Below are 144,179 nucleotides of genomic sequence, written 5' to 3'. Positions count from 1 at the left end.
AGCAATTCAAAAGTGACAAAGCAGTAATTTACTTTGAAAAGCAATTGGATGGAAGATTAAAAACGTATGAAGAATGAAGAAACAGCGCAAATTTCTACGTGACAAGAAGGATTATGCGGTGGGCCAAATCCTCACAGATGCTAAGCGATTCGAATGGGCACAATGGAATGTCCATGTAATCCAGAAACAAAGACAACAAGATGCAGTATTGACAGGGTCTAGCTCGGATATGAGATCTGACACAGAAGCCCCTACTGTCCCTTTAGGTGTACACCCCTCACCTTTCTACACAAGTTCCAAATATTGAAACAGAAGAAAGAACTGGAAGAGAAACCTCAAGTGAAAGACAGAGGAAGAGGCAAAGGTTCCAAAAGAGGAAGAGACGGACGAACAAAAAAAGATACCGAGTAAGGAATAGAAGAAGAGGAAGAACAGTACCCGTACATGGTCCCTCATTCCAATCATATAATTTATCCTCTAGTATATTAACCACAGAAGAGAAGTCACTTTTACAATTGGGATTATCATTCTGTCCCACCCATGATATGGATTATGTCACCACACGCATTGATCTTTTTCATTCGGAAACTTAAGATGATGAAAATATTTAAGATGGTAGTAGGACAGAGGAAACCCAAAATTGTCATCTACCAGAAGATGCCCCTAACTTTTGCTTGGAAGACGTGAATTTTATCCTAAATGTGCACCAAATGGAAGAAGACATTACTGAACTATCTAATAAAGACAAAGACAAAATGCTCACAGAAATGGGGTACAGATTTGATGCTACATGCCACAGTGGGTTTAAACCCAAATTGGTGTTCAATCCTAATGTTCACCACGATAATATAGAAGCATTTAATTCCATCATAACACAAGAGATTAACAAATTGAGGGGACAATATCCACCATCACAACGAGATAATTTAACTAAATCATAGAGAACTGCCTTGAAGGCTTTAATGAATGATCAAAGTATAATTGTGAAACCCTCTGATAAGGGTGGGAACGTGATTGTTATGGATGTAGAACAATACAACCAGGAAGCCCTTAGACAGTTACAAGACACAAACTCTTATGAGGAAATCAGTTGGGAATTGTATAGGTCTTCTATTACTAGGTATCATGATTTATTGAAGGGATGGTGGGATGGCGGTTTGCTGGACAAAGAAGAATACTTATTCCTAAAAACAGAGAATCCAAGGATTCCTTGTTTTTATTTATTACCTAAGATCCACAAACACCCCACTAGACCACCAGGAAGACCTATTGTTTCTTCAAATGGGGGGTTCTTGGAGAACACCTCTATTTTACTTGAATTATTTTTGTCTCCTTTTGACACAAGATTAATATCATATTACAAAGACAGTACTGATCTTTTACGGCTTATTCATGACATCTGATGGGAGGATAGCTATCACATGATTGCTTTGGATGTATGCTCTTTATACACATGTTTAAATAAAAAAAAGGTGTAGAGAATGCATGTACTTTTTCAAAAAAAGACATATCTCCCTTTGGGAGCGCACAGTGATGTTAGAGAGTATGATGCTCTATTGTCTTGAGGAAAACATTTTCATTTTTGATAAGACGCTTTACCGACAGAAGTCAGGCACAACAATGGGCATATGTTTTGCCCCCAGCCTGGCAAATCTTTTTCTGGGATGGTGGGAGGAACAAATTGTGTGGGTGGAGACAAATGAGAAGTACACTGAGCACATCCCTATCTGGATCATCAGGTGCATTGATGACCTGTTCCTGATATGGGATGGGCTAGTGGACTTGGCACTAAAATGTATTGCCGAATTGGGCAAAAACCAACTGAATTTGACTTTCACCCACAATATTAGCTCGTCATAATGTGAATTTCTAGACATAGCAATTAATGTTGAAAACAACCAGATGGTAACCAACCTATTTAGTAAAGACACAGTGGGAAATTCCTTGCTTCATGATAATAGTAATCATCCGGTACCCCTACACAACAGTATTCCTTAAGGCGAGTTTCTGCGGGCACGCAGAAACTGCTGTACGGAAGTTTGTTTTTCTAAAGAACAACAAATCATGGAGAGTAGATTCAGACAATGAGGTTATAAGGACAAAGATATTTCTACGGCCAGCAGGAAGGCCAAAGACGTCACACATAATGAGGCACTCTTTTCTACCAATGTAAATAAAAGAAGTGAGGTGAACATTCCAAGGATGATTACCACGTATAACTCAAGGTCAACTATCATAAGACGAACCATGAAACGCCATTGGTGACTGTTGGAAACCGATCCCTTTTTATGCCCTTTCATTGGTAAAACACCATTGATAACGTACAGAAAATCTAATTCATTTAGGGATCATCTGGTTCACAGTTACCACAACAGACCCATCAAGAACACATGGTTAGGAATGGCCAAGGATTTTAAGAAGTGTAATTCATGCAAGGCATGTAAACACAGTACCAGCAGATAAAATTACAGCATAGGAAGGGGCAAAACTAAAGAGATCACAAAGTTTATGACATGCACCAGTGACTATGTCATCTATGTCCTGGAGTGCCCCTGTGGCTTAAAATACATGGGCAGCACAAAGTTACAACTAAAGTCCCGCATTTTATAACATATGAGGGTGGTTACCAACTTAGATTTTAACTACCCTATTGCCAGACAGTATCAAGAAAAACACCAAAGTAATTAAAATTTGATTAAATTCTTTGGTATCGATAGAATTCTATCACATCCTAGGGGTGCTGACAGAAATAAACTTCTACGTGTTACTGAATCCAGGTACATAATCGAGCTCAATACAAAAATCCCCAATGGGCTCAATAGTGAAGAAGAGCTAGCAGCCCATATTGGATATACATGATATTAGAGTTACATTATTTTCCTTCCTTCTGTCTCAGTAAATGTGACATAGCTAATATAGCTGTTTTAATCACTTTCACTTTTTACATTTTGGTAAGGGAGTGGTAGTTAAGCTGAGTTCTGATGGTTCTACCCAGTAGACCAATGGGCTATGGTACAATGGATTTGCCTTTCCCCCTTTATCTCATTGTCTCGTTAGGCTTAGCGAGCATTCAAGAGTTACAGATTGAGATTGTACTCCCCTGCGTATTCATTAGTTTTTTGTTTTGTTATATTTAATTGGTCACTGTCCTCTATGCACCCCAATTAGTTGTGTGCCTGACTTTCCACCCCTTATTGATGAAGCAGCATCATGAGTTAGTATGGTTATGTTAATTTATGCAATCTTGAACGGTTCCGGGAAAGGTATAATGAATTAGCATATGCATCAGGAGTTGAGTATTATATGGATTTCCACATTAATTGTTGTTTAATAGTGACTCATTCTACAATGCATTATTCCGAGGCACAGTAAATAAAAAAAAATGTAGGTACATTACCAGTTAATAGGTCTATATGTAATTATGACCCTTATGAATTAATTTGATCTCGTGCTGGAAATCATGATTTGAATTTGACTCTGGGTACATTACACATGATGATGTACTATTATCTATGCACGTGATTTGTGTATGATTATCCCTGATGGCTACATCGAATGATTTAATGGCCATATGTGTATTGCATATTGCGTGCTACTGTGGATTAATGTGTATATACCAAATGTTTTATGTACATAAATTCTTACCATATTTTCTGTGAAGATTCACAATTTACAATGCATAATTTATTTTGTAATTAGAAATTGATCATTTCAAAGTTAACTCTTTTCTTCTAGAGTCTTACCAATGATTGCAATATGTCTTCACTGTTTACTAACGATGACCTCTATTTCTAAGGGTGGTTGGGCACAGGTCACTCTCTTGAGAAAGGCTTCGCCGAAACGTGTCGTTTGTGGGCACAATAAATCCTTGTGCTGTCAAAAAGGAGAAAGGCTTTGCCGAAACACGTCATTTGTGGCACAATAAATCCTTGTGCTGTCCTTTGCTGTGCCGCTGTCTTCTTTTGGGAGTTCCTGAAAAGACATTTGCATATAATACGTTAGCGGCTGCTGCTGCAGACACCCGCGTCGACAGGAAGTGGAATTGGCCAAGTACGGCAAATTGAAAAAAAGGAAAATATGTATATATATATATAAATATACACACATATATACACACACACATATATACACATTCACACACATATATACATACGCACATAACACACACACACATATATATGTTCACTGAAAAAAACACAGCCTTCAGGGACGTTATAGTTAGTTGGACATTTCACTCGTACAAAAACAGAGAAATTCATCTGTTATAGTTAGTTCAGCTAACTATAACTCGCGCCCCCGCAATACACTGCTGATGACGTCACATATTACATCATTCATGACATGGTCAGTGACATCACTGATGACATCTCAAATGACATCACTGATGACATCATCCAGTGACTGTGTGTTTCTTTAAGGTTTAAATATGTATTATATATATGCCAAGGTGTATTGAAGAATGAGTGGGTGTATAAGTGTCTGGATGGGGGATTTAGTAGGTGCGTGACTGACTGTTTAAGTGAGTGATTACATGTGTCTTACTGAATGCATGGGTTAGTGACTAAACTGTGTGAATGTCTGTATCAGTCTGTCTGTTGTTGTATAAGCTGCTGCATGAATTGGTCAGTAGCTACATGAGTGTCTACATGGGTTATCGATTGGTTGCCTGAGTATTTGTATGGGTGCCTGAGTGTGTGTGTGTGTGGGTGGGTGGGAGGTGTGTGACTCTGTACATAGATGTTTGAGTGGTTGAAACATAAGCACAGGTGCACAACTCGCCAATTTCAAGAACGGAAAAACAGTTGTGTAATCTGTATACAACACAAATATTCTTCAAAGTTTTCCGTTTATTTCAAATTCTATTTTTTAAAAGTGGTCATAAACATCACTTTTCACAACGATACAGCCGACGCGTTTCGTCCTTATAAAGGACTTCTTCAGGGCTGTTATTTAAACAACCAAAAAATACACATCAACTGTCAGGAAACAAAAACAAATATGACACATCACACACTGTACAAACATTTAAGATACTGTATTCTTTAAAAAAATATACTACATTGAGGATGCAATACAATAAACGAAAGAAAAGACAGACCAACATTCTTTTACTTATTTAAATTGTTATTCACCATCCATATAAACAATATTTTTACAAAGTTTTTTTGTGTATAGAACATATCGAAAAACATTACTCTTTTAGTAGGCTTATGTAAACTGCCAAGAAAAGCTTGCTGCGTGAGAAAACTAGGAGGTAGAAGAAGCAGAAAGAGAGAGAAAGGTAAAGAAGTATTGTGAGTGGGCAAAGCAAAGACCATCGACTTGTTGATCGTTCTATGTAATTTCAAGATCATCAAAGAAGCAACATTGAATATTCAGAAGAAGTCTCAGGTTACTGATTGGGAAATGCAAGAGGAAAATATATAACCAAAACATTATACCAACAGCATCATCCTAGCTACCATAGTGCAAAGAGAAGCGGTAATATACCCACCACTTATAGTTAGAATATGGCAGTCTCAGCAAAAGGCCTGAAAATAACCGGTTCAGCAGCATATATAACGTGCCACATTTATATCACGGTTATCTGAAGTGTCCAAAAAAAAATATATCTAGGTTACACACCAGACTAAGGTGATAAGCCAATACGTACAACAAAAATGAACTTACCCAACTTGGACAATCATACTTATTTGGTATCAAGAGTTCAGAAAAGTTCCTCAAAGTCATATAGAAACAAATAGATAAATGATACAGTGATGCAGGATAAGTCCAATGATGAGACACAGATGGCTACGTGGGATATCAAGTAAAGGGGATCACACCTGAGTCAGTCAATACAGCGTTCTAGGAGATGAAAATGAGAAATCAAGGATTAAACTCCATCAAATGATGGAGACCAAATGGAGAAAAAGGTTCAAATGTCATGACTGAATCAATCATACTTACTAAATATTGACCAGTTTGCAGATTCTGTATAATACAGGAAATGTGCCAAGGATACAGAGAGGACCCCAGAAAAAGGTGCGCATATAAGCGTTAGTTTTGCAATCTGAATTGTTATCACACTGGTGAGTCACCTAAAGGGACAGAGGCAACAATAATACATTTCCTTAAGACCTTATTTCAAATTCGTAAGGCCTATGCTAGTACGCCAGACTAAGTCTAAAGGGGTTTGAAAATCAGAATAATAAATCCCCACTTACGTTATGAGCGGATGGATGAAGGACTAAAAGGTATAAACTCCCCAATTTGCTTAGCAACTGGTCGGTCCAATACTCAATCCGAGGTTACTCTCGATTCCAATTCATCATAATATGCAGCATTGTTAAACCTGTATTCAATTAAAAGGACGAAATATAGCTGTGCATAAATCTACAGTTTACCATCTTTTCATAACTGTAATAAGTAACTACCATCATAACACAGCATCAAGCTACAATACTTACATGAATCACTATATCATTAGCCTCATCAAAGATAAAGGCAGACCCAATCTATATCAATTCAAATCCATCCTGTATGCTCTCCCCAACAGAAGCGGCCAGAGCCCTTGACGTAGCAGGTAGGTGGCCCGCGCTGGATGCTAGTCATGGGCCAAAGGATCAATTTATACACTGCTGCATTGTCTTGAGATGACTAACCATGCTCCCGGGGCTTGGCAGGATTGTTTCCACAGCCCGCACCCGATCCTGTCATTCCCCTGACTCTTGGGGCCACATCAAGACTGTAGTGCATCTGTGGGGTCTGGGGTGGCAGTTGCTCTCACCTCTTTCAGCGTTGCTGGTCTCTGGAGGGGCCTCAACGGCCAATTGCGTCTTTGCTGTCTGGGGCCGAGTTGCTCCCCCTCTCCCGGCAGTCGTCTGGCTACAGCCCAGGCCCAAGCGCCTTGTAGCGTAGCCTTTATTGTTGTCACGACAAGTGAGTTAGATGTGGGGCACTCCCCAACCAATGTGGCATGTGTCCTCGATGCAGCAGGTAGGCCGTCCGAGCTGCCTGCTAGTTGAGGGCCAAAGGATCAGAATATAGACTGCCGCATAGCCTCCAGGCGGCTCTCTGTGCTTCCAGGGCTGTGCAGGATTGCTTCCCCAGCCCGCACCCTATCCTGTCTTCTCCCCACCTCCTGGGGCCGCAGCGAGGTTGTAGTGCACCTGTGGGGTCTTGGGTTGCGGCGGCTCTCACCTCATTCAGGGTTGCAGCATTCCAGGGAGCCCCGTGGATATGGTGTCCTCACTGTCTAGGCCCGAACCGCACCCTCTCTCCCGACTTCCGCTCAGTCCCAGCCTGGGCCGCGACTCTCTCCAGCACCGACCAGAGTCCGCAAACCTCGAAACTCCTATCTCGGACCCCTACTTCTCAACCAATAAAGGATACATAACTAATGACCTCATCTTTTACACGAAGAGAAGAACCCATTGGAGAAAAGCCTTTCTCGCTCTGTTTTCACCCTCCTCCGCTAAGAAAACAGCTCACGGTCTCAAGTTCTCGATCATTCCATCACCCTTTTTACAGAGCTGCAGCCACAATTACCATTCACCATAATGGAATCATCCTCATAAAATCATCAGACCACAACTTAGTCCTCTTTGACAATATATTTCCGCTCATCAAGGAAAAGGTCATGAGATCCAATCCCCCCTCCCCAAACTCTCCCAAACCCAGATCGCCACCGAATTTCCCCTCTGAATCCCCCACAAGGCTGGCAGCCCTTACGACTCAACGGATATACCCACCCAGCCAACTCCAGCTGATACCCTAAGATACAATAACCACACCCCTACTCCCAATAGCACCCAGCCTTCACCTAATGTCTGAACAAGTAGCATCCCCCTAATATGTCACCTATTACCCTAAACACTACTACAGCCCTATTCCCTCCTCACATCTACTCGAAGCAGGCCTCTCCACCTCCCCCCACTCCCCCCTCCCATCTCCCTTCACTCATTCACGCGGACTTCAATAACATAATTCCAGGCTACTCTAACCCCACAAGCCCTCCAACCCCTCCCCTCCCTTCATCCCAAGCACTATTCACACAATCCACATTGGATCCCAGACTGGATGAAATTCTATTGTCACTGTGACAAGTCAAAAATGACCTTCAATTCCTACATGACTTGATTCTACACCCGCCCAAGATTATAAGGCATAATCATGACTCTTACATGAATGACCACAGTAACCGCCATACACACCCTCACCAAACGCGCCTTCTACTCACGAGGCACATGCCACCAAGATGGAGAACAGTACCTTACCCCAATTCCACAACCCGCCCTGGCCGAATGAAGGACCCTCTATCATCCAATGATATACACTCCCTACTCCGCGCATATGATCTCCCCATCCTACCCAAAAGACAGATTGCTCGAATAACATTAATATACATTCCCAAATCCAAACCATCCCCGCTAATCCACACAGAGCTCCAAAACACAACCCTAGAGGAATATCCAAAAACAATCTAATGCAAGTCCCCCTCACACAAGAACCTATAGCGCTCATCAAGCCTCATCTCAAATGTATTCTATTGAATTGTAGATCAGTCTCAAGACATGCAGCTGAGATTGCGGACTTCATACTCGCTCGTGAACCTAACCTCCTAATTCTGACCGAAACCTGGCTAAATGAATCGTCTATACCTATCTTAGATATTTTGATCCCTCCACATCATGACATCACCAGATTAGATAGAACTGATAGACCAGGGGGTGGGATTGCCTGCGTTCATCGAAACAGTCTCACAGTGACCCGACCACTCTCACCGGTTTTATTCTCATGCAAATACCTATGTATTGTTGTTACAAGCAACAACAAGCCAATCAGTTCATTACATACATTCTACCACCCTCCAGGTGACAACATCACCTTTGTCAAACAATTCATGGACATCGTGACTACAAACACTGGACAAGGCACCCAAATTTTCCTTGGAGATTTCACCCTTCATTGGAATAATCTTAACGACTCTGCAGTTGACAGCCCCAAAACATTCCTCACAGACCTTGACCTCACCCAATTCTGTGACAGCCCCACACATGACAAGGGCTCCAACCTAGACTTGATCATTTCCAAAGCTGATTCCATTCAACTGAAGTCAATCCTCCCATGGGTAAACAGCCATTAGTACGCGGATGTTAGTCCGTGTACCATTACTTCGCAAGCGTTACAACGCATGTGATGTTACAATGCGTAGCCAAGTTGTAACATCGCATGCATTGTAATGCTTGCGAAGCAAAGGCTATCGACATCGTTGTGTGGAAACGGATGCGCTTCCGTTTCCACACAACAATGTGCACAACTGACGCTGGAAGCCTGGAGAATAGGAACCATGGCTGAAGGAGAAGAGAGGAACCGAGGAGGCAGAGGTAAGAGGGGCTGCGTAGTATTTAAGGTTTAAGGGTAGGGGGAAGGTCGTGCAGGGAGGAGTCTTTTTTGGTTTTAGGGATGTGTAGTTGTAGTTTATTCCGGTTTAGGGTAGTGTCGGGTGGTTGTGCAGGGTAGTGTTTGGGAATAGGGACTGGACTGGGGGTAGGGGCAGGGCCGTGCTGTGGGTAGTGTGTTAGGCTTTATTGTAGTGTTGTGGTGGTTGTGTAGTGTAGGGTACTGTTTTGGGGATTTAGGGTAGTGTTGGGGGGGTTGTGAAGTGTAGTGTTAGAGTGTAGGGTCCAGACAGGGAAAAGGGGGAAGGTCGTGTAGGGGGTAGTGTATTAGGTTTTAGGGTAGTGATGTGGTGTTAGTGTAGGGTATGGTAGTGTTTTAGGGTTTAGGGTAGTGTTGTGGTGTTTGTGTAGTGTAGGGTAGTGTTTTAGTGTAGGGACCGGCATGGGGGTAGGGGCAGGGTTGTGCCGGGGGTAGTGTTTTAGGGTTTAGGGTAGTGATGTGGTGGTCATGTAGTGTAGGGTAGTGTTCTAGGGTTTAGTGTAGTGTCGGGGGGTGGTGAAGTGTAGTGTTAGAGTGTAGGGTCCAGGCAGGGGAAAGGTCATGTAGGGGGTAGTGTATTAGGTTTTAGGATAGTGATGTGGTGTTAGTGTAGTGCAGGGTAGTGTTTTAGGGTTTAGGGTAGTGTTGTGGTGTTTGTGTAGTGTAGGGTTGTGTTTTAGTGTAGGGACCGGCTTGGGGGTAGAGGAAGGGTCGTGCTGGGGGGAGTGTTTTAGGGTTTTGGGTAGTGGTGTGGTTTTGTGTAGTGTAGAGTAGTGTTTTAGGGTTTAGGGTAGTGTCGGGGGGATGTGAAGTGTAGTGTTAAAGTGAAGGGTCCCGGCAGTGGGGAGGGGGGCGGTCGGGTAGGGGGTAATGTATTAGGGTTTAGGGTAGTGTAGTGGTGTTTAAGTAGTGTAATGTACTGTAGTGTAAGCATGATTTTAGTGCGATGTTTTTAATTAGCCAAACCATAGTACATTTACTACCATTTGCATTATAAATGAATGCGCAGTTAAAACTTGCGAAGTAATGGTTTATGCTAAGCAAAAACATCGCACTAAAAGCATGCAAAGTAATGGTATGCGAAGTATCTACATACATTCCTCCCATGTGACTGGTCGGACCACCATACCATCACATTCCTCATTAATGAACCAGTAAAACTATATTCAGCCCAACCTATGAAATCAAAATATGGAAAAGAAACTATGCCGGCATGGATTTACTTACTTCCTCTAGCGCTAACCTCTTGCTTCCCCCCGAAGCCCTAGCTGATGTTCAAGCTCTAATAAACCACTACTTTAACTCTATAACCACGGTCATACACACAATTGCTCCCCTGCAACTGAAGAGGGTCTCCATAAAAGACTCCAAACCATGGTATGACGGCAGCCTCAATGATGACAGACGCTCCCCAAGATTAATTGAACACCAATGGAGATCATCATCAACCCTTGACCACCTTAAACGATTAAGAGCTACCAAAAACTCCTAGTATAGAAAGATCAGCAGATCTAAAGCAATCTTTTTAAGTAACCAATTAGACCAAGCCAAAAACTGACACAAAAAATTGTTTGAGCTAGTCAAAGCACAATCTAAGGGCTTACCCTACCCACCCCACGTTGGTCCAAATACATTACCCAACTGCGAACATTTGCATCCTTCACTGAGAAGACAGAAAACATAAAGACGGACCTACTTAAAGCTTTAGTAACTCACTCTGACACCCACAAGAGCACCTCACCTTCCTCCCTAGAATCCCCTAGCTTGTGCACACCAAAGCTCGTTCTAAAAAATAATGTTGAATGGTCCTCCTTCAATACTTACACAGAAGATGCAATTCTAAAACTTCTCAGATCATTGAACCCTTCAAACCACTTCACTGATCCACTTCCTGCAAATTATCTAAAAGAGTTCACACCACTGCTTCTACCACTGTGGATCAAGATTATCAATACCTCTCTGCTTCAAGGATTCATCCCAGAAAGCAGGTGTCCCCATCCTAAAGAAGCCAACAGCAGACCACATCGACTTAAACAACTACCGACCAATCTCTAACATCTCAACTCTGGCTAAACTGCTACAAAAATGCGTACAGACACAGCTAGGAAACCACATTGACCATTTCAACCTGCTCAACCAATACCAATCCGGCTTTCGCGCAGGACACAGTACTGAGTCGGCCATGACCCACACAGTAGATGATGCACTAAAAATCCTAGATCAAAACAAAGCCTGTCTGCTAATCCTGCTTGATCTATCTTCAGCACTCGACACCGTCAAATATGACAATCTTCTGGACCTTTTGAAACATAGACTGGGCCTATCAGGATCAGTTCTAAATTGGTTTACCTCTTTCCTCCAAAATAGATCCCAAAGATTCAAGGTCAATCAATTGTTATCTATGGACGTCCCAGTCACATTAGGCGTACCTCAGGGTTCATCCCTCTCACCCACACTCTTCAACCATTTCATGGAACCACTCACCAAAATTCTCAGTTCCTCAAACATCCAATATCACATGTAGGCAGATGATACACAACTTTACTTAAAAATCACTTCTCTGGAAGACATAAAATCTCTCAACTCAACTCTACAAAAAAAACAGATCTGGCTGGTGGAAAACCACCTGAAACGAAATACCCTCAAGACTGAATTCCTCTTAATTGCTCCACCCCCCAAACTTCCATCATTGAAGAATGGCTTCAACAACTAACAGCGCTCAACTGCAAACCCCATATCATTGACTCAGAGAAATCGCTGGGATTAACACTTGACCGAAATCTAAACATGCAGAATCATATTAGTCCCATAACAAAAGGAACAAACATTCAAATTAACACCTTGAGAAGATTAAAACCATTCCTTTCTGCAATGACTTCAAACTGTCAGTTCAAGTACTAGTAATCCCAAGACTTGACTATGGGAGTGCTACGCTTTGTGGTCTTGCCAGATCGACAACAGCCCCTCTAAGAGCCTCACTCAACTCAGCGGCCAGACTCATCACGGGCTCAAAAAGAATCTGTCACCAAAAACCCCCGACCTCAGAGCTCTTAATTGGCTTCCATTCGAAGCTAAAATTCAACAAAAAATTGCATGTGTGACTCACAATGCCCTACATCACAATTAGGCCTGGGCGGTAAATTTCGTTCCGCTCGGGGAATTTGCGATATTTCGACATTTTCGCGTTCTGCGGAGAGCGCGAAAATGTCAAAACAGAAGTATTTTCTTGTTCGCGCTCTAAAAATGGATTCTCATGCGCGCGGTCGTGACTTACCGAGTCACTGCATTCGCCGACGAGTTTTCCTATCCGTTCGCGCGCGCCACAAGATGTTGGATGGTTGGTAGCCGGTCACGCTATCCCGCGAGAGTTTGCGATCGCGAACACATCATTGCGATCGTGAACAGGAATTAAGCATCGCGAGCAAGATGGTCGCGCCCATTAGCGACCGCATGGGCAAGTTGGAGATATATTTCCCCGCGAGCATGCAAAAACACATCGCGAACGGGCGGGAAAAGCAAATTCGCAATAATTTGCGAAAGTCAATTTCGCAAATTCCGCCCACCCTTAATCACAATACCCCGGCCCAGAAACTTGTGCTCTCATGTGGCAACAGATCCTTGAGGAGTTCCAACAATCTTCTTCTGAAACCACAATGCTTTGCCAAAAAGAAGACAAACAACCGGGCCTTCTCTGGAATCGCTCTGAGGATTTGGAATGCACTGCCCCCTGAAATCAGATGGAGTCCCTCTGCTACCTCCTTTAAGAAAGAAGTAAAGTCTCTACACCTAAGAAAATCCACATGAACTATTTCATCTAATTACCACTACGACTACTTGTATATGAAGACTCAATGTATGTTTTCCCAGTACTCGATTTTTGTTTCTTATTTCTACCCCTGTAAAGCGCTCTGCTACCTGCAAGTGTCTTGTTCGCGCTATATAAAACCTTCAAAATAAATAAATAAATATGTGGTGGAATATGGTCCATGTGTATTGGGGTGGAGAGACCAGAGTAGTTTGGGCATAATTCTGGACCCCAACAGCATAGAGCAGGTTTTGCTGTTGGGAGACAGTGACAGTGTTGGTAAAAAGGTGTGCAAAGACTTTCAGGAGGTTTTATCTGGGAAAGTTGGTATGTTATAAGTGTCGAAGCATCAGATCATTCTTAAAGAAAATGCTGTACCTGTGAATTATAAGGTGAGATCAGTGCCTTTAGTGGTCAGAGATGAAATGGAAAGGGAGCTTTTTAGATTGGAGGAAGCAGGCATCATTGAATGCATAGAGTCCTCGGAGTGGATGTCTCTGGTATTGGTTGCCCGAAAATCCAATGGCAAGATTCGTCTTTGCACTGACCTTGAGGGGTTAGCAAGCCAATTCAAATTGACAAATACCCTTTGCTTAAAATTAATGAATTGTTGTTGAAAGCGAAAAATATGAAGTGGTTTTCGACATTGGATCTCACATCTGAATACCACCAGGTGCCATTACATGAGAAAATCAGGAAGATCACTGCGTTTGTTACTCCTTATGGAAGTTTCCAATTTATCAGAATGCCTTTTAGACTGGCGTCTGCTGCGTCAGTTTTTCAGAAACTTATGGGTGAAATTTGGAAATGAACCGAGGGGGTATTGTAGTTTCAAGATTATGTTTTAAAAATTTGGAAAATCGACAGGAGCACACTGAACGGTTAAAGCGTTTGATGGAAAAATTGAAAAACAAAGGTTTAACAGCAGAATATGCAAAATGTAAAAATATCATCAGTGGGAAAGGTATTTCGCCCCAAAATGAGTTGATGTTAGCGATAAAAGAAGCACCCACACCAACGAATAAAGAGGAATTCCGCTCATTTTTTGGGTCTTGCGGAGTACTACTACAAGTCTGTAAGGCATTTTGCAGAAAAAACGCATAACTTGAGGCAATTTTTGAAATTCAGGAATACATCTGTATGGGATGAGGAATGCGTGAAGCAATCTGAGAGTGTCAAAAAGGAATTGTTGACTGCTGCACCAGTTAATGATTTTGTCCTGGCGTTGCTTAGCATGTTTTTTTTTTTAAAGTATTTTATTTATGAATTTTCAAACAAAAAACCACAAGACAGCTGTTCAGTATGAATACAATCCGTGCCACACAAATGACAATGATTAGAACTGACAGGGTATATACGGGTTACGATACAAGAGCAGAGAGTCAGCACAATCCATCAATATCAGCATTGTGTACATAGTGAAAATCATCAGGCAGTAGTATGAGTTAACATGTACGCCGTGAATGGACCCCACACATCACGTGGTCTAGAGGCACTTGGGAGCTCCTCTGCATAACAGGTAAGTTGGTCACGACAATAGGCGAGATCATGCAACCACTGCGCCAGCTTAGGGGCCGGCCGTCCATCCCAATTTAACGCAACTCTACGTTTAGCCAACTGCATAGACATTGCCACCAATTTCCGAGTACTAGGCGGTAGCTTTATAACGTATCCCAACAGGCACAACTTCATGTCACATACGATCTCTACACCCACCATTGCAGTCAAGGCCGTTACAACATCTCCCCAAAAAGCAGCCACCCTAGGACATTCCCATGCTAAGTGCAAAAAATCAGCATTATCAACACCACACCGTCTACAGCAATGCGAGTCCCTCAAACCATATTTATATAACCACGCTGGTGTATAATACATCTGATGGACGTATTTATAATGTATACGTTTGAAATTACCATTAATCGCGAAACGACCAGTCAGTCCACAACACGCTTCCCACTCATCATCCGTAAGTGATTGTGGCAGAATGGCATTCCATTGATCCCTAGAGCGCGTCACAGCAGCGCCTTCATCTAGTTGCGAAGCTAAGTACAAACGCGAGATTAATTTATGTTTAGACTGCGCAGTGTAAATGAGTTGCAAAGCACCCAATGTGACAGGTGCCTCAGGAAAGCTTGGGTATAAGGCACGCATGGCAGATCGAAGCCTTGTGTAAACAAACGTCAACATCGTAACGTTCACCGCCTCCTTTAAGAAGTCCTGCAAGGTGATAAATGTCCCAGCCGGAAATACCTCCCCCATATTTCGCAAACCGGCATCATGCAATGCCCTGAGGGGGCCAGTTTCACCCGTCACAGAAAGTGCTGAATGATGCAGTAGCGGCATAGCTGGTGCATAGAGCAGAAGACGCTGAGCGCGCTTCCCCAAAGAATGTCATGCGCGGGCTGTACATTGTACTGTGTCTATCTCATCCCGTTCAAACACCGTATGCGTATTCACAATCATTGCTCTTAAAGGTATCGGGTACACAGCCCCAGCCTCGACCGCAACATGCGGCATAAATGGCAGTGCATTTTGCCAATAATAGGCGTATTGCGCCTGTGCACATAGATAATAGAGGTGCATATCAGGCACTGCAAAACCACCCATCCCATAAGGTTTCGTTAAGGTCTCCCAGCTAACCCGTGGTTTCTTACCCCCCATGCGAGCGTGATCAGCAATGACCGTAACTGAGCAAAGAAGTGCTGTGTCAGAATAATAGGTATATTTACAAACAGATACAAAAATTTCGGCAGCACCACCATTTTTATCAATGCGACCTGGTCAGCGAATGTCAAGGGTAACCTTATCCATCGAGCCACCTGATCTTCAAGTTTAGATATCACTGTACCATAATTGGACCTAATAACTTCTTGCTGGTCCCTGTGAACCCAAACCCCCAGGTACTTAACAGGGTCAGTAGTCCACTCCAGGGGATAATTAAGGTCAAATCGCTCAGTGCATTCTGTAAGCGAAAATATTATGGACTTGTTCCAATTTATTGCTAGGCCAGAATACCACTCAAATCTGTTATATTCGCGAATCACTTGTTCGAAATGCTGTGTAGGCTCCCTCACATATAAGACCATATCATCGGCGTACATGGATATTGCTAATGGACGTTGCAAGAAACGCAGTGCCATTCCCGCATGCCTCTGTCGCAACACACAGGCCAGAGGTTCCAGAACCACCGCAAATAACATGGGTGACAACGGGCAGCCCTCCCGAGTGCCCCTTTTGATTGGAAAAGCATCAGAGGTATGGCCGTTCACGCGGACACGGGCGAACGGGTCCGTGTAAAGCAATCGAATCCAATTGGTGAAGAAATATGGCACACCCATTCGATTCAACACCGCAAACATATAAGTCCATGCAATGGAATCGAACGCCTTTGCGGCATCCAGTAGGACCGCAGCAGCTGGTAGTTTAGGATTTAAAAGATGCATTACAGCAAACAGTGTACGTAGATTGTGCGCCGTAGAACGGGTGGGGATAAACCCTGACTGATCTGGCAGCACCATCACTGGTAGCAACAAACTCAACCGAGTCACCCAAACTTTCGCTAGAATCTTTACATCAGTATTCATAAGCAACAACGGCCTATATGAATCACACCGATCAGGCGGCTTACCTGGTTTTAATAAGGTGACAATTAAGGCCTCCCTAAGTGTGGCAGGAAGCCGCTGTTGCTCAAAGGCCTCATTGTACATACCCGCTAAATGAGGAAGCAAAACATCCATGTATTCTTTATAAAACTCCGCTGGGAGACCGTCAGTGCCCGTTGCCTTACCACAGGGAAGGCTTTTAATGGCGTCCCTAAGTTCCTCGACCGTTAGCGGATGCATAAGGAAATCCTGTTGCCCCTTCGACAGCCAGACCAAAGCAACGTCTTCTAAATATTGTGCTATTTCATCTTCTCCAGCGGTGGACTTACTCCCATATATGTCTCTGTAATGCTTGACAAACTGACCAAGAATACCAGCAGTGTCAGAATACGATGTGTCTCCCTCCAAAATCACCTGCACTGTATTATGCCTTGCCCAAGGCTCAGCAAGTTTAGCAGCCAGCGCACGCCCAGGCCTGCCACCCTCACCATAGTACCTAGCTGTGGAGCGCCGTGACAGAAACCACACTTCCTGCTCCGCCAGATCATTATATTCAGTAACCCGCGATCGTATAGCCGCCAATGTAACATTATCTGGTGCGTCTTCATAGCGCTGTTCTAAGCTCACCAGGTTTCGCTCAATCTTTCCCATTGAATCACGCAGAGATTTGAGCACTCCGGCCCGCAAGTCTATACACGCCCCACGAATAGTCACCTTGAATGCTTCCCATATAGTACATTGACTCTGCACCGAGCCCACATTGGCAGTAAAATAGTGCTCTATTGCATCGCGTACCCCTTCTCTAAAGACTGGATCTAGTAGTGCCGAGGGTTGTAGTTTCCATTGAAATGGGGCAGATGTGTATGTAGGGATCTGCATAGTGAGCAGGACTGGTGCGTGATCAGATAATGTTCGTAGCAAATGCACCACCCGAGAGGTCCATGCATTGACGTCATTTGTGGTGAGCCAATAATCCAATCGCGACCAAGTATTATGAGTATAAGAGTAGCACGTTCCCTCCCGCACCCCAGGATAGCTTAACCTCCAAACATCCGTGAGAAAGAGATCATGTATACCATCATGAACCGCCTGCGCAGCTTTTTTAGTAACAGGTGTCACAGAAGAGTGTCTACCCATCGCCTGATGCAACACAACATTAAAATCCCCCCCACATATAATGGCGGAAGGCGGTAGCCTAAGTAGTTTGTTCCATAGCAACTTAAAAAGCTCCGGATCGTCTACATTTGGCCCATAAACATTCACGATCGTGATCAAGACACCACACAACTTACCCTGCACTATGACATATCGGCCATTACTATCTATATCTTCATGACTACTAACAAAGGAGAGATGTTTTTTAACTAGCACCTTCACCCCCCTTGCATAGGTGGAATATGTAGAGGCAAAACGTGCACCAGCCAATCTTCTGGCCACAGTGGACGCGGCATGCCCACTGAGATGAGTCTCCTGCAACAACGCAACATGTACGCTATGGCGATCCAGATACGCCAAGACCTGCCTAGTTTTTTTTGATTGTTTAGACCCCTGACTTTCCAAGTAAGCCAATTAAGCTTCCCGATCCCCGCCATCACTTACGTCTGCCGAGACACTACATGGAACAGTGGTATCACACCATGTGGCACAAATGAATACAAAGCAACAGTGGTGTATCCTGAATTTCACAGCTGCACACACAAACACCCCTGCAAGAAAACCTCCCACCCACCCCAGCACCCCAAGCGTGCGGTAGCAACCCTCAACTAAGCCCACCACCCACTTAAGCATCCCAATCATGACAAAGTACCCCAAAACAAACAAAATCCCCAACAAAATCGTCCACCCGCCCCGCCGTGAGCAGGAAGCCCACTCACCACCTACCATCCCCGTTAGAAACAGTGTGGGTTATACCCTCAGGGGGGACACCAGCTACCCATCGACCCCCATGTTGGTACCTGGGGGGGGTCGGGGCAAGTCTATTGCACCCCCAGCATATCCACTTGTCGAACGTCCCAATATGAAATACCCAGCAAAAGATCCGGGATGACAAAATAGAAATTTGGCGCCCAATTACAGATCCACAGCTATCAACCGAGACAGCGCAGCAGAACACACAACAATAATCCAGTAAGATATCATGGTCTCACCTATGAGCGCCGAAATCAGGAAGACGAACAAGCATGGCAACACCGGCAAACCAACCAGACTCCTGCGTATGGCCCCATGCCACCCATCATACATCACATGTCGAGCCTTTCACGTCATGCGCATGCACAGTTACATGTCAGGCAGTACCCCCAGTGGAACAACACAGGCATGGTTATAAACAGTTCAAGTCGTTTCAACAAACTCAGCATGCCCCACCCAACCCCACTCACAAAGGAATATGACACAGTACAGTTCTACATTCGGTGCACCAGGCAGTTGCCAGTCTGTCCATGTACCGATGCAAAAGAAGCACCAAGCATCGAAAGTATGGTCTTACACTTCCACATTAAACAAAATCAGCGTACGACCAGCAATGGTGCCCTAGTCATCAGTATCTGCATCATCACCAGCCAGGCCAGCTTTATTGCGCCGCTCCAGTTGTTTAACAAACTGCATAGCGTCCTTTGGAGTCGTGCAGATATGTGGTTTACTCCCACACATCACCTTGAGACGCGCAGGATAAAGCATGGCATATGGAATTTTCATGTCCTGCAGTTTTTTCTTCACTGGTTGAAGCTCACGACGGGCCTGCTGCACCGCCACCGTGAAGTCCGGGAATAACGCCACCTCTAGCCCCTGCTACGTTGTAGTGCCCATCTCTCTCGCGAGGCGGAGGGCTACATCCCTGTCGCGGTAATTAAGAAGTCACGCAATAATCGGGCGTGGAGGCGCCCCCGAGACAGGACGTGGAGCAAGGGAACGGTGCGCTCTCTCCACCACCAACACGTTGGAAAAATGTTCCGCACCCAACATAGTCTTGAGCATATCTTCCACATAAAGTTCCAATTTACCCGTGTTGGTCGATTCGAGCACACCCGTAATGCGCAGATTATTACGTCACGATCTCGCCTCCAAATCCTAATTTTTAGCCTTTATAACCTCCAAGATTTTCCCCACCTCCATGCAGGACTTCGTGATGTGTTCCACCTTATCCTCGGCATTCGAAATGCAATGCTCAGCCTCTGTTAGGCAGGCTCCGTGCCTATCCAGTTTCGCAGACATGTTGTCCATACGCAGATTTAGATTATCTATTTTACCATCAATTGTTTGGAGACTCTGCTGCATTGCCAGCATCAATTTTTCCAACTTGGTATTACTGCCAGAGTCCATATCCAATTCAGTCTCAGATGTTGCTCGTGATTGCGTTTTCTTTGAACGTTTAGATTCAAAGGAGAGCGTGGACTGTAAATGCTTGTCAGGCTTACCCATCATGCCACTGCCAGGTACAGGCCCAAAACCACAGCCAGGACCCCTACACCCCAGTCACCAGGGATCCAGCAATTGTAGTACGGCTGTGTCTAAATCCGGCTCCCCACAGCGGAACGGTCGCGGCCCCACCAAGACACACCACAGAGCAGACGGCCAGCAACCGCAGCGTGGGCAACTCAATGCCGCAACCCAGCACCTCAGCGCCGACAGCCCATCCGCAGTACCAGTGCAGCTGCCCACCCCAGACTCCTCCTGCACAGGATCGGCCACGTGTAGTCGCACACGCAGGGGCTAGACAATCAGCTTTCCACAAGATGAGACGACTCCATCACCACCAGGCAGCCATTGCACTCTGCAAGGGCCCAATGAGGTGCATTCCACACGAAGCAAGGAGGTGCAATTTATACTGCTGAATACGATGAGGAAGGCAACTCACGGGGAGATCCTCACCCCTGCCAATATGAAAGGCGGGGAAGCGGGTTAGAGGCCGCAGCTGCACACGAGATACAAGCGCCACCACTGAGCGTCAGGCCGCCAGAGTGTCTCCCCTCCAAACCTCGCGCTCCAGGCAGGTGGACAGCGGGCGGACCGAAGAGGCCCAGGCGACGAACACACACCACAGAACCACAGGAGGGAGAGCGCGCCTCCGCCAGCGCCAGCAAAGAATTCCTCTCGTCTCTTGGCACAGCTGAGCAGGCGCGCACCGCCGGGCCGAGATTGCCTGCACCACTCCTCATACGATCCCAGCCGGGCAGCACCCACCTCCACAAAGCGGGGTAGCTCCTCCAGAAGCGGCACGATGGCGCGATCAGAGCCGACGGGACACCCGGTCACTTCAGCACCGCACGCCGCACGTACCGCAGACGAGGCTCGAAACAGCAACTGTCAGCGCCAGTCCTCCACAGCAACCCGGTCCAGGGAACAGCCGGAAGTCAATCGGTGCTCACAGTACCGGCCCGATCCACACAGAAGCCAGCCTGCACACCCCACATGCAGCCGCCACCACCGTTCCGCTCACAGATCTGCAGCTCAGGAATCTCAGCAATGGGTCTAGGTCCTGACTGCCACCATCTTGTCCCTCGAGCCGCGACGGCCATTCATAGCCGTCCTCCTTCACAGCAGCCCAAGAAAAGACCTCAAACAACTCTGTAGGTAAGGCGGTGTTCAGTGCGCTGTCCCTCCAACATGGATTGCCAGGAGAAGTGTAGGATAATTAGCGGATAAATGCCCCGACCAGCAGAGCAGCACTAACGTGCGGCCATCTTGCTGCGGGCTCACTAGCGCCCCCCGTTGCTTAGCATGTTAACAGTGGGTGTAAGCAAGAAAGGGTTGGGTGAGGTGCTTACCCAAAAGGAGGAACATGGCCAGGAATGTGTGATTGGCTTTGCTTTGCAAAGTTTGACACCTGTGGTGGAAGAATATTTGGTGATTGAGATAAAACCCTAGCTTGTGTATAGAGTATGGAGCACTTTAGGTTGTTTCTCTGGGGCACAATTTTTGATGTAAGGACGTACCATAAGCCATTAGTAAAGTTGTTTACCATGGACGGGTTCCTTAAGGCAACTTCTAGAATTGCTTTTCCATGAGATTGCAATATATTAACTATATTAACTACCAAGTTAAGTACGAAATGGAAGTGCAGAATAAGGTGGCAGAAGGGTTACGTTGTGTACCATTACCCATAACAGAACTACCATTGAATGAATAGGATGACTTCCAAGTTGCATATGCAAATGCTAAGGTTATGAATTCAATTGGGAAGGAGGACTGGAGGAACGCATATAGTGTTGACAATATATTGAACAAAGTGAAGCAGTACATTTAGGATGGATGGGGGGGGCAAGAAGAGGTGTCCTGAGGTAAGGTGCAGTAAAATGGTTCCCCCAGGTAGTTTAACAAAAATAATTTGGAAGTTACATCATGAAGTACATTTGGTAGAAGTTAGACCTAAGAGAAGGGTACAATCGGTGTACTGGTGGCGTGGAATAGATATAGAGATAGAAAGAATGGTGAGGAAATGTTTACAGTGTGCAAATTTGGATATGAATTTGAAGAGGTTGAGATCAGTGCTCTGTACAATGCAGTGCCCCAAAATGGTTTGAGAGATGTTGGCTATAGACTTTGTTGGTCCTGTGCGCAATGAGTTGGGGGACAGTAAGTACATCATTGTTGTAAATGATTATTTCAGTAAGTGGGTGGAATTAGAGGTGGTAGAAAAGGCGGATGTGGAAGTGGTTGTGAAATATATAGATGTGGTGTTCATGTGAGAGGGTTCACCGAAGAAATTGTTGAGCAATAATGGTCCACAGTTTAAGTCTACACTTGTTGAAGAGGTCTTACAGAGGAATGGGGTGAAACATCTAGTGGCGTCCGTTTACCACTCAGCAGGAAATGGCGTAGTTCAGTGCTTTAACTGTGTATTCAAATGTACAATTCAGACAGCTACCTATAATGGTAAGAAATGGGAGGTGGAAGTCAAGAAGATGTTGTGGGCCTATATATTAACGCCTTTGCTCACAGGTGTTATTCCTTTTGTGTGGATGCGAGGAGGAGAGCTGTATACCAAACATAATCTTGGATGGATGGATGGGGCACTGAAGGTGGAGTGTTCGCTTGAGACTGTAAAGGACAACATCTTGAAGGTCCCAAATTTGTTCGAGAAGTATTTTGATGCTAATGAAGGTGCAAAGGAAGAGAAACTGGAGGTAGGCGAGTGGGTGAAAGTCATGGGAGTGAAGAAGGTGCCTAAAGGAGAGATTGTTTATTCAGAACCACTGAAAGACATTGAATGACTGAGAAATGCAGCGAGACTCAGTGACAATCGGGTAGGACACATCAGTCATATAGCAAGATGCAACATAATGGGTACACAAGAAAGAAGTAAAAATGAAGATGAGTTATTAGATGATGCCTGGATTTTGGAAAATGAGATTGTAGGGGAGCAAGAGGAGGGTGATGGTGCATATGGAAATCAGGGGAACATCAGCAAATTAATGAGGTTGAGTGTGTGGATCGAACTGGAAGATTGGATAGAGTCTTGCACACCCACCAAATTTAGAGGTTTTATTTTAGAATTACTATTACTACATTCACAGTAATAACCATTCTAAAATAAAATCTCTGAATTTGGCTGGCGTACGAATGACTCCACCACATCTTCCAGTTGTATATAGTTCTTTGTACAAAGTTCAATATACATAGCAAATAAAAACCTACTACATTTATAGTTGGTGTATAAAAAAAAAATCAGCTCTTTTATGATTTGTTATGCTCATAAGAAGTAATGCTAGGTTTGTGCTTGATGTTTAGGTCAAATATTTTAGGTAGATCTTTCTATGATTAGATGAACACGTTTTTGTAAATATTGAATAAAGGTGCACAATATGTAGTGTTACCTCTGGCAGGCAGTTGAATGTGCAGGAGAGTGTGATGTTGGAATGTGGGGACATTAAGGTTCTGGGAGTTAATGGTTGGGGAACCTTTGCTGAAGGGGATTTGGAGGAGAATGTTGTATTCCCTAGCTGTAACGGAGTTGAGAATAAAGAGGCTTTTATACCAATATTCGGAGTCCAGCATCATTACACCCTCCCCCGCCGAACCTTCAATAAAGCAGGCCATTTCATCTGGTTGCTGCACACAAGTTTTATTATGTCTGGTACTTCGCTTCTCTTGAGTGCGGAGTAGAAAAGTCAATGGTAAGTGCAGGGTTGAGCAGTGTGATGGCTCTCCATCCTTGCAGATGAGGACTGTTCGACCTTAAGTGGCTGCTCATCTGTCATTGGATAGATCAACATTACAAACACAACTAGTGAAATTCAACTAGAATTCTGTTACCATGACAACAACAGAGAGCCTTCACTCCTGCGTGCAGAGTAATATCACCTAATACATTACATGCACAATCGCATTTCTGAGCGCATCATGTTATTTGTTCCAATGCCTCTGATAGCAGCTCTACTAATCCTGGGCTATATTCAGATTAATATTAAACAAATATGTCTAATAGGACACACAGCCCTGTGATCATGTGCAGCATAACCTACTTTGTGTAGCTCAGACATGAGAACCCGGCGCCACCAAACCGGCGGATATTAGTCTCGGAGACGTACATTTCATGTCATTCATGATGTATTTTGCTGCTGACCTACCTTTTGTAGTGATTAATATGCATTCTAATATTTTAAATATGATTTCTGATATTAAAAAATGTGGCCCTTTATGTTTGCCAGGCACAGGGCACAGTGTTCGCTGACACTGTACTACAAATACAATATTCGTTATTGTTGGACCCCCTTGCATTATCTTAACAATGTTGGCAATAAGTTCTCAGCCACCGATACTCTGCACTGGTGGCACATTTTCCACACGATCACACCTGATATACGTAGCAGTCTGGTCGTGACAGACCTGTGTATGGAGATACTCTGTCAGACAAACGGGATTCATCATGCAACTACTAGGCTTGGACCCTGGTAGTATCAAAAACATATTTTGGAAGTGACAGAACTTTACTGCAGATATTAGGGTAACATTCCCATTTACACGTAGAAACTGCAAAGTTTATCCATCACATCTCACATCATACGCATGGACCTGGCAAAGCCACACAGTGTTGTCTTAAGTATTATTGGGGCTCTGACCATGACAGATTTTGGGGGTCCCTGCTGGGAAAAACTTTGAATTGTATTATCCATTTCCACTAATTCAAGCCCGCACGATGCCCAAAAATCTTTCAGAAATGGGGATAGAGCAAAAACTGTTGAACTAAGCCTTGCACGGGGCCCCAAAATCCGTTAGATTCCATTGAGCATAGAGACAGAGGTAGAGATAGCAGAGAGGAGAGAAGGTGACATACAGAAACAGAGTGGGGTGAAAGAAAGAGAGAAAGTTCATTTTGCCAAGGGCCCTCTTGGAAGGAGGGAGTCCTGAGCAATTGCCCCCTTTGCCCATGCCTTAAAATGTCTCTGAAGCCATAGAAAGCTTTTCTAGACTCACTGAGTGCTGTGTGAGGGAGAGCTGAGTAAACTGTATCAGTATATTTGGATTGATTGCATTGTTATAGAGTGCTATTGTAGGAGAGTAGGATCTGCTTCACATGGGTACCCCCACTTTTTGGTGGTGTTTCACTGTTTTTCGACCTTAGTCTGGCTGTGGCCTTGCTAATCAGGACCCCAGCCTAGCTGCTTTCTCTCTAAAATGTTTTCCATGTACATTAGGTACATTTCTAATTGGATTCTGGAGTGCCTTATAAGCCCCTAGTATATGGTATACTATGTACCTAGGGCATAGGTACCTCAGAGGCCTACCAGGGGCTGAAGCATGTATTATGCCACTCCTGGGAAGCACTCCAAAATGACACCACAGGTCTGCTACTGCAGCCTGGGTAAAGTGGTGCTTGCACCCCTTACAATGGTATAGACTACTTATATCACTACCAATGCACACACATATAAAACCTATAAGTCTCTCCTATGGCAGGCCTAACAATCCTGAAGGCAGAGTGCTTGGTTTTTATGTGAGAGGGTGCCCCTGCATGAGCAGAGCCCCTCTGCAGTGTTCGGAGTACCTCCTCTGATGCTGTTTGTGTTGCAGCCTGACCATATACTCTTAAGCGCATTATAACCTTGCGGTAAATGCTAACTTTGGACTGGCTGCACAGAAACATGTCGTGTTTGGTGTCAAACACTTTGGAATAGTACCCCCCCCCCACCAGTTCTGGCAGTGGGGGTAGCATTCCACCCTTCTAGAGTGAGAGACATGTTCACACTGGTCTACCCGGTACAGACTTTCTAAAGCCCTGGCATCACAAAATGGATGCCACTGCCACAGACACGGGTCTGGCCTCCTGCTGCTGACCAAAACTCCGGCAGGGGAGGCCTGGACAATAGGTTTCCTGTCACAGGGAGGTGTAACCACCTCCCAGACAGACTTATGTGTATTGGGGCCGGGTGGGAGCACTCTCTGAGTGCTTTGAAGTCCTGCACTGGGGGGACATTTGGTGTCCCTGTGCATAGTTCAGCTCAAACCGGTTCAGGGGCTTCCAGCCCCTGCTCTGGCACGAAACTGGACAAAGGAAATGGGTGTAGCCACCCCTCTTTCCAAACCCTCCCATAGGTGGGTCCCCAGAGTATGTCCAACCCCCTGCCTTAGTATAAGTATGGGACCCCAGTCCTTATGACTTTAGATTACCCTGGACGAAACTCTGAAGCTGAATCCTGGACCTTTGACGCTCTGCTCAAGACCAGAGGACTGAAGAAATCTCCCTTGGGGTCAAGGAGTGACTCCCCTGCTTGGCAGGCACCAACAAAGCAATTTGCCAGTGTGCATTATCAAAGCTCCCGCCGGACACCAAAGTATTTGCAGCCCAGGAAGAGGATTTCCAGACATCTTAGAGGCTGACCCGAGTCCCCAGTAAAGCTAATAACCGCAGCCCTTGTGAGTAGCGTGGAACCAGAACTCCTGGTCACCGTGCATTTCTGCAAGTGCATTGACTTCTCAACGTTTCTTGAAGTCGTGCTTGGGCTGACTTCTAGCCCCCTCCTCAAGCACTGAATCCTCTGAAGATTGTTAGCCTGGTCATTCCGAGTGACCCGTCGACCACCATTTTGTGTTTTGTCTTGAGGTCCCTTCGCGATCCATGGTCTGTTGACTGGTGGGACCCTGCGGGGGTAACTTTGTATTTCCTTGGGCTTTGCTGGTTGCTCCAGATGTGCCCTGACTCCCAACCAAGTTGTGAGTCCCACAGACCTTGCTGGTCTGCACCGAAGCATCTTTCTAATTTCTGCATGGGTTGCTGTTGCCAAGGCTTGTTGTGTCCAATCCAGGCACCGATGCTGCAGCACTCGACATCCTTCATGGGACAGCTCAAATCCAGCTCCTGTTTGTCCTTGACGCTTCCTGGTCCTCATGGCAGAAGAGTCAAGCTTCACCTCCTTCACCTGAAATCACCGGACATCAGTGGGCATCTGCTCATCGTCTTCCTGGTCACTGGCTAGTGACCCAGACTCTGTCCCCTCTGCTTTCAGGTTCTTCTCATCTTCGATCTAGGCTTGGATCTCTTCGGACACTTCTCATCTTCACGGCAGCAGCACTTCTTCGCCAGCTCCCTTTGAAATCGACGACGCGACCCGACACCAAAAGACACCTATGCACCCGGCTTCCCTGGGTGAGGTAACACGAGTACTCCTGTGCTCCCGTAGGTGCTAGCCCTAGAACTTCCTAAATCCAAAAGGGTTTGGTCCTGACTCATTTCTAAGTGTCCCTAATCTTTAAAAATCTAACCACGACTTTCCCCATAGCAACTAACGGGAGCTCGCGGCTGTGTTCACACACTGCACACGGCCCCCGTGGGTCCCCTGTGTCACTACGTTGGGTGGTTCCTTGGGGTCCCAGCGATTCTACAGGCTCTAGGCCTTGTGTCTAGTTAAGTCATGGTTCTAAAACCACTATTTTAGTATATGGTTTGGCTAGCCCCTAGGGCCTGACGTGTATTTGTGCCATTTTACTGTGATTATTGAAGTGTAACTTATGTGTTTTGACCTCTAGTCTCATAAAGAGACTAGGAGGGTGTGTTTAGTAATAAATACATATATTTTATATATATTTACCTGGTGTGGATATCATTCATTTAGTGACTCATTAGATAATAGACTGGCAAAACAAGCTGCTTTACATTCCTTCAAGACTTAGCCTGAAGGCTGCTCTCCATAGCTACCATTAGGATAGCTTTCAATAAAGGTTGCCTTTAACCTATAACCAATCTGGGGTTGTTTGGACTGATACAAGTTGCCCACTATAACTAGTGGACAGCATATATCAGGCCAACTTCTCGCACCGATTCTCAGAATCGGCCCGTTTGCGAACGGGAAAAGGCCTTTTGGGATGTATCATCTCAAAAGGGCATTGCAAATTAGAGAATCGCAAAATTTGCGATTCTCTATTTTGCAATTGCATTTAAGGAATCGCAAAATGCGATTCCTTAAATGCGATGTAGAAAGCACCTAAGTTGTATGAATTTGGCATAAGGAATCGCAAATTACCACCAACTAACAGTTGGTGGTAATTTGCGAATTCTTTGAAAAAATGCACTTTTTTGCTTTTTTCAAAGTGCCATGTGACACACATACATGCCCTTAGGGCATGTTTGTGCGCCACGTGTGCACACATGCTCTTTTCCAGGGTGCATCAGGGTGTCCTTATGACACTCTTGCAACCTTGAAATTGCATTCTAAATTTGCGATTCTCTAATTGGTAAATGTAAATTGAGAATGTCTTCCCATTCATTCCTATGGGCCTCGTAGCCTATAGGATTGAATGGGAAGGTATTCCTTATTTGCGAATCTCAATTTGTGATTCGCAAAGAAGGAATATGTAGGATTCGCAAAATTATTTGCAAATCCTACATACATTGCATTTTGCAATTCTCAAATAGCGATTCTCTAAACATCGCTATTTGAGAATCGCAAATTTATCCTTTGATACATATGCCCCTAACAGATGTGCCAAAAGAGGCAAGAGAGGTGCAGAAAGAAGCAAGTGAAGTGCAGAAAGATGCAACAGAGTTGCAGAAAGACGGAAGAGAGGTGCCAAAGCAAGCCAGAGAAGTGCAAAAGAAGGCAAGAGAATTGCTGAAAGAAGCAACAGAGGTGCTGAAAGAGGCACGAGTGGTGCAGAAAGAGGCAAGTGAGGTGCAGAAAGAAGCAAGAGCAGTGCAGAAAGAACCAACAGAAGTGCTGAAAGAGACAACAGAGGTACAGAAGGAGGCACGAGGGGTGCAGAAAGAAGGAAGAGGAGTGCAGAAAGAAGCAACAGAGGTGCTGAAAGAGGCACACGTGGTGTAGAAAGAAGGAAGAGAAGTGTAGAAAGAAGCATTAGAGGTGCTGAAAGAGGCGCAAAGGGTTCAGAAAGAGACAAGTGAAGTGCAGAAAGAAGCAACAGAGGTACAGAAAGAGGCAAGAGTGGTGCAGAAAGAGGGAAGAGAGGTTTAGAAAGACACCAGAGAGTTGCACAAATAAGGAAGAGGGGTGCAGAAAGAGGCAGGAGGGGTGCAGAAAGAATTAACAGAGGTGCCAAAAGAGGCAAGAGAGGTGCAGAAATAACCAAGTGAAGTGTAGAAAGAGGCAACAGAGGTGCAGATAGACGCACGAGAGGTGCAGGAACATGCAAGAGAAGTGCAGAAAGAGCTAAGAGAATTGCTGAAAGAAGCAACAGAGGTTTAGAAAGAAGCAAGAGAAGTGCATAAAGAGGCAAATGAGGTTCAAAAAGGAGCAAGAGCAGTGCAGTACAAACCAACAGAGGTGCAAAAATAGGCAAGAGGGGTGCAAAAAGAAGCAAGAGAAGTGCAGAGAGAGGCAAGAGATTTGCTGAAAGAAGCAAAAGAGGTGTAGAAAGAAGCAAAATAAGTGCAGAAAGAGACAAGTGGGTTTCACAAAGAAGCAACAGAGGTGTCAAAAGAGGCAACAGAGGTGCAGAAAGATGCAAGAGAGGTGTATAAACATGCAAAAGAGGTGCAGAAAGAGGCAAGAGAATTGCTGAAAGTACCAACACAGGTTTAGAAAGAAACAAGAGAAGTGCAAAAAGAGTCAAGTGCGGGGCAGAAAGAAGCAAGAGCAGTGCAAAGATAACCAACAGAGGTGCCGAAAGAGGCAAGAGAGGTACAGAAAGAAGTAAGTGAAGTGCATAAAGAGGCAACAGAGGTGCAGAAAGATGCAAGAGAGGTGCAGAAACAAGCAACTGAAGTGCAGAAAGAGCTTAGAGAATTGCTGAAAGAAGCAACAGAGGTTTAGAAAAAAACAAGCAAAGTGCAGAAAGAGGCAAGTGAGGTGCAGAAAGAAGCAAGAGAAGTGCAGAAGAAGGCAAGAGAATTGCTGAAAGAAGCAACAGAGGTGCAGAAAGAAGCAAGAGCAGTGCAGAAAGAACCAACAGATGTGCATAAAGAGGCAAGAGGGGTGCAGAAAGAGGTAGGAGAGGTGCACAAAGAGGCAAGAGGAGAGGTACAGAAAGAGGCAGAAGGGGTGCAGAAAGAAGGAAGAAAAGTACAGAAAGAGGCAAGAGAATTGCTGAAAGAATGAACAGAGGTGTTGAAAGAAGCAAGAGAAGTGCAGAAAGAGGCAAGTGAGGTACAGAAGGAAGCAAGAGCAATGCAGAAAGAACCAACAGAGGTGCTGAAAGAGGCAAGTGAGGTGCAGAAAGAGGTAAGAGATCTGCAGAAAAAAGCAACAAAGGTGCTGAAAGAGGCAAGTTAGTGCAGAAAGAAGCAAGAGATGTGCAGAAACAAGGAAGAGAAGTACAGAAAGAAGTAACAGAGGTGCAGAAAGAGGCAAAAAGGGTGCAGAAAGACGTAAGAGGGTTCAGAAAAAGGCAAGAGAGGTGCAGGAAGATGGAAGAAGGGTGCAGAAAGAGGCAAGAGGGGTACAGAAAGAAGCAAATGAGGTGCAGAAAGAAGCAACAGACATGCGGAAAGAGGGAAGAGAGGTGCAGCAAGTAGAAGAGATTTACAGAAAGAGGCAAGAGAAGTGCAAAAAAAGAAAGAAATGTGCAGAAAGAAGCAACAGAAAAGCAGAAAGAGGCAAGAGAGGTGGAGAAGGAAGCAAGAGTGGCTTGCACACCATTAGTACCAAGTTAAGGCCCATATTTAGCAAAAGTAACAGGTGACCATTCTAGGTTTGCAAAGGGCCTACCACCACGCTGTAACACTTGTCACTGCATTTTTGGTAACGTGTGAGCTGTTTGAGCAAGAAACAAGGCTTTTTTTGTTCAAATCTGCAGATTAGGGAGCAGATGATGAATTATATAGCTAATGCAGAAAATGTATAATTGTGCAAAAGTCAGTGCAGTCAAACAATCGCATAATTCCAGTGGCCCTGCTCATACCTCTGACTAGGTCCACAAGTGCTCCTCAGTGATTCCTTCTTTTTTGTCTCACTGAGTTCATATTTGAGCTTCTATGGAAACGAGGAAGACTAAACCTGAGGTTATCACTCCACAACACAGACTACCATACCACATAATTACTCTCCATAAAACATAATCCCACTCTACCTAATTCCTATACACTAAATACCAGATACTTTCTATTCACATAATTTCACTGCTCAACATACCACCTAATTCCACTACACACAACGTACATCCACTCCACTCCAAAAAACATTAATAAAAAACTTTTACATTTGCAACGCCAATAGCTCTAACTCTCACAACTGCGAAACCTATTACATTGCAAACACTTCTTTAACTAGTAGTCACGTTTGCAGAGTGGTGGAGAAAGGGTGCTGGGCCTCCGACCAGTGCTCAGGAATTCTGCTGTGTAGTATTTATAGGAGGACCCAGGAGGGCTTCTTGGCCCCCAAAGTCCCTCAGGAGTAAATTGGATATCATCCCCCATCCCATAGTCTGCCAGAAGGCACGTTTGCAGAGTGGTGGAAAAAGGGGGGCATGGCCTCCAAAGATGTTTTAGCAATAAGTGGGACTTACTGGAGGTAACAAGAGAGGTAGTTGGCCTGCAAGGACATCCTTGGGGGCCAACTCCCCATTGTATAACCTCCAGTAAGTCCCACACAGCAGGATTGCTAAATTCTCATAGCAGGCTATGCTTCCTTTGCCCACCACTCTGCGAACGCACTACCTGGCACGCTCTTGGATTGGGGTCCTTTAGGGGCCAACTAGCCTACCTCTTACCTCCAGTAAGCCCCACACAGTGGGATTGCAGAGAGGTGGACACAGGCCACGCCCCCTTTCTCCACCACTCTGCAAACATGCACCCTGGTGCATTCTAAGTTGGGGGATTAAGTCCCCTTGATTATTGAGGATCCCTGGGGGACAACTAGCCCACCAGGTACCTCCAGTAAGCACCACACTGCTGGATTGCAGAGAGGTGCTCCAAGGCCGCTCCCCCTTTTTACACCACGCTGCAAATGCACCTCTTGTCGCACTGCTGTTCGGGGGCAGAGGTCCACTTGTGTCCTGAGGTCCTCAAAACTTTAAAGACCGAAGCTGACCCGCCAGTAGGTTATATATATATATATATATTCACTGAGAAAACCAAAGGTTTCAGGGGCGTTATAGTTAGCTGGACATTTCCCTCGTACAAAACCCTAGAAATTCCCCTGTTATAGTTAGTTCAGCTAACTATAACTCGCGCCCCCGCAATGCACTGCTGATGACGTCACATATTACATCACTCATGACATAGTCAGTGACATCACTGATGACATCACTGATGACATTTCAAATGACATCACTCATGACATCACTGCTGACATCATCCATGTGATAAATTAGTGCATCTTCTCACACCCTAATATAACCTTTGATACACCGACTCAAAATCACTGATGACATCATCCAGTAGGTATGTGTTTCTGTACAGTTTTAATATGTGTAATATATATAGGGAAAGGTCTGTTGAAGAATGAGTGGGTGTACAAGTGTGTGAATGGATGATTTTGTAGGTGCGTAACTGACTCTTTAAGTGAGTCATTAAATGTATCTTACTGCAGACTAGTGACTAAACTGTGTGAATGTCTGTATGTGCCTGTGTGTAGGTGTATAAGTGGCTGCATGGTTTTGTAAATAGCTATATGAGTGTCTATATGGGTTATTGATTGGTTGTCTGAGTATCTGTATGGGTGCCTGAGTGTTTGTGTGGGTAGGGTGTGTGTGACTCTATGCATAGATGTGTGAGTGGGTGATTCTATGGGTGCATGGTTTTAAGAGTGCATCTGTGATGGACTGTATGGTTGGGTGAGTGTATGTATGGGTGTGTTAGGGATTGAATGTATATCTCAGTGATACATGTTGTGGTACTGAAAATCCTGGACCCGTATTATAAACATCGTCGTATCATTACGATTTTGGTATCAGCGAACCGCAAATAATGAGTGCGGTATGCATGAGCGTTTTCGTCATGTTACACCGATGAATTCACTGTGTATTTGGAGATTTCGTTCTGAACAATGGGTTCCATTTTGTGCATAGCAGCCATTTTGTGGTTGCCCTCACATAGGCTGATGACTTTAGCTGACTTTTGAATGACCTGAGTGAACTGAACCTGTTGCCTGAAGCTGACCTCGTTGAGCCAGTTCCTTGTTAGGCAGCTGGTCAGATAGAGATCAAAGAACAGGAGATTGTAAAGTTTGGTATGCACATACACACCCTTTATCCTGCCTCTCATCTGTTTCTGTTCCTGCTTTTATGGTCTATTTACGATGGGGAGGTGACCATTTTTATTATGGATTTATCCAGCTTATTTAAAGAAGAATGTTGGTTTTGTCCGGCTTTTTACCTTTGTCAACTGTAACCCTGTAATTATAATGTTGCCTCTCTAGCTTTTTCATTTGTTTAGGAATGTGACTGGTACAACTCCCTTGTATGCCTAGGGCATAATAAATGGTATAAAAGATCTGAGCTAAGACCATTCTGGAGGCTGCCTCATTCAGTTGCTTTAGGTGCTCCTGGGCGACGTAGCCTCACTCATTTGAGTTTAATAAAGATGTCTTTTCATATTTCAGCTTCTTTGCCAAGTTCTTTGTTATATTACCCTGAGAATGACATTTTTAAATACCACAGTTGGCCCCCAACAGTGGGCCTCATCAGAAGTGGCTATCTGGAGGAGTGATCTTGTCAGAGGACAGAAAACTACTGGGGAGAACAGGACAGAAATCCACTAAGCAGGTACTGTGTGCACAGAGGTTCTGGGGGATTCTTCGTCTCTGCAGCCCAGTATATCTCTGATCTTTCTGACTTTGACTCTCCAAAAGATGTCACTCCTGACTAAGAACCTTTTTGGCGTAAGTAAAAAAAAAAAGACTGTTAGGTCATTTAGAACTTGGCAGTTAGAATTTGGACAACTATTTGTTTGGTATAGCTTTGATAGGTTTGTATAGGTTTGTATACGCGAATTGCAATTTGTGTAGGCAGGTAATGAAGAGACTTTTTCTCCATCTGTTTTAGTTAAAGTATAAGTGGGTCGCTCCCAGTCCTTAGTTCTTTGGTCCTTTGGTTCTTAGTTTTTGGTTCTTGGTTCTGCATTGGTTCTTAGTTTGGTTCTTTGGTCCTTAGTATTGGTTCTTAGTATTGGTCCTTAGTTTTATTTGAAGATTGCAATTTTCAAAAACCGAGGGTCTCGTACATTTGCGAGTGTATCGATAGAGATAGCCCCTTGAAGTTTGAAGCTCGGTTAGTGAGCGAAGATGCCTAATCGTAGCAAATTTGGTACTTGGTTTTGTTTTGGTTGCAACAGGGATTCCCGATTGGAGGATTCATGTCTGATACCTCCGATTGGAACTCCAACTTATGAGCTCTATTTTAAACTCGGCGTGGGCCCCATCACGTTTAATAAAGTATGGGTCCGCTATTCTTGGAAATAAAGGTCTGTGAGGCTGTTTTTGCAGTTTTTTGGAACACTATTGAGAAAAGTTTTCTTTTCTCTTGTAAATATGACTTACAACTAGTATCTGCAAACGGTTCTGTGAGTATATTGCGATGGCGCTATTTATGAAAAATGACTAAAAGCACGCTGTATTATGTGTCCTGAGTGTTTGACCCCTTTCTGTTTATGTCTGAAATGAGCTCAATGTGTGTTTGTGGGTCTTCTTGATGTTTTCAGTCTGTTAAGTAAAATGTTGGTTAATTAATATTAAGTAGAAACTTAGAAAAAATCCAGAAATTAACCATGTGATGTGCTAAAATAGCTATATGTTGCTCTTTAATTGATAGAATGAGCAATTGTGCACATATACAAAACTGCCGTTAAATGCTTAAAGGATAAAATTAGAAAACACATTCAATAGATATAAATAAGGCCCCAAAAACGAAATTATCTATTTTTGCAAAAATAAATAAATTTACAGCATTTTCCTTAGATGCATTGTATTAGATGTTCACAGGCAAACTTTTCAGCTGCAGTATATTTGATAGGAATGTTCATTCAGCCAGCACTTTCCCAGTTAAACACGGGTGGAATTTTGCATAACCGTGCTTTTAAATGAAAGTGGCGCAAAAATGTGACGCGTTTCAAGATAGGCTTATGCGCTTAGGCTTGTGAGTTAATGTGTCCAAAATGATAGGCAAGGAATGCAGCTTGCTTTTATATGTGGAATTATCACAAAAATTAATAATTGGTTTGTTTAGAAGAAAATTATTTTTTTTAAAGAAAAATATTAATCATGGAAAAATTATTTTAAAAAAAAATAAGTGCTTTTCAAAATCGTTTTTTAATATTTATAAAGCTTAATACTCATACTATGACCTCCTAGCATTAAAATTTGATTTAAGTTGTGTTGCATCACTAAAATGACAAGCATTCGTGTGTACAATTTTCCCTTGGCGCAGGCGCAAACAAGCTCATTTTTATAAAGTATAAGTTATCATTTCCAATGCCTGACTCATGGGTTGTGTAATAGACATTCTGGTAATGCATATTATGCAAGAAAATTGTAGGATATTCATTTTTTAATGCCTAAAATATCAAAGTCGAATTTGGGTAAAAGCACTGTTTAAACTGCATTTTCTTTCATTCAGAGTACTTTTTAAAGTGTCTCAGGCTTCAGTAAATGCATACATTTAGGTTTGATATATATTTACAGGTTGTGCCTTCTTATGATTCAATGAGTCAATGTGCCAGTACAAAGGCTTGTTTTAATATCAGGGTTGAAGGTTCTAACTTCAGCTGGGCCTACTGAGACGTTCATTCATTTAAGGTTGATGAAATGTGTACCATTGCATAGGATTGTAACAAGCATTTATTCTAAAAACTGGTATGTGTGTTATTAAGTTTTGTGAATTATTCACAGTAAATGTAGTTTAATAATCTGGGAATAGAGATAATTTTTTTAGCGCCTAAAAAGGAGAAATTATTTTTCAAAATAGAGTAAATTATTGCGAGTTAGGAGGAATTAGGAAGGCCTTCTGGCTTTGACAAATTCAGAGTGGCAGAAGCTGGGGGCTAGGAGAGCTGCAGAGGCTGGCTCAAGTTGCGCTGCTGAGATGCTATCTTTAGTTTTCCCATAAACAATGGAGTAGGCTGTCACGTTGACATTTATGACCTTTTAAATTAGGGCCTTGTCTCTGTGGAATGCAGAATGACCTTGCTAAACGAGCCTCTAAAGGTGGGGTTTCTGGTTTCTCCATAAGAACATCAATACAATTAAAGAACTTAATTCCAAAGGGAAAATATAAAAAAAAAGGGTTTCTTCGAAAGTCCCAACATCATGTTAAATGCTCTGCAGAACTGATACATTTGTGTCTCCGCTCTAAAAAAATAAAATGATGCTTGCTAGTTGCTTTTATTTGACAGAAAACGAAGTGTTGCATTAAGTCTTAGACAGAAAATAAGATGCAGCCCTTTTCTAAAATTTTGAAGGCTACATGCCTAAGTGAGAACGATTTGCCAATTAAGAATTATTTTTCACAGTGGAAATTGTAGGTGCCAAATTAATATGGAGTGTCAGTGTAACAATTTTTACTTTTAGAAAGGTAAAACTACGGTGGCTTGATGTTGCGAGGTGACTGACAAGAGGGTAACAGTTAAGTAATGGAAATTTATTTTTGTGTATTTGGTCCTATCATGAATTGTTCTTGCTGGTCCTGTTTGTTAGAAGAGAAACAGTAAAGTTATATTTGACAGCAGATTTCCATTGCCTGGTGATCTACTGTCAAAAGGAGGGTAAGGATTTTAAACATGACAAATTAAACAGGCCCAAATATTGGGTTTTGGGCTGCAGGTTTACAGTGCATAAAAGTACATGACATGGTGTTGTGTGTCACCGCTTATTCACATATGCTATTGTTTTGTCTTGCTTTTTGTGCTTGATATACAGCAAGTATATCTGATGGCTTGACGTTTTGTGCGTTTTTATTATTTTTTATTTTTATGCATGTTTTTGTTTTTTTTTGCTGCTTTTGATACTATTACAAGTTTACCTGTGTTGTAAGGGGATGGTCATGATGATGCCCATCGCTACGCAACAGTTGGTTGAACTTGTTCTGGTTACTAAATTCCACAGATAATGATATTTCATGCTGTGAACATGAGAGACAACACTTCACCAGTGCATGTCTATTTGGCTATAATGGTATTGAAGGAAAATAAAAAGAGATATACAGGATCAAAGTGTGTCACCTGCAGTTAGTCACGTTACTGCCCCTTCCCTTAAAGGAACAGGCAGCCTTACATTTATGTATCCTTGATTGGACCTAAGGATGAAATTATAGATCTGTGACTCAAGGTGGCCTAATTTCTATCTTACATTAGTTAATGATGTTCTGTTTCCTAAGTAGCATATGGCTTTTGTTCCTTAAAAGAAAAAACAGGTTTTCATTTTTCCCTGAAGAAGGAACTGGAACATTACCTAGGATTACCGTATATGGTGTAGTCGTCAGCGGTAGAGTTCAAATTTGTGTAACTTTGGCCTTTTGTGTATCACCCGTACTCTTGGTGTTGTGTCACATGCCTGACTATCACCCAAGTAAATTCTTGTTCTTCCTATAGATTTTTTTTTTTCCTTTTGTTGCTTCTTCCCTGACCGATGTCGCATCATGCTTAGTTATTGGGGATTTTTGTTGTATCCTACTTCCAGACTGCAGTGAAGTACCAGGGACCCCCATTTTATGTATAATTCCCTTTTGTATGACCAGACTGGTTTTCAAGAATTTGCCTTAGGCCTGCTTCAATGTTTTCCAGCCTGACTGTCAGGGTAGCGATAGACTGGTTAACTGACTCCATATTATAGTAAGACAAGTTTTCCATCTCAATAGGAGATATCTTACGTTTACCTTTTTGAACATGACGAATTATCAATGTCTATTTTAATTTGGTTTTCAGTTCCCTTCTGTTCCTGCTGCTCTAATTTTTGGTGGGATCAGATGTGTTCTAATCATGCAAATATCAGGACCCTCTAGTTCTTGTCTTTTGTTTGCATATTTGACTATTAGCCTGTGCATTGCATAGTGCACCTGATGTGAAAGTTTTGTACATGCCCATGATAATCTGTACCATGTGATTTCTCTATTGAGATGTTCTAGATAAGGAATTTAGGAACACCTAGATGTAATCATTGAGAAAAAATGTGTTTGCCCCATTAGACAATGCCACCATATGTGAAGACATCCATTTAGATAGAATTCTCGTGTAGTTATCTACCCTTAGATGATGGAGGCTCTCACACGGAAACCCAATTGAAAAGCCTAGAGGCACTGTTTTGCCTACTGCCTTTATATTTGTATTGCTTTTTGAGAATGACAGTGTATTCTAGACTAAAATTGTCCCATGGCGTGTGGCCACTCCTTTGAAGATCGCAGGCCACCTGTTTGCAGTCCCCTTGTTATACAATGAACTGTTTAAAGCATCGCACTTGCTTCATCAGAAGGCGTTCAACATCAGAAAAGAAGGAGGAGCTGGTTTTGCCACAGCACCAGAATTTCAGTGCAAAAGAGCGCCTGTCATGTGCTGGTAACCTCTGACAGTGTGCAGTCCCTTGAGCCCCTTGGCCTGAGTTTTTGGCCACACACCCCCCTCTTTTTCCTTTGCTCCAATGGAAGTGCAGTGCACCGGCGGATCCAAGATTGACAAAAGGCACTACATTCTGGTGCCCATGAAAGAGCAGCCTGAGTGTCCTCTGACACTGAATGATGAGTGTTGGAGCCTGAGAATGGTCCCGGGTCTTCACAAGATGATCTGTGCCCATGACCAATGAAGAGCATATTATTTGTAGTGTCTGCCGCAGAGGAGAGACACTGGTGCACTGCCTTGAGACATTGAGACTTTCGAGTGAGCTGTGGGTGTTTGCCAGGAGGGCACTCCAACTAAGCAGTACTTTTCTCATGAAAGGCTTGAATGAAGAGGCCCATGCGAAAGAAAACAACAAAAGAAGATTTGATGGACAATAGAAGCCTGCCAGAGAGGCTTTTTGAATGGACTCTGGGCATAGTTGGTTTCACAAGAGGTTTCCGTGTGATTGTATAGACTAGGTGTTAGGAGACTGATTGTTTTGCTGGCACTGTTTTAAAGTACTATTCTGTTTAGTAAAAGCAGAATAAAGTCCATTTTCTGTGGAAAGAGTACCCCCTTTTCACCTCAGAGCATTGATGAGGGTCACCACTGTTTCACCTGAACATACAAAAATTACTGAAATGCATAGGAGCCCTAAAAATGTTACTAGATAATTTTAGGATTTGCTTTTTGCTTAGGGTTGTGAAACATTATTATTTCATTGGTAATAGTGGTCACTACTTTCTCCCGTTGTCTATATGTTCTTAATAACGTGTTTTCTAGTGTCTTTTTAAACATGACGTTGTCATTTATGGGTGGGATTGTTTTTCTCTACTCAATTGACTTCTGCACCCACTTCCCAACCTATGTCTTTTCCTACTACTGCTTCTTTGCACTCTTTTCACCCTTTTCCTGAACATGAGCAGGTTAGAAGATCAGAATTTGTAAGCAATTCTTTTGTACAGCTTCTGCATCAACACTAGTTAGTAGTGAACATCACTAATTGTTGGGTGTGTGATCTTATGCCACCTACTACAGATAGAGGTATTCCTTATTTTGTCCTGCCATATGTGGCCTTTGTAAGGAGACGTGTCCCGAGAGAGTTGCTAAGTAATAGGATTATGCTCCAGCAACATCTTGATGATCTGATGAATATAGACCTGGATTCAGATTGACATGAGTTTAGGTTATTGCCTATGTAAGGGCAAAAGGAGGGTCTGTGGTACTGAAAATCCTGGACCCGTATTATAAACATCGTCGTATCATGACGATTTTGGTATCAGCGAACCGCAAATGATGAGTGCGGTATGCATGAGCGTTTTCGTCATGTTACACCGATGGATTCACTGTGCATTTGGAGATTTCGTTCTGAACCATGGGTTCCATTTTGTGCATAGCAGCCATTTTGTGGTTGCCCTCACATAGGCTGATGACTTTAGCTGACTTTTGAATGACCTGAGTGAACTGACCCTGTTGCCTGAAGCTGACCTCGTTGAGCCAGTTCCTTGTTAGGCAGCTGGTCAGATAGAGATCTAAGAACAGGAGATTGTAAAGTTTGGTATGCACAGACACACCCCTTATCCTGCCTCTCATCTGTTTCTGTTCCTGCTTTTATGGTCTATTTACGATGGGGAGGTGACCATTTTTATTATGGGTTTATCCAGCTTGTCTAAAGAAGAATGTTGGTTTTGTCCGGCTTTTTACCTTTGTCAACTGTAACCCTATAATTATAATGTTGCCTCTCTAGCTTTTTCATTTGTTTAGGAATGTGACTGGTACAACTCCCTTGTATGCCTAGGGCATAATAAATGGTATAAAAGGTCTGAGCTAAGACCATTCTGGAGGCTGCCTCATTCAGTTGCTTTAGGTGCTCCTGGGCGACGTAGCCTCACTCATTTGAGTTTAATAAAGATGTCTTTTCATATTTCATCTTCTTTGTCAAGTTCTTTGTTATATTACCCTGAGAATGAAATTTTTAAATACCACAATGTTTGACTAACTACATATGTGAAAGGCAGTATATATGTGTGTAAGAGTATATAAGTGGGTATATTTGAGAGTGTGTGATTGTGAGAGTGGCTGTATGGATGAGTGTGTGCTTGTATCAATGATTCTATTAGCGCGTAAGAATGTGGTACTATTTTTATGAGTAAGAGAATTTGAGTGTGTTTAACTGTATAGGTGTGTAAATTGGACTGTGTTTAATTACTTGCACGACTGACTAGGTGTGTCAGTACCTCAATGGATGATTGGCGGTGTGTGAGTGTCTATATAGGTGTATAAATGCATATGATAGTCTTGTACGGAGTGACTTTAAGTATGAGTGCCTGTACAGGTGAGTGAGTGGAGGTGTATGTAGACCTAAGAGTTAATGGGTGGGTATGTAGGTATTGGTATTGGAGTATCTATGATTTTCAAAATGGCCGTCTGAAATTTTGAGTCGGTGTATCAAAGGTTATATTAGGGTGTGAGAAGATGCACTAATTTATCACATGGATGATGTCATCAGTGATGTCATGAGTGATGTCATTTGAGATGTCATCAGTGATGTCATCAGTGATGTCACTGACCATGTCATGAGTGATGTAATATGTGACGTCATCAGCAGTGCATTGCGGGGGCGCGAGTTATAGTTAGCTGAACTAACTATAACAGGGGAATTTCTAAGGTTTTGTATGAGGGAAATGTCCAGCTAACTATAATGCCCCTGAAACCTTTGGTATTTTCAGTGAATTTCTAAGGTTTTTTAAATGCCAATTCCTAACTATAACGCCCCTGAAACCTATGGTTTTTTCAGTGAATTACAAAGGTTTTTTAAATGCTAATTCCTATCTATAACTCATCTCTGAAGATATCATTAAAAACATTCTTTTTTAAAAGTAGGGTGCACATTAGTTTTGTGGAAAAGCATCTTTGTGATTGGTTAAGAAAAAGCAGTTTCAAAGTGGAGTACATATCAAAGGATAAAATTTGCTCAGATCAACCACACCTGCTACTTGCATTTGAAAGGCACTGTTCGAACTTAAAACAATCGTCAACTTTTAACCTGCACGTGTCGTTACATATTCAAGAAAATGTTTTTAAAAAAAATTGTTACGTTTTAAAAAATTGATGACCTTTTAACCTGCATGTGTTGTAGAATGTTCTAGAAAGTGTGTTGATAGAATACATTACACTTCTGACTTCTATGTGTTGTTGAATATTAAAAAAACGGTTCATATGGAAAATTAAAAAGAAACCAATAGAGAAGTTTTGAAACCTAAAATAATCAAGGAACTATTCTAATTTATTCTTTACATGTATTTATGTGTGCAGCAACAAAATTATAGACACAACAGCACTAGGAAGAGGAAGAAACAGGGAGTGGGGGGAGGGGGGGAGATGGGCAGAATGGCACACATGCACAATTAAGTACAACACACATATAGACTAACAATGGCCAAAATGAAACACACCAACAAGCAGCACAAGTCACACAACCCGCCAACATCACACCACTGAACGAGCATAGAAGTGAAAACCACGCTGCATTCATACAGGATGTGTACAAAGGCCAGTCGTTGGTGTTGTGGGATGTCTGCGACCGTGGTCATCATGGATGAGATGCCCAGCATGTGGCACATGGTCGAGTTCACTGTGTGTTATGTTGCCAAACGGCTGCACCTCCCTCCCACGAGCCCCCACACTTTTGTACGGTGCGCTGTTGTATCTCGTGCACTCGAACGGCACACCATTGTAATGCCTATTTGCGCGTGTCCTGCTACATTCCAACTACAACATCACAGTGCCGTTTGGAGGTGGTGCATGCCAGTTTACAACATCAACTGCTGCGGCTCTTGTAGCAGGCCACACCAGAACACAGAGACACACTTACCACACTTCCTGTACACGGACATGTCTGAGACACCCCGTTCCCCTTGCCGGATAGGCACAACCCTGCACTGACCTGTGAACCCCAGACCAGCAATAAGCCAGTTGTGCATGCAGGAGGATGCGTGCGTAGCTACACATCCAGGCTCACTGCCAACGCTGAGGTGACAGCACACTGTGATGTTGCAGGGCTCGTGCCTATCATGCTAAGACAATGACCACAGGGACACACTTACTAAGATGTGGGTTTGGGGGGCATTGGCGGTCCTGGAGTTGTTGAGATGAGTCTTCTGGCCCTCATGGGTATCCCTGTATCATGCTCATTGACTCTATGGTACCTGTGGGTGTTCTGGTGTGGCTCTTGGCTGTGTTCCCTTTCATGGTGCAGGTAGTTGTGCTGCTTAACACCAGCAGAAAGCAGGTGTAAAATCCCTGGTGCTAACGTGTCTTATCGCCGTAATTTGTTTCGCATTGCAATTGGTGTGAAAGTTGTGATGTGATTTTTTTCGTGTGCAGAACAATATACGAACTGAGCAGTGTATCTCATCAAGATCCAGCACCTGACGCACAATTCCCAATCAATATAAATTCAATGAGATTTCTTAATAGATTTTGTGTGTACACTGTAAGTGCAGCCAATACCTCAGTGCAATTCAATACAGAATTTTAGTATTTAGAATAAATCGGAAAGGTGCACCTCGTGTCTTTTTGCAAGGGAACGGCTACTCTCCATTTCATTATCAGCACTTTAACGGAAGTAAAGTTGAGATAAATCTAACCGACTATTCAGAAGTTGGTGCAAACTTCAGATATCACCAGTATTCCAGCGATAAGTGCCCCAAAATGTAACACCACTTTATTTTTTATAATAATAAATATATAAACGAAAAACTATTTTCAAACTTTATTTTTTTATTAACATATATATGAACAATAAATTAATAAACAAAATGTAACAACAATAATAAAAAACAAGGCGGAACACTACTGTGGGGACAATGGATGTCGACGACAGACCTGGAAAATAAGAAAGATTGTTAAAAAAAAAACAACATGGTATTCTCAACAAAATACCACAAGAAACAAATCACAGATATATAAAAAGCATACAGCTAACAAAATTTTATAGGTTTAACTTACAAAAACTGTAAATGTTGCCGCTTTAAAATATTTACAGAATCTGAAGAAAATGTTTTGCAGAAGGCACCACACAAACAACGTTTTTCTCCAGTAGTGAGGACATTTTTTACTTTTTTAAAGGAGCAAACAAAGACCAATGCCACCTTCGTCACTCGCAAGATTTGCCAAAGAGTTCTGTTACGAGGAGATCCTAACAAAAAATACTTGTGCGGCACAGCAAGTATGATGAAACACCTAAGGACCCTTCATCCAAACAATCTTGCACGAGAAGAGTGCAAACAGATGAGAAACACTGCTGTTCTGTATCTGTAAAAAAGAATCACAAATAAATTACTGTACAAACACATTTTATATAAAAACTGACTATGAAACTATAGCCCTGAACCACAAGTGTGACGATCATTAAAACACTACATGCATAGTGCATACTACTTTGAAGCAGTTCATGCCCTAAAGCCTACCTCACTAAAAGACTACATGCTAACTGACTAAATGATTACAGTACTATAAGGAGACACACTGGGTGACTCACAGGGTGTTTGCTAGAAGAGTATGAATACTAACTAGGGAATAGAAGGTGTGAAACACAACTGTGTAGGTGATTAGAGGACTGCATCCATACTGCATAGGCATTTAAAGCAGTCCATGTGCTAAGGCCTGGCTCACTGCATGACTACTTGGGTACTGACTGAATGATTATCGTACAGCAAGGAGAGTGCCTAGGTGAATTTATAAGTGCTAGGCTTTTCGCACAGGGAATAGATTAGTACTTGGTACTGAATGGGTCACTAGAGGAGTGCAAAGGCAGTGACAAGTGCTGGACTGTATGGATACTGACTAGGAAATTGAAAGTGTGAAAGACAAGTGTCTAGGTGGTTAGAAGACTGCATGCATAGTGCATAGGGGTTTGAAGCAGTCCATGTGCTAAGGCCTGGCTCAGTGTATGAATACTTAGGCACTGACTGAATGATTAGAGTACTGCAAAGATAGTATCTTGGTGAATGTATAAGTGTTTGGGTTTTAGCACAGTGAATGGATTAGTACATGGTGCTGAATGGGTCACTAGAGGACTGCAAAGAGAGTGACAGGGTATTTCCTGGAAGTGTATGGATACTGACTAGGGAATTGAAGGTGTGAAAGACAATTGTTTAGGTGGTTAGAGGACTGCATAGATAGAGGATAAGGGTTTGAAGCAGTCCATATACTAAGGCCTGGGTCACTGGATGAGTACTTGGGTACTGACTGAATGATTAGAGTACTGCAAGGAGAGTGGCTGGGTGAATTTATTAGGGTTTGGCGCTGTGAAAGGATTAGTACATGAGGCTGAATGGGTCACTAGAGGAGTGCAATGGCAGTGACAGGGTGTTTGCTGGAAGTGAACGGATACTGACTGGGGAATTGAAGGTGTGAAAGACAAGTGTGTAGGTGGTTAGAGGACTTCATGCATAGTGGATATGGGTTTGACATAGTCCATGTGCTAAGACCTGGCTCAGTGCATGAATACTTAGGCAGTGACTGAATCATTAGAGCACTGGAAAGAGAGTGTCTAGGTGAAATTATAAGTGTTTGAGTTTTGGCACAGTCAATGGATTAGTACATGCTGTTGAATGGGTTTCTAGAGGACTGCAAAGGAAGTGACAGGATGTTTCCTGGAAGTGTATGGAGACTGACTAGGGAATTGAAGGTGTAAAAGACAAGTGTATAGTATGTCAGAACACTTTTATTTGAAGCAATCTATTTGGTACTTAGAAACTGACTAAATAATCAGACTACTTCTAGGACAGTGCTTAGGTAAATCTTTTAAATTTTCAGTTCTGCCACAGTGAACAGAATAGTACATGGTACTGCTCCTTAGTGTCAAACCCTGACTCATTTTATCACTGCATAAGCAAAGACTAGCTTCTAATGCTACTAAAACTTGACAACATGAGAGGCTTTAAATTAGTTATCTGTCAGCAAATAAACGATGTTACCAAATGCTTCTCTCACAGTGGTTCTCAAATGCACACAGACTCACAGTGTAATTCTAGACAACAACCACTATACCTAGGAGTTTACCAAAAATCATTCACTACTGTGGAAGTGGTAAGCGAACTGCACACAATCTTCATATTTCAGGACTGCACTTTTGTGTCAAAGCCTGACTCATTTAATCAAAGCATAAGCAAAGACTGGCTTCTAATGCTACTAAAACTTCACAACATGACCGGTTTTAAAAAAGGTATATGTCAGCAAATACACGATGTTACCAAATGCTTCTCTCACAATCCTTACCCAAATGCACACAGACTCACAGTGTGATTTTAGACAAGCAACACTATCCTAGGAGTTTACCAAAACTCATTCACTACTCTGGAAGAGTTAATGGTACTGCACACAATCTACATATTTAAGTACACCACATCAGTGTCAAAGCATGACTCATTTAATCAACGCATAAGCAAAGACTGGATTCTAATCCTACTAAAACTTCACAACATGACAGGTTTTAAAACAGTTATCTGTCAGCAAATACATGATGTTACCAAATGCTTCTCTCACAGTGGTCCCAAATACACACTAACTCACAGTGTGATTCTAGACAAGCACCACTATCCCTATGAGTTTAACAAAATTCATTCACTACAGTGCAAGTGGTAAGGGAACTGCACACAATCTACATATTTCACAACTGCAAATTACTGTCAATGCCTGACTCATATAATGAAAGCATAGGCCATAACTGTCTTCTAATGCTACTAAAACTTGACAACATGACATGTTTTACAACACTTATCTGTCAGCAAATACACGATGTTACCAAACACTTCTCTCACAATGGTTCCCAAATAAACACAGACTCACAGTGTGATTCTAGACAAACAACACTATCCCTAGCAGCTTACCAAAACTCATTCACTACAGTGGAAGTGGTAAGGGAACTGAACACAATCTACATATTTCACGACTGCACTTTAGTGTCAATGCCTGACTCATTTAATCAACGCATAAGCAATGACTGGCTTCTAATGCTCCTAAAACTTGACAACATGACAAGTTTTAAAACAGTTTTCTGTCAGTATATACACAATGTTACCAAACGCTTCTTTCACAGTGGTTCGCAAATGCACAAAGACTCACAGTGTGATTCTAGACAACCACCTGTATCCCTAGGAGTTTACCAAAACTCATTCACTACACTGGAAGTGATAAGGGAACTGCACACAATCTACATATTTCACGACTGCTCTTTAGTGTCAATGCCTGACTCATTTAATCAACACATAAGCAAAGAATGGCTTCTAATGCTACTAAAACTTGACAACATGACAGGTTTTAAAACATTTTTTTCTCAGCAAATACACAATGTTACCAAACGCTTCTCTCACAGTGGTTCCCAAATGCACACAGACTCACAGTGTGATTCTAGACAAGCACCAGTATTCCTAGGAGATTACCAAAACTCATTCACTACACTGGAAGTGATAAGGGAACTGCACACAATCTACATATTTCACGACTGCACTTTAGTGTCAATGCCTGACTAATTTAATCAACACATAAGCAAAGACTGGCTTCTAATGCTACTAAAACTTGACAACATGACAAGTTTTAAAACAGTTTTCTGTCAGCAAATACACAATGTTACCAAACGCTTCTTTCACAGTGATTCCCAAATGCACAAAGACTCACAATGTGATTCTAGACAAGCACCAGTATCCCTAGGAGTTTACCAAAACTCATTCACTACACTGGAAGTGATAAGGGAACTGCACACAATCTACATATTTCACGACTGCAATTTACTGTCAATGCCTGACTCATATAATGAAAGCATAAGCCATAACTGTCTTCTAATGCTACTAAAACTTGACAACATGACAGGTTTTAAAACAGTTATCTGTCAGCAAATACACGATGTTACCAAATGCTTCTCTCACAGTCCTTACCCAAATGCACACAGACTCACAGTGTGATTTTAGACAAGCAACACTATCCTAGGAGTTTACCAAAACTCATTCACTAGTCTGGAAGAGTTAATGGTACTGCACACAATTTACATATTTAAGTACAGCACATCAGTGTCAAAGCATGACTCATTTAATCAACATATAAGCAAAGACTGAATTCTAATGCTACTAAAACTTCACAACATGACCGATTTTAAAACAGTTATCTGTCAGCAAATACATGACTTTACCAAATGATTTTCTCACACTGATCCCAAATACACACTAACTCACAGTGTGATTCTAGACAAGCACCACTATCCCTATGAGCTTACCAAAACTCATTCACTACAGTGCAAGTGGTAAGGGAACTGCACACAATCTACATATTTCACAACTGCAATTTACTGTCAATGCCTGTCTCATATAATGAAAGCATAAGCCATAACTGTCTTCTAATGCTACTAAAACTTGACAACATGACATGTTTTACAACACTTATCTGTCAGCAAATATACGATGTTACCAAACACTTCTCTCACAGTGGTTCCCAAATACACACAGACTAACAGTGTGATTCTAGACAAACAACACTATCCCTAGCAGCTTACCAAAACTCATTCACTACAGTGGAGGTGGTAAGGGAACTGCACACAATCTACATATTTCACGACTGCTCTTTAGTGTCAATGCCTGACTCATTTAATCAACACATAAGCAAAGACTGGCTTCTAATGCTACTAAAACTTGACAACATGACAGGTTTTAAAACAGTTTTCTCTCAGCAAATACACAATGTTACCAAACGCTTCTCTCACAGTGGTTCCCAAATGCACACACACTCACAGTGTGATTCTAGACAAGCACCAGTATTCCTAGGAGTTTACCAAAACTCATTCACTACACTGGAAGTGATAAGGGAACTGCACACAATCTACATATTTCACGACTGCACTTTAGTGTCAATGTCTGACTCATTTAACCAACACATAAGCAAAGACTGGCTTCTAATGCTACTAAAACTTGACAACATGACAAGTTTTAAAACAGTTTTCTGTCAGCAAATACACAATGTTACCAAACGCTTCTTTCACAGTGGTTCCCAAATGCACAAAGAATCACAGTGTGATTCTAGACAAGCACCAGTATCCCTAGGAGTTTACCAAAACTCATTCACTACACTGGAAGTGATAAGGGAACGGCACACAATCTACATATTTAACGACTGCAATTTCCTGTCAATGCCTGACTCATATAATGAAAGCATAAGCCATAACTGTCTTCTAATGCTACTAAAACTTGACAACATGACAGGTTTTAAAACAGTTATCTGTCAGCAAATACACGATGTTACCAAATGCTTCTCTCACAATCCTTACCCAAATGCACACAGACTCACAGTGTGATTTTAGACAAGCAACTCTATCCTAGGAGTTTACCAAAACTCATTCACTAGTCTGGAAGAGTTAATGGTACTGCACACAATCTACATATTTAAGTACAGCACATCAGTGTCAAAGCATGACTCATTTATTCAACATATAAGCAAAGACTGGATTCTAATGCTACTAAAACTTCACAACATGACAGATTTTAAAACAGTTATCTGTCAGCAAATACATGATGTTACCAAATGATTCTCTCACACTGATCCCAAATACACACTAACTCACAGTGTGATTCTAGACAAGCACCACTATCCCTATGAGCTTACCAAAACTCATTCACTACAGTGCAAGTGGTAAGGGAACTTCAATCTACATATTTCACCACTGCAATTTACTGTCAATGCCTCACTCATTTAATGAAAGCATAAGCCATAACTGTCTTCTAATGCTACTAAAACTTGACAACTTGACTGGTTTTAAAACATATTTTCTTTTACAGAATCTCTGCACTGTGCACCTCTCAGCAAAAGCAAAAGCAAAGAATGGAAAAGTTTCCCTTTCATTTTCTACACATATACATGTAAACATCAAATCACAATCCCTCGCACATAAACTCAAAAGCAAACACACATTTCTATTGGTTAAACATTTCAACCCTTTCCAACTGAAATACATTTCAACCCTTCCCTCAATCTGCCTTCTGCCTGTTACCATAGAAACAGGTCATGGAACACTGCACTGAGCTCACAGGTCACAAGTTCAGCAAACAATGTTCCTACACAAGACAGGAAGCGTGCTTGACTTTTCAACATATCAGCTTATCATATATAATGTTCCTTACAATCTGTTTTTGTTAACCAATAACAATCATACCTTTAAAAAACAAAAATATACACCCTACCTTTCAGTGTAGAAAGTTGTTATACAACCAATGATTTCTTGTCGTTTTTCAAAAAACTTTGCCGTGGATCCGCGCACCCACCGCGAGAGAATCCGTGCATCCAACGCGATAGGATGCGCGCACCGTGCGTGCATTTCGCCGCTTTTTGTTTTTTTAAAAAGGGGGGCCACAGGGGGTCCTTCTGGGACCCCTAAGCAGATCTAGAGGGTCAGAGTATTTCCACTCTGCCCCCTTTATATCTTTTACACACTTATTCCCCTTCCATCTTCAGCCTCGCTTCTACCGAGGCAGAGAAAATGGCCGCCAACAGTTCCAGGTTTCGAATGTAGATAGATGCTCGACAGCCAATTAGCATTCAGCGCGTGATCGGGAGGGTGCACGCTCCGTTCGGGGAGGGTTCGCTTACGGTGCGGGTACGGTCCGCAGATCCTCCGCGGCCATAGATATCACTAACTTTTTTACCCTAATTTTCTCAGGAACTACTGAACAGATTCACACCAAATATGCAAAAGGCACGAGTCCGAACTGAGGACTACCTCTTTGCCAAATTTGGTGTCATTCCGTTCAGCGGTTCGGGCTGTAGCTGCGACAACAGATCCTATGGGAAATTGCATGGGGAAAACGCGTTTTGGGACCCCCATTTTTTCTCGGCCCCCGTTTCACGGATCACCGTAAAACTTTCAGGGTAGGAGCGGAGCGGAGCTGGCCAAACGTTCAGAGAATTTCGCGAAGATTCGTCAATCGGCACCAAAGATATTCCCAATAGAATGTTGCGGAATTCCTATGTATATATATTATCTACTGTGCACGCACGGTGAAAAACCATTAAAAAAAAACAATAATAATTTTTAATACGTAGTTTATTGTAAAATAAATATATAAAAAAAACTAATAATACATTAACTTAGCATTTAAAAAACCGTACAAATTCACTGAAAAAACCATAGGTTTCACACACGTTATAGTTAGGAATTAGCATTTAAAAAACCTTGCAAATTCACTTAAAAAACCATAGGTTTCACACATGTTATAGTTAGGTGGATATTTCACTCGTAAAAAACCAATGAAATTCCCCCGTTATAGTTCAGATAACTATAACTCGCGCGACCGCCACTCTATCACAAGGATGATGTCATCAGTGATGTCAAGAGTGATGCCACTGACCATGTCATGAGTGATGTAATATGTGACATCATGAGCAGAGGATTGCGGGCGCGTGAGTTATAGTTATCTGAACTAACTATAACGGGGGAATTTCATTGTTTTTTTACGAGTGGAATATCCACCTAACTATAACATGTGTGAAACCGATGGTTTTTTAAGTGAGTATATATATATATATATATATATATAGATAAACAAAGTGCCTTAAGCTTTGAGAAAGCACTCGCCAGTACTGTGCCCTCCGGCTCTGTGTTGCAGCCTGCCTTTGTCGCTCCACCTTTTCTTTGATGTGCCAACGCGTTTCAAGGTCAGATGACCTCTTCTTCTGGGCTGCACGTCACTGATGAATACTGGGACTTGAAGTCCGTAATGCGCCTGAAAATGTTCACTTTAAGTAAGTTCAAGTGTGCATTCGTTAATTATGCTTATTTAAATACCTATAGTAGGCAGTGTTACTTAAAAGCAGGCTTGTTTTGCTTCAGCACTGATGCCCAGGGAGTCACGAATTGTCTTCAGACTCCAGCCTCGCCCAGCTGGTTTCAGCATTTAACTTCCAGCAGGCGATGGTGCTTCCCCCACGGCCAGGCCGCCGCGTGAAAATGTAGATAAACAAAGTGCCTTAAGCTTTGAGAAAGCACTCGCCAGTACTGTGCCCTCCGGCTCTGTGTTGCAGCCTGCCTTTGTCGCTCCACCTTTTCTTTGATGTGCCAACGCGTTTCAAGGTCAGATGACCTCTTCTTCTGGGCTGCACGAAAGACCTTTGAAAATCGCATTACTGGTTTCCGGCTCTTTTTATTTCATTACAAGCCCAATTCGTGACTCCCTGGGCATCAGTGCTGAAGCAAAACAAGCCTGCTTTTAAGTAACACTGCCTACTATAGGTATTTAAATAAGCATAATTAACGAATGCACACTTGAACTTACTTAAAGTGAACATTTTCAGGCGCATTACGGACTTCAAGTCCCAGTATTCATCAGTGACGTCGCACTCAGCAATGACGCTCACCGAGGGGCTTGTAATGAAATAAAAAGAGCCGGAAACCAGTAATGCGATTTTCAAAGGTCTTTCGTGCAGCCCAGAAGAAGAGGTCATCTGACCTTGAAACGCGTTGGCACATCAAAGAAAAGGTGGAGCGACAAAGGCAGGCTGCAACACAGAGCCGGAGGGCACAGTACTGGCGAGTGCTTTCTCAAAGCTTAAGGCACTTTGTTTATCTATATATATATATATATATATATATATTCCAACCAAACCCGACTTCTTTTGAAAAAATCGGACACCGACACTTGGAAATGCTTTCAGCCATCCGGCTTTAGGTATTTATTTTCTTTCGTAACGCGTTTCGGCACAACTGCCTTGCTCACACATTTAAACGCAAACTAATATATATATATTTTCACTGAAAAAACCATAGGTTTCAGGCACGTTATAGTTAGGAATTAGCATTTAAAAAAACTTACAAATTCACTGAAGAAACCATAGGTTTCAGGGGCGTTATAGTTAGCTGGACTTTTCACTCGTACAAAACCATTGAAATTCCCCCGTTATAGTTAGTTCAGCTAACTATAACTCGCGCGCCCACAATGCACTGCTGATGACGTCACATATTACTTCACTCATGACATGGTCAGTGACATCACTGATGACATCACTGATGACATCTCAAATGACATCACTGATGACATCACTGATGACATCATCCAGTAAATGTGTGTTTTTCTGAAAATTACATATGTTTTATATATGTATATCTCAAGGTCGATGGAAGAATAAATGGGTATATAAGTGTCTAAATGGATGATTTGTTTTTGAAAAATTGATTGTATAACTGACTGATTAAGTGCATCTTAGTGAATACATGGCTTAGTGAGTAATGTTTAAATATGTAAATATCTGTATCAGTCTCTCACTTTGTGTATAAGTGGCTGCATGGGTTGGTGAGTAGCTACATGAGTGTCTATATAGATTATTAGTTGGTTTTGTGAGTATCAGTATGAGTGTCTGAGTGTCTGTATGGTTCGGTGGGGGGTATTACGTAGTGCATAGGTGCATGAATGAGTGACTCACTGTTTGTATGTGTTGTAGACAGCATGTGTGCAGGACTGTATAGGTGGATGAGTATGTGCATGGGTGTGTTAGTGAGTGAATGACTGTCTCAATAGTGTCTTTATGAGTAACTACATATGTTTTAAACTAGTATATGTGACTATTGGTGTATAGAAGTGAGTAGATGTGAGAGTGAGAGATTGGAAGAGTTCCTGTATGAATAAGTATGTGTTTCTATAAGTGATTGTTTAAAAGACTAAGTATGTGTAAGTTTCTGTAGAAGTAAGTGTGGTGGTGTGTGTATAACTGTATATGCAAGTAAATGGATGTTTGATTCTTTATTAGCATGAGTGACTATGTGTGTGATTAACTCTATGAATGAGTGGCATTGTGTAACAGGATGTGTAGGTGTATGAGTACATATGATGAGTGAGTACATGTATGAGTGACTGTATAGGACTGTTGGTGAATGAGTGGATGTGTATGTGGATCTTAGAATTATTGAATAGGTTGTTGTAACTGGTATTGGTATGTCCATTGTTTTGAAAATTTTAGGTTCTATTTTTGAATGTGTGTATCAAAGGTTATATTAGGGGGAGAGGAGGTCTGCCACTCTATCACAAGGATGATGTCATCAGTGAAGTAATCAGTGATGTCATTTGAGATGTCATCTGTGACGTCATGAGTGATGTCACTGACCATGTCATGAGTGATGTAATATGTGACGTCATCAGCAGTGCATTGCGGGTGCGCGAGTTATAGTTAGCTGAACTAACTATAACGGGAGAATTTCAATGGTTTTGTATGAGTGAAAAGTCCAGCTAACTATAACGCCCCTGAAACCTATGGTTTCTTCAGTGAATTTCTAAGGTTTTTTAAATGCTAATTCCTAACTATAACGTGCCTGAAACCTATGGTTATTTCAGTGAATTTCAAAGGTTTTTTAAATGCTAATTTCTAACTATGCCTACAGAGATAGGACATGTGAAGAAAGAAGAGAAAACGCACATAAAGAAAAAAAAGAAATGCATAAAGAAGCAACAGAAGTCCTCAAAGAGGAAGAAAAGTGCAGGAAGAAGGATAACGTGCAGAAAGAACAAACAGAAGAGCAGAAAGAAGCCTTGTTGCAAAATCATTCTGTACCCTCAACTTTTTCAGACGGATACTGGTGGTAACTGAGTCTGACTAACCAGTCCTAGAGCCAGTGCTATGTTAAAAGACACTCAGAATACAGTGAAAACACCTACATACACTAGGGAACACTATGCATTGGGGTCCCCCTGTGATTAGCATGACCTCCTCTGTAAGCCCCTAGTATAAGTATATAATTGGGCAGGGGATTAAAACTACCTCTTAAAACTCGCCACAGGGCGTGTTTGCATGCCTCACCTCAGGCCCCGTCCCCTCCCTTCCCCACTGGGTGAACACGCCCTGTGGCTGTTTTAAGTTGGGAGATTAAGTCCCTAGGGTCCAAATAGACAACTAGGTACCTCCAGTAAGCGCCACAGAGCTGCGTTTCAGAGAGATGTAAAAAGGGGCACGGCCTAGACCACCTCTCTGCAACGCAGCGCAGTGGCGCTTACTGGAAGCATCTGGTGGACTAGTTAGACCCCAGGGTCCCTCAGGATTGAAGGGGAATTATTTCCCCAACATAAAACGCGCCACAGGGCGTGTTTGCACATGTTAACTCAGGCCCCGTCCCCTCCCTTCACCACTGTGTAAACACGCCCTGTGGCCATTTTTAGTTGGGAGATTAAGTTCATTTGAATCCTCAGGGTCCCTAGGGTCCAACTAGCCCACTAGGTACCTCTAGTAAGCGCCACAGAGCTGCGTTGCAGAGAGGTGTAAAAAGTGTCACGGCCTGGACCACCTCTCTGCAATGCAGCTCAGTGGCGCTTACTGGAAGCACCTGGTGGGCTAGTTAGCCCCCAGGGTCCCTCAGGATTGAAGGGGAATTATTTCCCCAACTTAAAACGCGCCATAGGGCGTGTTTGCAAATGTCACCTCAGGCCTCATCCCCTCCCTTCCCCACTGTGTAAACACGCCCTGTGGCTGTTTTAAGTTGGGAGATTAAGTCCCCTTGAATCCTAAGGGTCCCTAGGGTCAAACTAGCCCACTAGGTACCTCCAGTAAGCGCCACAGAGCTGCGTTGCATAGAGGTGTAAAAAGGGGCGTGGCCTCAGAACACCTATCTGCAACGCAGCTCCCTGGCGCATACTGGAGATACCTGTTGGGCTAGTTGGCCCTCAGGGACCCTCAGTATTGAAGGGGAATTAATTCCCCAACTTACAGCTGGCCAGGGGGTGCGTTTGCAGAGTGCTGCAAGGAGGGGCGTGGCCTCCGGCGCGATGCCGGTCTTTTATTTATTTTATTTTTTAAGAAGGAGGGCTGTGTGGCCCCCCTTCTTTTTCTAATATATTGGCCCTGGGGACCCAATCCCTCAGGGCCTGCACCCTAATTTTTTTTGTTGAAAAAAATTAATTTGGAAGTGGGACGTGTGACCCCCCTCCCAAGGCCCCGGGGACCCCAACCCCCGGGTCATGGGCTTTTTTTTAAAAATTCTTTAGGAGGGGGACTGCGTTGCCCCCCTTCTCAGGCCACCTATGGCCCCGGGGACCCCATCCCCCGGGTCCGGCCTTTGTTTTTTCTTATCTTTTTTTAAAATATATTTATCGAAACACCTAGGACATGCTGGACAAACCGTATGTACCTACCACCATGACGATTTGCGTGATATTCATTAAAAGGCGACTATGCATACAATGAATCCACGTGGAATGTATTTACACCGCTAGTGAAGCTCTGACATGTCGGACGCCCTACAGTGCCTAATCCCGGCGCCCCCGCCGGTGGGTGCTCTCCAAGTAGACACCCTTGTCATTTATTTATACAAACATGGGTAGCTATTGACGGGCACATTTAATACACACGCACACCAAGCCATTCAAAGGGGATTCAACAAAAATTCGACCAAACTATGCAAGAAACCCCCCTCACGGTTAATAAAACACACATCCACCGCCTGATGTGTAATACTTTTTATTTTACTCTCTGGAAAGGAGACGAACCTCACTTGAGAGTCACAGCGTGCTCCTGGCTGAGCCCAATGCTGTGTTACACCCACCCAGTGCCCGTCGAGTGCCACACACCCCTGTGTTGTATTCCACCAGTTAGTGCGTATGCTATGACACTCTCTAGCCCATGTGCACTGTAACACCACCCCGTGAATATGTCATGCCACACTTGCCTTCGCACGGGTTATATTGAACCATCTAACGTGCCTTCCTCGATGCCTATGTTATAACTCACAGCGCTATGCCATACATATTACAATCTGCTATCCATATCTTTGTCACAGTGCATATGCAACGTTACACTCCCCAGCACATATTTTATATTACAACTTTAGAGACTAGTTAGGTTACACAACACTGCCCTGTGCATATTACACTCCAAGGTGCATATCGCATAGCACGCGCTAGTGCCTGTGCTATCTCGCGCTCTCCAATGAATCTGTCATTGGGCACAATGTATTGCATATTATATTTCACGCCCCGGTTCATCTTTATATCACACTTTTTGGTGCATAGTTTATACCATATACTATATCTAGTTTTCATTTTCAATCGTGCTCTCAGGACTATGTTCTATATAACACTGCGTCCACCTACCCTTTTCACGGGCATTACATTTTGCGATGGGGGGTGGAGGGTCAGGGGGTGTTTCTGCCAAGTTAGCCCGGAGACACAGTCACAAACGTCCTCTTCTTCCTGAATTAAAGTGAGATTATGCTGCATACTTGTTCATATTTTAAGTAGTTCGCACAGACACACATTTAAAAAAAAAATAAAGTTCCTAATACCCACCTTCTCTGAACAGTTAGCTTGCTGTCCCATCCACCTCCATTCATCCTCTGTTGTCTGAATCCATGGACTAGCCTCCTCCCTCCTGCCATGCATGGTCTGATGTGCTGCCACTGCCCTCCATTTTGCATGATGTACCAGTCCACTCCTCCTGCCCTCTATTGCCCAATTCTATGACCCATCATTGACCTCCTGCTTAGCCTCTGTGCTTAGCTTGCTGCCCCTGTTCTCCTTCCCCCTGCCCTCCGGTGTCTTTGTGCATGCCCCTGCTCCATCCTTTTTGCCCACCATGTTCCATGGACCTGCCACTCCTATCTACTCTGAGTGTTCTGTTGAGCTGCCACTCCCCTCCCACCTGCCTAGCATTGTCAGATGACTGTAACCTGTCCCTGCCACCTCCACCCTGCCTGTCCACATGCCATGCCCCTATCCCCTTCCTCCTGTCCTCCATGGTCCATTTTACTGCCACACCCTTCTGCCCTCCATGGTCTGTTGTGCTGCAACTGCTCCTCCTGCCTGCCCCGCGTGGTCTGTTGAGAGGCCCCTTCCCCTGAACTCTCTTGTCTGTGCCCAGGTCCTGACCCTCCCTTCTATCCTCCATGGTCCTTTGTGCATGCCCCTGCACCCTCCTTCTTGCCCATCATAGCCATTGTGCTGCCACTAACCCTCCCGCTTGCCATGCATGGTCTTCTGTGCTGCCATGGCCCCTCCCACCTTCCCTGTGTGGTCAGCTAGCTGACCCTGACCCCCTCCCACCTTCCCTCCATGGTCTGTGTGTATGCTATCATAGTCTCACTGTTGCTCTCTATGGTGTGTCTTGTTTCTAGTGCCCATCCTGCCTGACCTCCATGGTCATCATGCTGCTCCTGCCGTGCCCCCTTGGCCCCTGCCCTCTGTTTCCATGTGCAGACCCCTATTCCCTCCCTCCTGGCTTGTCTGTTCCATTGTAATGCCCCTGAACAGTCCCTCCTGCCCTTTATGGTCTGTTATGCTGCAGCTTTCTCTCCTGTCTGCCCATTATGGTCAGCTAGCTTCCATTGCCTCTTTCCCCTCTGTTCTCTGTTGTCCATGTGCATGGTCCTGTCCCCTCCCTATTGCTTTCAATGGATTGTTGTGCTGCACTCCCGTCCCACATGCCCTGTGTGGTGTATTGTGCTGCTGCAAACCCTGATGCCTGCCCTGTAGGGTCAGTTTGGTGCACCTCTCCATGTCCCTCCTGTCCTCTGTTATCCGAGTCCATGTCCCTACCCCAATTCCTCCTGCCTACCATGATCCAATGTACCATACTTGCGAACATTTTGAACTTGATAAGAGGGAGATTTTGAAAACTGGGGTATTGATTTTCCCCTTTGAGTTACATTGAAAAAGAGGAGATTGTAGACAGGAGACAGATCAAATAAAGCCCATTTGAGCTTAAAAACATTGGACGTTTCCTGGCTGAAACGGGTCTGTTGGCATGTATGGTTTTACTACCACTGCCTCTTCCTTCTGCCCAAAATGGTCTATTATATTGCCACAGCCTCTCTTGCCAGTCCTGTATTGTTGGTTTGTTGCCCCTGCCCCCCTTTCCACTGCCCTCCATAGTCTGTTGTGCTACCACTGCCCTTCCTGCCTGCCCAGTGTGGTCAAATTGTTGCCTCTGCACTCTCCTACCTGCCTTCAATTTTCAGAGTCTGTGCCCCTGGCCTCTTCCTCTCAACAGTATCCCAATGGACAACTAGATTGCTAACATTCTATATTTATTACAAAAGTGTGGAACGCCTGACGTCATCTTGATGCAATCAAAACTGTAATGCCTAGAGCATTTCCTTTAGAAATTACATATATGAGAGGGTCTTATTTGCATCAAAATTATGGTTAGAGCTCTAAAAAACTAAAATGAGGACATATTTTCCGAGTTTTCAAATAGCGACAAAGAACTTTTAAATTATTTGTAATCTTTATGTTTTTTTATCCAGTTGACCACTTGATTAAATGTTGCACCTTGGCGAGAGGATGTGTAGTTACTTCCAGAGCTGCAGACTTTGCAACTGGGGAACCAGGTTGGAGTTTCTGCTCCAGCTCAACATTCTGTGATTCTGGTCAAATCACTTAATCTCCCCATGTCGACAACCAAAATGATTTTGATCTTGTGTGATGTAACCAATGCTCATGTAAAGCACTCCAATACCTGACAAGTCTGCACTATATAAAACTGCAAATAAACAAAAAAATAAGTGTTTTGCACCCTTTTGTCATTGGGCTACATGTGGGCTACATCTGGGTGATATTTGTGCTGCATTTGGGCTCTTTTGTCTCTGGTGGCCATCTTGGCAGATTTATTTGTTATGAAGTTTCCTAATTTCCTCATTTACTGCAGTCTCCTCAGTAGGAAACGCTTTCAGTTTTTACTTTGATTCCATCAAGAAGGTATTCAGATATGTCACACATTTGCCATAAATTCTGAATGTTAGCACTCTAGTTGCTCATTAGATCACTGTAGTAAAGCTACTGCTCACTACGGAAGTCTGCTGCTGGTATTAAAAGTGCATGTTTCAGTCTGCATATCAGAATTTTTTAATGAAATAGAAGAGGATTTGAGAAGTCACTCAAAATGTGCCCACATTTTTTTTTTCAGCACTAATCATAATTTCTATGGCAAAATGAACCCCCTCATTGTGTTCCTTTTTAAATTAAATGTTTTAAGTGTTACCAGTTTATTCCAATCAAGATGGCTTCAGGTGTGCCATACTTTTGCCGTAAGTAAGACGGTAAGCACTCTATTTGTTCTTAAGAACACTCTGGGACATTCTGTCATTGGGCTATACTTGGGCTACATCTGGTTGATATTTGGGCTACATTTGGGCTCTTTTGTCTCTGGTGGCCATCTTGGGAGATTTATTTGTTATGAAGTTTCCTAATTTCCTCATTTACTGCAGTCTCCTCAGTAGGAAATACTTTCAGATTTTTACTTTGATTCCATCAAGAAGGCATACAGATGTGTCACACATTTGCCATAAATTCTGAATGTTAGCACTCTAACTGCTCATTAGATCACTGTAGTAAAGCTACTGCTCACCTGGGAAGTCTGCTGCTGGTATTCAAATTGCATGTTTCAGTCTGCATGTCAGAATTTTTTTATGAAATACAAGAGGATTTGAGAAGTCAAAATGTGCCCTAATTTTTCTTTCTGCGGCACTAATCATAATTTCTATGGCAAAATGAACCCCCTCATTTTGTTCCTTTGTAAATTACATTTTTTAAGTGTTACCACTTTATTCCAATCAAGATGGCGTCAGGTGTGCCATACTTCTGTCATAAGTAAGACTGTTAGCGCTCTAGTTGTTCGTTAGAACACTCTGGGACATTCTGTCATTGGGCTATATTTGTGCTACATCTGGGTGATATTTGTGCTACATTTGGGCTCTTTTGTCTCTGGTGGCCATTTTGGGAGACTTATTTGTTATGAAGTTTGCTAATTTCCTCATTTACTACAGTCTCCTCCGTAGGAAATGCTTTCAGTTTTTTACTTTGATTCCATCAAGAAGGCATTCAGATGTGTCACACATTGGCCATAAATTCAGAATGTTAGCACTCTAGTTGCTCATTAGATCACTGTAGGAAAGCTACTGCTCACCAGGGAAGTCTGCTGCTGGTATTGAAAGTGCATGTTTCAGTCTGCATGTCAGAATGTTTTAATGAAATAGAAGAGGATTTGAGAAGTCACTCAAAATGTGCTCTAATTTTTCTTTCTGCAGCACTAATCATACTTTCTATGGCAAAATGAACCCCCTCATTTTGTTCCTTTTTACATTTAATGTTTTAAGAGTTACCACTTTATTCCAATCAAGATGGCTTCAGGTGTGCAATACGTTTGTCATAAGTAGGACTGTTAGCGCTCTAGTTGTTCTTTAGAACACTCTGGGAAACTGCAGTAGAACACAAAGGAATCAACTGACAGTCTCTGCCCTTGTTGGATGTACATGTTTTACTGAGAATGTCAGACTTCATTCTCACATGACTGAGAAAGATAATGTGAATTTACAGAAAATATGCTCTCAGTTTAGCTTATAGATCACCTTCCAAACCTCTGTGGGAAAAGCATGAGAAAATAGTTTTCTCTCAAACACGATTCACGATATCACAGCAGAAGGCTTTTTCACATGATAAAATCACCTTAGACCACACCACAATTCCTAAAATGAGTATGGTACCATCAACAAATGAGTTATAATGTAACTAAAGTCTTAAAACCTTCTATTAACTGCAATGCTTTTTAATGAGGTGCTATCATGTATATTGGTCCCAAGATGGCTGCCAACACTTCTTGGATGAAGTACTGACAGCCAATCAGATCTCACGATGAGATGTGTGGTTAGGCTCCGCCCAGATATATCTATCTTTTTAACTCTAATTTTCTCAGGAACTACTGAACGGATTTACACCATTTACGCAAAAGGCACGAGTCTGAACTGAGGACTACCTCTATGCCAAATTTGGAGTAATTCCGTTCAGCAGTTCGGGCTGTAGCTGCGTCAACAGGTCCTATGGGAAAATGTATGGGGAAAACGTGTTTTGGGACCCCCCTTTTTTCTCGGCCCCCGCTTGACAAATCACCGTGAAATTTTCAGGATTGGAGCGAACCGGAGCTGGCCAAAAGTTTGGGAAATTTCGCGAAGATTCGTCAATCGGCGCCAACGTTATTCCAAATAGAATGTTGCGGATTTCCTATGGAAAATAGGTCCTAACTATAACTACCTACTGGCGACTGCCAGTAGGTAATATATATATACCACTGAGTGACATAATAAGAGACTGGAAAGACAAGATTGAAATATCTATTTTCTTGAACTGAAGGTGAACATCATTATTTCTTCAGAGAAATTTTAATAACAAACTGCCAGCATCTATATAATTAGCACAATAAATAGAGAACCATTAACAGATAAGCTAATCCTCTAATGAGCACAGGTAATAAATGAAGAAGAAATGCATTCAATAATATTATTGTAATTGCAAAATGAATGTTAGAGACTGAATAGGCTTTTTTTTTTATAAATACATTTCTTTATTGCCATTTCAAAGTGCAAGACGAAAGCCAGCTGCAATTATCATCAAAATAAAAAAACAAAAAAGCATTACACAACTGTGGTATTTTACATATTGGAAAACATCACACAGTGAAATCACCCATGCTACAATCTCCCTTTGTGCTGCAAAATCTGTATCCATTTCATGATGACTTCAAAAAGTCATAAGACAAGAGGGAGAGAAGCTAAAGAGTCTGACACTATAGAATATCTTCTCGCATGAAAATAAATATGAAACAGTAAGGATAATCCTTTAAAGACCATCAACATTTCCAAATATACCCCTCTCCACCCTTCTTCTTCCCCTGCTTCCATTCCCCTACTAAACGGCTATTAATGGGGCATTCACTCTCCTTTGTGTATGTCATGAGAAAGTCACACAGACCCTGAGTGTTCCTCCATGCACACCACCGATCTACATCACTCGCCTGTCTCAACCACCTCCTCAGTGTCACAGTCTGTTGCCTCCTGTGTATCTTCACTGGGAGACTCGAGCACCACCCGTATCATATTCCCTCAGGAGAGTAAGTCGTCTGCAACCACGTCATCACTACAGGTTTGCCTCATGTGTGCCTCCTCCGCTCCAGCCCATTTGTGTAAATCCCTGCATTAGTCCTCATGTTTAGGAGGTCTAGGAATGATCCAGTTGATCACTATGTGTCTCTTAGCATCTATTAATCCTAATAAATTTACAGTGGTTGTGGGTTTTTTGGAGGTTATCAGGGAGGAGACCCAGCACACACTGTTTAATTGTATGTGTCACCTTCTATCCAGTCACTCTATGAAGATGGCTTAGTATCCCAATCCAGTATAGCATGATAACTGGGTATCGCCACACCACATGTACACAATCAGCCTGATGTGCACTGCATCTAGGACAGACCAGTGATCTGGAGGGGTAGATTATGTGTAGCCTCTTAGGTTAAAGATAGGTCAGGTGCACCATGTTAAATTGAATTAATTTAAACCGTGCGCTGAGACACTATGTATTGCTGCACATACCCTTATCCAATCTTTAGTGTCATATAACTCTCGACTATCACATTGCCAGAGTGCCTCCACTTGGAGTGGGGTCAAGCATCTATCAGCACAGAGCACAGGGTAAATATGTGTAATGAACTAGCACCCCCCTGCCATAGAAAGAAGTGTCACGAAAGTCTGCGTAGGTTCTAAGGCCTCCGGGAATGATGGCCAGAGCCATCGGGCCATGGCTGCTTTTTTAGCATATTGGAGAAATGGACCTCACCCTAGTTCAAACGTCTTCACTGCATCCGTCAGGGTTACAAAGTGACCCAGCGGGTACATGTCTAACAGCTCATTACAATCTCCCACCTGCCACAGATCCACTATCATCGGTCGGGACTTCTGTTCCAAAGAGGGCACTCTCCATATATCTAATTCCGGGACATATGGTGCTCTACCTATTACTGCCTGCACCACTTTCTCCCACAACTGGCCCATCTGACGAATCAGATGTGGAAATATCTCAAGCATAACTCCACTGCACATCAGCAACACCCCCAGCTGGTGAGCATTGTGAGTGTCATCCAACAAGGCCCTCTCCCAATTCTGTTCCCCATCTAGAAAATAGATAGCACACTGCAAATGTGCTGCTAGGTAATAAAGCTCCAGATCAGGGACCTTCGTGCCACCCTTGTCCCATTCTCCCTGGAGGGCTTTCAGGCTTCCCTTTTGGTTTTACCAGCCCAAAGAAGCTCCACTAGCAAACGGTGAAGCTCCAGGAACATCTTCTTCGTTATTGGATGCATGGCGCCCTGCAGCACATATATACATATGACTAGGACACCATCTTTGTGAGTGATATTTTCCCCATCCGGGACAATTTCAGCATGTTCCAGAATTCTCTAGAGGAGTGTAGATTATCAATCACTCACCCCAGATGTAAATCATATGCTCGTTGTTCTCAGCCGGTCATATATCTAACCAAATATTTAGCACTATCTACCTGCCATGGTACCCCAATGTCTGGCAACTGGGGGAGTGATATGTCCCTTAGTTGTCCCAGGGGGAAGAGGGCTGACTTTCCTCTGTTGACCCTGAGTCCAGAGAATTCCCATGAAGTAATGCACTACATTGAGTAATATTGGACCGGATATGTCAGGTCAGCATAAGTATATTATGGCATCATCTATGTAGAATGATACTATATGATCTGAGCTGCCAACACGTATGTCCCATATATGTAGCATCTGCTGAAGGCGACATACGAAAGGCTCCATTGCCAATTTAAAAATGTATGCGACAGGGACCCCTCTGTAGAAGGATTTCAGCGGAAACATATCTGCCTGTTTATATTCTCGCCCTCGGGGCAAGCACACAGAAGCTTTATCCAGTGAATATAATTATGCCCCAGGCCAACCCTATCCAGGACCCGAAAGATGTAGTCCCACCGCACCAAATCAAAAGCTTACTCTATGTCCAAAAAGGCCAGCGAATACTCGTTCTCCTCCAATACTGGAGCATGTATTTCGTGCACCTGGCAGCTAAGGTTTCACAGTGTATTTCGGTGTGGTATGTGGTATTGGTTCTTGTGGACCGACTAGGGGAGATGCTGGAGCAACCTAGCTGCCGGGCATGACTTAGGATCTTTAAATCCACATTCAGCATGGAAAGAGGGTGATATGAGCTTGCCTCTAGGGAGTCCTTCCCCTGCTTCAGTATTAGAACAATAAATGCTTCATTCATAAAATCTGGGAGCTCGCCCACTCCAGTGCCTCATTGTATACCGTCAACAGACGGTCCACCAGTTTTCCAGCAAATGTTTTATATAATTCTGCCGGGAGCCCATCCCCCCCAGCAATCTCACATTTTTCAGTGCGCCATTGTGACAATGTGGCTATTGAATCCCAATCCTCCAGAGAAAGATGCAGCAGATTTTCAAAGTACTCGCAAACCTGGGCAAAACCCTCCTTGCAGGGCATCGCAGTATAGACTACCCTTAAATGTGCTGTGAATACATGATTTAACGCCTTCTGGGTAAATATCATATTTCCCCTGATCCCTAAGTGCCAGATCTGGGTGGCAAGTCATCTCGGACACCAATAGGCAACCTGATTTGTCCCCCTTCACGTACCAGTGCCTCCGTCCAGTGTGGCGGATATGCTTCACCAGCTGATCCCATAATTCAAACAACTTATAATTCTGTCCATCCCAATCACTTAGCATGGCTGGATATTCATAAAGAAGTCTCTCCAATCTTTCTAGTTCAGCTTCCTGATGTGTTAAGTACCCCTCCAATGTAAGAATTATGCCTACTGTGGTTGGCATGTATCAGCCCCTCAATACCACCTTCATGGTGTCCCATTCAGTCGCCCTGTGCCCTGTACTATTTCAATTAAGCTCAAAATATTGCATATGACCTTCGACTCTGACTCCCGCAATACCTGTCTGATAGCCATTGTGGAGTCATTAAGCCTCCACCATGGTACCCATTACAGAGGTCTTTCCAAAGCATAATTGATCATCAGTGCAGAATGATCAGAGATATATCGAGCTATATACTGTGGCTCCAATACTCAATGCGTGGAGTCAGTATCTATCAAAAAGTAGTCCAACCTACTGTATGTGTTCACCGCTGGGGTGTAACATGAATATTCTAGGGCTTTAGATGGTGAGTACTCCAGATATCAATTAGTTCCAAACTTGCCTGTGCCTGCATCAACGCTGCCGTCATGCTCGGTTTAGTACCCTTCCTCTGGGGTGTTCTGTCTACCAAACCATTCAAGACACAATTTATATCCCCTGCCATGGGGAACTCTGCCATTAGTGAACTCTGCGCTGCTGCTAACACTTCACCGAAAAACACACCATCATCAATGTGAGGTGCGTGCACATTATTAAGGCAAAGCTCGTGGCGTCCAACGTTTCCTCCAGAATAACATACCTTCCATTCCTCTTAATCTGTGTGCCGGCATGACTAAACGGAGCTCCAGGGGGAATCCATATCGATACAGCTCAGGCCAGTGGCGTAACGATAATTGAGGGGGCCCCCCTGCAAGGTATGTGGCGGGGCCCCCTACGGACTCTTTCAGGAGCTCCCTGGCCGAAGTGCAGTGCTGAGGGGGCCCCCTGGAGCTTGGGGCCCCCCCGCACTGCAGGGGGGGGATGCGTGGGCCTGTGTTACACCCCTGACTCAGGCATATCTGGAGTAGGACGTGGCAAACACCTGTCCCTGCTAGCGTTTCCTCAGATACTTAATACAGTCCCCCATAAATGGGATTCCTGCAGGAATGCTACCGCTATTACGTACCTCTTGCTTTTCACTGGGCTACGGCGATCTCTCATGTTCTAAGTTAACATTTTATAGAAAGGCCGCTTCTGTAAAGTACTACATTCAGGATATAGTTATATACTAGGACTCCTATCACATCCAGCCCATACCACAGTGTTTTTAAAAATCAAACAGCAGTGAAGTAGGTCGATATGCAGCGTTGATGATGTGTCATATTCCTGGTCAAATAAGGTTCTGCGTTGCTGACAGTTTTTACTAATATTGCATGCTATGTTTCATTAGTGCCGAGTCCTGGCGTTCTGATGTTAGCTTGTCCCTAAAAGCGGTTTCAACCCGTTCGCCCTCAGCGTGAGTTATGACAGAAGGATTATCATATAGGTCAGGTCTCCCGAGAGCCCACAAGTTACGTGCTACATATGCCGCCATGGGATCAGGGAGGATTTTTCTAATTTTAAAAAATCCTGCAAGATTAGTGTATTGAAACTAAGTTCCTCCTTTACCCAAATTGAGTTCCAAAGCTTTAGAGGACAAAGGCGAAGCGGATCAATAATAAAATCTAAACCTAGATCTTCGTAGACAATTTCGTAAGGTTCACTTTGTGGAACACCCAGAAGGCCCCTTAAAAATTTATTTTCGGCTACTTGAAGAGGAGCAACATAACCATATCTCCAGATTCCACTGCCATAACTCGCTAGTGGGATACATGTAGTCCTGTAAATTTCCAGGATCGTTTGAATATGTGTGTGCCCAGGCCTGCAGGAAAAATCTCCAATGCTGAATAGCGCTCTGGTTAAAAGACAAAGCATTCCAAGTTATAAGTGAGTGCCAGTTAAACTCAGATTCCAATTGGATCACCAAATACCTAAACTTATCTGCCTGACTGATATGTTGGACATCTACTACAGATTTTGTGGTTTTTGTGTTGCTGATGATGATGACTCATAAAATGGCCACAGGTGACCACAAATCCTGCCCCAGTCACCCACCCATCCTCCCCTCAACTTATGCACCTAACAGCATTTGATACAGTTGCTATCCAGGTGGCCAGGACCTCCACAAACTGTTAGAAGGTGCTCAGCGATCTGCGTCTGCTTCACCCCTGGTCCCACTCAGCTAAGAGGTTATACATGCCTTTCATATAATAGAAAAGAGAAAGTAATACATATGCTTTCAGGCTACAAGAACAGTTCAGAGCGCCAGGAAGTTTTCTAATACAGCTTAGCACAAAGTTAATGTTATTACCTTCCCTTAGGTGGCCACAATTAGTGGTCTGGCAGATTACATCCGATCACCCCACCTCTGCGCCATCACTTTGCATCTTCGAAACATGACTCAGCTAAAAGTAGGGATTCTGCTTCTGCAAAGATACCATCATAGAGTGCAGTGTACCGTCCACAATGACCATGATACGTTCTCTGTCCAGCAACACCGGGGAGCCCACCGTTCCCTGGGCATGGGTTTATTGCGCTGCGATTGTCATGATCTTTAGCCTTTTGGCTCTTGCCATGCGGTCAAGTTTTTGACACAGCTAAAGCACAGGGACTCCAACCACTGTATCACCGCTGCCGGTATGTCTTAGAGATGTACCTTTCTGTTATATCCTACTTAATTGAATAACATGTAGTCCAGCCCTGCTGCCACTAGCTGCTCAGCCAGAGCGTGAGATGGTCATAGAATGTTGGTGTGCCTGTGATGCATGGAATGCCTGGGTGTCTGAGTGGATGAGTGTTGGCAGTTGAAGATGGGCTGAGCAGCTAGGGAGGCTGCTCCTGGTGGGGCTGGTACCACACTAGGCTGGCTGGAGTAGAGACAGATGTAACCTGAACTGGAGACTGAATAAAGATGGCTTAAGAATACCTCCTGGCTCCAGGTGTCTTTCTACAGAGATCACAACATTTTCCATCATATTGGATATGCAGTCTTGTCGGATACATCAGGCTATACTTGATATTATGTTCTCGCAGTTGTCTCTTGACAAAATCTATTATGGGATTACTCAGCCACTCCAAGTTTGGAAGATACCCAGGGTGCAGGTGCAGAAGCAAAACAGCAGACCCCATTAGATCTGATACTCAGTACCCTGAAACAAATGCAGGGGGAGGCAAGGGTGGTGAGTCGAAGGACCAGGCAAGACAATAAAAAGATACAATCTTCCCTTAAAAAGATGAATAAATTGTATGAAGAAGTAGCGGATAGAGTAGCGCTGGTGGAAGAAAGGACTGGGAAGCTAGAAGACGACATGGCTGATTGGCGGTCAGCTAAAACCACGCAAGAGAAAGTGGTGGAAGACTTGCAGTGGAAGCTGGAAGACTTTGAAAACCGCCAACGACGGAATAATGTTAGACTTTTGGGACTGGCGGAAGGGTTGGAAGGGCAAGACCCGAGAGGGTTTGTAATCAAGCTGTTGAGAGGGGCTTTTCCTGAGGCTCAGTGGCAATGGGAGCTAGAAGTGCAGCGTGCTCATAGATTCCCTTTTACACAAAGGAAGAAAGGGCCTGAAGGGAGCTTGCCCATGGCTATGTTAGTGTATGTAGGGAACTATTTGTTGAGGCAGGAGATAATTGATGGGGCCCGGCCGGACTCCAAGAGATCCTTTAATGGGGCCACATTCTTTGCTCGACCCGACTTCTGCCATGTGACAGTGGAGAGGAGATGGAAGCTAAGACAACTAATTGCTCCATTTCAAAAACTAGGCTCAGAAGCTTACCTCTTATTCCCTGCTAGATTGAAAGTAATCACAAAGGGTCACACAAGGATGTTTTTTTCAGAAATTAAGGCTAATCAATTTCTAGAGGAGTTAAAAAGCTAGAATGGGGGGTGAGAGAGAGGGCGGATTAATTGATAAAACGTTAGGAATTTGGCAAAGTGGGATTTTTTATTTCTTTTTGTTATTTGGAGAGGGAGGCGATAACTACAGCTTAAAAAGCAGTCACACATAGGTCATAGCTGACCTATTTGCCTGTACAAGGGGAGGGGGGGGTAGGGAGGGCAGACTGGGTGGGGTTTGGGGAGGGTGGGGTGGGTTAGGGGGGAACTGGGGGGGGGTGAAAATAAGCACGAATGTGGTTTTTATAAGTCAGTTCAGAACAGTATAATAAATAAGCACAGCAAACTCATAGAATCTATTGAATTGTTCACAACTCTTTTCCTTTTTTGCTATTTTTTCTTAGTTGGCTACATGTTTTAAGACATGGCTTGTAGAATTGCTACAATGAACGTCTGTGGGCTCAACGACCCCAATAAGAGGGTTAGAGTTGCAGCCCTGCTAAAGTCACTCCGTTTAGACTTTGTCTGCCTCCAGGAAACGCATATAGAAGGCTCGCGGGTTTATCTATTGGAGCAACTGGGCTTATCACTATTGGCTCACTCTAACCAAAGTACAAGAACGAGAGGGGTTGCAATACTTGGGAGAAAAGGGGGGGGCACTGTCAGAAGGAAACAGGGAGATCAGTGGGGTCGCTGGGTTATAACGGAAATAACCTTCAAGGGAACAAACTTTACGTTAGTTAGTATATATGGCTCAACAGAGGATGATCCTGATATTTTTCAATATCTGGATATAGAGCTGGCACAGTGGCCAGAGCCAATTGTCTTCTGTGGTGACTTTAATATTCATGATTATTCTAGTTCATTTCTGAAACCAGGCGGGCAGTATAATGGTAGGAAGAAGAAGACATACAGGGCTCTTTCAGATATGGTTTACCATAATTCTCTGGAAGATCCATGGATTGAACTACATCCACACCTAGAGGGTAGTACATTCTATTCAGCTCCCCATAAAGTCTTGGTTAGGCTTGATTATTTTCTAATTTCGAGATCCATGATACAAGGCTCGCGGATTGATAAATACCCCCGTGCTCTTTCAGACCACAATCCCCTGGTTTTAACAGTGAGTATAGGGACTATGCAAAAAAAGGTTACCCAATGGACTTTTGAAAGGAAATTATTAAAAGACGAGGTATATCGGGAGTTTATGGATACTTGGATCAGGAGCTATTGGGATGTGAATCGAGGAACAGCACCTCCAGGGGTCGTATGGGATGCGTTTAAGGCTGGGGTTAGGGGCGAGACCTTGAGTTATGTTTTAGCAACAAAAAAAAAGGAGAGACATAAGACCGAAGAAGCCTTAAACAGATTGCTTAAGGAAGAAGAACTGATGGCCCTTGATATACAGAATCACCGTCCAATAGAGCAGCATTTGTTAAAAATTTCTATACTCCGTGCTGAAATTACAGAATCTATTGCCAGGAAAGCTGCTGAGGATTTCCTTACTAGGAAAGAAAATGCTTATGAACTAAGTGAAAGGGTGGGCCATATCTTAGCTGTCCGGGCTAGGCAGAAACTAGCCAATACAGAGATCAAGGAGATCACTAATAGCCAAGGTGTCATTTTAACGGAACCCGATAAGGTGAGGGAGGTTTTTAGGCAATTCTACCTGGAACTTTATTCCGCTGACCCAGGAGATTGGTCAAATGAGATAGAGGCCTATCTAGATGGTACTCCTCCTCCCGTACTAACAGAAGAAGCTAAAGTTATGTTAGAAGCCCCCTTCCAAAGGGAAGAATTCAGTATAGCACTGTCTAAACTACCCTCCGGTAAGGCAGCTGGACCGGACCAGATCCCGGTGGAATTCTATAAAGTTTTTCAAACGGTGCTGCAAAAGGACATGTTTGATATTATGGTACAGGCACAGAAAGGGGACGAAAGCCCCGAATCATGGGGAGGGGCAGACATTATAGTGATTTTAAAAAAAGGGAAGCCCGCATCATTGCCAGGCTCGTATAGGCCAATAACATTAATGAACTCGGATGTTAAAATTTATTCAAAAATGTTGGCAAACAGATTGGCTGGCATTATCGAAACTCTGGTAAGCCCAGTACAACATGGCTTTATTCCAGGGAAGGGAACTACCTGTCATGTGAGACAGGTAATCACAGCATTTGATGCAGCAGGTACTCTAGGAGACCCGATGGCAGCTCTTTTTTTAGATGCAGAGAAGGTGTTTGATCGGGTTTCCTGGAGGTATTTGTGGTCAGTTTTAAAATGGTGCGGTATAGGTGTAGGATACATAACAGCTATCCAAACATTATACAAAGGTCCAGCAGCTAAAATAAAAGTCAACAGGGGAAGTTCACTCTCGGTTAAAATCACTAGGGGTACTAGACAGGGGTGCCCCCTCTCACCCCTTCTTTTTGCCTTATACTTAGATCCTTTATTAAGAAGGTTGGAAGACAATCAGTGCATCTCTCCAATGAAGTGCAATACCGTTGTGGTTAAAACGCTGGCATACGCTGATGATGTGGCCATTTTGACACCCAACCCGACTCTGGCAATTAAGGAAGTGGAAGCGACCGCACAAACTTTTGGACAAATATCTGGCTACAGATTGAACAGACCAAAGACTCAAATAGTCGAGAATAGATATTCTAATTGTATGGACGCACGGGTGGTTGGCTCTGCGGTATATCTTGGGGTAATAATTACAGCAGATTTAGATAAATTGGTAGAGAGGAATATGACACCGCTGTTCAATAAGGTAAAACTGGATCTGGGAAGACTGCACAATTTACACCTATCCCTGGTGGGTTGTACTAATATTATTAAAATGTTAATCCTGCCTAGGTTTCTTTACTTTTTTAGATCTATCCCCCTGTCTTTCCCCGCCACATGGTTTAACGCACTGGAGGCAACACTAAACAGATTCATTTGGGCACAAGGGAAGACCCGTAGGGCGTATAGGTTTATTTCACTTCCTAGAGAGAGGGGCGGGTGGGGTGCACCAGACTTTAGGTTATATTATTGGGCAGCAACTCTGCAATATATCCAAGGTCTAATCGGAGGGGGTGGATCTAATTTAAGAATTACATTGAATTCAACAAAAATCTATGCCACCGTGCTCGGGGATGACTCGGAAAACTGTTTTTTGAACTGTATCGAGTTTGGGTATTATAAAAGAACACGGTTTAAGACTATCATTGGGGCTATGAAGGTATGGAAGGCTTTCCTTAAAAATGCTGGTTTGGGAAGATTTAATAGATATACTAAACTGTACAAGAATAGGTCTTTTCCAGCGGAAATCTTTGCGGATAGGACAATGGCGGAATGGGCAGATAAAGGTATAGCCCAGATGGTAGATATCATGGACTCCGAGGGAGTGTTGCAGTTCACAGACTTATTAAATAAATTTGGTATTAACAGACAGGGGTTTTTTAAGTATCTTCAAGTAAGAAGCTTTTTGAAGAATAAAAAGGGGGGACCCGCTGGGTTTATAGAGAATGAAATCCTAGAGAAAATTAAGACATCAGGGGACTGTTCAATCAGGAGTTTGTATGCAAGTTTGATAAAGAGGAAATCAGACGACATTGAGAAATATAGCAAAAAATGGGCTGTAGCTATAGGCGGGAAAGAACAGTGGTTTTCGGAGTCACTAGAATTGGGTTACACAATTTTATGCTCGGCTCCCCTACAATCACAACACTATAAAACCCTATATTCATTGTATTACACTCCTGCTAGAATCCTTAAGTGGGGGGGTAACACAGGGACTTCTTGCTGCCGTTGTAATACGGTGGGAGCGGATATTGTACATATTTTCGCAACTTGCCCTCAGCTGTATACCTTGATAAAAGATATAGAGGGATTCATGAATTTATCTCTAGGCATACATCTTACACTTACGCCATTGTGGATTTTAATGGGGATAAGCCCAGACTGTGACGTACCGCAAAGGGAATTCATGTTTGTAGCTATGGCAGTTTTCAGACTTATGATAGCCAGAGCATGGTTGGATAAGAACCCCCCAGCCTGGCATACATGGTTATCCAATCTTCTGCAAGCATACAACCTAGAAAAGTCCATATATGAAAGAAAAGGAAAAAGAAAAAGGCAGCTGGGGTTAAAAATATGGGAACCCATCACTATGTGGAAGGCAGGCCTTATTTAGCCCTAGGCAGTTGAGTAAAGTTGTACTATAAGTATATGGTTAAAACGCATTGAATCTTGTTGTGTATAGATGTGGCTAAGGAATTCTATGAATTTGCTGAAATGTATGTATGGTGTTTATTATATCTGTAATATGGTAAAATAAAAAAAAGGATTAAACAAAAAAAGAATACCTCCTGGCTCCAGGTGTCTTTCTACAGAGATCACAACATTTATTTTGGCGACGAGCGGACTTGGACCCTAGAGACTCTTGGTGAACCACTGTAACAAAGGAACTACAAAGGAAACAAGGAGAAACCAAGAGATCCTACAAGCTATTACATCTATAAAGAATGAATTCCCAGGAAAGCCAGCGCCAGCCCCACCAGTGTCCTTTCCATTGGACAGCCCACAGAGAAGTGTCATCAAAAGGACACTACAGCCTGGGAATACTACTAACACCTAAAGGACTACAGTGAGTTGGAGGAGTAGCTAAGCTACAGCCACATCTGGTGTTCCGGCCACATCATATCTAAAGGATTACAGTGAGTTGGAGGAGTAGCTAAGCTACAGCCACATCTGGTGTTCCAGCCACATCAAACATAAAGGATTATAGTGAGTTGGAGGAGTAGTTCAACTACAACCGCATATGGTGTTCCAGCCACAAAGAGGATGAAAAAGACAATTTGGGAGTTTTAGTCATAAAGATGTAAGAACCAGTGTGCTGTCGCTGCTCAGATGGAGAATTTATGGGTGCTTTATTGATAGTTGCAGCGATTTGGAGTGCCTCCAATACCACAGTGACCCACATCGTTCTACTAGGACGGCAGTGACATCTAGGAAAAGGCATACATTGTGGTACTTTGTACAGGCTGCGCAGATGGAAGAAATTGTTAAGCACACTGTTGCCATATTTGTGTATTCTTGCTACATCGTGTGAGGAGAGGAGGTGCACAAATAGTACGTTTGCCCTGGATTGTGATGGTTTGGAGATTGCGGTTTGGGAAAATGAGGGTCAGCCTCTTTGTAAGGGCACTAAACGGAAGGTGTCATGTTTCCTATCTGCACTGGAGCAGGCACGAAGACCGGCCGTGTAACTCCCAAGCACAGAGTTAGCAGTGGACTTTTATTCTGATCTCATGCTATTATAGGCAGTTGTCGAATCAACGTTTCCCTGCCATCATCTTTATTGGTGCGAGTATGGGGGTAGGCCATTTTATTGGTATTTACGGTTCTTGGCTGCCCTTCGGTATTTTGTCAGTTTAATTGCAGCCTTCATTTTCAAATGTACACGCACGCGCTTACCTTTGCCAAGCTACTGGTCGCGTGCAGTCCTGCGGCGCAGTTCCCTGTGTTCATCTTCAGTGTGACGTGCACGGCTGCATCACCTTCGTCTTCTGGCTCTTGTGGACGTTTGGTGCGCGGACGCACCTTGAGCCATTCGGCAGCAACGTAGACAGCGTCCCGCCATCTTGAGGTGGACGGCCGCTTTTGTCTTTTCCCTTTCCGTAGTTCCTGTTTGCTGCAGGGTTGCCAACCACGCGATTTTCTGACACCCACAGTGATTTCAATAAAGTTTTGTGAAGGTCGACATGAGGGCCGGGGACAACGCGGTGTCTTCACGACTTGAACAGCATCTGGAATCGTCGATTTTGGAAGTTTCATGTAGATCCTCCGTTTCATGTATGTCGGAGGTATTCTACAGTGTTCCTGCTTGCCACACGTCACAACCATTTTTCTTGCTATGTGTTGTTTTTTTGCCACCAGCTTATTTTTGCAGCGAAGTTGTCATGAGGGTGACAAAATTCTGTACTTTGGTAGTGACTTCAACTTATGTATTTGGACAGCGTTTGCAAGTGTGCTGTTTCAGACTAGCTGCCTGTATTTATTCAGAGCCTTATCTGGCAAGTCATGACAACCTGTCTGTGTATCGAGTTTGCTTTAACAAAGTTGGGAGTTATACCGTACACATGAACATGCTCCATTATTTTCTCTTACAGTATGGTCTATATCTCATGTCAGAGGGTTGGCATTGCTTAGATTTGTAGTCGTTTGTGCAGTTTGGATGTAGGTGTGCAGTGGTTTTTGTGCCATTTTACGCAGGGGAAGTCTTTGTACGGCAAAATTCGGGTGAGGAGTCACTCACCGGTGGTTGTAAAGTGGCATCTTTGTTTGTTTTCGAAGGGCATGTTTAGATATTGTGCTTAAGTGTGTATTCAGTTAATATGTGTTTTCTTTTACAGCACATTTGATGTCGTGATGCCACAGGATTACAGTTTGAGGAAGGGTCTTCCAGTAGTCCTGTGGGTGGTCATCACACTGTTTCCCTACACGAGGGAAGGTTGTGGGTAACATCCCTTTGCTCAGTTTTGTTTTGTTACTCCTACATGGGGTGTGTAACCCCCACAAGGGGGTCAAGAGCTCTTTTCGATTTAACGTTTGGTTACTTCTACATGGGAGTGGGTAACCTCTTCAAGGGGTTTGGAGTACCTAGGTTAACCCTCACACTGGGTTGGGTTATGGCTTTGTCCATAGATAGTTGCGCGCTGTACTAATGTACATTTTTTATGGTTAACCCTCATACAGGGTTGAGTTAGTGTTGCACACAGGGTTGAGTTTTAGTTGCGCGCCGTACTTATGTATGTCCCTTCATGGGAGTTTCTATGGGTGACGATCCATATACATGTTTAGTTCCCTTTCTTTTGGGATTGTAGTAGTAGGGTATGCTAATTGTTAGTGCTACTCTAGGTTATGACTTTGGGCATTGGTTGTGTGGGGTCTTTTACCCTTTCCGTTGTAGTGCATTACGTCACAGTGTTTAATGCAAAATGCTTCAAATGTATTTCGGGTAATGTTATTCTTGCTTCAAAATGTTTTTTATTTCTTTAAGGGAGGGATGGGAGATATTGTTTATCAAATGTATTTATCTTATCCGTTCTTTGTATAATGGTTCTTTCTCCTGCGATGTTTTTATTTTATGTTTGCATCCGTGGGACTTGTACCATTATTCATTTTTCTTGTGGATAGTTCTTCCTTGATGTTTTATCACTTGCATGTTTGTTTTCGTTGAAGAAAAAGGGATAATGTTATATCCTACTTAATTGAATAACATGTAGTCCAGCCCTGCTGCCACTAGCTGCTCAGCCAGAGCGTGAGATGGTCATAGAATGTTGGTGTGCCTGTGATGCATGGAATGCCTGGGTGTCTGAGTGGATGAGTGTTGGCAGTTGAAGATGGGCTGAGCAGCTAGGGAGGCTGCTCCTGGTGGGGCTGGTACCACACTAGGCTGGCTGGAGTAGAGACAGATGTAACCTGAACTGGAGACTGAATAAAGATGGCTTAAGAATACCTCCTGGCTCCAGGTGTCTTTCTACAGAGATCACAACATTTTCCATCATATTGGATATGCAGTCTTGTCGGATACATCAGGCTATACTTGATATTATGTTCTCGCAGTTGTCTCTTGACAGATAAATACGCTTCCAGCCAGGTTTACTATGCTCCAACTGTCGGCGCAGCCATGACCAGCTCAAGCCAGCAATCCAGATGGGCACTGCAGACCAAGGATCCCTTATCCTCCAGCCGTTGGCTGCCATGAATTCCAGGCTTCCAGGAAGCTCCAATACTCTGTAGGACTCCTCACCAGGGAATCGCCGGGTGTGCGCCCGTCTAGGCCACCCGCACCTCCACTTAGCCAGCCGCTGTACAACGTGTTGTGCTCCACCCCACCTGGCTGGCTGCACTCCCGGCAGCGGCTCCACTCAGGTGCCTCAACCATGCAAATCAAGTTATGCAGCCTGGTTTTTGTTGTTTTAAAGTGTGGAGAGGTCCCAGGGTGAATGACAATGCAGTGCTGGGATCAAACTGCTCAGGAGTTGGAGGATTTTGCAGGATTTTGCTCCTCTTGGATAGAGCATCGGTAAAGCACATCTATATGGCCATCTCGGTTGGCCACACCCCCAGAGACTGAATAGGCTTGATGTATCCCTTATAAGTATTGTTATAATTATCCTAGGTGTCCTTTGAAAACCTGTTCAATCTGAGAAGGTGGTCCTGTCGAGAAGTAGCAGTACATGTCATTGAGGAGTCTCTCTGTTTTCCACTTTCCCATTCCCCCGGTTGGTACTGGTGGTAGATAGGCATAGTCTATCATTCATAGTATGTGCGGAGACTTAGGAAATTGCAATCAGGTATCTGACACAAGGCAGCCTTGCGAAGGTGCATAGAAGTCAAGCTAGGATGTTCCGTCCTTTCGCAGACCTCGCCACCATGCAAGAAAAAGAATTTGTATAAAAATTAGACCTGGGCGGCTCTTACAGAAATGAATTCTGAGTTATAAAAAAACTCTGTGAGATTCTGTGGAATCCTGCCAACGGGCAGAAAAATGCTCTTCCTGCCATTTGCGCTGTTGTTTTACTGCCGGTAGTGCATTTCGGTCTGAAAATCTGCAAAAACGGTACCACACTGTGCACGTGGGTGCAGCCATTTTGTTTGACATGCTTCTGCTCCTCCACCTGGTCTGCTTCAAATGCAACCTAATTCTCCCCCTATCTGATCACCACAATCTTAATCCCACCTGTGGTTTAGTTATTCTCATCATGATCTGACTTTCTGGGTGTGTATTCCATGTTTTTGTCTGTGTGTTTACTTTTTTGTGATTTTTTTGTACTTTGTTTTGTGATTTCCCTTCCTTCTGTCCACTATTTTCCACCATGGCAGAAGCAGGCAGCAGAGGCGTGAGTGCCACCCACACCCCCTGTGGGCATCACCAGTGTTGCAACCCTACTCCATTTTCTGTGAGGCAGCGGTGGCTGCACTTGTTTTTTGGGTATAGTGCGCCAAACTCCCTTGCACGTTGAGAGCAGGCAGCAGGCTCGGCAAATGTTATGCCCTGCGGGAGCGTCAGCAGCTCTGAGGGACAGTGCGGTGGTGTGTGCGCCAAAGAGCAGCTGCTGATGCACCACTGGGCTGATATCATAGACCGGAAGTAGGACATTCTCCACCTGCCGGTAAGCTTTCTTCAGTGCCAAGTTACTGAGGCAGCTTTCACCTGGGGGTCCTTTAGCTGCTACAATGGCCACATCCCGGTTGAGCATTCGTCATGGCCCCTCCTCTGCCTCACAGCTGTGTTACAACCTTGCACTCACCAGACTGTTTTGTGGAGTCCATAGTGAGTAAGTGGGAAATTCAAGTCACCTAGTGGTGCTGCCACACTGCGGCCTCGGTCTTCACTCCGCCACAACAATCTACATTGATGATACCGCTGGCTATACTTTGAACCACTCGTCTCACCCCCACAGTTAATACTGCTCCTCTCTCCCCGCACAGCAAAGTGCAACAATGTGGTAATGTCTCTGCATGGGGGACATATATATACTCGCTCCACTGCACCTTGACCAGCGCACTCCCGGACGGGTACTCAAAACGCGGAGGTGCATCCGTATCAATATTCACGCTCCCTTTCTTTCCTCTCTGGACCAAAAAAGGCACTCACAGGGGTCTCTGTCGTTAAGCAGCTTTAAGTCGTACAGCCAACATGACGCATTTCGGCTTGCGCCTTAATCTAATGTTTACATTAGACTAAGGTGCAAGCTAAAACGCGTCATGTGTTTTTCAGTGCATTTACATGCATATTAGTTTCTAATGTGCTAATAGCACCTCCAGGAAGTAGGTGTATTAAGCTACTCTTGCACCCAGTCCTAATTATAGCAACATCATTATTCACACGCAACTATTGTTAATTACCAATACGTTATCCATATTGATGTGCGGTTCTCCCTAGTAGGGACCACTACTACCTATCAGTTATTTTTGCATTTCCTTGTTTATATTTATGTAACATATCACTCGGTAAAAGCAGAGTAACATATGCATACCTTCACAAACTTGGTCAGACTAACAACAGTGATATGTTTAGGATTGCTGTTTTATGTTTGGTAGGTAGGCCTAACATTCTGAGCAGTCGATTAATAATGAAACTTATAGAGAAAAGTGAGGTTTAAAACATTTTGGGAGAAGTATTAGTGATTAGGCTACTTTGTATGAATCTGTTGTAAGGTACAGTCAAACTAAGTCTCTTTCTCCACCTCTGTTGGTTCTTTCTATACTTCTCTTGCTTTTTTCTGCACCTTTCTTCCTCTTTCTGGACTTCTGTTGCCTCTTTCTGCAGTTCTCTTGCTTCTTTCTGTGCCTTTCTTCCTCTTTCTGCACATGTCCTACCTATGTAGGCATATTTAGAAATTAGCATTTAAAAAACCTTAGAAATTCACTGAAAAAAACTGAGGTTTCAGGGACGGTATAGTTAGCAAATAGCATTTTAAAAACCTTTGAAATTCACTGAAAAAACCATAGGTTTCAGGGACGTAATAGTTAGAAATTAGCATTTAAAAATAAAAACCCTTGGAAATTCACTGACAAAAAAAGTACAGATTTCAGGGATGTTATAGTTAGTTGGACATTTTACTCTTACAAAACCAGAGAAATTCATCAATTATAGATAGTTGAGCTAACTGTAACCTGTGCCCCCGCAATGCACTGGTGATGACATCACATATTACATCACTCATGACATGGTCAGTGACATCACGGATGACATCACTGATGGCATCTCAAATGACATCACTGATGACATCACTGATGACATCATCCACGTAATATCTGATGCACCTCCTCACACCCTAATATAACCTTTCGTACACCCACTCTAAAATAAAGGCTACCATTCTCGAAACTATAGACACAGCAATACCAGTTAGTACATACCCACTGAATGATTCATAGGTCTACACACATTTACTCACTGACCGATACACTCACTCATACACACCGTCACTCATCAATACAGCCTCTGATATATGCACTCATATACCCATACAGACACTCACATACTGCCACTCATCCACAGAGATACTCACACACCTAGTCAGTCACCCAAAGACTCAATCACACTGCCATTTACTCACGAAAACAGTTATACACACACTACTTAACTTATTCATACAGATAATAACACATACTTACTCTCTTATACAATCACTGATACAAACACACACTCATCCATACAGCCACTCTCACAACCACTCACTGTCACATATAGTCACGTATGTACTCCAACATTCACATATACTGCCTTTCACATATGTAGTTACTAACACATATATCACTGAGACATCCATTCACCCATACAGCTCCTCGCAAACGTACTCATGAACCCATACACCCACTGAATCACCCACTCACACATCCATGGAGGGAGTCACACCCCCACCCACCCACACAGACACTAAGGCACCCATACAGGTAATCAGACAACCAATCATTAACCCATATAGACACACATGTAGCTACTCACCAACCCATGCAGTCAATTACACACCAACTGACAGACTGATAAAGACATTCACACAGATTAGTCATTCACCCATGCATTCACTAAGACTATGTTTAATCTCTCACTTAAACAGTCAGTCACGCATCCACTAAATTATCCATTCAGACACTCATATACTCACTCGTTCTTCAATATAGAAGAATAAAGAACAGAACGACCGACCAATGTACAGCTCAACAAGACACATGTATCATTAACAGTCAAAAATTGGTACAAAAACACTTCCTGCATTTGAGCTCTTTTTTGAGAACACTGTACAAATAGCTTTCTATATATTTGATTACAAGGAGTTACAATTAGAAAATATATTGCTAATATCGATTGATAAAATGGTTAGACTTCTCAGTTATTTAGTTCTCTTCATTTCCCTTTTTGGTAGTTTTTATATCCATACTCTTAATATAAGATAATGTTTACACCTGATAAAGTGCTTTTGATCTGGTCTTGCTCTCATATATTATAAATATGTTTTTCTAGTATTAGATCATCTACTTATGGTTTTTCCTATCAACCTGTATATGAAATTTGGATATGTTTCAAGACACTCAGTATTACATAGGGGTGTTTTCTTTATATTTTCATTGTTTCTTTCTTTTAGATATCTAATTACACTTTGCATTGATTCTGTTGCAACAAGCTTCTATTATATTGGTCATCTACTACTGGCATTACAAGGCTGTATATTGATTAGGTGAGACCTCTCAGTTGTGAGAACAGCTCTTTTGACTTACATCAATTAAATGGTAATTATTATGTGTATAGTTATTAGGCCTGGGCGAAAATTTCGTTCCGTTCGCGGAAATTGCGATAATTTGACATTTTCGCGTTCCGCGGAGAGCGTGAAAATGTCAAAATTTCCGGTTTCCGCAGCTTGGCGATAATTTGTTTCTTGCTTGCGCTGTAAAATAATACATTCTCGTGCGCGATCGCCTTACCTGAATCCCTGCGTTCGCCGACAAGTTTTCTTGATCCGGTCGCGTTCTCCATGAGATGTTGTATTGTTTTTAGCCATTTGCGCTGTCTCGCGACAGTTCGCGCCCGCAGTGACGTCATGCGTCGCGCGATCACGTCTTTCTTCTCGCGATCATGCACCGCGAGACAACTCAAAACAAGATGGCCGCGCCCGCAAGCAACCACATGGGTAAGTTGGCGACCCGCAACCATGCAGAAAATCTCGCGAACATGCGGGAAAAAAACGTCCGCATCTTCGCGATATTTCCGCTTGTTTGCGATAATTTTAAACATTTTGCGATAATTTGCGAAAGTTAATTTCGCAAATTCCGCCCACCCCTAATAGTTATTCATTTAGGTTCTTTGGTTGATTATCTTTTTCAGCTATAGGAATAAAACTTTTTTTCTATGGCTCTGTTCCTTGAGATGAGACGCGGCTCCTTGTGGATCATATAAACCGTTCTTGGGGTAATTTACCCGTCAGTCGAATAGGTGAGATATAATTAGTTATCTCTTCTTCTATCATCCATGGATATCGAATAATCTATTGGGTGTCGGTGCTCTTAGAATTCTCCCTGACTCCAACTATTTACAGGGATATTTACTGTTTTCCTATCTCCCCTTCTTTTGATTTATTTTTATTTTTTCATTTTTAGATTGTTATTATCTCCTTGACGCGGTATACTGTGTCTTTTGTGAACTTGCTGCTTGCACCTTCTTGGACTTTTTTCACTGCCTATTGGCCTACTGTGTGTAGAGGTGAGATATAACAATCTTTTGTGTAACTGATAATGGGGAAGTGTGGTGCTCTCTCCCCCCCTTTCATTAATCAAAATGGGATCCAAACACACTATTTGGTGTGTCATTGATAATGGGGAAGTGTGGTGCTCTCTCCCCCTCTTTCATTAATTAGAATGGGATCCAAACACAATATTGCATCTGTTTGGATTCTGTGTCATTTATGTGTATTGAGTGTCTCATTATTTCACTTGGTATTTCTTTAGAAAAGATCAACTACCTTCTTGCTTTTTCCCTTTTCCCTTGTCCTTTTTCTCCCTCACTATTTTTCTTGTTACCTATACGAATAAGAAAAACCTTCTTTTAAATCCTTAAAAATTGCGTGTTAAATGGAGTTTTGTTTAAATATTAGTAATTTGTCTGAATTGCTGTTTTTTTAAATGTAATGTCTTAGTGATTTTTATATATGTATGTATATATTTACATGGCATAGAATGTTTTTTATCTCTGTGTATGTTTTCATGGGCCATTCTCTTCTAAGATTGATTTATCGTATAATATTTGTTGGTATTAATGGTTGTCATATATGTATTTCTGTAAAAAAAAAAATTCTCTTGTGATTTCTGCTGCCCTGACGAAGTTCCTGTTTGGAACGAAATGCGTTGGCTGTGTGCCGTTCATGTTAAAAATGATCAGAATAAATAAAGAATTATATTTTTTTGGACTTCCTGATTCTGTGTTTAATTTCAACGTGTGCACCTTCCTTCCTTCGATGATCATTCTTCAATATACCTTTGCGTATCTATAATTAACATTCTTAAACTTTTTAAAAACACCCAAATTCTGGATGATGTCATCAGTGATGCCATCAGTGTTGTCATTTTAGATGTCATCAGTGATGTCACTGACCATGTCATGAGTGACGTAATATGTGACATCATCAGCCGTAGATTGCAGGGGCGTGAGTTATAGTTAGCGCAACTAACTATAGCCACCAAATTTCTCTGGTTTTGTACGAGTGAAATGCCCAACTAACTATACCGTCCCTGAAACCTGTGGTTTTTTTCAGTGAAAAAAATAAAATAAAACATATATATATATTCAATGAAAAAACCAAAGGTTTCACACATGTCATAGTTAGCTGGACATTTCACTCGTAAAAAAACAATGAAATTCCCCCGTTATAGTTAGTTCAGCTAACTATAACTCGCGCGCCCGCAATGCACTACTGATGACGTCACATATTACATCACTCATGACATGGTCACTGACATCACTCATGACATCACTGATGACATCTCAAATGGCATCACTGATGACATCACTGATGACATCATCCAGTGAATGTGTGTATTTCTGAAAATTAAATATGTTTAATATATGTATATCTCAAGGTCAATGAAAGAATAAATGGGTATATAAGTGTCTAAATGGATGCTTTGTTTTTGAAAAATTTATTGTGTATCTGACTGATTAAGTGTATCATACTGAATACATGGCTTACTGAGTAATGTTTAAATATGAAAATATCTGTATCAGTCTCTCACTTTGTGTATAAGTGGCTGCATGGGTTGGTGAGTAGCTTCTTGGGTGTCTATATAGGTTATTAGTTGTTTTTTTGAGTATCAGTCTGAGTGTCTGTATGGTTCGGTGGGGGGTATTATGTAGTGCATAGGTGCATGAATGAGTGATTCACTCTTTGTATGTGTTGAAGACAGCATGTGTGCAGGACTGTATGGGTGGATGAGTGTGTGTATGGGTGTGTTAGTGAGTGAATGACTGTCTCAATAGTGTCTTTATGAGTAACTACATATCTATTAAACTAGTATATGTGACTATTGGTGTATATAAGTGAGTATATGTGAGAGTGAGAGATTGAAAGAGTTCCTGTATGAATAAGTATGTGTTTCTATAAGTGATTGTTTATAAGACTAAGTATGTGTAATTTTCCATAGAAGTAAGTGTGGTGGTGTGTGTATAACTGTATAAGCTAATAAATGTATGTTTGTTTCTTTATTAGCATGAGTGAGTATGTGTGAGTAACTCTATGGATGAGTGGCATTGTGTAACAGGATGTATAGGTGTATGAGTACATATGATGAGTGAGTTCATGTATGAGTGACTGTATAGGACTGTTGGTGAATGAGTGGATGTGTATGTGGTTCTTAGAATTACTTAAGAGGTTCTTGTAACTGGTATTGGTATGTCCATTGTTTTAAAAATTTTAGTCTCTATTTTTGAATGTGTGTATCAAAGGATATATTAGGGGAAGAGGAGGTCTGCCACTCTATCACAAGGAAGATGTCATCAGTGATGTCATCAGTGATGTCATTTGAGATGTCATCAGTGATGTCATGAGTGATGTCAGTGACCATGTCATGAGTGATGTAATATGTGACGTCATCAGTAGTGCATTGCGGGCGCGCGAGTTATAGTTAGCTGAACTAACTATAACAGGGGAATTTCATTGGTTTTTTACGAGTGAAATGTCCAGCTAACTATAACATGTGTGAAACCTTTGGTTTTTTCATTGAATTTGCAAGGTTTTTTAAATGCTAATTCCTAACTATAACGTGTGTGAAACCCATGGTTTTTTCAGTGAATTTGCAAGGTTTTTTAAATGCTAATTCCTAACTATAACGTGTGTGAAACCCATGGTTTTTTCAGTGAATTTGCAAGGTTTTTTAAATGCTAATTTTTTTTTTTCAATTTTTTTCACATATTTTTATTTTAATTTTCTATCCTTTTTTAAAGACTATGGTTAAATTTTAAAAATTCTACAATATATTTTTTTTTTTACCATTTTTTTAAACTAAACAGGTAAGATTTATTAGTATAACATAGTGTTTTTTTTTCCCCTTTTTTTTTTTTAAATTATCTTTTTAACGTGCGCGTACGGTAAGCGCACGTTTTGCTTTCATTACGTTAGATTTCTACGCTGTTTGCGTTCATTTACGCAATTTGCGTAGACGTACGTCACACGCGCGCAGCGCATAACGCGTACGCTGCACGCGCATGTTACGCGGAAGTGAAGGGGCGTGCCTGTTTTGCGCATGCTCGCGTGCGCGTGTCTTTTTTACGCGCATGCGTACTTTTACCGTAAGCGCTCCGTAAGTGTAACGTACGCGCACGGTGGGTCATGTGATCATGAAACACAACTTTTGATTGGTTGAAACTACTTTCAGTTCTAGAACTCTCCTACACCACACCCATTCCCCTCATTTCTGCTTGTGATCCCTTAGGAGAAGGAGCTGAGTTGTCTTTGTGATACGATGGCAGAACAGCAGAACTCTTCTGAGAGTGAGGCTAGCAGCACTACCTTGAGGCAGAGAAGGAGGAAACAAAAGAGCTCTTTCATATGGGAGTATTTTTCTTTTCCAGAGGACAAGAAAAAGGTAAATGCACCCTTAGTGACTTGTAAGCTTTGTGGCCGTGTACTTTCAAGAGGGAATCCCAACAAGAAGTATTCCTTCGGGAATCACACCATGTTGAGACACCTTCAAGATGTACACGGTAGGACACATGCTCGACATACTGAAGGTAACCCTTCAGTAAGTCAACCAAGCACATCCACAGCAGCTCAGCCTGGTCCATCATCTGCAGGGCCGAGTCCATCTTCGGTAGGTCAGCTGAGCCCTTCATCTGTGGGGGGAGCATCTCCTTTTTCTCGTCCTCTGGAAACCAACCATCGGTTTGCGAGGGTTTTAATTCGGTGCGCTACTTGTCATGATCTAATTTGTCATAGGGAGACCAGTGTTGCCCTAGTGAACAATTTAATAGATCAGCACATTTGTCGTACCGACTAATATTCCCATTCTTTCTTTCCTCTGTCCCTGCATGAACACAACGGCTCTTTTAAGAGCCAACCTTACCTTTTAACTTTTTTAAATATTTTTTTTAAAACTTTTTTTTATTTTTTTTTTACCGTACGCGTAATTTTTTTTTTTTTTTTTTTTTAAACTAAAAATCAATTATCACATTACAAGGTCCTTGAGAGACTACAATGAAAAACTGAAAATGTGATTGTGGAGAAGTGGAAAAAAGGGACCATGAAATTTTTGACTTACCATACCCACTCAAAAAATGATTTTTTCATTTAAATTTAATTTTAATTGCTTTAAAAATGGTTCAAGTTTTTGAAAATGTTCTATCTCAATCTGAAAAAAAAGAAAAAAGTATTAATATTTAATAAAACATTTTATAAAACAGTACACATATTTACATATTTTCCCCAAAAAATTTTTGCCTTTTTTTTGCTGTTTTCAGAATATATTGCATTTCACTATAACTTGTGAAAGCAATTGCATTCATCATTTAACAGCGGGCAAAAAAAAAAAAAATCTCAAAGATTGTTTTAAAAAAGCCCAGAATCTCTTTTAACTTAAACATAACATCATAGAAATGCATAATATTCTTAAAAAATATCATCTAATATCAATACTTATTTCTTTAAAATACCGTCTGACATTTTTGTTTCAGAAGTATAATCCCAACAATATTATATCTCAAATAACTCCACAATACATGTGGTTCCATTTCCTTTAGGCGAAATAGTAATTTTAAAATTCTTTTTTGATTAAATTTCCAATGTTAATCCAATAAAATTCCAAAGTTTAAATTGTGCAGATCTCACCGATTCTCTGTAACATTTTGGTTTCCGAAAGATTAATTAATAATTAAATAAGTCCACAATACAATTGTTTACCTTTCCTCATGGCCAAATAGTAATTTTAAAAATCTTTTTTGAATAAATTTCCAATGGCAATCCAATAACATTCCAAAATTTAAATTGTGCAGATGTTACCGATTTTGTCTAAATTTTTGTTTTTCCAAAGTTTCATTAAAAATTTAAAAAGTCCACATTGCAATTGGTTACCTTTCCATTAGGCCAAATGATAATTTGTAAAATCACTTTTTTTGAAAATTTCATTGGTAATCCAATAAAATGGTAAAATTGTTTTGTACAGATCTTGCCAAGTCTCTCTAAAATTTTGGTTTCAGGAATATTAGATAGGAATTTGCTAAATCAAAAGGCAAACGTTGCTTGAAAATCAATTTTGAATCATTACACAGTGTCCAGCCTTTTTCACATTTAAGATAAACTGTGTAATGTCCAGAAGTAACAGTAGGTCCTTCATGGAAAATTATTGCAACTGTTACAAAAGTTTTTCCTGAAATTGATAATTGCTGTCCTGTAAACTTCTTTATTAAAGTATCTAATTTTGACCCATCAGCTTTACATCGTTGCATCATTAAAATTACATATTGTCCGTATTCCTTTAAAATTAACGTTGAAAACATTTCAGATTTACACTCACTGCATTCCATGCTATGATTAGCATCTTTAACTAATTTAGCAAAAGTGACTGTTTTACTTTCTGGCAATGTTAAATAAATAAACCTTTCAGAATCAACATTAGAGCCACATATATTATAACAGTTTTCACAACTATGTTCCCATTTATAAGAGAGACCAAACAAATTTTCAATGGGAACCCCTTCTTCTTCCAGTACCTGAAGAAAAAACATCAAGAATTCCTGTGCGTCTTGCTGTACATTTTGAGAAAACTGTGTTCGTCCTGAACATACATCTAAAAGTTTTCTAATTTCAGTAGCACTTTCTATTTGAGTTTTATCATTACTCAGCTTTTGAAAAAGGAGACTCAACTCAGAACAGAATCTTTTTCCCTGATTTACTATTATCTGCTCTTGCACACTTTCCAGATAAAATGCAACATTCAGCACTACATTAGCGTAGCAGTTGGCACCAGAGCTATTTTCAAAATGACATCCTACAACCTCTTCTTCATTTTCCTTTTTCTTTTTGCTTGCAATTACATCACTTCTCTTTTTTTTCCTCCTCTCTACATCTTCATTACAGATATTCTCATTTCTCCTTTTACGAGAAACTACACGTTACTCCAACACAGGATACTGACCTAAATGAGGAGCATAGGTTCTTCTTAATCTATTATACTCCTTTACACAATTTGTATCAGCACTAACTTTTGAGTCATCAAAGTCTTTCATGAATAAGCCAGATTATGTTTTCACACGTGACAAAGCTACATAAGCCATACCTTCTTTGAACACAGTTGAACCAATGTTCACAAAAGCACAATCTACAGTCAATCCTTGAGACTTGTGAATAGTTACAGCATATGCTAGAGAAAACGGAAACTGCTTCCTACGTACATATAAGTCTTTCACAAGCATGAAACGAACTGAACAACGACAAATATCTTTAACTTCATCTATCTGATCAAATTTTATTTTTAAACATTCAATTCCATCTTTTTTCTGATAATTAATAAAACCCACAACTCTTCCCATAGCTCCATTAACTAAACCTTTTTCAACATCCAAATTTCTCCTTAAAAATACTCTACAGTTCATGCAAACATATAGATTTTTTTCTAATCCAGCTGTTTTGGAAATGTTCTTCTCTAGTGAATCCAATTTATTTTTCAGTGTGCCTGTTAATGTGATAGTAATTCTTCCATCCTCAATTTTGTCCACTGCTTCCAATTTCCTGATATCTTCCTTTTCCAATTTTAAAAGCTCCTCATTGAATATTGAGCATTCACGTAGAGTTGGCATTAAGCAGATGACACTTTTCTTTTCTGCAATGTTCTTGTATATCTTCTCTGCAACTATTTCTTCCTTTGGAAATAAATTATGTAGCAGCCGACTCTGTAATGCTTTTTTGCCAACTTCTGTGAGTAGTCCAAACCTGATATCTTTCAGAATACTTCCATATTCTTCATCGTTTGCTTGCCTCATATTAGTAGTAAGTTCCTTGTACTCAAAGAAGGACCAAATATTTGCATTACCGATGCTTCCCAATGACTTCTTTGTGTCTTCATGTGTCACAGTATTAAACACTGGTTGTCCTTTAACTGGAGTAAGCTGTAGAAGATCCCCAAAAACTATGACATGTTTTCCACCAAATAACATGTCATAGTCTGTCCTTAGAATTTGCTGCATTCTTAAATGCACAAAGGCAAGCATTAAGTTTGATACCATGCTCACCTCATCAATAATGAGAACTTGCATCTTCTTCAATACTCTTGAAACTTCCAAGCATGCTTCTCCAGTTAGCTTGTTGTATTGTATTTTGTTCTCATGCTCCACTGGTAACATTAGCAAACGATGTAAGGTAATTCCTTTTATGTTATATGCTGCTAACCCAGTTGGAGCAGTAACTACACAAGACAAAGTAGAATCCGTTTTTTGCTGTAGGTAGCTTCTGATGACTTTTATTAGGAAACTTTTTCCAGTTCCAGCTTGTCCGCTTACATACATCCTGATTGGATGAAATGATGTGCATGAGCACTCTTTTTTTTCATGTAGAAATCCGTGATCAATTTTGTTTCTGATCTCTTCATAAATTTGTTGCTGCTCTTCGTTCAGTTGTCTTTCCAAATTTTGTAAGTCTATAAATTCTTCTTGAGCTTGATTCATAGCCGTTTCCACTTCATTCATGGCTATTGATGCTTCATTTTCAACGATTGGTTGTCCTAGGGGATCTTGACTGAGTGTTCCTGAACTTTGGCTGTCCTGAGAACTGTCTCTAGCTACTTCTGCTGCAATTGTAGTTTCCTGTTCAATTTCTTCATTTAACATTTGCAGATAAGTTGTGAATGTATTGCATTGTATGCTGTCTTTGCAAGCATTAAATGAATCTTCATAGCTTTGAAATTCTCCCAGTAGTTCATCCTCTGAACGCCATGGTTTAAACAGCTGTAAAAGAGCCAAGTAGTAAAATTCCTTTTTGTCAGTAGTGTCGCAACTCAGCTTCCGGTGATTTATCAAACTTCCTTTTGTTTGCTTCACCAAACATCCTTCCTCACCAATGACTTTATATTTTCCATTTTTGATGTCTTCTGCGGCTTTCCGTGAATAAATGTAGTTCTGCAGCACTTCATAGAGACACATGTTCTCCAGATGTTGACTTCTCTTGGGATAATATGTGTCCAACATGTTTGATTTCAAAATATCTGTACTTTCTGGGTCATTCTTGGCCAAATATTCAATTTCTCCAACAGATTTCAGTACCCGATTTCTCATTGCTGCAAGGCCTTAACTTGCCCAAATTATTCTTCTTGATTTCGAGTAGAGACTTGCAGATGATAACCTATCTGAACATTCGTAGCATCCAATTTCTCGATGCGATAACATCTTTAAACTGAAACTGTACAGCTTCTTACTGACAGTCTTCTCGTGAGAAATCTCTTCCCACATTTCTTTCAATTCAGTTTTTTCAGATTTAGTAATGTAAGACGTTACATATCGAGCAACAGCAATGGAATTGTCAGGTACATACTGTATATCCATGTTAGCATTCCACATGGATAAAATGACTGGGTTGTAGTCATTTATATTTTTTGATTCTTCTTTTCTTTTTAGGTTGTAGGTATTCTTAGGTGATTTTCTTGTGATAGTATGTCTCACAGATGACATAAAACTGTTTACTCTTCCATTTGAAAGAACAGGTCTAGGAAATCCAAATCGACATTTAGTGTAGTATTTATCTTTGCTCTTGTATTTCCGTCGACAGTATTTTCCACACCGATGACTTTGGAAACGTAAAACTTGCTCCTTTAACTTTTTCTCTTCTGTGCTTTTTGGTATAGCACATGTTGCATATTCTTCAATGTAAGCTAACACTGCTTCATCAGTATCTGTTCCAAACTTTGGGGCATCCTTGATCCACAACAGCATATGAATATGAGGAGCACCTCTTGCCTGGTACTCTTTTCTCCAAAAGAAATCCACTACTTCTAGAGGTGGATTTTTTTTATTGCAGATGAAGGACATCATAGCCTCAAATCTATCATTGAAATATCTGCAAACATTAACCGGATCCAATGAGCACAGTTCTCCTGCTGTCTTGTATTCGATGTTTTTAATGTTTGAATTTGCCTCTCGTAGAAAATCCAGTAAATCATCCCAAGCGTACTCAGCACAGCTTAGGGTAAGGAACCATGTTGGTGTTCCTAAATTTCGTAACATGCATTTTAATTCACCATGGCGTCGGTACCAATATTCATTTGTCCCACGCTGACAAGCCATCAGATTGATCAGTTGTGTTTCCAAATGATCATCTCGGTGCTGCACTTTCTCCATAAAATCCTTAGCAGACACATTTTGTAAATGTACTCCACTTTTTAAAATGTGATTTACTGCATAAGATAGTGCAGACAAGTCGCTTTCAAATAAAAGATGGAACAAATAAGGAATACTTTGTCGAAATCTGGGATCTTCAGCATATAGTCTTGTAGTCCGATACTCAGAAGCTGGAATCTGTTCTGGACGTTCATCGTATCGTCCTCCTTTTCCTGTAGGAAACAGCTGGGGAAAACATCGAGCTTCCAAGCTCTCCTCCCATACACTCACGGGAGTTCCTTTTGTTTTCTTCATCTGAAACAGATCAATATTGTCTCCCATAACTTCTTTTGAATGCTAAAATGTTCATAAATTTCTTCTTCCTTTGACTTGTCCACTTTTTCAATTTGTCCAGTTGGTGTTTCTGTGTCTTCTTGTAAATCTTCTTCTTCTTCTTCTATATAAATTGATTCATACCATTTGTTATTCCTTTTCAAATACAAATTTGCTCTTTGTACTTTCCGTACATCTACCAGCTCCTGCCAAATCTTCTTATTCTTTGTAGGTACACCATTAACCAGAATAACTAATGGTTCAGTTTCCAAAGTATCCGCATCAATAGTTTCCATATTTTTTTTCAAATCCAAGGGCAAATACACCACTCTACCTTTTAAACCTCTCAGTAAATCTGAAGGAGGTAATTTACCAGTTTTGGGCTCCATACGTACTATGGTCTGGAACGGATGAACACATTGAATAAGTATAGACTCATATGTATTTAATTCAGAAAGTTCAGCAGGAATAGCATCCAATTCTAAATTATTATGTACAGCTCTGGTCGGCATTCTATTTTCTTCTAACTTGTTGTAACAGTATTTACAAATACGCTGATCTTCACCCAATTCAAAACAATTTTCTAGAAACATATATGTGGCAAAATCTTTGCACTTATAATTATCTTCATTTTCACTCTTTCTGTAGAGATCAACATTCCTAGTTTGTTTTCTATAATGAGTTCTGCGGCAACAAATACAAGTAATATTTGGTCTTTCATTAGAGATTTTTTCAAATTTTGTTATGTGATCATTAAATGTCTTACTTACAGAGGGTTCTACATTCTCTTCCACTTCTTCCTCATTTACTGTGTCCTTTTCTGCACTGTTTTGTTCAGGACCAAAGTAACAAAACTGAATTTCATCAACAACCTTCTCTACATCTGATACCGATCCACGGAACAGAGCCCTATTCAATTCATCTAACTTTATTGCTGGACTTTTAGCAAAATACAACCGTCTCACAAACTTTCTCATTTCAGTATGATGAACAGCCAGCATCCTAAAATGATGGAAAACACTATTACACACTTTTCTAGATAGACAAGCCAGAGAATGACCCTGCAAACCAGTATTCTCTCTCACTCTGCATGGATCTAGACTTTGAAGCACCTTAATCTTCTGTTTTACACTTTTTTTACTATATTCTCATAGAAACTCACGAAATTTATCAATAGATTCCTGACGCACAGTGCAAATACTACTACAATTCCAAGTGTACACTGGGGCTTTAGGACGTCTCCCCATAGCCTCATCCGCCATCACTTGTACCTCATCTCTTGGAACCATTATCTCCTTCTCCATTATGCAACCATTTTTCACTTCATAAGCACGACCTCTGGTGTCAACTGCATGCAGCAAACTATTACTTTGAAAATAACTCTCTTCATTAAAAAAAGGTTCACTACTTGAACTATGCATCCATTTTCCTAAAAACACTTTACAAAAGTTTGTTCTGTTCACTACTCTTTTCCTTTTGCTTTGTGATTTCAGTACATTAACCATTTTATCTAATGTACGCATCCTATTCACAATTAAAATGAATAGTTTCCTTTTTAATTCTAATGCCTTTGCTGCAATGGCTTCAATTTCTTTTTTTCTCTTGTAATATTTTGCCTTTTGCTTATATTTCTTCACATCCTTTATCAAATTGGACATAACTCTTCTCTGAAACATTTTTCTACGTATCTCTTTAAACGCTGTTTTTCTGTTTAAGTTAATCTTTATTGTTGCAGAAGGTATATTTGCATTAACTAAATTCTCAATTTTTTCCAGTTTTTTTCTATTGAAAACATTCTTTCCAGTACAGACATTTTTTACATTTTTCCTTTTTTTGAAGATGTTCTTTAAAAAATCTTTTGTCTGCTTACCAGAAGATTTGTTCTTTTTCCCAACATGAGCATCTCCAACTAACTTAGGTCCTCCAGTTGTCTTCAAATATAGGTTTTTTTTTGTGGTCTTTCTTTAGTCTGGATTTTGTAGGCATCTTAAATTTTGTTCACTGCTCTTCAGAAATACCTGAAAAAAACTAAAAAAAAATTCCTTTATTTTATTTAAATATATTACTACATTTTTTATGATCTTTTGAAATCTTAAAATACTATAAACCCCTTTCCTATAAATGAAAATCACAATAACACCTTCACAAATTAAATATCTAAAAACAATTCCTGTATGCACACAGAGTCATGCTTTGAAATTAGGCAGAAAACAAAATTTCTTTGCCAATTGCAAAGCATACTTTCTACTACTTTTTTGGCAAGTGATAAGTACTTTTACAGTCTGACACATTTTGAATCCACTTTTCAGATTCTGAAAACAGCACATGTCCAAACAGCTTTTTCAGACCAGCAACATGTGTAACCTGGGTGACTGACTACACTCCAGCAAGGGCAACCAGCCTTAGTGATGCTGAATGTATTTGCATTACTGATTAAAACCTCAAACCCCACTCGGTTGTGAATACTGTGCATGTTTCCACAGGATAAACAGCTGGTGTGTGCTAAGAGTTTGCTTCTGCACAAAAAAAATAGGTCCCCCTTTCCATCTAATGCAAATGTAAAATCACCAGAGCAATACGCAATAAATCTCTGCCTGTAATTCCTCTTTGTACACAGAGTCATGTTTACATATTAGTCAGAATTCGCAATTTCTTTGCCAATTTGAAAGCACACTTACTACTCTTTTTTTTGGCAAGTGATAAACACTTTTACAGTCTGACACATTATGAATCCACTTTTTAGATTCTTAAAAAAGCACATGTCCAAACAACATTTTCAGACCAGCAACATGTGTAACCTGGGTGACTGACTACACTCCAGCAAGGGCAACCAGCCTTAGTGATGCTGAATGTATTTGCATTACTGACTGCAACCTCAAACCCCACTCGGTTGTGAATACTGTGCTTGATTCCACAGGATAAGCAGCTGGTTGTGTGCTAAGAGTCTGCTTCTGCATAAAAAAATAACACCCCCTTTCCATCTAATGCAAATGTAAAATCACCAGAGCAATACCAAACAGCTTTCTCTGACCAGCAACATGTGTAACCTGGGTGACTGACTACACTCCAGCAAGGGCAACCAGCGTTAGTGATGCTGAATATATTTGCATTACTAAGTGCAACCTCAAACCCCACTCGGATGTGAATACTGTGCATGATTCCACAGGATAAGCAGCTGGGTGTGTGCTAAGAGTCTGCTTCTGCATAAAAAAATAGCTCCCCCTTTCCATCTATTGCAAATGTAAAATCACCAGAGCAATACCAAACACCTTTCTGAGACCAGCAACATGTGTAACCTGGGTGACTGACTACACTCCAGCAAGGGCAACCAGCCTTACTGATGCTGAATGTATTTGCATTACTGACTGAAACCTCAAACCCCACTCGGTTGTCATTACTATGCATGATTCCACAGTATAAGCAGCTGGCTGTGTGCTAAGAGTCTGCTTCTGCACAAAAAATGGCTCCCCCTTTACATCTAATGCAAATGTAAATTCACCAAAGCAATACGCAATAAATCTCTGCCTGTAATTCCTATTTGCACACAGAGTCATGTTTTCATATTAGTCACAAAACGAAATTTCTTTGCCAATTTGAAAGCACACTTACTACTCTTTTTTTTGGCAAGTGATAAGTACTTTTACATACTGACACATTTTGAATCCACTTTTCAGATTCTTAAAAAAGCACATGTCCAAACTGCTTTTTCAGACCAGCACCATGTGTAACCTGGGTGACTGACTACACTCCAGCAAGGGCAACCAGCCTTAGTGATGCTGAATGTATTTGCATTACTGACTGAAACCTCAAACCCCACTCGGTTGTGAATACTGTGCATGATTCCACAGGATAAGCAGCTGGGTGTGTGCTAAGAGTCTGCTTCTGCACAAAAAAATGGCTCCCCCTTTACATCTAATGCAAATGTAAATTCACCAAAGCAATACGCAATAAATCTATGCCTGTAATTCCTCTTTGCACACAGAGTCATGGTTAGATATTAGGCAGAAAACGAAATTTCTTTGCCAATTTGAAAGCACACTTACTACTCTTTTTTTGGCAAGTGATAAGTACTTTTACAGACTGACACATTTTGAATCCACTTTTCAGATTCTGATAAAAGCACATGTCCAAACTGCTTTTTCAGACCAGCACCATGTGTAACCTGGGTGACTGACTACACTCCAGCAAGGGCAACCAGCCTTAGTGATGCTGAATGTATTTGCATTACTGACTGAAACTTCAAACCCCACTCGGTTGTGAATACTGTGCATGAGTCCACAGGATAAGCAGCTGGGTGTGTGCTAAGAGTCTGCTTCTGCACAAAAAAATGGCTCCCCCTTTCCATCTAATACAAATGTAAAATCACCAGAGCAATACGCAATAAATCTCTGCCTGTAATTCCTATTTACACACAGAGTCATGTTTTCACATTAGTCACAAAACGAAATTTCTTTGCCAATTTGAAAGCACACTTACTACTCTTTTTTTTGGCAAGTGATAAACACTTTTACAGACTGACACATTATGAATCCACTTTTCAGATTCTGATAAAAGCACATGTCCAAACTGCTTTTTCAGACCAGCACCATGTGTAACCTGGGTGACTGACTACACTCCAGCAAGGGCAACCAGCCTTAGTGATGCTGAATGTATTTGCATTACTGACTGAAACCTCAAACCCCACTCGGTTGTGAATACTATGCATGATTCCACAGGATAAGCAGCTGGCTGTGTACTAAGAGTCTGCTTCTGCATAAAAAAATACCTCCCCCTTTCCATCTAATACAAATGTAAAATCACCAGAGCAATACGCAATAAATCTCTGCCTGTAATTCCTATTTACACACAGAGTCATGTTTTCACAATAGTCACAAAACGAAATTTCTTTGCCAATTTGAAAGCACACTTACTACTCTTTTTTTTGGCAAGTGATAAGTACTTTTACAGACTGACACATTATGAATCCACTTTTCAGATTCTGATAAAAGCACATGTCCAAACTGCTTTTTAAGACCAGCACCATGTGTAACCTGGGTGACTGACTACACTCCAGCAAGGGCAACCAGCCTTAGTGATGCTGAATGTATTTGCATTACTGACTGAAACCTCAAACCCCACTCGGTTGTGAATACTATGCATGATTCCACAGGATAAGCAGCTGGCTGTGTGCTAAGTCAAAGTCAAAGTCAAAATTTTGCTTTATTCGGTTAAAATTTAAAACCATCAAAGCACATAACAGAAAACAAGATAGAGGTCAATGCATTACAGAAAAATTAATAACACAAATAATAAATACAAAACAGGTTGGCGCAATGTACAATAAAATAACACTTAGAGTAATTTCATTCTTGAAGTTAAAAACATAATCGTTATCAGGTAGCTATGTCAACTGGGCCCTATTTCTGACTCTCAGGGCACCCACTAAAAAGCAGGCAACACCAAAACAAATCAGTGGAGATTCCAACATCTGTAAATAAGCCAATGCGGGCCTGACTTGCTTAAATTGGCAGTTTTTTAAAATTGGCAAGATGTATTTTTTCCGCTGTACAGAGTAAAATTTACAGAAAAATATCATGTGCAACAAATTTTGTTCAGAAATATTGTCGCAGGGACAGGACCCCAGAGTTCCCTCTTTAAAAAATCCTTTTGGGTAAGCCAGGAGCCAGGGAAGCAAACCATGCTTAAATCTTATTAGCAAAAACATATGGAAAGGTTTGTTAATGTAGGTTAGGTAGGGCTGAATCTTGTTCCCTAAGCTCAACATCACAAACCTCCTCACTGTCGGTTTCCCTAGCTCAACACTTTCTCTTGACAACATTGCTTTTAACAAAAATTGGGACTTAATGGCTTTAGTTTGCTCTTTACTAATCACACAAGGACTAGAAAACAGTTCCGAACACCCTAGTGAAGTCAAATTATTTTTAATGTAGTTTAACCAGGGGATAGACAAGGCTTTTTCCAAGGTCAGACAGTCCTGAATAATTTGTTGGTTTAGGTTTGGTGGTTCTTGTGCCCAAACCCTCAGCCAACCTAATAACGGGGCCACTGCTATCTGATCACTAATATAACCCATCCCTAAGTCCTCATGAATATTAAAAGTAGGGGCAGAGGGGGGTAAAGACAGCAGTTTCCGAAAGAAATTGTTTTCAACTGTTTGAATATTCGGAGAAGCCTTGTAACCCCAGACCTCGCTACCATAGAGTGCCATGGGCAAACACTTCGCACTGTATATTTTTAATAAAGCAGGAAGTGGTTTACAGCCTAAGCGTTTTGCGAAGCCCAATAAAGCACCTGTGGCACTAGCTAAGATGTTCCTTTTTTGAGCACGTTGTGTAACCCAAGAGGCTCTGTCGTCAAATGTAACCCCAAGGTATGGGAACGTCTGGACTTTCGTTAATTCCTGCCCATTGCAGAAGAATTTTACCCTTTTTGCTTTCCCTGAACCAATCGACATAGAATGTGATTTTTTAAAATTAACTAATAAGTCTAAAGAGACCATAAAATCATAAAATCCGTTTAAAAGAGCTTGCAATCCTCTCGCGGTTCTGGCCAACAAAACTGTGTCGTCCGCGTATAGTAAAGCAGGAATCATTTTTGAACCTATTTTCGGGGTGTCCTTAGAGAACGTATTCAGGACCGGGCCCAAATTATTGATGTAAAGCGAGAAGAGCAGGGGAGCAAGAATGCACCCCTGTCTTACTCCCCGCCTTACCTGCCAGGCATCAGTCTGGCTTCCATCATCCCTATATCGGACGACTGCGGTTGTGTCGTTGTGGATTACAGCCAGGAAAGATACCAAAACCGGGTCAAGCCCCAAACCGGCTAATAATGCCCATAATTTTTGCCGATTTACAAGGTCGAAAGCGGTGGACAAATCCATAAAAGCTAAGTGGAGGTCCCCTTGCTTAACGACTGTATATTTTCCAATAATAAGGTGTAAATTGAGGCATTGGCCCACTGTGCCCCTTCCCTGTCTAAAACCATATTGTAGTTCAGAAATAATGGAATGCTCCTCCAACCACATAGTTAGGCGAGCAAGAACTACTTTACCCATGACTTTCATTGCAGAATCGAGGAGAGAGATAGGCCGGTAGCACGCCGGATCATCTCTTGAACCTTTTTTAAAAAGTGGGACAATAACGGCTTTTGCCCAAGATCTAGGTGCACCGACCTCAGAAGCTGCGTTAAAAACACAAGTTAAAATTTTCGCCCAAAACTGCGGGTCTGCCTTATAAAGGTCCGCTGGGACACCGTCCGGACCAGGTGCTTTACCAGACGCCGTGGCCTCGATGGCTTCCCGGACTTCCTCCTCCTTAAAAATAATTCTTGAAGCTAACATAAAATCCACGTAATTTATCGGATTGGCTTCTTGTATCTCCGAATAGAGGCCGCTGAAGTGAGCCACCCATTTATCTGGTGGAATAAGACATTCTTTGATGGTATTTTCCGTCTCATTAAAGTGGGGACTATTTATCACTTTCCAAAACTGGCTACTATTTTTCTGTAAACTAGCATCCGTCAAATCATCCCATGCCTTGAACTTAAGCTCACGTTTCCTATCCTTTATTGCTTTTTTATAACATTTCCTTGCCTCTGTTATCTTACTGGGGGTGCTCCCAGGTTCTTTAAGTATCAGTAAGAGAGCAGAGTGAGCACTAGAACAGGCATGGTCAAACCAGTTTTTAAACTTCTTAGGTTTTGGTTTGCCATGGGAGGTGAGACTCCCCTCTACGTGTTTGGTGATTCTGTCGAAAGCATCCAGAATCACTGTCGGTTCCGCCCCTAAAGAAAGACACAAGCTGAAATCCTCTGTATTACTTTCATATAAATTGACGAGGAAATCAGCCGGGGTAATGACATCCCATCTAAGTCGTCTACCCTGATTTGAAGGCTCGAGGTTTAGGTTAGAAATCAGAGGCTGCATAACATCTTTCCTCAAAGCCTTAACTTTGATTTCCAGTGTTAGTGGGTTATGGTCACTTAGGCCATTTTGTGTAACCTGGAACGTGCCCAATAAATTGAACATGTTACGTGGTACAAAAATATAATCAATTGTACTACCGTGGCCATGACCAGTAAAGGTATGAACCGGGTCCGACAAGTCTTGAACCGGCATATAGAGATAATGAGACGAAACTATATTCTCTAAAAAGATCCCGCCTTTAGAATGCTCAAAGTGGGTCATTTCATTAGGGCAAAAATCTTGAAAATTATTTAAACAACAATTAAAATAACATAAGTGTATGTTAAAATCGCCAAAAAGTAAGAGAAAATAAGGTTTTTCATTCAATGCATCAAACTCATCCAAGAAACTGAGTAGTGCTTTGAGGTGTTCCAGTTCTTCCGTCCTAGTAAATGAATTGTAAAAATTCACCACCAAAAATGATGGCAGGTTAACACAATCCATTTTCACTGCTAAGATATGAGGAGAGTTAGTTGGTAATAACTCAATGTTATAACGAAGCTTTAGGCTGAATAATAGCAGGAGGCCCCCTCGTGGTCTGCCCATTACCGAGGGTGTAGCGTATTTAATAAAGGATTGGTAGCCATCTATAAAAAAAGGATCTTTAACCTCCCATGTTTCTTGTAAAGCAATAATATGATGGGAGGAAAGAAAAGCCAACCAATTTTGATTACCTCGTTTAGACCGAAGGCCGGCTATGTTCCAAGATAATGCAGAAATTAGATCTGCGGCTGGAAGGTCCGTTACATGCCCTTGATCCTTAGTTAAAGTAACAACCCGGTCAGATAAACAAGGTAATGAAGCAACCACTACACCGTTCAAAGGTAAGTCCACGCCCACGGTTTCCCCCTTAAAAATGGGTGCAATTCCATTCTCGACTGCAACCTCGGTTTGTAATAACAAGTTGTTAACTAATACAGTAGAAGGGGCATTATTCGCCGTAACAGGAAACCCAGCAGATAAAGGCTCACAAGAAATAGAAACGTCTAAATTAAAAACCTCGTTATTATTTAAATGAGCTCCATTATCACTAAGTCAATCATTAGTATCTAGAGAGCTAAGGGCTTCAAATCTATTTGATAACAACAAGGGATTGCTGGTAGGAGCATACTGAAGGGTACACTCTCTCTGTCTGCCCTGCCCTACAGGAATTGGTGGGTAGAAAAAGCCCAGTGGAAGAATGTTAATGCGGTCCTGATGTATCCTAATAGACCCTGCTTGTCTAAAAATATGATCAACAATATCAGGGGTACTAAAATTCACCACAACACAATCACCACTCAGAGACTTATTAGATTTCCCCACCCACGGGATCCTTCTCACCATTTTAAAACAATCATAGAGGTGACTCCCCAGGACTGTTTTTCCTGCCAAAAAATGAAGGGCTTTGTTATTCAAAGTAGACCAGTGCTCTTCTTTACCATCACTGGTCTTTGGGACGTTGGCCAAGATAACGGTATAAGGGCAGGCTTCTGGGGGCAGATTTAATGAGCGAACCTCATGTACCAAAGGACCTTGAACTCTTCGGGTTTCGTTAATATCCCTCGAACCTGAAGTAATACCGTTAATACTCGGGGCAGGTGGTAAGGGGATTGCTGGTCTTGCAACAGTGGTTGCCAAAGTGTCAATTAAATCCGCTACTCTAGTAATAATCTCGCCAAGGGGTAATACATCAGAGGGATTAGACTTTGATGCAGCAGCGCTTTGAACAGTAATATGGCGCTCAATAAGAGTAAGTCTATTATCAATCTCGGTAAGTCTATCCAAGACTGGGGATATACACCTACTCAATCGTTCATCAAGCTGCTTAATTACATCCGCTAGCATATCTCTAAAAATGACAGCCCCCCCCTGGGCGACAGACTCTATATCACTAATGCCTGGGTGAAAAGTGGCCTCGACCACCGGACTCTCTACTGCGTGAGCCACCCCCTTAAAAGGATCCTTATTTCTAGATTGCTTAGCATGTTGACAAGGACCTTTAGGAGCGTGAGTGGCTTTCCTCTTCCCTTTAGAAACTTTAACATGGGCCACAGAGGAGGTTTTTGGCTGCCTGGTGCGTAAAACTGGAGGGGAGAGAGAAGGGGAAGGACTGGACATAATCAGTGATGATTGAACGCTGGGATGATAGAATTCTGGTGCAGCCCCGGGGGCAATAGAATGTGAAGTCCCAGCGGGAGCAGCCAACAAAGGTTGAGAGAGGGGCTCTAGTGACAACCTTTTTTCCACCGACTCAATTTCTTTTGAGACAGCATGTTCAACTTTTTTCAAAAAGGCGTCTAAAGTTCCAGACCCTCCCACTATCTGCGCCTTGTTGAGGTTCTTAGCCATGACTTATGGTGGTCAAACAAATAGCACGAGAATCTTGTGATCACCTTTCACGCCACCCGCCGAATCAACCCGACATTAGTCTTACACAACTGTATATGACAGCCCCTAATCCGTATAATGTTCTCGCAGGTTAGAGGGGTGGCCCAGCTCAGCCCTGTCCAGCCCCGGACGGCCACAGACGGCCCGCCCTTTGCCCGGGCTTCGCCCGGCGCCGCCCGCGCGCGTCCCGCGATGCGGGAGGAGCGTCGCGCTTTTATGCGCCTCCGGGCGCAAGGCACTCTGGGGGCTGTGGTCTCCGGTCTCCGGCCGCGAGAGCTGGTGATGGCGGCGGGGAGACACACGGAGAAACGAGGAAGTCCCCGGTAGTGGCGTCAGCAACAGCAGCCCCAAAACACGAGGGAAGGCTCTCCAGCAGGTAGGCAGCGTTTGGTTTAAGCAGGGTTCCCGCTCTGTTTTACGAGCGTCGCGCTTTTATGCGCCTCCGGGCGCAAGGCACTCTGGGGGCTGTGGTCTCCGGTCTCCGGCCGCGAGAGCTGGTGATGGCGGCGGGGAGACACACGGAGAAACGAGGAAGTCCCCGGTAGTGGCGTCAGCAACAGCAGCCCCAAAACACGAGGGAAGGCTCTCCAGCAGGTAGGCAGCGTTTGGTTTAAGCAGGGTTCCCGCTCTGTTTTACGAGCGTCGCGCTTTTATGCGCCTCCGGGCGCAAGGCACTCTGGGGGCTGTGGTCTCCGGTCTCCGGCCGCGAGAGCTGGTGATGGCGGCGGGGAGACACACGGAGAAACGAGGAAGTCCCCGGTAGTGGCGTCAGCAACAGCAGCCCCCAAACACGAGGGAAGGCTCTCCAGCAGGTAGGCAGCGTTTGGTTTAAGCAGGGTTCCCGCTATGTTTTACGAGCGTCGCGCTTTTATGCGCCTCCGGGCGCAAGGCACTCTGGGGGCTGTGGTCTCCGGTCTCCGGCCGCGAGAGCTGGTGATGGCGGCGGGGAGACACACGGAGAAACGAGGAAGTCCCCGGTAGTGGCGTCAGCAACAGCAGCCCCAAAACACGAGGGAAGGCTCTCCAGCAGGTAGGCAGATTCTGATAAAAGCACATGTCCAAACTGCTTTTTAAGACCAGCACCATGTGTAACCTGGGTGACTGACTACACTCCAGCAAGGGCAACCAGCCTTAGTGATGCTGAATGTATTTGCATTACTGACTGAAACCTCAAACCCCACTCGGTTGTGAATACTATGCATGATTCCACAGGATAAGCAGCTGGCTGTGTGCTAAGAGTCTGCTTCTGCATACAAAAAAATGGCTCCCCCTTTACATCTAATGCAAATGTAAAATCACCAGAGCAATACCAAACAGCTTTCTGAGACCAGCAACATGTGTAACCTGGGTGACTCACTACACTCCAGCAAGGGCAACCAGCCACACTGATGCTGAATGTATTTGCATTACTGAGTGCAACCTCAAACCCTTAAAGTATTCCTTATTTTTACCAGTACACCTTAATTTTTCGTGAAAACATAGTCCATATTATTTTACATGTTCCTCACATTTAAATTTCTCCCAAAACAGAAAATAATAAACACAACTTCAACAAAAGGAATTCCAATTCTATTATTCATTTCTTAATTTACCATATACATCCCCTCTCAAACTCTAAACTCACCTTTAAAATTAGTTAGCTGTGAAAGAAATGTGGCACTCAAACAGCAGATTATCAGAGCCAGGATCTCTGTTCTGTACACCTCTCTCCTCTCAGCAGAACCAGATAATGGCAAACTTTCCCTCTCTTTTTCCACACATATACATGTTAATTTCAAATCTCAGTGCTTCCCCCTTTTTTTCAAATGTAATCACACATTTCTATTGGTTGAAAACCAACCCTTTTCCAAAAGTACCCTTCCCCCAACTTGACTTTTGCCTAGTACCCTTCCCCCAACTTGACTTCTGCCTGCTACCATAGCAACAGCTCATGGAACACTGCTGTGTGGAGTTAGGTCAGAAGTTCGCCACACAATGTTTCATTTCCAAAGAGCAGGAGTGCTTGACTTTTCAAACCTAACAGCAAATCCATAGTACTGTTCTTTGGTAACACATTTTTCTGTACCAATACAAAACATGCTTCTATAAATTTACACATACAGCCTAGTTTTTATTCTAGAATGGTATGAAACAGCCAATCAGTTCTTTTTTTTATAAAAAAAATATGTATGCCTCCATTTCCAAACTGTCTTTCATTTCTTTTTACCATTCTACTGAATTACACCCCCTGAGTGCATCCAGTTCTCCTTTGAAGATGTTCACAGTGTGGATTGTAGGGCACAGCTATGTCTTCTGGAGTGAAAAGTATGCAGAGAAAACAGATATGGTGAGAGACCTTGCTTTGCCAAATGTAGACATTAAATGGATTGGTCAGAGAGGGTTAAAGTGGCACCAATTGATGCCATTGGTGAAATCCTTCATGCAAATCCAACACCCTGACCTCATAATAGTGCACTGTGGTGGCAATGACCTAGGCACTTTGACTGGGGTAGGTCTGGAAATGCTTATGAAGGAGACCTTTGCACAACTGTTTTCACTTTTCCCTAAAACTGCCTTTGTGTTTTCTAACATATGCCAAAGGTAAAAATGGAACTGGTCCAATCATTTTTGTCCACAGATTGACAAAGCAAGAAAGCACGTCAACAAATCTGTTTCTGCTTTCCTCCGTGACTATGGTATGGGTTCCATTTACCACAACAACTTGCGTTACGACATGCAAGACATTTATAGAGGAGATGGTGTACACTTCACTGATGAAGGGAACAGAGTCTTCCTCTTGAACCTTAGACTCTGCATCGGTACTTACTTGTAGGTACCAATAAAAAATCACTTCATAAACACAACGGCTCTTTTTAGAGCCCCCTAATATCTAAACACTTAAATCTGCATTTCATTTCTTTTTTTATTTTTTTTTTACCGTACGCGTACGGTGAGCTTACCGTACGCGTACCCCGCGATTTTTTTTAAAATCAATAAATGTTTTCTTTGTACTTTTCTGTCCTTCTTTGACCCCCTTACAAATGTTAGGGGGTCTGTAACTCTCTTCCTTGCCCCCTTTTCAAGTTATCACCCTTTTTTTTCTGAGTGAAATACACAAAATGGCGGCCGCCGCTTCCTGGTTTCGACCGATTCGAATGTTTACTAAGATCTAAGAGCCAATCAGAATCGCGCTCGCGCACGTCACCGTACGCGTATGGTAAGCGCACCATAAGCGCACCGTAAGCTGGCTCAGATATATATATTGACTTAAAGGCTATTTTCTCAGAATCTACTGAACAGATTTGCACCAAACCTACAAAAGGCACTTCCTTGACCTGAGGACTACCTCTCTGCCAAATTTCAAGTAATTCTGTTCAGCCGTTCGGGCTGTAGCTGTGTCTAAAGGTCCTATGGAAAAATGCATGGGAAAAACGCGTTTTGGGACCCCCCTTTTATCTCAGCCCCCGCTTGACGAATCCCCCCGAGACTTTCAGGGTAGGAGCGGAGCGTAGCGCCCCACCTATTTTGAAAGGTCGCGAGGATTCGTCGACCGGCGCCAAAGTTATTCCAAATAGAATGTTGCGGATTTCCTATGGAAACAGGGTCCTAACTATAACTACCTACTGGCGACCGCCAGTAGGTAATATATATATAATATATATATCATGTGATCAAGGATCTGGTGAGCCGAAACGCGTAATGGCGACTATGGAATAAAGGAAACTTTGCACAAAAATCGGGTCTGTGTCCATCCTTCGGGAGAGCCGTCTGGGAAGAAGCAGCGGAGGAACACTCGTAATATATATATATATATATATATATATATATCTTCTGAACCTTCCGTGTATGAGTTGCCTCCACCTTAGCGAGAGTTGCTTCATTGTTTTCGGACCCCACGGAAGCCGGTCTATTTAAAATTTGCCTTTCAAATCTTCCCCTGTATTTTAGGAAGAAAAACGAAGCCTTGTGCGGTTTGAGCAAATTTATTTCTCAATCAGCCACTTGTCAAACGTGTTTCGAGTGCACTGCACCCTTGTTCACTGACACAGAGATACATTTTTGCGGCCATTTTACATTGCTACACACGTGACTTCTAAACTACAAAATAAGTGTATGTGAACACAGACTCGTAGTTTTTCATATCGACATGATCATATGCCAATGACAATGTATCACATAACGCTCATGCTACATAATATAGCACTAATGAGGATATCATTTCATTATGAATTGTTATAAAATATAAACCTTCATAATTTCACGTTTAGAATTAATTAAATACAAATTTGCATTCATCCATTATTTTGAAATAATTATGCCCTAGTGGGCCATCTTGTATGGATCTTGTCTTTCTAGCCCAAGTGGGCAATTGTCAATTTCAATGCATCAATTCTTGGAAAAATGCAAGTCATAAAACTATATAATTAAAACTTACTTCTTTTATAAAAAAACAATTCTAAGAACTAATTACTATAGATGCGTGAACAAATCTTCCTCAATATTCAATCCATCTGGCTGTTTCGAATTCAATTCTATTATATATCTTGATTCGAGTCTCCTCAATTTCTTTTCTCTGTTGCCTCCTCTTAGATTTTTTTCTACTACATCTATCACATGGTATGTTAATCCTTCAGCTCTTTTGTTGTGAAATCTCTCGAAGTGGCAAGCAACAGGATATGACCTGTCACCATTTTTTATGGCTCTCAAATGTTGAAGGACTCTTTTGTGTACCTCTAAGATTGTGCTGCCCACGTACCTCAAGCCGCAAGGGCACTGAAGCACGTAGACAGCAAAATCTGTTTTGCAAGAAAATGTTCCCCTTATTTTCTTCATCCTTTTACTTAAACCTGGTTTATACATTTCTGTGTTAACACCATGTGTGCAAGCTTTGCATTTGGTGCATTTCACAAAACCTTGTCGCTTTGTTAACCATGTTCTTTTAGGTTGAGGTTTCCTCAAAGTATTCTTAACCAGAGCTTGTTTAAAAAATGTTGCTTTGCGAAATGTGATTTGCGGTCTACGGGAAACAACTTTGCCAAGGATCGGGTCATTCTTAATCACATGCCAGTGTTTGTTTAAAATACCTCTTAACTTAGCATGCTGTGCACTGTAAGTTGTTATGAATCTACCTGGTTGATTAAAATCCATTTTTTTCTTTTCTTCTTTTGTCACTTCTTTTTTCTCAAATAAAATATCCTCTCTCTTTTTTCCTTTCACTTTAAAAATTGCACTATCAATCCATTCATCTGGGTATCCTCTTACCTTAAACCTATTCTTTACCGCTCTCAATTCTTTCTCTATTTCCTTCTCGTTACTACAATTTCGTTTCGTGCGTAAGCATTCACCATAGGGAATAATCCTCTTTAGATTCACCGGGTGAAAGCTCTTTGCATGGAAGAGAGTGTTACTGGAAGTAGGTTTTCTGTACAACTTTGTTTCTACCTTTCCATTCTTAATGTATACTGTTAGATCCAAGAAAGTTTACCATAGTTTGACTTATTTCACTGGTAAACTTTAAATTAAGGTCGTTACACTGTGAATCATTGATGAATGACCTAGCCTCCTCTTCTGTACCTTTCCACACCAAGAACGGATCATCAATGAAACGACTCCAATGTAAAATGTTGTTCTCCCATTGCTGTTGGTACTGCGACCGGAGCACCTGCTCCTCCTACCAGCCCATATGCAAATTAGCATAGCTGGGGCGAAGCAGGTGCCCATCGCAGTACCACAGACTTGATGAAACAGTTCATTGTTGAATATAAAGTAGTTATTTGTCAAACACTTTTCAATCATTGTCAAAAGCATTTGGGTGTGGGACCACATTGTAATTGGTCTCGTTCCCAAAAAGTATCTAACTGCTTTTAATCCATCCGTATGACGTATACTTGTATAGAGTATTGACACATCAATAGTTATTAAAAGATAATCATCTTCCCAAGGTAGATCATAAATGCCTCTCAAGAAATCCCCTGAGTCTTGAATATAAGAGGGTAAAGTTTGAACAAGGGGGTTAATGAAGGAATCTACATATTTAGATGTATTTTCTAGAGCACTTCCCATTGCTGAAATAATAGGGCGCCCCGGTGGGTATACAATATCTTTATGGACCTTGGGAATTAGATAGAATACCCCTGTAACTGGATGATCAATTTTTGAAAAATCAATAAAAAGTGAAAGAAATACTGCTTGATGACATCTTTGGATTCTCTACATGTTCCACACATCCGTTGTCTCATTAAACTGTTTGCATCAACATATATCTAGGAATGCATGTGATTTCAGATTGTGTTAATTATTTGGGTATCACTTTATCTCGATTGTTAGAGATATCAAAGGGTGTGCTGTAACTGCTTTTTTCAGTGTATAAACATAGAAATACTTGAATACCTGTGTTTCAGACAGCATACTCTGTAAATATATGTACACAAAGGTGTATGTATTTCTTTCTGCTCATAATACAGGGCACATGGGTATTCAATAGTAAATTTGAGAGTCTCTATAACACCCATATACATAAGACATGTCTGCCTGTGCAACTGAATGACAGAGCAGAACTGAGAACATTTAACAACCTATAGAAGAAGCTACCCACTTTTTAAGCTACCATCGTCAGATACATAACACATGTGAGAATACATATACAAGTAGACATATAGCTCAGTCACAAGAGCATGCAGACAATTAAACTTAACAGCTTGCACTTCTCATATGAGTACAGAAAGAGGCGAGAGAAGTACAGAAAGAAGCAAGAGATGGACAGAAAGAAACAAAAGAATTGTTGAAAGAAGGAACAGAGGTGCAGAAAGAGGCAACAGGGGTGCAGAAAAAGGGAAGAGGGTAGACAAAGAGGCAAGGGGCTGCAGAAAGAAGCAAGAGAGCTGCAGAAAGAAACAAAAGAAGTGCAGAAAGAAGGAATAGAGGTGTAGAAAGAAACAAAAGAAGTACAGAAAGAAGGAACCAAGATGCAAAAAGAGGCAAGAGTGTTGCAGACAGAGGGAAGAGGAGTGCAGAAAGAGGCATGAGGGGCACATAAAGAAGCACGAGAGGTACAGAAATAAGCAAGAGAAGTGCAGAAAGAAGCAACAGAGGTGCAGAAAGACGGATGGGGCAGAGAAAGAGGCAGGCAAAGTGCAGAAAGATGAAACAGAGATTAAAAAAAGGGGATGAGGGGTATAGAAAGAGGCAAAAGGGGTGCAGAAAGAAGCAAAAGAGGTACAGAAAGAAACAAAAGAAGTGCAGAAAGAAGCAACAGAGGTGCAGAAAGAGGCAAGAGCAGTGCAAAAAGAGGGAATATGGGTGCAGAAAGAGGCACAAGGGTTGCAGAAAGAAGGGACAGAGGTGCAGAAAGAAGCAAGAGATGTGCAGAAAGAAGCAGCAGAGGTGTAGAAAGAAGGATGAGGGGTAGAAAAAGAGGCAAGAGAAGTGCAGAAACAGAGATGTAAAATGGGGGAACAGGGGTAGAGAAAGAAACAAAAGAAGTACAGAAATCAGCAAGAGAGGTGCAGAAAGAAACAAAAGAATAGCAGAAAGAAGAGACAGAGGTGCAGAAAGAGACAATGGGGTGCAGAAAGAGGCATTAGGGGAGCAGAAAGAAGCAAGCAAAGTACAGCAAGAATCAGAAAGAAGCCAGAGAAGTGCATAAAGATGCATCAGAGATGCAGAAAGGGGGAAGTGGGATGAGAAAGATGCAAGAGGATACAGAAAGTTGCAGAAAGAAACAGAAGAGTGCAGAAAGAAGGAACAGAGGTACAGAAAGAGGGATGAGGTGTGGAGAAAGAGGTAAGAGAATTACAGAAAGAAGCAACAGAGGTGCAAAAAGGGGGAACAGGGGTGGATAAAGTGGCGAGAAGGGTGCAGAAAGAAGCAAGAGAGGTGCAGAAAGAAACAAAAGAAGAGCAGAAAGAGGCAAGAGGGGTGCAGAAAGAGGGAAGAGGGGTGCAGAAAGAAGCACGAGTGGTGCAGAAAGAAGCAAAAGAGGTGCAGAAAAAAGACAGAGTAGCAACAGAAGTGCAGAAAGAGACAAGAGGGGTGCAAAAAGAGGGAAGAGGGTGCAGAAAGAGGCAAGATGGGTGCAGAAAAAAGCAAGAGATATGCTGAAAGAAACAAAAGAAGTATAGAAAGAAGGAACAGAGGTGCATAAAGAGGCAACAGGGGTGAAGAAAGAGGGAAGAGGGGTGGAGAAAGAAGCAAGGCGGGGCAGAAAGAAGCAAGAGAGCTGTAGAAAGAAAGAAAAGAAGTGCAGAACGAAGGAACAGAGGTGCAGAAAGAGGCAAAAGGGGTACAGAAAGAGGCGAGAGGTGCATAAAGAAAGAAAAAAGTGCAGAAAGATAGAACAGAGGTACCGATAAAAGCAAGAGAGGTGCAGAAAGAAATAAAAGAGGTGCAGAAAGAAGGAACAGAGGTGCAGAAAGAAACAAAAGAAGTGCAGAAAGAAGTGAGGGGTGGAGAAAGAGGCAAGAGAAATGCAGAAAGAAGCAACAGACATGCAGAAAGGGGGAAGAGGGGTAGAGAAAGAGGCAAGAGTGGTGCAGAAAGAAGCAAAAGAGGTGCAGAAAGAAGACAGAGTAGTGCAGAAAAAAGCAACAGAAGTGCAGAAAGAGACAAGGGAGGTGCCAAAAGAGGGAAGAGGGCTGCAGAAAGAGGCACGAGGGGTGCAGAAAGAAGCAAGAGATGTCCAGAAAGAAACAAAAGAAGTGCAGAAAGGAGGGACAGAGGTGCAGAAAGAGTCAAGAGGGGTGCAGAAAGAGGCAAAAGGGGTTCAGAAAGAAGCGAGAGGTACAGAAAGAAAAAAAAGAAGTGCAGAAATATAGAACAGAGGTGCAGAGAGTAGCAACAGGGGTGAAGAAAGAAGGGTGGAGAAAGAGGCAACAAGGTGCAGAAAGAAGCAAGAGAACTGCAGAAAGAAACAAAAGAAGTGCAGAACGGAGGAACAGAGGTGCAGAAAGAGTCAAGAGGGGTGCAGAGAGAGGCATAAGGGTTTCAGAAAGAAGCGAGAGGTACAGAAAGACAAAAAAGAAGTGCAGAATGATAGAACAGAGGTGCAGAAAGATACAAGAGGAGTGCAGAAAGAAACAAAAGAAGTGTAGAAAGAAGCAACAGAGGTGCACAAAGAGGCAAGAGGAGTGCAGAACGGGGGAAGAGTGGTGCATAAAGATGCACAAGGGGTGCAGAAAGAAGGAATAGAAGTGCATAAAGAAGCAACAGAGATGCATAAAGGGGGAAGTGGGATGGAGAACGAATTAAGAGGGATACAGAAAGAAACTAGAGAGGTGCAGATAGAAACAAAAGAAATGCAGAAAGAAGCGAGGGGTGTAGAAAGATGCACAAGGGGTGCAGAAAGAAGCAATAAAGGTGCAGAAAGACTCAACATAAGAACAGAAAGAAGCAACAGAGATGCAGAAAGAAGGAAGAGGGGTGGAGAAAGAGGCAAGAGAAGTGCAGACAGAAGCAACAGATATGCAGAAAGGGGGAAGAGAGGAAGAGGGGTGGAGAAAGAGGCAAGAGTGGTGCAGAAAGAAGCAAAAGAAGCAAAAGAAGTGCTGATAGAAGGAACAGAGGTGCAGAAAGAGGCAGGAGGGGTGTAGAAAGCGGCACCAGAGGTGCAGAAAGAGGCAAGAGAGGTGCAGAAAGAAGAAAGAATGGCTTGCACACCATTAGTGCCAATTTAACACCAACATTTAGCAATAAGTAACAGGTGACCATTCTAGGTTTACAAAGGACCTTCCACCACGGTGTAACACTTGTCGCTGTAATGTTTGAGACTTTTGAGCTAGAAACAAAGCTTTTTTGTTCAACTCTGCAGATTAGGCAGCAGATGATGGATTATGAGGTTTATGGGAAAATGTATAATTGTGCAAAAGTCGGTGCAGCCAAACAGCCGTATAATTCCAGTAGCCCTGCTCATACCTCTGACTAGGTCCAGAAGTGCTCCTCAGTGATTCCTTCTTTTTTTTGTATCATTGAGTTTATCGATTAGCTTCTATGGAAATGAGGAAGACTAAACCTGAGGTTACCACTCCACAGACACTACACAGACTACCATGCCACATAATTACTCTCCATAACACATAATCCCACTCTACATAATTTCTATACACTAAATATCACATACTTTCTATCCACATAATTTCACTGCACTACATTGCACAGAATTTCACTATACACAATGTACATCCACTCCACTCCAATGCCATTAGCTCTAAATCTATTACTTTGCAAATACTTCTTTAACTAGTAGTCGCGTTTGCAGAGTAGTGGAAAAAGGCTGACAGGACTAAATGCACATTTTTTATAAAGATACCTTAACTTCCATCATAATGCTGAATAGGTAACCTTTCTCCTCCTAAATGTAATTAGAACATCACATTATAGAATTGAAATTAGAGAAAGTCCCATGTGAACTATTTATAATGTATGGATCTTGAGTAATTTAAGTTTTTGTTTAAAAAAGTTTTTTATGCATGTAACCTTCATTGAAAATAGTTTTACGTAACAGTGCAATAAATAAATTCACCTGGGTGCTGGGCCGCCGACCAGCGCTCAGGAATTCCGATGCGTCGGTCTTACAGAAGGTACCATGAGGGCTTCTAGGCCCCCAAAGTCCCTCAGGAGTAAAGTGGACTTCATCCCCTAACCCGTAGTGTGCCAGGAGGTGCTTTTGCAGAGTGATGGAGAAAGGTGGCGTGGCCTCCGAAGAGCTCTTAGCAATTCCACTGTGTGGGACTTACTAGAGGTAACAGGAAGGGTAGTCGGCCCCCAAGGACATCTTTGGGGTTCAACTACCCCTCCTATTATCTCCAGTCAGTCCCACACAACAGGATTGCTAAGTTCTCATAGCAGGCCATGCTTCCTTTGCTCACCACTCTGCAAACGCGCCTCCTGGCACAGTCTTGGTTGGGGATGAAGTCCCCTCCGCTTGTGGGGATCCTTAGGGGCCAACTAGCTGACCTGTTACCTCCAGTAAGCCTCACACAGTAGGATTGCTGAGAGGTGGACACAGGCCATGCCCCCTTTCTCCACCACTCTGCAAACACGCCTCCTGGTGCGCTCTTGTTTGGGAGATGAAGTTCCCTTGCCTCCTGAGGGTCCCTGGGGGCCAACTAGCCCTCCTGTTATCTCTAGTAAGCGCCACACAGCTGGATTGCTGAGAGTGGTCTGAGACCACACCCCTTGTTTATACCTCTCTGAAAACGTGCCTCCTGGTGCACTGCTGCTAGGGGGATGAAGTCCACTTTAGTCCTTAGGTCCTGAGGACACAAGAGGACTTCATCGCCCCACCATGGAAATTCACTGTTATTCCTAACAGTGAAATTCCATGTTTTTTAAGTAGCAATGGTCTTTGCAGAATGGTGTAGAAAGGGGCCGGGACCTCTGACCAGCACTCGGAAACTCTGCTGAGTAGGACTTTATATAAAGTACCAGAAGGGCTTCTTGTTCCCCAAGGTGTTTTAGCAACCAAGACAACTTTATTCCCCAATCAATAGTGTGCCAGGAGAGGTGTTTGCAGAGCGATGCAGAAAGGGTGTGTGGCCTCCAAAGACCTCTTACCAAACTGACTGTGTGTAAATTACTGGAGGTAACAAGAGGGATACTTGGCCCCCAAATACCCTCCATAGCCAAGGGGACTTCATCCCCCAACTAGTACTATGCCAGGAGGTGCATTTGCAGAGTGATGGAGAAAGGACAACCTTGATGAATGCACAGGTAGTGCATGTGTGATTCTATGTGTGCCATTGCCAAGGACAGAATACTGGGTGTTTTTAACAAAGTGTAAACACATATATATACATATTTTACATAAGGTCTCAGTGTAGCTATTTAGTAAGATACTAATTTAACTTTCCTCTATGTATTTGTCAAAATTAATCAAAAATGCACTTTCCTTCTTCACAGCAGCACCAGAGGTCGCAATGATATCAGTAGTCATGAGTATGAATGACAAAGTGAAAAACAGATATATAGACAACATTTACACAAAGTTTGAGCAGAGCTGTTTAATAACATATTGGTTTACCATTTACAACACATTTATAAAAAAGAACAGTTTGAAAAATAACTCAACATCTAAACTCACAAAAATAACATAACTACCAAACACCCATCAAACTATCCATACCTAAACTCATGGAGAATAGAAACTGCTGCAAAACTAGGGAAATGTACAATCTGGAAACATCTCATGACTGGGAAAGTAAGGAAAATCATTGGATAATACACTTTTCAGTAAAATGAACAGGAAGTATACATAGACTCCTCCTTCTTGAATCTTCTTTTCCAGAAGTTTATTGTAAAATGAACAGGAAGTATACACACACTCCTCCTTCTTGAATCTTCTTTTTCCAGACATTTAGATATTGTCTGGAGGCTTTTTCTGGACTCATGTAGGACAATGCTCATGTTATATCATCTTAAGATGTATCATATAAAATGTCTCCAACTGCTGATGAAGCAGAAGAAAGCTGGAGGGCCATTTACATCAGTGGCAGTATAGTGAGGACATGGGATTCACTGCAGACATTGCTAAAGTTAGCGTAAGTGAGTAGATGTTTGGCCGCCATTTGCCTCTTTTGCACGTGTTACTACATGGCTCTGTTCTCGTAAGCACTCTGCTTGCGCTTTTTCACATGAGAACTGTCTACCTTTCACACGTCTAGCTGTACCCTGGGCTCCTCGTCTGCACAGCGTGTTCAAGGTCGAAAAACAATGTATGCTGTTGATTCACTTTGGTCAGTCCCGCGCCCATAGGCATGGCATAGAACACAGCTGCACTACTGAAAACTCGGGTGCTTTTAATATGGCATTGTATGCGTGTAGAAGTTCTTGGAGAAAATCATTCCAGCAAAGAAGAGCTGTGTTTGCCCGAAGATGTAAATCCTTGCATCCAAAACGTGGACGTATGGGGTCCCCCTGACAAAGCCTAGAGGTCTTCTATAATTATAATAAACTAGCTCTTAGCACGGGGAGGGTGGTAAGGCTCTGTAGTCATGTGTCCACTGTCATTCTAACATGGTTTCCCCTTTCGTGCTTTAAGGAATTTTAACAATGCTGATTATATTGTTCTTATGCATTTTCCTGCTAGTATTGGCTCTTGTACTGCATTGTAGAGCATGTTAGTTAAAATAAATATTTTAAACTATACAGTGTCTCTGTTTACTCACGTTGTGGACAAGTATAAGTGTTTGAACGAAAAAGTGTTCATGTTCCCGCGATTCCTGAGAGGGTCGGAGTGACATGTTCTAGGATGTCTAATCATTTGTAGCTTTGCTGTAGTACAGAGAACGGACGAGACACTATAGCCAGTCGGATTGGGGTTCTGGGCACCAAGGTAGGCTTTTTGGTACACCACTACACACCGAGGTCCTGGTTTTCTGCGCATAGTTCTGTGTATGTACAAGACGTATGTATCCATTGGCCACTAAAAACTGTACAACAGTTACACCTATTCACTAATCTTTTCTTCAGTTTTTTTCTCCTCATGCACAACACTATTTTGTCAAGAGCCTTCATTCTATTTAGAATCAAAATGAAAAGCTTCCTCTTCAGAGCAAACGCCTTATCACTACTCTCTCAACTCATTTAACACTAAATTTACAAGCCTGTAACTATGCAATCATTATAACATTTGCTCATATCCTTTCCAGCCATCTAAACACCCACTTACAACCCATGCAGTCATTGAAATACTGAGGCACACACGTGCACTGATGAAACACTCAGACTCTCCTCATGCACTCATTTAATTATGTAGAGAGTACTATTGTAGTAAACCTACCACCCATATTGTCTAAAGACTCCATATTCCTCAGTAAAACTGTAAAATACATGGGTTTGTGGTTGAAGACATCAAAACTCCCGGGATGATTGAATGAGTGCATAGGTAGGGACAAGGTTCTTCCCTGAGGCTACAAGTAGTGCCGAGATGATTCCCCGCCTATGTCAAAATTCCATGGGTCATTCCATAATTGCATTCTTACTGCTTTCATGTTTGCATGAGAATACCACTAGTATCTGGATGTTTGCATGAGTGCATGACTAAAGCCTGAATTGCGTGACTAATGCTTCAATAACTCAATACATGCATAGATACTGCTGAAAATGATTGAATGAGTTTAATTCTAGTGCCTGGATGTTTGCAAGATTGCATACATAGTATATAGGTGATTTATGAAGTGCATGGATAGTGCATACTATTGTTTAAGCCCATGCATAGTACCTAGCCTGTTGGATAAGTGGATGAATAGTGTTTTAGCGATTGGATGCTGCCCATTTATTTTTGGTTGAGTGAACAGGTAGAGCCTGGATGCTTAGATAACTACATGGGTAGTACCTGGAAAATTGAATAAGTGCATCAATAGTGCCTGGCTAATTAGATGAGTGCATGACTAGTTTCGGAGTGACTGCATGACTCCATTGTTAAAGCTTCGGAGATTGGATGAATGCAAGTGTACTGCTGGGGTGATTGTATTAGTGCACGCCTATTGCCTCAATAATTAAACAACTGCATAGGTACTGGATGGGTGATAGGTTTACTACAATAGCACTCTCCACGTAATTAGATGAGTGCATGAGAAGAACCTGAGTATTTCATCAGTGCACGTGTGTCACTCAGGATTTCATTCATGGGTTATAAGAGGGTGTTTAGATGGCTGCATAGGTTCTGCGAAAATGTTTTAGTGAGGCATTGGTACAGCTTTGTTATTTGTAGAAGTCAATAGTTAGTACCTAGGTGGTTAGATGAATGTATGGATAGTACCTGCATAGTTAAATGAGTACATACTTTCTGCCTGACTGATTGCTAGAGTATATGTGTAGTGTCTAGGTAATTGAATAACTCCATAGACATGGAATCACTGATTTGCTGAGTAGTGGCTGTGTGATTGCATGAGTGCCTGAATACTGCCTGACTGTCTGTGAAAGTACCTTAATTGCTGTTAGATACATAACACTTGTCAATATATCTCTGACTCATTGCTTATCTCCATCTGTCAGTATCAAACTACCTGTTTTACTGTATATGTGCTTTTATTCTGAGCTATGTGTGAGTGCAATCTCGGTATCACACTTTATATATAATTGCATACATGGCTCTCTAGAAACATACATTGCTTTTCTACTGAGCATGCACATGCATCAGTAAGTTTCTAAAATGGGAAACAACATTTGGACATTTTTCAAAGCACAAAACCTTTTGCGAATGGCATACCTACATCATTTCTAAAATACTTCTGCTTATAAAACATATAGTCAGCATATCTAAAACAAATGTTACACGTGAAATGATGCTAGCATTCTGCACTATTCAACCTTCTCAAATTTAAACAAACTATGTTTAAAGAAAAACACTACTCACACATCTACATGAAATTTGCATCAGCCCTACTGAACATAGATCACCATGTAAACATATATGCGAATTCTTAATAGATGTACACCTTCAAAACATCTTTCCAAAAATATATCTCTTTCTGCATCCTTAAGTAAACTCAAACGTCTCACCGTATATATAGGTTTGTGCAAGCACAAAAAACATATCTCACCATCTAAGCACACGCAAAGCGGTCATATAAGTTAACTTCCACAATGACAAACACTTTCCAATACATATCTAATAAGTATTCATTCTTTCTAATTCATATACAGGCAGACAACATGTTCTCATCTTTTATTTCTCACTACCCTATTCCTGTTTAATATTGTTACTAAGAGTACTACAACTCCCAGAATGCAAACAACAGATTTATCTATTGTGCACATGATGTTTAGACATTTAAAACATTATTAGTTTCTCATTGCAACTTTCCACAAGACTATATTGTTATTTTTCAACAAAATTCACAATGTAATAAACAGGCGCTAATTCATTTTTCTCTTACTTTGGAAAACATTCACCACTAACCTCTTAAACACACCCTCTAATAGATACAGTTCATCTCAGATATTTTTTCACATCACTGTGATACTCCTTTTAATCAAACTCCCATATGCATCTTCAATTCTAATGTACATTTTTAAAATAAATAGAAAGTTATGTACATACCAGTGAATTGAATTTGTATATTATATTGTTGTTTTAGCTCTTTTTGGATAGTTTTGACACTGTTAAGATTTGTAAAACCTAAGCACAAGAATGGTACACCACTCACATACAAAGCAACTCTAAAATGGCACCCTCTTCCACTTCCCACTCTATCTTCATGAGACAAGCAGCAAATTAAATCATGTCTTTAATTTTAGACTACTGCATCTCCGGTTGTGAATGGTTAGCATCTGTTAACCCTTTCCCTATCTTCCAAAACAAGGTTCCTGTTGGTGCATTTTTGCGATATATTCATGATGATTGCAGATTCATTGTGAAAAAAACAAACCTTAATCTAGCTTCATTTTTCTGAAATGTAAATACTAAACAACAGTTCATTACATAGTCCAGAGTTGGAAATTTAAACTTGCAATTACTTACATTACGTCATCACTCCTCAACTTTAAAAAAAAAGTTCTGTCTCTTTAACACCCTTCCCCCAATACACTCTTAGCTCAGTGTACTTAGCAACCCAGTGGAACCATTAGGTCACACGATCACAGCACATTTTCAAAGGAACATGCTACTACCAAATAAGATACAGCAAGTGTGCTTTATTCCAGAGATTGAAAAGCATATCCATGTCTGTATTACATGTCTTTTCTTAAACAAAAGGCAATAATAAGACTTCTTGCTAAGGCATCCAACACGCTACCTAATTTTATTAAATTTCATGCTAACAGCATCCAATGAAATATATATATATTTAAACACTTTCATTTTAACTGCTCCCAAGTTCCTCACCTCATGATTTTGCACTGTGGTGGCAATGGCCTAAGCATATTGACCGGGATAGGGCTGGAAATCCTATTGAAAGAAATCTTTGCAGACTGATGTCGCTTTTCCCTCACACTGTTTTGGCATACTCTAATATATGCCAAAAACAGAAATGGAAGTTTTCAAATCAAATCTGTTCACATATTAACAAAGCCAGGAAAAATGTTAATAAAACTGTTTCTGCATTCTTCAGACACCATTGCATGAGCTGTATCTATAACAACAATCTGCGTTTTGACATGCATGGAATTTATAGAAATGATGGAGTACACTTTACAAAGGAAGGCAACAGGGTGTTTCTAAGTAACATGAACTGCTGCATCCGGTCTTATATGTAGAAGCCTTTTACACACAAGCAGCACAAAGGCTCTATTCAGAGCCAGCCTAGAACCTGAAACATTGTTAATTTTCTTTAAAAAAATACTTTTTATCAGTTTTTGGGGATCTTTGCGACAACATCGCGATCCCCGTGAATACATCGTGAGAACGGAAAACAAAAGCAGACATTTAATGGCCACCAACACATCCAAAAATAATATATAAAACAAATCCATTCTGAACGTTGCACTACACATATTACTATATACATACTTCTCTCAACGCATGTTTAAATTCATATTTTGGTACTAAGTTTCTTAAAAAACCTTCTTTTAGACCTTTTTTCCATTTTTGCGGGTATTAGGGACGTCGCAATGACGTTGTTAACCAGGACGATCGCATCTTTTCCATAAAGTCTAAAACACATATATCCACCCATATTAGAGCATTTTACACACTAGGGTTTTACTACTCTACACTTCAAACTCATGTTTTTCTAGTGTATTTCTTGAACAACCATCTCTAAAACCTATTTTCCATATTCACAGTGAGGCCGGAGATCACGGTGAAGTCGGTAATCGTGATCCCCCTGGATACGTCACGAAAGCGGAAAGCAAAAGGAGGAATTCAATTGCCACCACTTCATCCAAAAATTATAACTATATAATTAATTCTGACCATCACAGTAGATAACTCACTTTATAAATAACTCTATAATCACATTTATCAGAATCTCAATATAATACAATGTGTATTAATGATTCACTGATATATATTTTTTTATTTCCACCAATCTTTGTGGCGATGTTGATAGTCATGATGTCCCTGCAATTGTACATGGGGGGCCGCACTGGAGGTCGCGACGTTGTCACGGATGTTGCACACGATTAAAATAAATCAATTTTTGACAATTTGTTTCACTTACACCCCTATTTCTCCACCATGTGGTCAGAATATGTCCATCCTGACCCCTTATGTGGCCTTTAACACAAAATGTCAGCCCCAGGAACTGATCCCGAGCAATTAAATGGCAGCCGCAACTTTCTGTTCAGGTTGCGTTCAGCCAATAAGAGCATTCCATTTGGTTTGTGCAAACGCGATTTATCAGCAGTCAGAGATATCACTATAATTTTAAACTTACATTTTTCAACAACTACGGAATAGATTTACACCAATTAGGTAAAAAAGCACTTTGTTAAACCAACATCTATCTTCCTGCCAAATTTGGTGTAAGTCTGTTTAGCGGTTCTGACTGTAGGTGTGGCTAAAGGTTCCCACGGGAATTAAGATTACAAAAGCACCCTATTTCGTGTCCCAAATTCTTGGTCCCCTCTTCACGGATCAACCCCAAACTTTCCCAATCAATACTACCCACGTGACACTTTTGGGGAAAATTTCATGCAGATTGGTCAAACAACACCGAAGTTATAGCCGCGTAAAAAAAAAGAATTTCCTTTGGAAACTAGCTCCTAACTATGACTACCTACTGGTGACCACCAGTAGGTAATATAATAGAAATATTGATATATCTCTGCAACAATTGTTGTGAGCGCATGTGCCCTCTGGTGCACATTTTTTTTTTTATTTATGAGCGTGGTACCATGCTGAGGCAGCTTGCAAGTGTTTTTCAATGTTAGTTTGTGCCGCTCACTTAAATAAATGCACTTAGCATCAGAGAGTTCTTGCAGTCATTTGTGTCCACTTTCGTTTGAGAGCAGTGGACATGCAATGTAGTAATATATCAGGGTTTATCATTTATACACTTTGCTGAGTGCATCGGTCACAGTGTTTTTAAAATGTATTTCACGAAGCGCAGGAAGACAACTTGATGTGCTGTGTCAAAGAGAGGGGGCAGGAATGTGACACATTTATTAACTTTTTAAGATATGTTGCATTCCTGGTCTTGTACTACGATTGTGCAACTCCAAGTGCTGCCTATCATGCCAGTGCAGGCACCCTTGTGCCTTTGGGCAAGGGTACCACATACGTTACACAGCACCCTGGATTGTTTGTGTAGGAAGGGGACACCTCCCTACACAAAACCAATCCTTATAGCAAGGATAAAACAAACAACAAACCTTTGATATATCTGGACCCTGGGCTGGGAGTAGTGGTGCATAGTGTCAGGCTCAGCCTGACAGGGAGGGTGTTGCAAGGTAGGAGTGGAGTGGATGTCAAATAAATAATACTGTCTGTATTCTGATCCAGCACGAGCTAAGGTGCTCGGCGTGCGTATGGGCACATTTAACAAGTGATGCCGACTCATCCTGTCCTGTCACTGTTAAGATAGTGTTATATCAGCGTGTTAGAGTCCTTCTCTGTGCCTTTGTATAGCTCATACAGTCCCAATCACCCTGATGTGTAGCACGCATTGCAAAGGAGCCTGACTTGACCCTTCAAAGGGGATGTAGAAGCAAAGATCATTTATTGCAATGCATTAGTAGTGCAAAATGTAATTTTAGGTTTAGGATACTAGGAATAGGGCAATAGGCTATCTAATTCAGATAGCACAATGCTGCAGTGTGTGCCTGTCAACATATTTTTGTATGAGAGTACCACTAATTCTTTTTTTATCTTCTTTATTTCTTACAGCAGCACCCTTGGTCAAGAGAGCAGCAGAGTGTGAAGAGGCTGTCACCACCAATGCCACAGTGGGTGAAACTACCACCACCACCAACGCCGCGGCAGATATTTTGTAATCATATTTCTTACTTTTACCTCTCCCCACTTGTAAAATAATTTGTCCTTGTGTATTTTTTATACTATCAACTTATCTAGCAATTGTTTGTTATCCATGCATTATCCTGATTTACTATACTTCTTGTTTTTGCAGCTGACTTTCTCCTGTCTGTAGCTTTATACTGCTCTTTTTAGTAAGCTTTCCATCACCTCTCTGTTACATGTCTTCTGGCACTGTACGACTAAGAGAACAGATTTGTGGTACCATAAAGAATATTGCAGGCCAAAGTAAAATATTATTCACCTAACATGTTGTTTGAGAAGTATTTCTCGACCAAACAGTAAACAAAAGATAGAGTGGACATGGTCACCCCAATGTTGCCTTATTTATACAGTATACCAGCCTTTTCCATGAAAGTGCAGCATGGCAGTAAGGGAATGAGATCCCATTACCAACCAATAATGTATGTTCTTCATTGACCATTCCCTAACACCCCTTCATTGTGCTTTAGTCTCATCCTTCGGAGCCTTTTCCCTCCATTTGGAGGTAAAGGTTTATTGGTTGACTTGACTACCTGGCTTTTTCAGCATGCTGTCAACCAACAAACCTCCCAAAGTGATAGTTTCAATAGAAGATACTGCTAACCAAACTGTAGTGAATCAATGCTGTTGTACTTTGTGCAAAATAGTTACTTAGGTGGCAAATCTGGTATCTAAAATTGGTAATTTATCATTTTCACTAGCCGCATAGACTGTCAGTGTCACAGCCAGAGCCATCAGCCAGGCAGTGAGTTGGACAGAGAAGGCCCAGGTGGTTGCAGGGGGAGCAGTCCCAGTAGTGGCAAAGACAAGCAGTAAGTCACTGTGCATGCTTATTGATAATACAGTATTTGTTAAGCGAGGCAGACACCCACCCATCACCACCTCCCTACCCACTGCATTTTCTTACTTGTGACCTAATTGCAGTTTGGCGCTATTTGGCACTGCAGTGTAGGCTGTGCAATGTGCGTCTGCTTCAGTTAAAAGTGCAGCATTACAAACTGAAAACATGTGCATTTCCCAGTGCCCACTCAATCACCTACCACTAATACCTCACTTCAGCATTCTTTTCTTCTATCCCACCCTACCAAAAAATAATAACTGCCATTCTCTGCTTGTGCCATATTTTTCTGCGGAAGTGTTTTATAGTTCATGGCTTCCATGATGCTTTATGCTTGTTCTGATTTTTTCAATGTCATTCATCAACCAAAGTGACTGATTAAGCAACAGTGACACTCCACTATTCTATAGCTAAACATCTACCTAGCATAATCTCTCTAACTTACCTTTCAGTAGAGAAATATTTCCTACTGCCAAGTGAATGTATTTGTGGTGGTCATAATGACTTCATCAGATGCTTGCCAAACCATGAGAAGAATTAAACGTCCACTTTTAAACAACAAAAGGCCCCACTCCGATTGGTTAAGGCATTGCTGACACATCGTGAGTGGGATGTGTCTGACCTGGTGCTCCGAGTCTGCATAGAGCAGGCATATCAACATCAGTACTTCCCCAGTGGGTGGTGTCTGCTCTCACCCCATGGCAGTCTGGATCTTGTAGTGGGTGGCGAGCAGCTTTCCGGGACCCTCCTCCCCATGCTAACATCCTGAATCATGCCCTGGAGACCACTTAAGTAAGTAGAAATCCTCCGTGCAGTCACAGTCCCAAAATATTGGAAGGGCAAAATTACGAGGGTGTGGGGCTTCGGCGCTTTCCAAAAAGTTTTTAGAGATTCCACTTGCTTGCCACACAATCGCCGAACTCTTCAAGGATGGGTGCCCACAGGTGCTTGTGGCAGCATCAAAACACCAAACCACACTTCTCTTAATTGCAAAAAAAAGGTCGAGCACACACTGGTTCACCAGGCTGCTTTAATTGTCTTGCAGCATGACGCATTTTGTCATAATGACTTCATCAGATGCTTGCCCAACCATAAGAAGAATTAAACGTCCACTTTTAAACAACAGAATGCCCCACTCCGATAGGTTAAGGCATTGCTGACATGTCGTGAGGGGGAAGTCTCAGACCCGGTGCTCCGAGTCCGCATAGAGCAGGCACATCAACGTCAGTACTTCCCCTGTGGGCGGTGTCTGCTCTCACCCCACGGCAGTCTGGATCTTGCAGTGGGTGGCGAGCAGCTCTCTGGGACCCTCATCCCACCGCTAACATCCCAAATCTTGCCCTGGAGACCACTTAAGTAAGTAGAAATCCTCCATGCAGTCACAGTCCCAAAATATTGGAAGGGCAAAATTACGAGTGTGTGGCGGTTCAGCGCTTTCCAAAAAGTTTTTAGACATTCCACTTGCTTGCCACACAATCACCGAACTCTTCAAGGATGGGTGCCCACAGGTGCTTGTGGTCGCACCAAAACACCAAACCACATTTCTCTTAATTGCAAAAGAAAGGTCGGGCACACACTGGTTCACCAGGCTGCTTTAATTGTCTTGCAGCATGACGCGTTTTGTCATAATGACTTCATCAGATGCTTGCCAAACCATGAGAAGAATTAAACGTCCACTTTTAAACAACAAAAGGCCCCACTCCGATTGGTTAAGGCATTGCTGACACATCGTGAGGGGGATGTGTCTGACCCAGTGCTCCGAATCCGCATAGAGCAGGCACATCAAGGTCAGTACTTCCCCAGTGGGCGGTGTCTGCTCTCACCCCACGGCAGTCTGGATCTTGTAGTGAGTGGTGAGCAGCTCTCCGGGACCCTCATCCCACCGCTAACATTCCGAATCGTGCCCTGGAGATCACTTAAGTAAGAAGTAAGTAGAAATCCTCCATGCAGTCACAGTCCCAAAATATTGGAGGGGCTAAATTACGAGGGTGCGCCGGTTTGGCTCTTTCCAAAACGTTTGATATATATATATATATATATATATATATATATATATATATATATATATATATATATATATATATATATATATATATATATATATATATATATATATATATATATGTACCAAAGTTTGTCCGAAGAACAAAGCCTGCACTCACAGCAAAATCCAGAGCAAATGATGGGTTGCAATCACTGGAAATGGCATTGATGCCTAACGCATTTCGGATGATTTTCATCCTTGAAAAAAGGCATCGCAAAAAAGAAGCAGAGAACTCTGAGTAGATCCCAGTATTTAGTTACAGTTAGGACCGTATTTCCATAGGAAAAGTATTTTTTGACTTGCCTACATCTTTGGCACTGTTTGATGAAACTTCACAAAGCTTTTTAATAAACGTGCCTTCCTGATTCATGTTGTGCATGGAAAGCTTCGGGGCGATCCGTCAAGCAGGGGTCGAGAAAAAGGGAGGTCCAAAAAAGTGTTTTTCCAATATTAATTCCCATAAAATGTTTAGAAATGGCTACAGCCCGAACTGCTGAACGGAATCACACCAAATTTGGCAGAAAGGTAGGTCTTGGTCCAGAAAGAAGCCTTTTTGCTATTTGGTGTAAATCTGTTCAGTAGCTTTGGGATATTAATTTGTATATATAGATACTTGGATCCTTCGCGACCCCCTAGGCCCAGCGTCATGGATCCATGTGCCAGGAGGAATGCTGTTATTGGCTCGTCACAACCTAAATAGAAAGTTGTGCCCGCCAATTTGTAAAAAGGGAACGTGTCTCGAGGGTTGATCCTTGATGTCAAAAAGTATAAAAAGGGTCAGGGAATGGGTACCCTGACCCATGGATGCATTGCAGGGGTGTGTAAGGGACTGTTTAGGGGTAAAAAAATGCCAAAACATTTTTTTTTCATGTACGAGGAGTCGCAACTCCATTGCAGTGCTCAGCGTGGCCACCATGTAATGTTGCAGCGGAGTCGCAAACCTTGCTGAAAACACATTTTAAAAAAAGTCTCACACACTCTCTTATGTACTAATATATACACAATAGTAAACCGAAACAATCAAGATGTCGGATGAAGGACCTAGCAATAGAGAAAGATTTTCGCTCACTCTGAGTCAGAAAATCAGGAGGAAAGAAAAATGTTCTTTCTTGAGTCCCCTCACTCACCAGGGTTTCTCCTTGGTGACATGCTTCACCATAGGGGCCATCTCAATCCGCTGCGGACTGAGGCGTGCTGCAACTTGCGACATTATGTAGGAGCACTTTTGTGAGGAACTATGTGTAGTGCAATCGTGTTGTGGAGTGGAGGAAGTGAGTTAAAAATACCTAACTAGTGGGCGAAATATCTTTATTCTGTCTCCTAGTCGGTATGTCTAAAAATAGAGTAAGATGCTGGCAGAACCTAGCTGTAATGGGTTAGGGGTCCATAGCAAACATCAACATGTTTCGAGCCTCCACAAAGCCTCCCCAAAGCTCTTCTTCAGGACAACACAGGGTCCAACCCTGTGTGTACCACTCCAAAAAGTGACCTAAATTGAGGTAAATAATGAAAATAATCAAGGAAAAAATGCTGCAACTAATAAGCATGCGTTAATTAATACATGTGATAAACCATTAGTCAAGTAGTATCCATTGTTAAGCCAAAATTGTGCCCCATGGTCTTGAGGGGATGAGGGGACACATACTCGAATTTTGGTGTGAGCTCTCCTCAATGGCAAATACCTAATCGTTCCCCTTGCACCCACTCACAGACCTACTCAAACACTCATGTACCCACTCACAGACACCCCACTCAGAGACTCATGTACCTGCTTGCAGACCCAGAGTCTCATGCACCCACTCACAGACCCATTAAGAGACTGACATACCCACTAACACACTCACTTAGACATTCATGAACCCACCCACTCACACACCCACTCAGAAACTCATGCACCTACCTACAGACCCAATATGACTTTCCTGCACCCACTCAGAGACCCACTCAGACCCTTGTGCACCCACTCACAGACTCACTCAGAGACTGATACACCTACTCACAGTCCCACTCAAAGACCATGCTCCCAGTCACATACCTACTGAGAGACTCATGAACCCACTTACAGACCCACTCAGAAACTTATGCACCCACTCACAGACCCACTCATACACCCAGTCGCAGACCCATTCAGAAACTCATGCACCCAGTCACAGACCTACTCAGAGACTGATGCACTCACTTACTAGACACTCAGAGACTCATGCTCCCAGTTACAGACCCAGTCAGAGACTCACATACCCACTAACAGTCCTACTCAGAGACCCATGCACCCAGTCACAGACCCACTAAGAGACTCATGCACCAACTCAGAGACTCTTGCACCCATGTACAGATCCACTCAGAAACTCACACCCTCACTCAGAACCACTCATGTACCCAGTCAAAAACCCATTCATGCACACACTCACTCACTCACAGACTCCTCTCATTAACCCACTGACAGACCTACTAAGACACTCATGCACCCACTCAGAGTCCCTATTCAGACACTTGTGCACCCACTCAGATACCTATTGAGAGACTCTTGCACCCACTCAAAGACCCACTGAAACACTCATGCACTCACTCACAGACTCATGTACCTGCTCACAGACCCCCTGGTAGACTCACACACTCACTCACAGACCCATTCAGAGACTCATGCACCCATTCACACACTCATTTAGACACTCATTTACCTACCCAATCACACACCCACTCAGAAGCCCATGCACCCACTCAAAGACTCAGTCAGACACTCATGCAGCCACTCACAGACCCACTCAGGCATTCACACATGCACTCACAGACCCAGTGAGAGACTAATGCACTCAGTTACAGAACCACTTGAAGAGTCATGCACCCATTCACAGATATACTGACACTCTCACGCGCCAAGTGACTGATTCATTAAGAGTCTAATGCATCCACTGAGAGATCCACCAAAAGACTGATACATCCACTCACGGCCCCCCTAAGAGACTCACACACCCACTCAGAGACCCACTGAGAGACTAATGCACCCACTCACAGATCCACTCAGAGACTTGTGCCCCCACTCAGAGAGTCACACACCCAGTCACATACTCACTAAGATTCTCAGACACTCACTCACAGACTCATGCACTTACAGACCCACTCAAAGGCTCATCCATCCAGTGACAGAATCACTCACATTTATACACCCTTTGATAGACTTACTTAGACACTCATGCACCTATTCACAGACCCATTCAGACACTCATGCACCTATTCACAGACCCACTCAGAGATGGACGCACCCACTCACAGAGCCACCCAGAGGCTCAATGAAGGAAAGTTCCTCTTTTGACATATCTAGCTTCCGCTTTTTGTCTAATGCATGATTTCAAATATAAGTGCACTGGGTCCCTGCTAACCAGGTTCCCAGTGCCAGATCTCTTTCCTAAAACTGTACCATGATTGGTACAATTTCAGCAATCCCTGTTACTCCCTAGTAAATGGTACCCCTGGTACCTAGGGCATGGGCACTGAAGAGGGTCACTAGGGCTGCAGCACAGATGGTGCCGCTATAGGTACCCCTCACCAAGACCATGCAAACTGCCATTGCAGGCTGCAGAACAAAACTGAAGAGTCGACATGGCACACAACCCTGTGTGCTATGCCCCAATACACTGCATGAGGTATAAGTAAGTCACCCCTACTGCAGGACTTACAGCCCTAAGGTAGGGTACACTATATGCCATGTGTGGACATAGCTGCACAAGCAGATATGACCCTGCAATATCTGAGCCATTCTTGTATATTGTAAGTGCACAGGAAATCCATAGAGTACATGGGCTGGATACTTGTCATTATGAATTTTCTAGCTCCCTGATGCCTTCACTGTACCCTTAGATGTTTAGTACCAAACATTTCATCTTAATAAATCGTTACAGATGCCAATCAATCAATCAGTATTTGTAAAGCACACTTATCACCACAGGGTTATACGAGCACTGCGTGAAGGGGGAGCCTTTCGAACATCCAGGTCTAGAGGCTGCTCCTGAAGTCAACCAGGGGGTAGGATGTTCAGAGGTTGATGGGGAGGACATTCCAGGCCTTGGCAGCGAGGTGGAAGAAGGTGCATCCTCCAGCTCGAGGACTATGAATTGGGGGATGGTGACGAGGGCAGGTGACTGATGGGGTGGTGGAAGGGAAGGCGTTTTTTTAGGTGTTTGGGTCTCGTGTTGTGGATGGCTTTGTATGCATGCATGAGAAGTTTGAAGTGGCATCTCTTCTTGATGAGGAGCCAGTTTGCAGCCAGGTTGCAGAGGTGGGGGTGATGTAGGCTCTCCTTGGCAGTTCGAGGATGATTCTTGCCACTGCATTCAGGATGGTTTGAAGGCACTTGAGGGGGAGGGTGGTGATTACGGCGTAGAGGGCATTCCTGTAGTCAAGTTGACTAGTGATGAGGCTTGTGTGACGGTTCTTCTGGTGTCTGTTGGGGTCCATCTGAAAATCCTGTGGAGCATTCTGAGGGTGTTAAAGAAGGTGGTGGCTACCGAGTTGACCTGTTGTTTTATGGAGAGCTCACTCTAAAGGATGATGCCGAGGTTGTGGGTGTGGTTGGTAGGGGGTAGGTGCTGGTCTGAGGGCCACTAGAAATCATCCCAGGGTGAGGGGGTCTCTCAAAGAGGGGAACTCAGGTCTTGTGTTTGAGGCAGTTGGTTCTCATTCAGTCTGTGATGTTTACTCTAGTGGTGTCTGTGTCTTTGGTGAGGGAGGGTATGAGCTAGTTGTCATTGGCATACAAGAAGATGTTGAGATTGTGGCTGTGAATGATGTGTGCTAATGGTGTCATGTTGGCATTGAACAGTGTGTGGTTGAGAGTGGAACCCTGGGGTATGCTGCACATGACACTTTTGGGGTCGAAACTGTGCGGTAGGAGGCAGACTCTCTGGGTGCATCTGGTGAGAAAAGAGGATAGGAGCTGGAGGGCATTGCCACGGATGCCGGTGTGGTGAAGTTTTTGGATGAGGAGGTGGTGTGAGACTGTGTCAAAGGCCACTGACAGGTTGAGGAGGTTCAGAGCTGCGGATTCACTGTGGCTAATGATGGCTTTTACTTCATCCATGGCGGCTATATTAGCAGTTTCTGAGCTGTGGTTGGGATGGACTCCGGATTGGGAGGGGTCGAGGAGGTGGTTGGGTTACAAGTAGTCCGGGAGTTGGTGGTTGGCGGTTTTCTCCGGCACCTTGGCTGGGAAGGGAAGGCTCGAGATGGGCCAGTAGTTCTTGAGGTCGTGGTGAGGGCAGGGGTCAGTCAGAGCTCAGGAATAAATGGAGGATATGATGGACGTTGTGGTTTTGGTGCCAAGGGGTGTCCAGTTGGTCAGGCAGTGGAGTGGGAAGATGGTGGGAGGAATCAGGGGGGTGCGGTTGTGGTTGTTGGGGTTCGAAGTTGTTGTAGATGTTGCCAATCTTGGTTAACCATCGGCGAAGTTCATGTAGTCGCGCTCCACGGAATTCCACAAATCCTCAAAAAAACTCTGCAAGCTACGTGGAGTTCCGCAAGTGCGCGGAGTTGCTTGTTCCACCTGTTCCCGATGCGTTTTTCCTGTTTGGTAACGTGTATTATGTGTTCAGGGATGCTTTTTGCTTGCTCGGAGGGAAATATCACGCAAACTTCACCATGTGCTGGCCAATGGGCACGGCCATCCTGTTTTTCACTCTTTGTTATGGTTCTGGGCCTGTTTTTCTATCCTCCCTATATCTTTTCAATCCTTTGTTTCTATAAGCTTTTTTCGATCTTTTTTATTTATTATCTATCCCTCTCTATTCCTGATTCTATATTTTGCGTTTTTTTCTACTTTTTGTGTGTTTTCCACTGCGTTTTTCACTCTTATTCTATTACTTGCTTTTTTAATTTCTTAGACTTCCATTTTTAGTTCCTACCTTTTCTTTTCCACCCCCGCCTACCCAGAACCATGGCAAAGGGCCAGGGGAAGAAGACTGGGGCTCGGAGTGAGAGCCGCGACCGCCCTCCTTGCAGAAGGTGGTGCCCACATGGGATGCAGGCACGAGCCTTATTTAGTGAGGCGGAGGTGGCCACACTGTTTTCTTTTATCCAGCCCCATCTCCCCTTAACCCTGGCAGCAGGTGGCAGGCCTGGGTCTGGGTACAGGCTCCGGGAGCATCACCAGCGGTGGGCAAGGGTGAGCTGGGTAGTGTTTCGCTGCTCTGTGGTCCGGCGCCCCCCTAACTAATTGACGCACCAGTGGTTCGATATCTTGGACTGGGAGCAGGACCTGCTAGGTGTTGAGGTCCTAGGGCTTGGTGAGTAGCTATTTTATATTACTATTTTGTGTTCTTCTGTTCTGACTGTTATTTATTGCGATTGCGAATATTATTTTTTTCGCAAATAGCTAAAATGCTGCTTACATGCAGGTAAGGTAAGCTATGCTTAAAAATGTTATATTATGTGATTGTTACTTGCAGACAGGTGCTTGGCGCTACTAACTAATCGTCGTACTTGCTTGCAACTTTGCGCTCACTTGGACTGGTTATCTAAGAGAGGTTAGAGAATTTAAGTTAGGTAGGTATTTAATCCACATAGGAAAGACTCCAGTCCTTTCCTTTCTCCTGTCAGGCTGTCCTGTCTCCTGTCACTAAGATAGTGGTAGTAATTAGTAAGCATTATTTGGTAATTTAGCAGCCTGCGTTGTGACTCGGGAGTGACGCGTCCTCAGGCTCTCACATGACTTCAGTCCTAGCAGAACTTTTTGTAGTTCTTATAGTGAGCGAATAATAGCGAATAATAGCAACCAACCAATTTGGTGTATGCTGCAATCATGCATGCATCCATTATGCATTAAGAAGAATAAATGCAGACTTAGTAATTGGCCCATCAAAGGGGGTTGTTGGAGTTGAGACTGAGACTGAGAGATGATTGGGAATGAGATCTGAACTTAGAAGCAAATATAATTTTTTTGCAATCCATTCCAAAGTCAGAAATAGGCAGGCTATGTATGTTTAGGATTCCGGAATCAGAATTGAACTGTAGAATAATAATGATCGGATGGTACTCGACTGCGATACTTACATACTAGTCGACTACTACTAGTCAAATAAGTCGATCTGATTGATTTAGCGTAGGTCAATGTTATTGTAATTTCCTGTCTAAAAATATTTTTACAGCAATTTTATTTAGATATTTAACACAAATCATTTTTTTCTCTCTTTACATGATCAGCATCCAGGGGCAAGAAGAAGACTGGGGCAGCTGGCAGTGGGGCAGGTGCGGGAGCTGGAGGGGCCTCCCAGGAACAGCAGGAAGCAGCCTCAGGTGCAGCCGCAGATGGCTCTGCTGCTGGCCCCAGTAAGTCCTCCTGCTGTTGTATATGTTAATATTTCCCTAACTTTTACCGCTCTATTATTTCAATTTCCTAATTTTAATTTTTACGAAATCCTCTTCAATCTGTTTCTAGATTCTTGTTTTTGCTCCACCATTACCTACTACTAAGTACTACTACTAACATTGTTTCTTCTTTATCTTTTTTTATTTTTACATCAAATCAAACTGCATCTGACTAACCTCTGCTCTGACTCTGTGTTAGGCACTCGTTCTGTAGCTTGCTTTCTTCTGGGTTTCACTGAGCTTTCTCTCTCCCCTTATGTGGAATGCCTAGTAGTGGTACTGTAAGACTCAGAGAACCCATTGGTCCTAGCCTAGGCTACTACTAGTACTAGTAAGGACTACTTACTACTACTAATGTGCTGTGCAGACTGCAGATTGCATGCTCAAGACAAGTAAGGTATATCCACAGGTTTGTGAATTGTGAGATGAGAAGGCTTTAGTTTCTTTTACTGTCTCATCATGCTCAATCAGTAGTGGTGGTCACTCACGTTGGACAGGAGCAGGACCCCCCAAAGTGGTGTATATTTTACTTTTTCCAGTCCAGGCGTAGTATTTTTTTAGTAGCAGCAATTGATGGTGAACTCTGAACAACTGTTACCGTGCACCATGGCTGGAAGGAAGTATATGAGAGGAGTAGGACGACACCATTTTCCAACTAAGAGCGATCTCAAGTCATGTCTGCCCAGTTGGCCACTCTTTCTTCTTTTCTAAAAATGAGATGCACCATAGCTCTAGTCACTGAGTCCTGTCCTATGGGTTGCCCTTTTCTTGAGAGGCTCTTCAAAAATTGCCACCAACAAAATGCCCACCCGGATAATATTTAGTTAATTACTGTCTACTGTACTGGTATCCAAATTGTACATAGAGATGTGTGTGGTGTATATAATTATGTATTTTCAATCTTGCTAATGAAAACAATAAATAGGGGTGGCGTATATTGTATCTAAAAAAATAAGATAATTTTTTTCCAGGTGTACCGACCACCAGTACCGGGGCCAGTGGTGAGGGCCACAATGCCACTCCGGAGGGAGCAGAAGCGGCAGCCACCTGGGGTGAGCCAGCAGCAGTGGCGGGCGGTGGTAAGTGATAGTCCTTACTTATTAAGAGTGATGAATACACGTGCTGCAAGGGTGTACACTCAGTACTAGCAGTACACTGTATTTCTGCTGAGGCTAAGTTGCTGCTTGTGAACACTGAACAGTTGAAGGGAAGACACCTTGGCCTTTACTTAAACATTAGCATTAGCGAGGGGGGGTGTTGAGTAACTAATGGCATATTCCATTTTTAACTCAGCAAAGACGGTTTTATGATGAAGACAAACAGTCAGACAACATGTATGACTGGCAGAGAAGGATGCGTGGGTGATGGAAGGGTCCCCCAGGATACATAGGTGGTGGATGAAGATGATAGGAATAGGATGCATGGGAAGTTGCAGGATGGGTGAAAAGGTGAAAGAGAAAGCAGAAAGGATGCCTGTCTGGGTGGGTGAAACTGTACGGGTGAAAGGAATCCTACGGGGCGTTTGAGGGGTCAAACTCTAAGGCAAGCAAGGACGCATGGCATGGGTGGTGGCTGGGTATATATCTAAATGTATGTTGTTGTCAGCGAAAGCCGGTTTATGATAGTCATGTTTGGATGGATTGATTGCCTGGACGGCATCATATAGTAGGTGAAAACAGAGTCAGACTGGATGAAGAGAATGTAAAAGAAAATTACACCGTGCCAGAGTACCAAAGCCAAGGGTGAAGAATGTTACGGATAAAATGATATAATAATGCTAGAAGAGCAATGCACTGAATGGAAATGAAAAAACAAGCCCTGGGAAGAACAAGGACTGTTCTTTTGCAAGGTTTTTGATTCAAAGGTTTGAGGTTGTACATGTATTTCATAATGGTGTAGTCCCTTTAATCACAGTAGTTTGGAAGCACAACATATATATTGTGTATGACAAAATATTTACCCTACCCATAATTGCCTCCCTCCTACTCCGAAGCCCAATTCCGCTTCAGTCCCCTCCCTGTGTCAACCATGGGTGGCCTATCGGCTGCATGGTAACTAGTACTTACAAATCACTTAGTATATCATCAACTTCATCATCACAATAGTGACATCATGATATCTTGCTGGTGTTTTTCATCATCCATAAGCATGTGATCATTAAACATCATCATGTGCCTTATTGCAGCAGTGCAGTCAGGGTGAAAGTGAAATTGTCTGAGCATTTGCCATTGATTTAACAAAGTATGGCCGTAATGGAAATATATAATTGTGTAGTACAGCTGCCCCACATGCAGACAGTAGTAAAGTATATGAGTCTGCGAGACTGCAACTCAAGTATGTCCGTCTAGGGCACAAGCTGACTGAGCTGACATGCCTTTAAGATGAATTGTGCAAGAGAGATAATACTTAGCGCCTGAAAGTATAATCATCATCACATTCAAATCTTAGGGGCAGAGGAAGGGAAGTGAGGAGGAGAGGAGGATACAACAGCTGCTAGTGCTACTGCTACTACTGTGCCACTATACTTTTTATGTGTGGACTGTAATTTAATTTTGTGTTACTGTTTTGCGAAGAGTATTTGTTACATCAATTCTCTTTTTTTTCCTTTTTTGATATAGCTACTCCTTCCAAAAGTAAAACCACTAGGCAGGAGTTGGCGGGCACGGCCCTGCAAAGGAAGTTGGAGGTCATCCGGGACGAATATCACCGGCTGGTTGTCCTGGTGGAGGAGGAGGAGGCGGCAGCTGGAGCTTCTTCCTCAAATGCCCTGGGACCCAGCCAGCCCCCGTGCCTCCGGTGGTATGGCTCAGTGTTCTTGCAGCCGCCCGCCGCCCATCACCATGCCAACATCTACTGCTGCCCACCCCTGTTGTTCCTGCAGGAACTTTCGGCACCGCATGATCCTCAGGGTGGAGCGCCTGGAGGCCCAGGCGGAGGAGGTCCTAAAGAAAACTAGCCGGCACCCCCGCCGCAAGATGTCAGACTCAGTCATCACATCACCAACCTCAGTCTTTTTTGACTCTTGCCCCTTTTTTAATCTTTTTTTGGGGGGTGGGATGTTGGGACTAGTTGGGGAACCTTGGTGTCTACTTTTTCTTGAACAGCTAACTTTGACATGGACATTTATTTAATTTATTGGACATTGGTTGGGGTTAGGGAGAAGGGTGGGTCAGGTGTGGGTTTTTCTTCTAGTTTATATTTGTTTGGGAAATAAAAAATGTATAGTTTTCCAATACATATGATATGAGGCAAATCTTTTCTGGGGAAGGTTACTCTTTTATGTCACCTTGTTTGTTTTTGTTTCCTCCTTTTGCTGCAGGGTCGCAGACAGTTTCTGCCAATAGTGTAACACACCGACAGAAAGATGCAGTACCCTCACTTGTCCTACTACTGTCAGTCTAGCATTCTGACACTAAACCCCTTTGTAGTATGTTCTCGGAAGGATGTGGGTGTGTGAATCAATTCATTTTCATAAGATATACATTAATGACTCCCCCACACTTCTTCTCTTACCTGTGATTGATGTTTAGCTGAAGCAATGGCTGCATGGTGATGGTTTGGGTTCCTAAGGTGCCATCCATGGTGGGTGGTGGTAGTAGTAGAAGACAGTTGCATTTGCAAAAAAAGAAAATGAGACAAGTCAGTCACCTGAGGGGGACTAGGGAACGAGTAGTAGAAGTACAGTAAGTAGTAAGTAAGTACCCAAGGAAAATACTGCCAAACAAGAAGAAAGTGATGATGAATGATATTTATATTATTAATGCTAAAGTGAAATAAAACATAATGGTGGTAGCAGGGATAGCCTAGTACAAGTCACAACAAACTGAAGTAGTAGATTCGACCTATGAAGTGGACAAGCGTAACCATTAGTGCTGGAAGGATGAAATCCATGACAACAATCAATATGGGTTAATAATTTATGTTCTTCTGGAAAAAAAAAAGAGAATAGCGAACACTACTGAGCATGGGTGGGCACTGAGCAATCTAATCTGTTGCCAGTGTGGGCGACGATATGTATACTTAGAGCAGAATTAGAAGATCCTCGCCCAACCTTGAATTAGTGTTGTTTGCTTACTTGCTTTAACCACATCCGCCCCAGCAAATGTGTGATCAATTATTGGTGTAAATTTAATTTAGTCACACCTCAAAAAATCAGACAACCCGGGGGAAGAGGGTTAGGGTTTGATGAATGGTTGGGAAGGGGTATTTGAAGGAAAGGTTTGACAAAGACAAACACTACACATGGACACAATCTTGGCAAACGACAACATCATATTCATAAATCTGTTAAGGGAGTAAAAGGAAAAGCATGCATGATGTGGTTAATGAATCATGATAAGTAGTACTACTACTAAGTTGACTAGTAGACAGTACAGGGCAACAGTATATTATTAAATATTATTATTATTATGCAATTGCATTGCCTGTCTGCCCTCAGAGAGACCCAAATTACATACATTTTATTTATGTTATGTTATTGTACCGCGCTTCCTTTTACATCTAGCAAAGAAAGATAAAAAATAGCTGTAGAGATATAAGCAAAGACTAAGGGCAAACCTAATAAACAACACACAGTCGAAATGATTGAAGAGTAAAAATGAATCAAATTAATTAAAAGATGATGAATGATACTAAGTTACTGTATTATCCTGGTCAAATTGGGAAGTTGCATCTCGTTATTCCTCTTGGTCCTCCCTTCCATGGACGCTCCGTCCATCAATCTTGGGTGCCTCACTGCCTGCCTGGTGGATGCAGATTGGTAAGGTAAGTGTGAGTTGTTTTTCTCAGTATAGCACAGGGTAAAGGCCGGCCTGTAAGTGTAGGTGGAAAAACCAAAGGGATATTGAAAAATCAAGGAGAAAAAAAATGCAGAAATTACAGAGGAGTGCAACAAGAACAGTTTCAGACTGAGGCGGCATGGCTAAATCATGTTTCCTCTGTCCCCAGCATTAACCACGCTACAACAACAACAGGACAGAGCAGGCCCACTGCACCCACCCAAACTCCAGTTAGCTTAGATTTTGACTGAGCCAGACAGAGCACATATATGCAGCAACATAGCATTTTCCAAATTAATTAAGTAACTAAATGAATGCACCGCTGTCAGTCATACCACTCTTCTACACTGACTCTACTCCACCACTACACAGACATGTAGGTCTGCTGTGGTTGTTGTTGATTGGCGTCTTTACCTTTATGCTACTTCCTGAAATGCCCCGAGTTATTCCATCAACCATCTCCGAGTCAGTGGTCATCATCATCATCATGGTGTCCAACTCAGTCTGTAGTGTTGTACCGAGTGAGTCCAGATTCCATATTAAAAAATGCAGTGCATCACCCTTCAGAAGAAGTACAATTTGTTATTAAACAACAAGAAGGGAAACATTGACTTGAGTTATTTTGTTTTAGTGTGTAGATTAAAAACTAGTGCACTTAGTTCATGCACAACAACAACAATACAAACACTAATCACTTAGTCAGCATCCAATGCATGCCATCATGTCAATGGCCCCATCTCTAGTGTCATCACCATTGATTTCTACACCAATACTCTCTCTTACTGGACCAGGCTAGTTAATCTCTTTCTCAGTCAAGGCTCCCTCCCTGCTGCCCTCAAAACAGGTCACGTTACCCCTCTTCTAAAAAAAAACCTCCGCAGATGTGAACGACCTCAACAATTTCTGCCCCATCTCCAACCTCTCTTTTCTTTCCAAAACCCACAGAAAAATGTGTGGCGTAACAACTTTACCAACATATTATGGACAATAATCTCCTTGATGTGTTCCAGTCTGGCTTCATTCAAAATTGCAGCACTGAAACAGCCCTGCTGCAAGTGATTGATGATGCGCTACACATAATAGATTCTGGGGAATCATGCCTTCTGATTCTTTTTGACCTCTCTGCAGCATTTGACACTGTTAATCACAACACCCTCCTTAACACTCTTCAACAGAGAATGGGTGTGGAAGCACAGTGCTTAAATGGTTTGCATCCTTCCTCTCGGACAGATCCCAAATGATCAAGATAGTCTCCATTGGTGGTTGGTCAAGGAATCCCTCAAGGTTCTATCCTTGCACCCACTTTGTTTAACCCCTATCTGGAACCATTAGAGAACCTCCTAAGCAAATCTGGGATCCACTATCATCTCTATGCGAATGCCACTCAAATCTACCTCAAGGTGTCTTTCGCACACAATCTCTCACTACTTAACTCTACTTTCAACTCTATTCGCAACTGGATGTTAGTTCACCAACTTATTCTCAATCCTTCCAAAACTGAATTCCTCCTCCTATCTACCTCTCTCTCCCCTCCTGTTCAAGCCTGGATGGATCAGCTGAATTTATTCAACAATATACCCATCATTGTGGACAGCACTTAATTCCTAGGTGTCATACTTGACAAAGACTTAACCTAATCTCCAACATCAACTCAATTGCTCAGAACGCAAGTTACCAGCTGCGTATTTTGTGGGGGATTAGTCGGTTCTTCCCGGAGAAAGACCTAAAAACCTTGGCCCAATCATTAGTTCTTTCCAGACTGGATTACTGCAATTCTCTTCTGACTGGCCTACCCAAATCTCAACTCTCCCCCCTCAAATCCATCCTCCATTCAGCAGCTCACTTTATTTCTGGGTCCAAACGAAGTGACCACGTCACTCCTATCCTGTCTTCTCTTCGATGTCTTCCCATCGAGTCAAGATCTATTTACAAAGCTGCCTGCATCACCCACAAAGCCTTGCACACTTCCTCCCCTCGTTACCTGGCGAATAAACTGAAAATGTCTGGAGGCTCGCGAACCTCTCGGAATGCGGAAAAGTTTCTGCTTGAGCCCTCCTCCTTCAAAAGGGAAAGATTGATGGCTCAATCGTTCTCAGGTAATGCGGTGAGAATCTGGAACTCGCTTCTTCCATTACTCCGTGCCACCACCTGTATCCAGATCTTCAAAGCTGACCTCAAATCTCTTCTCTTCCAAAGACACTTTCATAACTAATTTCTTCACTTTCTGACCCCTCTAGGAAGGTTGTTCATCATTGTAAATTTGTAATATTTTCTTGTACATTCCCCACCCTTGCTTGCTGTGTTTGATATTGTGTTCCTGCCTTCTTTGGTTTTTTCTACCTCTTCTAGTCTCCTGTTTATTTTTGTAACATTCTATTTTGTAACACCTCTCTTATGTAACGTAACTGGTTCAGTTGTGCAGCGCTCTGACACATTTGGGTAAAGTCTGCGCTTTATAAAAATGCATTAAATAAATAAAATAAATCATTACCTGTTCTCATCTTAAGGGGCAGTCCCTCTCGGCTCGGAAAGGAGGATAGCTATAGTCATGTTCTTTTGGAGGGACTTGACGAGGCAGGCACACCTTTCTTGTACTATTCTCCATCCAATGTCTGCCTTGAGGGAAATGGATTTAGGATGAGTCAGGATGGATAGAGCAGGGCTCGGAGGAGTGGACTTCTTTAATAAATGCACACAGTTGCAACTCCAATACGGCAATAGAAAGACAAGACGTGGTGATGGATTTGTTGTGATTCGTTACGAAACAGAAAGACAGAGACACACACAAATAATAAAGTAAATAAGGAAGAAAGAAAGTAACAAGTTGAAAGCCTAGTTGTCAGGGAAGTAGAGCTCGTCCTCAAACCCTGGTGGTTCACCCAGAAGTAGGTCATCTACCACACTACTTTTGTCACCTAAGTCACTGTCCTCCTCTTCCTGCTGGGCTTCAGGTATGGTGTAATCCGGTGGTATAAAGTGCTGATTCATTTTGATCATTGTTAACCTCTCCATGTTTTGGGGCGAGAGACTGGTCCTTTTCACTGTTATAATGGCACCAGCAGCACTGAAACACGCTCAGAAGAGACACTTGTCACAGGGCAAGCCAGATAGTTTATCACCAGCCTGCTAAGCACTGGCCAATGGTGACTTTTCCCATACCAATACATCAATAGGTTTTGATCAATGTAGACCTCTGTTGGGTCATCCAGATAGGCCTGGACCATCCATTCAATGCTCAGGGGTGCTCCGCTTTGTGCTGCCTCTTTTGCCTTTGCCTTTGCATCAACACTGGACCTAAAAAGCCCTTGCTGTAGATACCATTCTTGTGCCAATTTTACTGGGGCTGGTGATGATGATAATCCTATTCTTGCTGTTGTTGATGTTGGTGGTGTTGACTGCCGTGAGCCAAACGCTCTGCCCTCAGGCTCTGAAGTTGAACTTGACACAGGCTGCCCTGCAGTACTTGTGGGCTGGAGTAGCGGGCCTCTAATTTCCAGCCGGTCTTTTTCAAAGCGACTGGCTACAGAAGCTATCCAAGTTTTATACTTGGCTACATCCACTTGTGAAAAAGGAATGAATGTGTTAGCATTCAGTACTGCTTTGTACCGTGGATCCAGAATTGTGGCAGAAATGTAATGGTTGGATGACACAATCTCAGTTTGCACCCTTGTATTTTCAGCTAAGCAAAGGGATAAGCTCTCCACAAACTCATATGCTTCTTTTTTTCCCTCCACACCAGCACTCACTATCAATTTGGCTAACCTCAGCGAGTGCCCCTACTCCATAGATTATACTCCAAAAACCAATGCATCATGGCATTCCTTTTTACTACCAGACATTGCCGAGCTGCTCAAATTTACGACTTAATTAAAACCCTTTAATAACTTCAATGATCTGCTACCCACCAAGTTCTTCAAAGAGCTCAGATTGGCCATTCTCCCACTCTGGTCCATGATTATCTATGAATCTCCTGTGCATGGTAGGATTCCTGATTGCCTCAAGATGGGACAAGTCACCCCCATTCCAAAAAAACCAAATGTAGACTTAGCGGATCCTAACAACTTCCATCCAATTACTAATATCATGACTTTGACCAAACTGCTTGAGAAATGCTTTCAAACACAGCTCTGCAGCCACAACCACATTGAGAAGTACCAGTCAGGTTTCAGAGCAAGACATAGTACTGAGACAGCTCCAACACACATTGTTGATGATGCCTTGAGATCTTTTGACCAGAATGTACCCAGGCCACTTATCCTTCTTGATCTGTCCTCAGCGTTTGACATGGTCAAACATGAAAACCTCACTGATCTTCTTCAATAATGAATGGGGCTATGGGGCCCTGTATTATATTTGTTTGCCTTGTTCTTGGGAAATAGAACGCAAAGAATTAAAGTTAACCACTCCCTTGCAAACAGTACACTGCTCTCAATTTGAGTGCCTCAAGTTCAAAGAACAAACAAGGGAGGTACCCTAATATTCAAAACAGGGACAGGGTAAGTATAAACAAAAACTAGAAGCCCCAAAATAGTGGCGAAAAACTCTGAATATGATATTGTACACAGTGCTAGTACTAAGAGTAAAAGCAACAATCCATAGAGTTATATAACAATTAAATAACAAAAGGTCAGTGCAACACAATGGATTAATAACAAATTAAATGAGGAGATGTAAGAAATGTATTCATTCAATAAAAATACAAATACCCAATCAAATTTAAAAAACATTTCATATTAAAATTCAAATACAAAGTAGCAATAAAGTCGACGCTGCGTTTCGGTGAGTTGATAATTGATCACCTTCTTCAGGACAGTTTTCTAAACAATAAAAACATTTAGTTATAATCCATCCCAAGTGTTGCTGACATCATTTTGTATACAATAACTGAATTACAAGTGTTTATGTATATAATTAAATCTTGTTAAGACATATATATTTTTTATATGCAGAGCCACTACATACCAAAATTTCACTATACAAAAGAATCTCATCATAAATACCACCCAAAGCACTGACACTCCAATTTTCTATACTAAGAAAAGCAGAGATAGTAGTTAAAAACATACCTACCATTTGGAAGTAGACCTGTATTTAGATTGTAGCAAACATATTCTTAAACTAAAGGTTTGACAATGTCCCACCTATTAAAAACCTTTGGAGTAAAGAGAACCAGGTTATTGCCAAATCTTCTCAACAATAACTCCAAACTGATCATAATTTCACAAATAATTCTTGATACCTTTAGATAAAAGACCAAACGTTGTTGGTTGTGTTCGTTGTTGCCACCATCATATTAATGTTCTTCAAATGAGAACAAAAGGCTCTAAAGAAAATATACAGAGAGTATTACGTCAAGTCAATGGTTACTGATTAAACCGATGTGATGGCCAAGAAAAGTAGCCTTACCAGATATATATATAGATCAACTAGTATGTAGGTACCTACAGCTGATAGGCCGCAATAGGAGGTACAAAATTTAAAGTCCACTTTACGCCATTATATAGTGGCAAGTAGGCTGATCTTGTTGCTGTATTAGTCATGCAACCAACAATGTCGAGAACCTATAAGATAAAACCATCATATTATGTTTAGGTAGAATTTAGAGCTCTATATTTAATACTATGTTTAATTGTTGCTCGATACTACTGGCTGTGTATTATGGCGCCTTACCAAAATTACAATAGTTTCGATAACCAAGGTTATATGTATGCTCCTAAGCAAGATCCGTTTAGTCACTAAGGATCCCGTGTAACTTTTATTATAATTTATAGTGAACTACGGGAATCTTCACTGGATTTATACTAGGTAACCAATGTTATTGAAACGTTTTTTAACCACTACGCGTATTGTTTGTTAAGACCGCTAGCCGTGGGCGCAACCGCACCATCAGCAACTGTCTGGTGCATACCCACAGAGACATGAGTGAACACAGACAACTCTGCATACCCAATGCACCTTTGCCAATTGGTACATTTGCATGTAGTGGATGCAACAACTGTGACAACATTATAAAAGGACCCTTGATGGTACACAATGGCGTCACCCACAAGTTTAATACATTTATGAACTGTCATACAAAGAATTTGGTATATTTTATTATGTGCCCATGTCTCCTGGGTTACATTGGTGAGACTTCAAGAGAAGTCAGAATAAGGATTAACGAACATAAATCTGCAATCAGGACTAACAAAAGAACGGCTCCCTTAGTAGAACTTGGCTGAATAAACATCACAAAACTGAAGATCTGAAATGGTGCGGAATAGAAACAATACACATGAGTGTCAGGGGAGGTGATCCACTCGGAAAAGAAAAAAACGGGAACAGTTTTACATGTCCCGTTTTAATACCTTCAGAAAAGGACACAACAGTAAAGAGGATTGGGAGAAGCTCATTTAACAATACCTTCCCCCTTTTTCTCCTGTTTGGTCTTGCTCTTTAGCATGATGAACAGTGTACTGTTTTCGGTAACATATGATTTTTGAAACATATTGGTGATTTAAAAGAGAGCCTTGCAATAATTATGAGACTCTAAATAATCCTCCTCTTGGGGTTGTTCCGTGTTATAATTATAATTATATTTATATTTATATTTCTTTAAAATCCCCTTTTTTGCTATCACAGTGTTATTCATAAGTGACATGTTACTGTACCAAAGGCCCCGATGGTACTGTCTGGATCCCGTTTCAAGATGGGCGATCCTTTTTGACAGTCCTTCTCTATAGATTGATGCCACCCCACATCACGTTAAATGGACTTTTTTTGTTATTTTTATTTTTATCGTTGTTCCAAATTAGATTCACCCCTAAATTACAGATGTAGAAATAATAAAGCGCGTTCTAATGATATCGGTAAAATCGGCGTTTTGGCACTCGATCACATACCATGTGTTGGCAGCAATGTATATAAAGAAATTCCGGGGCAGACACCAACGCGGAAGCTCTTCGTTGCTTACAAGGAGGCCATATTGCTCTCATCAGGTAAGCACTAGTTAGGCTCTTTTAGCAATAAATCAAGAATAACTAAGGCAGTTAGTGCCCTTTTTTTATATATAGTCACGGTATATCGAGAGTGTAGATTTTTAATAAATCTTTTAAATGCTTAAAATCACCCTTTGCTGTAATCTAACATGCTGTAATATATCAATCTTGCAATACGT

Source organism: Triturus cristatus, chromosome 2_1 (assembly GCF_964204655.1).
Source record: "Triturus cristatus chromosome 2_1, aTriCri1.1, whole genome shotgun sequence".
In the NCBI taxonomy this organism is placed as follows: domain Eukaryota; kingdom Metazoa; phylum Chordata; class Amphibia; order Caudata; family Salamandridae; genus Triturus; species Triturus cristatus.
The sequence above is the reverse complement of the archived record's forward strand: the minus strand, read 5'-3'. Positions refer to the sequence as shown.